At 35.2% G+C, this 144,179-nt stretch overlaps 7 protein-coding genes and 1 non-coding gene across 19 annotated transcripts; 6 read left to right on the top strand and 2 right to left on the bottom strand.

Annotated features, from left to right (window-relative positions):
- Nucleotides 1–29,955: 29,955 nt before the first annotated feature.
- Nucleotides 29,956–45,045, top strand: VAD1 (protein VASCULAR ASSOCIATED DEATH 1, chloroplastic). Of its 2 annotated transcripts, none has more exons than XM_006605649.3 (18): nt 29,956–30,281; nt 30,948–31,013; nt 31,597–31,647; nt 31,835–31,900; nt 32,090–32,185; nt 32,304–32,405; nt 36,532–36,632; nt 36,715–36,884; nt 37,150–37,190; nt 37,316–37,403; nt 37,575–37,661; nt 38,196–38,250; nt 39,067–39,133; nt 42,134–42,233; nt 43,558–43,619; nt 43,716–43,755; nt 43,892–44,169; nt 44,719–45,045. In XM_006605649.3, the coding sequence occupies exons 1-18, from the start codon at nt 30,132–30,134 to the stop codon at nt 44,950–44,952; spliced, it is 1,854 nt and encodes a 617-aa protein (XP_006605712.1). In that variant the 5' UTR covers nt 29,956–30,131; the 3' UTR covers nt 44,953–45,045. The 2 variants fall into 2 exon arrangements, with proteins under 2 accessions (XP_006605712.1, XP_006605711.1); XM_006605648.3 differs by having other exon boundaries at nt 29,957–30,281; nt 44,716–45,045.
- Nucleotides 45,046–45,199: 154 nt separating this feature from the next.
- LOC102666812 (uncharacterized) lies at nt 45,200–49,832 on the top strand. The gene is made up of 5 exons (XM_006605647.4): nt 45,200–45,820; nt 47,647–48,036; nt 48,150–48,808; nt 48,912–49,481; nt 49,564–49,832. Exons 2-3 carry the CDS (start codon nt 47,650–47,652, stop codon nt 48,315–48,317), a joined length of 555 nt encoding a protein of 184 aa, XP_006605710.1. The 5' UTR covers nt 45,200–45,820; nt 47,647–47,649; the 3' UTR covers nt 48,318–48,808; nt 48,912–49,481; nt 49,564–49,832.
- Nucleotides 49,833–76,921: 27,089 nt separating this feature from the next.
- On the top strand, nt 76,922–84,799 carry LOC100797449 (calcium-dependent protein kinase 1). 2 transcript variants are annotated; one of them, XM_006605644.4, is made up of 8 exons: nt 76,922–77,142; nt 77,702–78,591; nt 80,986–81,129; nt 81,250–81,402; nt 82,357–82,472; nt 82,655–82,822; nt 83,135–83,359; nt 84,452–84,799. In XM_006605644.4, the coding sequence occupies exons 2-8, from the start codon at nt 77,781–77,783 to the stop codon at nt 84,572–84,574; spliced, it is 1,740 nt and encodes a 579-aa protein (XP_006605707.1). In that variant the 5' UTR covers nt 76,922–77,142; nt 77,702–77,780; the 3' UTR covers nt 84,575–84,799. The 2 variants fall into 2 exon arrangements, with proteins under 2 accessions (XP_006605707.1, XP_003555695.1); XM_003555647.5 differs by having other exon boundaries at nt 77,141–77,371.
- An 883-nt stretch (nt 84,800–85,682) lies between these two features.
- On the top strand, nt 85,683–85,778 carry MIR4385 (microRNA MIR4385). Its single transcript, NR_048717.1, has one exon. It is a non-coding gene; the product is annotated as a microRNA MIR4385 (primary transcript).
- A 2,028-nt stretch (nt 85,779–87,806) lies between these two features.
- On the bottom strand, nt 87,807–88,136 carry LOC102661064 (leucine-rich repeat receptor-like serine/threonine-protein kinase BAM2). Its single transcript, XM_006606733.1, has one exon. It carries the CDS (start codon nt 88,134–88,136, stop codon nt 87,807–87,809), a length of 330 nt encoding a protein of 109 aa, XP_006606796.1.
- A 744-nt stretch (nt 88,137–88,880) lies between these two features.
- Nucleotides 88,881–96,725, top strand: LOC100818785 (nuclear pore complex protein NUP1). 2 transcript variants are annotated; one of them, XM_003556823.5, is made up of 9 exons: nt 88,881–89,237; nt 90,364–90,410; nt 91,152–91,270; nt 91,656–91,863; nt 91,981–92,280; nt 92,355–92,441; nt 92,543–93,244; nt 93,569–94,206; nt 94,796–96,725. In XM_003556823.5, exons 1-9 carry the CDS (start codon nt 88,991–88,993, stop codon nt 96,336–96,338), a joined length of 3,891 nt encoding a protein of 1,296 aa, XP_003556871.1. In that variant the 5' UTR covers nt 88,881–88,990; the 3' UTR covers nt 96,339–96,725. The 2 variants fall into 2 exon arrangements, with proteins under 2 accessions (XP_003556871.1, XP_014628180.1); XM_014772694.3 differs by having other exon boundaries at nt 91,143–91,270.
- Nucleotides 96,726–105,907: 9,182 nt separating this feature from the next.
- LOC100796915 (putative sucrose-phosphatase) lies at nt 105,908–112,034 on the bottom strand. 9 transcript variants are annotated; one of them, NM_001254644.2, is made up of 10 exons: nt 111,787–111,899; nt 111,361–111,454; nt 110,475–110,604; nt 110,097–110,396; nt 109,816–109,917; nt 109,383–109,577; nt 108,989–109,276; nt 108,344–108,530; nt 106,478–106,524; nt 105,908–106,368 (listed from the first exon to the last, which is right to left on the bottom strand). In NM_001254644.2, the coding sequence occupies exons 3-10, from the start codon at nt 110,532–110,534 to the stop codon at nt 106,276–106,278; spliced, it is 1,272 nt and encodes a 423-aa protein (NP_001241573.1). In that variant the 5' UTR covers nt 110,535–110,604; nt 111,361–111,454; nt 111,787–111,899; the 3' UTR covers nt 105,908–106,275. The 9 variants fall into 9 exon arrangements, with proteins under 9 accessions (NP_001241573.1, XP_006605362.1, XP_006605359.1 ...); XM_006605299.4 differs by lacking the exon at nt 111,787–111,899 and adding an exon at nt 111,913–111,964 and having other exon boundaries at nt 105,969–106,368; nt 111,361–111,432; XM_006605296.4 differs by lacking the exon at nt 111,787–111,899 and adding an exon at nt 111,913–111,932 and having other exon boundaries at nt 105,969–106,368.
- A 10,306-nt stretch (nt 112,035–122,340) lies between these two features.
- LOC100818246 (glycerol-3-phosphate acyltransferase RAM2) lies at nt 122,341–125,440 on the top strand. Its single transcript, XM_003556822.5, has 3 exons — nt 122,341–122,630; nt 123,050–123,430; nt 124,243–125,440. The coding sequence occupies exons 1-3, from the start codon at nt 122,400–122,402 to the stop codon at nt 125,167–125,169; spliced, it is 1,539 nt and encodes a 512-aa protein (XP_003556870.1). The 5' UTR covers nt 122,341–122,399; the 3' UTR covers nt 125,170–125,440.
- The last annotated feature ends 18,739 nt before the right edge of the window (nt 125,441–144,179 follow it).

Genomic DNA, 144,179 nt, shown 5'->3' with positions numbered 1-144,179 from the left:
TATATGGAATGGAGGTTGTGCTACCGTTTGAGGTGGAAGTCCCGTCATTAAGAATCTTGGCGAAATCCGGATTAAAGGGATCGGAATGGGCCCAAGCACGTTTCGATCAGCTTAATCTCATAGAAGGCAAGCGTTTGGCTGCCATGAGTCATGGGCGTTTATATCATAAACGAGTGAAGAACGCTTTTGACAAGAAGGTACGTACGCGCCGGTTCAGCGAAGGGGACTTGGTGTTGAAGAAAGTCTCCCAAGATCTGAAAGACAATAGAGGGAAGTGGGCACCAAACTACGAAGGGCCTTTCGTTGTAAAAAGAGCTTTCTCTAGAGGGGCCCTAGTGCTCACCCACATGGATGGCGAGGAGCTACCTTCACCCAGGAACTCCGATGTTGTCAAGCGATACTACGCTTAGGATCTGGGGCAATTGAGGAAGTCGCTGCATGTTCTTTTATTTTTATGTGTACTTCTTGGTTTCCCCCAGGGATTCATGTCCTCTATAATCTTCTCACCGCAGTCTTTTAAAAGAAAAGAACATGGGATTGAGGTTCCGGTCCTCACTTTGTGCTTTAAAATATGTGTAGTATTTGATAACTTGAGCCTTTTCGCTCAGTCCATGGGATGCCCCAAGCGCTTAATTGAAACTAAACCCGACCAGCTTTCGCTAAAAAGATAAAAAGATTATTGCATTTGAAAACGCTCATGCATACGCATACGCATGCATATTTGTTATCTTATGAGAGGAGCAGAATCGTCTTAGGCGATGGTCAAATGTCAGGCCGAATCCAAAGACAGAGACAAATCGAGGTAAACGGTAATGCGGCCATAGCTTGCTGCATAATGTCGTTTCCTGCTTTCAGGTACTTAGGGACGGACGCGAGTAGAGGCTAGGCCCATGATCGATGGATCGTCGGCCCATGCCCAGCTCCGGACAAGCGGGAAGCGCAGCTGGGAGGCAACCTAGTATCCTTTAAATTCCCAGTTATTATTAATGTTGTATCTTTAAGGTAATAGTCGGATGCCTAATCTACCCTAGGGGGAGGTTCCAATAAGCGAAGGCCAACCCATAGAGAGCGCATACCTGTGTCTTCCCTAAAAAAAAATACAGGGTTAGCTCGCCAGGGCGAGCTGAGCTCGCTTGGGCGAGCACCCCTGCACCTGGAAACATAAAAACGAGGGGAGGGGGAGTTTCTCTCCACCCAAAACTCCCCTCCCTCATTCAAAAACGCAAACACCCACGGGTTTTGCATATTTTCGCCCCTAGGCCACCATTTTTGCGCTTTTGCTTCCCTTTTTAGTGTCTTTGGTCACTCCATACAAGTAAACGCACTACCCTTTGGTTTCTAGCTTTCCACTGATGCCTTTTATGCTTTGAATGGTACATGATTTGACCAATTCCGTGAGACAATTTGGGGCAAATTTATGCTTTGTTTCTTTGAATTGAGGGGTTGTAGGGGATGGCTTTAGGCCTAGATTGTGTTCTGAGATGATGGGGCAAGCCACATTTCCCCCATTCCCTTGTTGTTGGTACCCAAAAGTGCGCCCACCAAGTGCTCGGTGAAATGCCTCAATGGTATTTTTGCCTAAGTTTGTAAAAATGGCTTTTAGATTGGACTTGTGTATGTATGATTACCATTTTTTGGATGCGGACAGCTTGCGAGGATTAGGATAAATGCCAAAACATGACTTAGGCCTAGGGGGCCCAAGCTTTTGTTTGTTGAAATACAAGAAGGCATGATGAGTGAGAGCATGTTGGTGGGGTTTCCCCTTAAGGCCAGCACTTGGTTTGGGCTGCACCATGTTTTCCTTGTGCCTAGATAGTGTGAAAATGTCATTCACCATGTACATATGTATGTTGAATAGATAGCTAAATGCTTTGCAAATGTGCATATATGTTGAAAATGGCACGAAAATGCGTCTTAAAGTAGGAACATATAATATGAAATTGCCTTTCAAGAATGTGAATGAGTAGTACAAAAATTGCTTTTTCAATGAAGGTGCGACATAAAATTGTTTTCAAATGAGTGTAAACATGTGCGAATATATAACATGAAGTTGCATCTCAAATGTATGAACATATATGTGAATGAAACGTGAACATATAGCAAAAAGAATGGGGTAGGTGGGTAGCAAAAGCCTTGGAAAGTATGTATGGATAGTTTGACACATAAGCGTAAGGAATTTATTTGCCAAAAAAATAGGTGCATCTGGTAGGGTGTCGTTCATCGAGGGAAAATAGGTATAAATGAATGAATATCCTAGGAGAACCCGCACATTAATGTGTAAGCATTCCTTTCAAATTCATATGGATGTTCATGCTTTATTGGAAAAAGGGTACGATGTTTGGCTTGATCTGGCTTTCGTTTTGATTAAGTTTTTCTTGAACTAACTTTCTAAACGTTTTTGCAAGAAATGGCTCCGAAGAAACTCTCCACGAAGAGGTCTAGAAGAGACACCACAGGAGAAGGGTCCAGTGCCGCCCCCGAGTTTGATAGTCATCGTTTCCGGAGCACCGAGCACCAGCAGCGCTTCGAGGCCATCAAAGGATGGTTGTTCCACAGAGAGAGGCGTGTCCAGCTCAGGGAGGATGAGTATACAGACTTTCAGGAGGAGATAGCTCGCAAACATTGGACGTCGCTGGTGACTCCTATGGCTAAGTTTGACCCTGAGATAGTCCTGGAGTTCTATGCAAATGCTTGGCCCAAAGAGGAGGGAGTGCGAGACATGCGTTCATGGGTGAGGGGTCTGTGGATTCCCTTTGATGCAGATGCTCTTAGCCAGTTCCTGGGTGACCCGCTAGTTTTGGTGGAAGGCCAGCAATGTGAGTTCAACCACAGGAGGAACAGGGTCGACGGGTTCGACGAGGAGGCCATTGCCCAGCTGTTATGCACATCGAGGTAGGATTTCGCCCGGACCGCTGCAGGGAGGCGGGTGCGGATCATGCGCACCAGCATGACCACTTTGACCCAGACGTGGATGACATTGCTGCTCAGCAATGTCTTGCCTAGCGATCATAACTCTGATCTCCCTCTGCCTAAGTGCCAGTTGGTGTATGTCATCCTGACACGGATGAGCGTCCACGTGGCCCAGGTGATTGCTGATGCCATCTATTTGTTTGCAGGTATGCCACCCACCAGGCACCCTCTGGACCCGGATAAGTCTAACAAGGCCCTGGGGTTTCCGGCATTGATCACGGGCCTCTTCCAGTCGTTCGGGGTTCTCGTCACCCCCAATAAAGTGATCCGACCGCCGATCACCCGGGCCTTCATCGAGAAGTACTGCACGCTTAGACAGGCGCAGGGTGATGCACATCAGGCTGTAGACACACCGCCACCACCTCAGCAGGCCGATCCCGCTGGATCACTAGGCATGGAGCGTTATCTACAGCACTTGGTTCGCCAGCAGGCGGCCAACCACCGTGGGCAGGTGCAGATACATGAGTGTCTCTACCGGTTCAGCCTCAGTCAGCAGGGGCAGGGTTCCGCTCCTTTTGCATGCCCCACTCCAGAGCAGTTTAAGGCTGAGGTCGCATGGCCCAGAGACTGGCCCGAGGCCCAGGCAGGGGAGGAGCCTGCAGGATCCCCCGATGGGGCAAAGGAGGCCCGTATGGATGAAGATATGACTGACTTGCTCGATTTCTTGGGAGGAAGCGGAGCCACGTGACCGAGGTCACTGCACTTTTGTTATTGACATTACTGTTTTCCGTTATTGCCTATGTTGCTATTGACATTACTATTTTCCGTTATTGTCTATATGGTTAGTAACGTTGCTGTTATTATTTTTTGTTTTTTGTTTCTATTAGAATTTTGCGTTATGGCTCTCAGTTATTTCGTCACCGTTTTTTTTTTACGACTTACCATTTTGTGCGTTTTTTCGTTTACCTTGTGGTTAGACGTAAGTAGGTAGTGTGCGCCCTCGTCCGCATGACCTGTTCAAAGAGAAAAAGAAAAGAAAAAGAAGGAAATAAACAAATGATAATAACTTAAAAAGGCAAAGAAATAATGCGGAGAGAAAATATATCTTTCGGCTGAAAAGCCAGCACGTTTTTAAAAAGAAATAACTTCCGGCTTTTCTTTGAAAAAATTCACTGATCATAACCAGTTTTTGAAAATAATGTGTATGCACCTGAAGGGTGAATGCTATGAAATTTTCCCGAACACCCAAAATGGACTCGGATGAATGCATAAATTGATAAAAGAACATATTTTGGAAACATTGGGTTGCTTAAAATAGAGAAAATGAAACTTGAGCCCTAGTATCACATGACCATAAGAATTTGATGCGTGAGTGTCCACATAGGTGAATACATGACCAGTTTTGCATAAAATTTCCTAATCATCATTGTTGTATGTGTATCATGGAAATAATATGGGACATCCCCTTTACCCCCAAACCGCTGGCCAAAACTGACATATGTCATGTCCAGCCTTTCTACCAGCCATGAGCCAAAATCCCAACTTACCATAAACCTTGACCCAGGATGAGAATGTCAATCCTTGGCTTCGGAAGAAAGCAAAAGAGAAAGGAAATTCCCAATCAAAAGAGCGGGAGAAAACAAAAAGAAGAAAATTCTCAATCAAAGATTAAGAGAAAGCAAAAAAGAAAGAAAGTTCCCAATCAAAGATCAGAAGAAAACAGAAGAAATATACAAAAAGGTCTTTGGACCAGACAATATCTGAACAATACAGAATTATCACCAAGTAAACAAGAAAAAGAAAGGAAACCACAACCTAAAGTGGTCCTCTCCCTTTGATTGCCAACCAAAATCTTGTGCGCTAGTGACTTTCTTGCCCCACACTAAACAAAAATAGAAAAGGAAAAGGCAAGAACACTCAAAGCCACATTCCCCACAAGAAAACAAACCATTCCCAAGAAAAAGTCCTATTGATCCATGATCACGCATGTAATCTTTGATTTGATAGGAAATGATTTGCAAAATCAAGTCATGACATATCTATGGTTCGGAATTAGGATGAAACACTTAATCGTGTGAGATTGATACACTTTGAGTGATTTCCTTCTATTTTTTTCGGACCCAGTGTTTCTTCTAAATGGTCATTTAGAAACGAAATGCTAACATCCAAGATCTCATTTATGGTTATGAGAAAATTTCATCAGCATAGTCTCCTTCCTCAGTAGACACATTGTTTTTCATCCAAAAAGCATATGTTGCTCTAATCAGTTGGAAGTTTTTGTCTCTTTACTAAAGCATGTTCGCATTTTAGTGAAGAGAACACCGAGACTATTTTAGTCTCACAGTTATCCAGAACTATGTAGGTCTGAGTTCCTCATTACAAATTGAGGATACGTAGGAGCAAGAGCCTCACTTTTGTCGGTCGCCCCACAATCTGACCCTGAGGTCATGTGACATGCGGAGACAAATTATGGTCATCCGCACACCTTTTTGCCATCCAGAGACGATCGAGTCCGATGGCACCCAGAGACAAATTATGGTCATTCTGCACCTTTGTCATCTAGAGGCGGCGGGCCCGATGACACGCAGAGACAAATTATGGTCATTCTGCATCTTTGTCATCCAGAGGCGGCGAACCCGATGACACGTAGAGACAAATTATGGTCATTCTGCACCTTTGTCATCCAGAGGCGGCGGGCCCGATGACACGCAGAGACAAATTATGGTCATTCTGCACCTTTGTCATCCAGAGGCGGCGGGCCCGATGACATGCGGGGAATCTTTTGGTCCCGCACTTTTTTTCACCTTTTGTCATCCAGAGGCGGCGGGCCCGATGACATGCGGGGAACCATTTGGTCCCGCACTTTTTTTTCACCTTTTGTCATCCAAAGGCAACGGGCCCGATGATATGCGGGGAACCTTTTGGTCCCGCACTTTTTTTCACCTTTTGTCATCTAGAGGCGGCGGGCCCTATGACATGCGGGGAACCATTTGGTCCCGCACTTTTTTTTCACCTTTTGTCATCCAGAGGCGGCAAGCCCGATGACATGCGAGGAACCTCTTGGTCCTGCACTTTTTTTCACCTTTTGTCATCCAGAGGCGGCGGGTTCGATGACATGCGGGGGAACCTTATGGTCCCGCACCCTTTCTTTCACTATCTAGAGACAATCAAGTCCGATAGCATGCGGAGACAAATTATGGTCATCCGCACCCTTTTGCTATCTGTAAGACTCGATGCCTAATAACACGCAGAGACTAACGTCGTCTTCTGCACCTTTTGTCATTCAGGGACAGCGAGTCAGGCGGTGGACGGAGATACCTTATGGTCATCCGCGCCTTTCGTTGACCGGCAGGAATGAATTCGGCAGTATCAGGATGATGTTGGTCATTCGGTGATGACCATTTTCAAAATTTTTGCAGGTTTTTTTCACTCTCGTCGTCCGGAAACATTCAAGTCCAGCGACGCGAGGAATTCTTCTCTGCTGGGCAGAGACGATTGGGTGCAATGGCAAAGGGAAGTGTCGCGGTGTCCAACTTTGTCGTTTTCAAAACACTGAAGTTTATTGACGCTTCTGATGCCTTTTCTTTTCTTACTGAACGACAGGTTCCGCTGGCGGGGATATTGACCGGCCGAATGATGTTCCGCTCGAACGAAATTAGTTTGTTATCTTTACTTCCCTTTTATCTCCAATAAAAGACAAGTAAAGAGGGGCAACTGTCATACCCTAATTTTGTCCGGGGACCATCTGTTTATTGGGATGCGACCTTCGCTTGACCACTTCGAGATACTTGACACCCATTGTTAGGCAATCCGTGAAGTTTTGCGACATGTCGGGAGTCGAAAGGAAGCGTTAATGCGCAATCCGTAAAGTTCCGTAACATTCTAGAAGCCAAAGAGGGGACGATTGCATAATCCACAAGGTTTCGTGACATTACGGAAAGAAAACAAGTATCGTTACGTAATTCGTAAAGTTCCGTAACGTTATGGAAAAAGAATCAACAAAAAAAAGGCAGAGGGGGTGTATTTAGTAAATAGGTGGGTGCAAATAACAATCAGGCCCACTTGGGCCTTCCAGGATGTTCCAACAGAAGGCGGTGCCTTCTGGTGGAAGCAACCCAGCTCGCCTGGGCGAGCTGGGCGGCAACCACCTCCCTCTTTTCCCCTCTAAATAGGGGAAGGAGGGCAGAACAAATTCATTCAACCCTCTTGGTATCAGAGATTCACTTAAAATTAGTGAGGAAAATTGTTTCCGTGAAGAAAATCCAAGCCGAGGCGCTTCCGTAACACTTCTGAGACGTTTTCGTGGGCGATTTCATGAAGATTTTCCACCGTTCTTCATCGTTCTTCGTTCGTTCTTCGGTCTTCAACCAGTAAGTTCCCAAAATTGAACCTTTCAATTCATTCTATGTACCCTTAGTGGTCCCCACTTGTTTCGCGTGCTTTTACTTTTATTTCATTTACTTTTCGTATCCCCTTTTGACGTGCTTTAGTCATTTATTTAAGTCATTTTCTCGCCTAATCAAAAATAAAATAAATTTTCACCGATCATTTGAGTTGTAACATCTTTTGATTTCTATTAGAATAAAATTCGACCGATCTTTCACGTCGTAACCACGTTTATAACCAAAAAGAGGCAAAATAATAATATAATAATAAAAAAATATCTTTAAATAAAATAATTAAAAAAATCAATCGGACATCTTTCTTTGGGATTTTCTTTCTTAATCGAATTGACTAATAACCAAAGTGAAACTAAGGCTAAAATCAATTCATAAATCAAACTTTTGTCATCACTTAAAAACCATTTTTAAAGGGTCCAACGCCTTGAAATGGTCCTTTTCGCTTTTAATTGGTTAAACATGGATTTTTAAAAGCCTAAAATCAATACATAGCTTTGTCACCTCTTTCAAAAAACCAAGAGATCATTAATGGTTCAATGCCTTTATGTTTTCTCTCCCTTCAAAAGAATCGAAAGATCGTTTAATGGTCCAATGCCTTAAATGACCTTTTATTCAATCAAAATATATCTTGCAAAAAAGGATAAAAACAACTTAACCAACGTTTAGTTCTGAAAGAACTACGTAGGTCTGATTTCCTTATCACAATTGAGGAATACGTAGGAGCAAGGGAAACACCCTTGTCGACCACCAAAGGATAAAAAATCCAAAAGGCACAAAAGGACATAAAAAGTGTAAAAAAGGGGAGATAAAACAAATTGAAGTCATATTTGCACACTTGATTAAAGGCTGTTGTCCCTTGTGACGGATGCTTGGGGTGCTAATACCTTCCCCGTGCGTAAATACAACTCCCGAACCTTTCACACTTAAAGTTCGTAGATCACGCCTTTTCCGATTTTTCTGACGTTTTCCTCAAATAAACGTTGGTGGCGACTCTGCGTATTTTCCTTTCTTGGAAGACGCACCCACGAGTCTCGCGTCGCCCTCCCGTTGAAGGGTAGGTTGCGACAGTTGGCGACTCCACTGGGGACTATTGTTAGAGAGTTAGGCCAATCAATCAGTGTGCTTTCCTTACTATGACTTCCCTTTTGTTCTTTTTCTTTGTCTTTTCGTTCTTATGTTCTTGTATATATAAACTCTTTTGATGCTTTTAGTGTGTTTTAAAATGTATGCATGTGGTAAATATTTATTCACTTGATGCACACAAATACCAACACTATTTGCACACACGGTGAGTTGAAAAGGGGCCCTATACCCGGGTCCATGGGAACATAAGGAGTAAAGGTGAATTTGTGGTCATGCTAGGTCTCCGACTTGCTTGATTACAGTGAACCCTCATCTAGAGTTTTTCTCTTTGATAACATATTGTTGCTAGTAGGGGCACAAAGCAAACACGCTGCGTGCCATTTTTTACACTGCCATGCATGTAGTCCTAAATGTCGTGTACCCCTTTGATTATATTTGTTTGTGAATATTGTCGAGCTATGTACATCCCCGCGTTATACCTTTCGCATATGCATCATGCACGGGTCTCGTCTTGATCCCCTCACTTTGGCAAACCAACGGAGGGTCCGTGTCGCCTTCTTAAATACATACGTCGGGCGCCATGCTGCCCAAACTTTGTATCTAAGAAGGGGAATATTTCCCGGGACAATTCATCCTCTACTCCAAAATGTTACGAATGCAATCAACCTGGACATTTGAGGGTTGATTGTCCAATTTTCAAGAAAAGAATAGAGAAATCTGAAAAGAAAGTTTTTAATGAAAAGAAGGCAAAGAAGACCTACATTACATGGGATGACAATGATATGAACTCATATGAAGATTCATAAAACAAAGTTGTAAACCTGAGTCTAATGGCTAAGAATTATGAAAGCGATGAAGAGGTAACATCTTCCAATAACAACTTATCCATTTCATTTGATGAATTACAAGATGCATTTGCTGATTTACATAAAGAATCAGTTAAACTTGTAAAATTGGTTTCATCTTCTAAGAAAACAATTTCAGACTTATAAAAAGAAGTTTTAAAATTAAATAAAGAATTAGAAAATCTTAAGACTGAAGTTATAACTTTAAGATCAAATGATAGAATTCATTCTTCTACTATGCATGATAGTAGAAGAGTTGGTACATAGATAGCAGATGGTACATCTACATGCTACTTTAAGAAAAATAGCAACAATATTAAAATGATATGGGTCCCCAAAGGATCTTTTGTTAAAACTAACACACAAGGACCCAATAAAGTTTGGGTACCTAAGTCACAAATATGATTATATAGGTATCCTTGAAGAAGAGTTGGTACATAGATAGTAGATGCTCTAAACATATGACGGGAAATGCATCAAAGTTCACTCATATCTCTCCCAAGAAAAGCGGACATGTGACTTATGGCGAAAACAATAAAGGTAGAATTCTTGGAGTTAGAAAAATAGGTACAAACTCATCTTCCTCCATTGAGAATGTTCTACTGGTTGAAGGTCTTAAGCACAGTTTGCTAAGTGTTAGTCAATTATGTGATAAAGGCTATCTAGTATCATTTCATTCTCATAAATGTGTTATTAAAAATGAGCATGATAGGAATATAAAGCATATAGGTTATAGAACAAATAATGTTTACATGATAGATTTAAATAAAAATAACAAGACCATGATCAATGTTTTCTTAGTAAGGATGATGATCCATGGTTATGGCATAGAAGGATTGCCCACATATACATGTAACATTTAAATAAACTGATTTCAAAAGATTTAGTTATTGATTTACCAAAACTCAAATTTGAAAAAGATAGATTATGTGATGCATGTCAGAAAGGAAAACAAGTAAGGGTTTCTTTTAAATCTAAGAATATTGTGTCAACAACTCAACCCTTACAACTATTGCATATTGATCTGTTTGGTCCTTCTAGAACTATGAGTTTTGGAGGGAACTATTATGCTCTTGTTATTGTTGATAATTACTCTAGATATACATGGACATTATTTCTTTCTCATAAAAGTGATGCATTTCATGAATTCAAGAAACATGCCAAAGTTATTCAAAATAAGAAAAATCTTAAAATTGCATCTATCAGGAGTGATCATGGAGGAGAATTTGGAAACAAAGATTTTGAATCATTTTGTGATGAACATGGCATTGAGCATAATTTTTCTGCACCCAGAACTCCTCAACAAAATGGAGTTGTTGAGAGGAAAAATAGATCCTTAGAAGAAATTGCTAGAACTTTACTAAATGATACTTTTCTTTCAAAATATTTTTGGGTTGAAGCCGTAAATACTGCATGTTATATCATGAATAGAGCTTTAATAAGACCAATCTTGAAGAAAACTCCATATGAGTTATGGAAGAAAACCTAACATTTCACATCTTCATGTATTTGGATGTAAATGTTTTGTGCTATACAATGGTAAAGATAATTTAGGTATGTTTGATGCTAAATCTGATGAAGGTATTTTTTTTGGGTATTCATTGCAAAGTAAAACATTTAGAGTATATAACAAAAGAACTATGATTATTGAAGAATTCATTCATGTTTCTTTTGATGAATCTAATGCAATTTTGCCAAGAAAAGATATACTAGATGACATTTCAGAATCATTAGAAGACATGCATATTCATGGAGAAGATCACAAAGGAAAAAGAGATGGAAATAATGAAGATTCTCAAATTGATGAAATCAAAACAAATGATGATCTTCCAAGAGAATGGAGAGCTTCTAGATATCATCCTCTTGACAACATCATTGGTGATATATCAAAAGGGGTAACCACTAGACATTCTCTTAAAGATATATGCAATAATATGGCTTTTGTTTCTATGATTGAACCTAAAAAATTTGAAAGAATCCATAATTGATGAACATTGGATAATAGCTATGTAGGAAGAGTTAAACCAATTTGAAAGGAACAATGTTTGGGAGTTAGTTGAGAAACCTCAAAATTACCCAATTATTGGAACAAAATGGATATTTAGAAACAAGTTAGATGAAAATGGCATAGTTATTAGAAATAAGGCTAGGTTAGTAGCCAAAGGATACAATCAGGAAGAGGGGATAGACTATGAGGAAACATATGCTCCTATTTGCTAGATTAGAAGCCATAAGAATGTTATTAGCCTATACATCCATTATGGATTTTAAACTTTATCAACTGGATGTGAAGAGTGCCTTTTTGAATGGCTTTATCCAAGAGGAAGTATATGTAGATCAACCCCCTGGATTTGAAAAATCGGATAAGCCCAGTCATATCTTCAAATTGAAAAAGGCTTTATATGGCTTAAAGCAAGCCCCTAGGGCTTGGTATGAGCGTCAGAGTAAGTTCCTTTTAGAGAAGGATTTCTCTAAAGGTAAAGTGGATACTATCTCTTCATTAAGAAGAAATTAAATGATATTTTATTAGTTCAAATCTATGTTGATGATATTATCTTTGGATCCACTAATGACTCTTTATGCAAAGAATTCTCTTAAGACATGCAAAGTGAGTTTGAAATGTCAATGATGGGAGAACTTAATTTCTTTCTTGGGTTGCAAATCAAGCAAACCAAGAATGGAATTTTTGTCAATCAATCAAAGTATTGCAAGGAATTGATTCATAGATTTGGGATGGAGAATGCTAAGCATATGGCTACACCAATGAGTACTGCTTGCTATTTGGATAAAGATGAAATCGATCAGTCAATAGACATTAAGCAATATCGAGGTATGATTGGATCACTTCTTTATTTATCTGCTAGTAGACCAGATATAATTTTTAGTGTGTGTATGTGTGCTAGGTTTCAATCAAATCTCAAACAATCACATCTTAGTGCCGTTAAGAGAATTATAAGATATCTGTTAGGCACCATGAATATAGGTTTATGGTATCTTAAAAATTTCACATGCAACTTAATAGGATATTCTGATTTTAACTTTGCCGGTTCTAAAACTGTTAGAAAGAGCACAAGTGGAACTTGTCATTTCATTGGATCCGCTCTAGTTTCTTGGCATAGTAAGAAACAGAATAGTGTTGCTTTATTTACTGCAAAAGCGGAATACATTTCTACTAGCAGTTGTTGTGCCCAAATTCTTTGGATGAAGCAACAACTTTCTGATTATAGAATATTACTTGATCATATTCCTATAAGATGTGATAACACGAGTGCTATAAATCTATCTAAGAACCATGTTCAGCACTCAAGAACCAAACACATAGAAATAAGACATCATTTCTTGAGAGATCGTGTTCAAAAGGGAGATTGTGTTCTAGAATTTGTTGATACAAAGAATCAATTAGCTGATATATTTACAAAACCTCTCCCTAAAGAAACATTCTTTGCTATTAGGAGAAAATTAGGTCTTTTAGATATCAATGATCTAGACAATAGGTAACTCAAATTGAGTTTTATCCTCCTTATGATCAATAGATTGCCTATGAGTCTAGTTGCTTGTGTTATTGATAACTACTAAATATGAGTTATTTTATAATAAAAATATATTTAAAATATCTTTAAAATATTTATTTAGCATTTATTTTTGGCTTAAATGATAAGAATTGATATTTTTATTTTTTATGGCTTGCAGATATGAAAAGATAAGATTACAAGATCCAAAAGATATTGATAACTGCTAAATATGAGCTAATTTGAAAATATCTTTAAAAATATTTATTTAGCAGTTATTTTTGGCTTAAAAGATATGAATTGATATTTTTCTTATCTATGACTTGCAGATATAGGAAAGATAAGATTTACAAGATCCAAAAGATATCGAAAAAAAAAGATAAGGAAGATTTTTTGAATCAAGCCCAAGTCCACTTCATCAGCTATAAATGGAGAATCATGCCAAGGAGAAAACACACCAAGTCTCAGAGCACTGATGCAGTAATTCAGAATTCGGAAGTTCAAATGGGCCAATTAGCTCAAGAAAAAGCTGAAAGGCCCACTAGAAATTTCGAGGCCAACATAGAGACGAACCCAAAGGAAGAATGCAAGGAAGTTCTGACCAAAAGCCAAAAGAGAGCACAAGAGGAGGGTGAAGCAGAAGAAGATCAGTCTGGGGAACAAAGGACAGACAAAGGAGGAGAGAGAGAAGAAGATACAAGAGAAGAAGAAGAGACGATCTTAACTCCTAAGACCAAAAGCCAGCTAGCCCGAGAGGCTAAGAGAGAAGAGCCACCAGCCCCTCTAAAGGAGCCCCCATATCCTTTGGTACCGTCAAAGAAGAATAAAGAGCGTTACTTCAAGCGTTTCTTGGAAATATTCAAGGGGCTGGAAATAACAATGCCATTCGGGGAAGCCTTACAGCAGATGCCACTTTACACGAAGTTTATAAAGGACATCCTCACCAAGAAGGGGAAGTATATTGATAATGAGAACATTGTGGTAGGAGGCAACTGCAGTGCAGTAATCCAAAGGAAGCTACCTCAGAAGTTCAGGGACCCTGGAAGTGTGACTATCCCCTGCACCATAGGGAAGGAGTCGATAGGAAAGGCCCTCATTGACTTAGGGGCAAGTATCAACTTGATGCCCCTATCAATGTGCAGAAGAATTAGTGATCTGAAGATAGACCCAACCAGGATGACGCTTCAGCTAGCAGGATGACCCTATCAACTTGATGCCTCCTAGTCAAAGTCCGCCACTTCACTTTTTCAGTGGACTTTGTCATTATGGATATCGAAGAAGACACGGAGATTCCTCTTATCTTAGGCAGATCGTTCATGCTGACTACCAATTGTGTGGTGGATATGGGGAATGGAAATCTAGAGTTGAGTGTTGACAATGAGAAGGTAACCTTCGACCTGTTTAAAGCAATGAAATACCCAAAAGAGAGATGGAAGTGCTTCAAGGTGGAGGAAATTATCAAGGAAGACGTTGGCGCTCTTGAAACACCACAGACTTCACTGGAAAGAGCCATGGTGAATGCGGTAGATTGCCTAACCAGTGAAGAAGAAGAAGATCTCAAGGCTTGCTTAGAAGACTTGGATTGATAAGATAGCATCCCTGAGGAGGAAACCAGATTTGAGGAACTAAAGAGCAAGACTCCATCTGAGAAGAAGAAGGAAGAATTAAAGATATTATCCAACCATCTAAAGTATGTTTTCCTGGAAGAAGATGAGGCTAAGCCTGTGGTGATCAGCAATGCACTCACATCCAAAGAAGAAAATAGGTTAGTAGAAATTCTGAAGAAACACAAGGAAGTAATTGGGTGGCATATATCAGATCTCAAAGGTATTAGCCCTGTCTACTGCATGCACAAGATAATGATGGAAGAAGACTATAGGCCAGTTCGACAACCCCAGAGAAGGCTGGACCCAACAATGAAGGAAGAGGTAAGGAAAGAGGTGCTTAAGCTTCTAGAGGCTGGGCTTATTTACCCCATCTCTGACAGCGCTTGGGTAAGCCCAGTACAGGTGGTACCAAAGAAAGGGGGCATGACAGTCATTCGGAACATGAAGAACAATCTGATACCAACACGGACCGTCACTGGCTGGCGAATGTGCATCGACTACCGCAAGCTGAATGAAGCCACAAGGAAGGACCACTTTCCCTTGCTCTTCATGGATCTGATGCTGGAGAGGCTTGCGAGACAGGCATACTACTGCTTCTTAGATGGATACTCAGGTTATAACCAGATCGCGGTGGACCCCAAGGATCAGGAGAAGACGACCTTTACATGCCCTTTTGGTGTCTTTGCCTATAGACGAATGCCATTTGGGTTATGTAATGCACTAGCCACATTTCAGAGGTGCATGCTGGCCATTTTTTCAGACATGGTGGTGAAATGTATTGAGGTATTCATGGAAGACTTTTCAGTGTTTGGGCCCTCATTTGAAAGTTGCTTGAAGAACTAAGAGATGGTACTACAAAGGTGTGTAGAAACTAACCTAGTGTTGAATTGGGAAAAATGTCACTTCATGGTTCGAGAAGGTATAGTTCTGGGCCTCAAGATTTCAGCTTGAGGGATTGAGGTAGATAGGGAAAAAATAGAAGTAATTGAAAAGTTGCCACCACCATCAAATGTAAAAGGAATTAGAAGCTTTCTAGGGCATGCAGGTTTTTACAGGAGGTTCATCAAGGACTTCTCAAAGATTGCAAGGCCATTAAGTAATTTGTTGAATAAGGATGTGATTTTTAATTTTGACGATGATTGTTCAGCAGCATTCCAGACCCTAAAGACCAAGCTCACGACAGCATCAGTAATGATTGCACCAGACTGGAGTAAAGAATTTGAGTTGATGTGTGATGCCAGTGACTATGTAGTGGGTGCAGTTCTAGGAAAAAGGGAAGACAAGGTATTTCACGCCATTTATTATGCTAGCAAAGTCCTCAATGAAGCACAAGTTAATTATGCCACTACAGAGAAGGAGATGCTAGCCATTGTCTTCACCTTGGAGAAATTCAGGTCCTACCTGGTAGGTTCAAAGGTAATAATTTTTACTGATCGTGCTGCCATTAAACATCTTCTCACCAAAGCAGATTCCAAACCAAGGTTGATTAGATGGGTCCTGCTTCTACAAGAATTTGACATTGTCATCAAAGACAAGAAAGGATCCGAGAATGTGGTAGCTGATCACCTGTCCCGGTTAAAGAATGAAGAAATAACCAAGGAAGAACGAAGGTAAAAGGAGAATTTCCTGATGAGTTTCTTTTGCAGGTTGCCACAAGACTCTGGTTTGCTGATATGGCTAATTACAAAGCCACGGGGATCATTCCAGAAGAATTCAATTGGAGTCAGCGGAAGAAATTCTTGCACGATGCCCGCTTCTATGTGGGGCATGACCCGCATCTGTTCAAAACAGGAGCTGATAATCTACTGAGGAGATGTGTTACAATGGATGAAGCATAAAGCATTCTTTGGCATTTCCATAATTCACCTTATGGTGGTCACCACAATGGAGACAAGACTGCAGCAAAAGTGCTACAATCAGGTTTTTTTGGCCCTCTATCTTTAAAGATGCTCACAATTTTGTGCGTTGTTGTGATAAATGTCAGAGAACAGGAGGAATTTCTAGAAGAAATGAGATGTCGTTGTAGAATATGATGGAGGTAGATATTTTTTACTGTTGGGGCATTGACTTTATGGGACCTCTTCCTTCTTCATACGGGAATATTTATATCTTGGTAGTTGTAGACTATGTGTCAAAGTGGGTGGAAGCCATAGCCACTCCGAAAGATGATGCCAGGGTAGTAATAAAGTTCTTGAAGAAAAATATTTTCTCCCGTTTTGGAGTCCTAGAAGCCCTAATCAGCGATGGGGGAACGCACTTCTGCAACAACCAATTGAAGAAAGTCCTTGAGCATTACAATGTTAGACATAAAGTGGCTACACCTTATCATCCACAGACAAATGGCCAAGCAAAAATTTCTAACAGAGAGCTTAAGCGAATCTTTGAAAAGACTGTGGCAACATCGAGAAAGGATTGGGCTTTGAAGCTAGACGATACTCTCTGGGCCTACAAGACAGCATTCAAGACCCCATCGAATTGTCTCTATTCCAGCTAGTATATGGGAAGGCTTGCCACTTACCAGTAGAGTTGGAGCATAAGGCCTATTAGGCTCTCAAATTGCTCAACTTCGATGAAGCCACATCTAGAGAAAGGAGGAAATTACAATTGTTGGAGTTAGAAGAAATGAGACTGAACGTCTATGAGTCCTCTAGAATTTATAAGCAAAAGATGAAGGCGTATCATGACAAGAAATTGCAGAGACAAGACTTCCAGCCAGGCCAACAAGTTTTACTTTTTAACTCCATGCTTAGATTATTCCCAGGAAAGTTGAAATCAAAGTGGTCAAGGCCATTTGTGATTAAAGAAGTGAGACCTCATGGAGCGGTAGAATTGATAGACCCTATAGGAGACAACTGTGAGAGGAGATGGATAGTCAATGGACAGCGTTTGAAGATCTATAATGGCGAACAATTGGAGAGGTTGACAAGTGTTGACTACCTGAAGAACCCCTGAAGGAAGGCACAACATCTAGCTAAAGATGATAAACTAAGCGCTGGCTGGGAGGCAATCCAACACATTTGTATAAAGTTAGATTTTATGTTAAAAAAAAACAGAATTTTTTAGGATCTTCGTGGACTCTTAATCCACTTGGGATGTATCCACAATTGATGACTCAGAGGCCTTCATCCAGCAGGTTGCTTGCCCAGGAGTCCAACCCTCTACTAATGGGGGGGGGGGGGGGGGTGAGCCCTCTGAGGTCAAAGATATCACTGAAGTCGAAATTAAGGATGAGACCATATTGCATATCTAGCAGCTGATTGGGATCTAGGGCCCACACAAGATTGAGACCCAAATCTTCTTATCAAGATTTCTTCTTTTCTTTTGTTTCTTTATGTTTCTTGTCTTTAGTTTTTGTTTTTCTTTATCTTACTTTAATTTCAGCAATTTAATTCCAGTAGTTTAAATTCAGTCATTTTATGTCATTGAATAAAAATTGCATGATATTTATGAAGTCACTTTTTAAGCTTTTTCTGAAGGACTTAGACACTTGAAATGTTGCATACCAATTTTTGTGAAAATGCTGGTTCCATGAAGGCAAATGTCAGTTCAAGTAGTGGAGTATGAATCACAACAAAGAGAGGAAAAGGTTAGTCCATCGGGAAGAAATCATGTGCGGTAAGCCAACAACTTTGTTTTGTCCCGGTGAGTTGTGTGAAACTTACTTGTGAGAGAACGTCTGTTTTTAATTTCCCACTTTTGCATCATTCTTAGACTGTTTGATTAATTACATGAGGTGGAAATGATCAAGGCCATGTTTCTTCTTATTTTCAACCACTTAGCCAAAAAGCCAACCTTTGATGATAATTTATCCCTTGCACCCTATTTGAGCCAAAAATGATAATCATGTTTCTTTTTTAAAAAAACCCTTAAGCTTACTTTAATTATTTCCTACCTTGTTTTAGGGTTTAAGAGAGCTTAAGGATCTTAGTTATGATATGCTCCTAATTTGGGGGAGGGTTGAGGTAAAAATTATCTCAGGAAGGTAAAACAGCACAAATTAAGGCACCCTAAAAAAAATGTATGCCCAAAGTTTCTTTCCTAAAAAAAAATTGTAGGCCTAAAAGTTTCTTTCCAAAAAAAGAAAGAAAGAAGAATAATAAGGGCAGAAAATAAATAGGTGCCATAAGTACTGTTAAAAAAAACGCTAGGCTAAATAAGTGAATTTTTCTATGATAAATTCTCTCTTATAACCCTAATTTTTGAAATCCCAGAAAAACCATAATTTCTTTGTTTAGCCAGGCCACATTACAAGTCAATAAAAGTCCTTAGTGATCGATCAAGTGTAAGCAGGATAACTTTAACTGAGATGAAGTGCAAAATTGGGAACATTAATTGTAGGTCGTATAAATTTAAACACTCATTCAAGACACTTGTGTGCAGAGAGAAACACTAAAGCCTTGTGAGGAAAAGTGAGGCAAGCTGACTTGATTGATTTCTGCCACTAACCAATTCTATCTCAGTGTTTGTTTATGCTTCCATTGCAAGATCATGACAAATGCAAGATGGTCCAGCTAAGGGAATTTGAGAAAAATTGCAACCATTGAAAGTGTTGAAGCATTCAGAGCCTGCTTTTATTTTGGTTTGCTTGAGGACAAGCAAAGTTTTAATTTAGGGGATTTTGATAACTGCTAAATATGAGATATTTTATAATAAAAATATATTGTAAATATCTTTGAAAATATTTATTTAGCAGTTATTTTTGGCTTAAATGATAAGAATTGATACTTTTATTATTTATGGCTTGTAGATATGAAAAGATAAGATTACAAGATCCAAAAGATATTGATAATTGCTAAATATGAGCTAATTTGAAAATATCTTAAAAGATATTTATTTAGCAGTTATTTTTGGCTTAAAAGATATGAATTGATATTTTTCTTATCTATGACTTGAAGATATAGGAAAAATAAGATTTACAAGATCTAAAAGATATAAAAAAGATAGATAAGGAAGATTTTTTGAATCAAGCCCAAGTCCACTTCATCAGCTATAAATAGAGAGTCAGGCCAAGGAGAAAACACACCAAGTCTCAGAGCACTCTCACTACTACTTAAAGCCTGAGGTTCTTACTCTCTTCTATCTTTTTATCATCTTTCTTTCACCCCTTCCATTGTAAAGCCCTCAATGGCCATGAGTGGCTAAACCCTTAGTTAGGACCTGGCAGGCCTATAAAGCCAAAGAGATGTATGATGTACTTCATATTTATCAATGCAACAGGATTATTTTTTAGGTTTTTCTATTCTATTATCTTTTTTGCTTTTATCTTGCATTATTCATCTTTATATTCTTTTAGGGGTTAGACACTCGGGAGAAGGTAACTTCTAAATAAGACTTAAAGAAAATATGCATGCATTAGTTTTAGGGGTTAGACACTCGGAAAAGGGTAATTTCTAATAGAACAAAAAGAAAGGATTTCATAAGAAAGTCATTGCTAGGAATAGAATGATAATTTTATGCCCATGAATTCTTGAAAACATCTAGAATTCATACTTCATGCATTTTATTTGTTGATTCTTTGCAAAGGAATTTGGGAGATAGATGAATAAAATAGGTTTGTCATCGTGAGGAATCAGGGGCAAGTAAATGAACAGATGTGGGTAGAATAGAATTCCCTAAATTGATAAAGAAAAATCATAAACTCATACATCCTAGGCAAACAAGGCATGCTAGGTCCTAACATTCACATTCCATTGAATTCTCTCTTTAATTATTCTGCTTTTAATTCTTTTGCTTTTTATTTATAACTTACTATTATTGTCTTGTATTCTGTCTTCTACTTTTTCTTTTATTCCCTTATAAATTGAAAAGTATCCAAGATAAGTACAACACAAAATCCCTGTGGATTCGACACTCGGACTTCCGAGTACTTTACTACTTGTGACAAATTTGGTACACTTGCCAATGAGTTAACAGTTATTAATATTTATATTAACTGTTGTTTATCATATAATAATTATCTTTCATTACCTTTGATTGAATTTTATTTTATAGGAATAGAATTTATTGGGAATAGTTAAGTAATTATTAAATTGATTAGATTTGTTTGTGATTGATGATTGATGGTTGAATGTATTTGATTGTGTTTGTAATTGAATGTGTTTGATTATGCTTATTGATTAGAATGCATTTGATTATGGTTGATTATCATAATTAGGTGTTTATTAGACTTAGAAATAGTTAGCCTTAAGTGAAAAAACCTTGTTTAAGGGTCTGGTAATCGATTACCATTCCCTGTAATCAATTACATTAGAACAACAAGGTTGTAATCGATTACAGAAGCCTATAATCAATTACCAGTAGGCTTCTTTAGTTATAGGTTACTCCTGTAATTGATTACAATGGCTTGTAATCGATTACAAGGCATCCCTGTCTATAAATATTTGCATTTTTCGCAAAACCCTTATCCCCCATTCTCGTGTGATGGTGCCCCTTGCTCCCAAATCTTCAAATCTTCATATCTCAATCATTTCTTAACCAAATCATCTCAAACAAATCCCAATCTTTATCATTTTCAATTCTCTTTCAAACCCACCGATCAAAATCCGCTGCAACATCTTCAAATGGCATAATCATCAAAGAAGCGAAAAGGATCTTCCTCCACCACCACTGCTGCTGGCCACCGCCGCCAAGGAACCTTTGGAAACCCACCTACACCAATTCCTCCTTCTCTTTCATCTCCTAGATCATCCACATTGTTTTCCTCGGATAATCAACGTCAAAGATACTACTCTCAATTTTGTAATAGAGTCATTCTAAACCCTAAGTACCTTGACCTTGAATTCTTTGATGGAGAAACATTTGATTGTTACCAGGTGTTTCAAAATTCTAGTTTGATTGATTTTATGTCTCTGAAACTGCCTTACTTTCCTAAATTAGTTAGTGTTTTCTATAATAATTTGAAAATTCAGGATGGTATTCTTTACTTTGAGGTGCAAAATATTCCCATTGTTATTGATTAGTCCTTATTCTTTTCCTTGACTAAATTGCCCAGTCAAGGTGTTCCTTTTGATGACACCCTTGTTGATGACTGGAAATTTGATTATTCTAGTCATGATGCTCGCCGCATGGTCTGCAATGACTAGGCTGACATGACTGGCAGATTACTTGTTGGGTCATTAACTTTTGATTGTCGCATCATGCACTATATCATTGTTCGTATTTTGCTTCCTCTGGTCGTCAGATCGACTGGGCCCATTTAGTTAGGTACTGGATGCATAAGGCATTACGGGCCAATGCACCTCTGCCTTATCCTTACCTTGTTACTCTTTTTCTTCATCGTTTTAATGTTCCTTTGGATGATGAACCATTTGTCAAGGTCAAAAGGTCTTTCTCTATTGGTGCTAGTGCGGTTACCTCCTTTGGTTACCGAAAGAATGTTGATGGTCAGTGGGTTCACAAACATGACTTGCCTCAGCCTATTCCTGACGAGCGTACCCCATCTCCTCCACCACAACGGGGTGATTCTACTTCTCTTCTGTCTGAAGTCCTCATAGAACTCTACGGTTTTCGAGCTTTTGTGGGTGAACGCTTTAACACGATGGATACTCGCCTTGATGTAATGGATACTCGCTTTGATGGGATGGATACGAGGATCACTCGACTCAAAGATGATATGAGCTTCATTAGACGTTACTTCGATCCCTCGACTGACTCTTAGTTTATGTTATATTTCCTTAGTTTTATATGTATTTCAGCCTTGTATTTTGGTGTTTATTACTTTAGTACTTTGATTTGAATGTTTACTGTTTTGTTTTGCTTTGTGTTTGGATTTTGTTTTGATAACTTAAGCCTAGTGTGGTTTATTCTATGGTTTGATTTAGTTTATGGATGGATTGTGCTATGGTTTTTCTTTTAATTTTTGCCATTGCCTTAGTTCTTTTCTTTAGACGTTTTTGGTTTTTTGATGTTGCCAAAGGGGGAGATAACAAGGGTAGAATTTATCTTAAACTTAGGCATAAATTCCAATCTTGAGGGGGAGTAAGGGTTGTAAGCATGCATTATCAATTGTATATCATTTATCTTGCTTTTAGATTATTGTCATCATCAAAAAGGGAAGATTGTAGAAGCATATGTTATATGAAGTTTTGATGATGCCAAAGATAAGTGCTTCTCAAGTTTAATCCTAGTCAAGAACTCAGAAATTCAAGAAAAATGATGAACTTAGTCTCTAGAATCTTAGAAAGCATTTCTTAATTGATGATGCACAGGTTTGGCCAAAGGAAATTTTACAAAAGCTTTTTGTGATTTCAAATATATGGTATTTTCTCTCTAGTAATTGATTACCAGAGGATGTAATCGATTACCAGTGGCCAAATTCATTTCTGAAACAAATTTGCAAATTTTGAATTTAAAATTTAAAGCCTGTAATCGATTACACAAGGCTTGTAATCGATTACCAGAAGTTTTAAACGTTTTATAACAGCCTTTAGAAATTTGAATTTAAATTTTAAAGCCTGTAATCAATTACAACTTATGTGTAATCGATTACCAAACATGAAAATTCAAATTTCAAGTCTAAAGAGTCACAACTCTTCAGAAACTAACTGTGTAATCGATTGCAACAGTTATGTAATCAATTACCAGTAAGAGATCTTCGAAAATAACTCCCACGAGTCACAACTGTTCAAAAAGTTTTTGAATGACCATCAAAGGCCTATAAATAGGTGACTTGGGATACGAAATTCCTTAGAATTTTCCTGAACAGATTGTCTTATCCTCTCAATACCAAATTTTCTTATAACTCTCATAAAGAATTCCTTGTCCAAAACACTTTCAAATTCAATAAGGAATCTTGAGTGATCTTCAATTGTAATATCTTTCTCTTAAAGAGAGAATTCTTCTTCTTCTTCTCATTCAAAGAAATTGATTAAGGGACTGACGGTCTCTTAAGTTGTAAGGAATCTTGAACGCAAGGGAAGGATTGTCCATGTGTGGTTCAGACTTTGTGAAAGGCATTTTACAAGATAGTGGAAATCTCAAGCGGGTTGCTTGCGGACTGGACGTAGGCACAGGGCGTGGCCGGACCAGTATAAAAATTGAGTTTGTATTCTCTCTTCCCTTAAACTTTTGTTATTTATTATTGTTTATATTTTGCTTTAAAGAAGTTTGTTTTTGAATTGTTCTTAGAGTAATTCATAATAAGGATTGCATTGTTAATAAAAAAGAGAGTTAAATTTTAATTGGGGATAGCTTGTGCATCTTAATTCAACCCCCATTCTTAAGATAACTGAGACCACTTGTTTAACATCTTTACTTTTCTATCCTATGGGAGTGAGGTCTAAGATGTGACCTATGTCTTCCTTCATAATAGTCACAAAGTTCTTCACTTAGGCTCTTGCAAGGGTCATGACTACTATAGAAGGCATGTTTTTCTTTTCTTAATTCTTTTAGTATTTTCCTTCTTTCTTCTTCCCTTATTTGTTCCCTCTCATCTTGATTTATTTATACCCTCTTTTTCCCTTTTTCGTTCTAGTTTTTCTTTTCATAACTTGAGGGAACTCAACTCATCTAAGATTCTAAATATAGGGTCCTTATGACTAGTACCCTCATCATTAACACTAGATGAATGATGACTCATGTTGGTTCCTAAGTTGTGGTTTTTTGTTGTTGGGGGTTTGTAAAAGGTAAAATCTAGGGTTCAAAGAACTCAAGATAAGCCTGATAAGCAAGAAGAAAGTATTATGAAATAACAAGATAAACTAGGTGTGACTATTAAAGAAAATAAGCTATGAAAGTAAGCAAGAAATGTAAACTAGGCGGATCCTAAGAGTGTTTGGATGATCACATTTAAGGTTCCCAACAAAACACTCACTATCCTAAGGGCAAAATTGCCTAAAATTATTACACACAAATGGAATTTTGGTAACCTATTGGAGGCTCCCAACACACTTCCAATGAAAGGCCTTTTTGTTATAAAATTTGAAAGCAATGAAGGTAAGTAAATTGCCAATTACAAAGTTACAAAAAAGTCCTCAATGTTTGTGGATGTTCTCTCGTTGGTGCTTCACTCAATTTGGAGTGCTTCTTATTCCAATAGCTCTTAAGGTGGTTAGCCCTTTGCTTCTTGACTCAAATTCTTCAAGGGATAGCACCAATTTCCTATATGGCAACTAAAAAACAAGGAAACAAAGAGACAAGCAATAACCAAAAAACAAAAATGAAATTAAAGCTAAACCAATATAGTTTTAACAAGACAAATTTTCAAGAATTATTCAACAATTAAAGCAATGAAAATCACATAAAAGCAAGCTAGGACTCAAAGAGAAACCTAGAATGGCTCTACAATAGAGTACAAAAAAACAACAAAAAGAGACTTAAGAAACCTCTAGTTTTGACACTTTTTTTCACAATACTTTTCAATTGAAATTTCAGAAGTAAGATTGGTATAAAATAGACACCAATTATAGAAAAAGTTTTGAGCTAAAACAACAAGCACACTTCCCTTTCACTTTTTTTTCTTAGACACTAATTTTCTTGCCATATTGTGTGATTTTTCTTTTTTTTTTTTCCTTTTATCCAAATCACTTGGTTCTTTTTTCCAATTGTTTTCCAGATGTCTAGAAAATTCAATAAAAATTTCAACTCAAAAGTCAAAGTATTCAAGCCATGGTGGAGTTAAGAAGACAGTGTGCCAAAACTGACAACAGTCAGAATTTCAACCTAGAAATCAAGAGTAATGTTTATGTTGCTTAAGGCTTGGATAGTTACAATTTGTGTTTGCTTATGTTCAATTGTCTTGAATAACACAATTCAAGAGAACTAAAGACTTATTATGATTCACAAATCCAGCCACAACTCAACACCACAACTCAATTTCTTCATAGGCATCATATAGGAAACTTAGAAAACAAAAAAAAAGTTCAACAACAAGACTACTTCTAGGAATTGATTTAGAACATGTTATGAACTAAATAACATGCATGAATTAGACTCAAAATTTAAATGATAGGCTAAGAATTGCAAGAATACATGAACAAATGTATCTATAATTCAATCAACAAAATCAAAATTGAATTCAAACTTAGAACATAATGTGACAATTATTATGACTAAACATGACTCTAAGACAACATGAATGAAGTGATTTACACTTGGATTTTTTTGTTTTCTTTTCTAATCAATATTTTGCAAGAAAATTGAGATCTAAAGGTTCAAAACAAGAATATTATGACTAAAAAATGATAGAACCTAAAATCAACACAAAAACATGATTCAAGAGTTTATCTATAAAATTTGAACCATAGAAATGCAAGAGCAAGTGTAGATCTAAGATTTAATCGGTTTATTTTTTTTGATCTACACTAAACAACACCAAACTACAAGAAAATTGAGGAGATACATGGAGAAGAAGATGAAGAACAAGGAATTAAAGTGAATTGACCAAACAAAAAGATAGAGGAATCAAAAGAACATCACCTAGATGAAAATGCTCTTGATACCACATGATATAGCTCCATGTAAAGCTTGTAGGCCTTGGATCTTCTTCATCAATGGAGTGCTTTGCTTCTTGAAGATCAATGGCAGTGGAATGGAAAAGGAAGAAAGATGGTTGGAGACGCTACTTCAAGGAGAAGATGAGTCAAGAACAAGCTCACCACCATAGGAAGCCATAGATAAAAGCTTCAAGGTAAGAGAAGATGAGTGGAGGGAGAGGGAGAGAAGGGGAAAGAAATTTATGCCTCAAATGAGGTCTAAACTTGGAAGTGTAATTCGCAAATGATCAAAGTTCAAAAAATACACACACAAGGTCTCTACTTATAGCCTAAGTGTCACACAAAATTGGAGGGAAATTTGAATTTATATTCAATTTCACTTGAATTTGAATTTGTGGAGCCAAATTTGGAGCCAAAATTTCACTAATTATGATTAGTTAATTTTAGCTATGGTTCAGCCCACCAATCCAAGATCAAGTCCAAGATTCTCCACTAAGTGTGCTTAGGTGTCATGAGGCATGTAAAGCATGAAGGACATACACAAAGTGTGACTATATGATATGACAATGGGGTGTAGCAAGCAAATGCTCACCTCCCCCTTAGAAAGGTCCAAAATTTAATTGGATTGGGCTTCTCCCAATTCAATTAAATTTCTCTCTCAACACACACATCAAATAGTGCACTTAACGTATGTGAAATTACAAAACTACCCCTAATACAAAAAGTAGTTTAGGTGCCCTAAAATACAAGGGCTGAAAAATCCTACATTATTAGGGTATCTTTCCTACACCATGGAGCCCTAAATACAAGGCCCAAAAATAATGAAACCCTAATCTAATATGTACAAAGATAAGTGGACTCATACTTAGCCCATGGGCCAAAAATCTACCCTAAGGCTTATGAGAATCCTAAGGTCTTCTTCAGTAGTTCTGACTCAATCTTCTTGGAGTCTTCTATCCAATGCCCTTAGGGGGGTAGGGTTGCATCATGCTCATCAAGAATCCTACAGATACACTATTCATGTCACTGTGTGCGTCATTGTGGTCGTAAAAAATCCTGCAGAGACACTATTTACATCACTGTACGCGTCAAGACTCCTGCAGAGACACTGTTCACGTCACTATGCTTGTCAAGAATCTTGTAGAGACACTATGCACGTCATTGTGCTCATCAGGATTCTTGCAAACACATTGTTTATGATACTGTAGACGCAATCTTGGCCACCAAAATTGTCGGTGCGATGACGACCGTTGGATCTATCCGTAATAAATTCTCATACCACGGCACAATAAATTTGTCTTGAAACGTATTATTGTACACACATAAAACCCTTCACCACCAAAATTTCAATTCACTTTCAGACATATACCTTATTCATGTACATCACATCATATTATCACCATGTTAAGCACAAACGAAAACGTCATTGCCGTAGTCCACTACGATGATGCCTATGTAGCCGAGTGTAATGTTGGCGTAGAGTTTAAGGCCAAAAAAATGTACTTGTTTCAATGAAGAGAGGCATGACCTTCAAAGCCTTGAAAACAAAAATCCAACGGAAGATGGGCCTAAACCAAGGTCAAACCATAATCATAGTCATTTATCGCTACCCATAACTGCAGGGTCTGGCATGTTCAATTATCGGGTTGTTACCATCAATGAGATGAGGATATTGAGGCATGTTCAATGTCTATAACCGACATCAATGCTTAAGTGGCTTTCAGTTGCTCGTACAATGCGAACAACAACCTTCTTCTACCACCAATGTTGAAACAACCATTCCATCACCACAAATTTACCAAACACAATATATTGACTACCATACTCAAAGCTACCATGAAGGCCTATCTTCTTACACACCAATCTCATACATGCCCACACATGATTGTTACATCCCCAATTTGGAACCCACTAAATTTGATCCACACATTAGCTCATACACACAACTGCTTAGTGGATCGTCAAAGTACTATGTGATGACTCCCTAACTTTTGAACCTAAATGAGCCCACCCACCTAAATGCCTAACCAACTACTGAAATCCACGTTGCTCAATCTTAAAGCAAAGAAATGTCATACGACTATCATGCTGAAAACAAGTTTTCGGATGAAGTAGTTGGTGACTTTAGTGACCACAAAGACAAAATTTTGGCGGACAATGATGACAACAACATTAATGACAACGACGATAATGACATACAGTTTCTTTTCCAACCGACAACAACTAAAAATGTTTATCGTTCATATCCAAATTGCATTGATGTTGGTGACAACCAAGTGGCTGAGAACCCCGACTATAGGCATTTTTTGGACCAACAACAACAATCTGACTCGCAGGATGGTGAGCTATATGTTGGTCAGCGATTCCGTTAGTTGGAGGACCTCAAATATGCAGTCAAAATGTGGCACATTAAGAACCATGTCACTTTCAAACACAAGAGGTGTGCAAAGGATACGTGGGTCTTATGTTGTCGAGTTGAGGGGTGTCAATGAAAACTTAGAACATTTGAACGAAAAAATTTAAAAGTTAGGGAAATTAGAATGATTGAAGGGCCTCACACATGTGTCATGCATACTATTACAAAGGGATGCTATTAATTGTAGTTGCACAAGATAGGACTAACAACATATTTCCAGATGGTTAGCACTTTTTTTTGCAAAACTTGGGAACCCACATCACACCATATATGCTTAATCTCTGATAGGCACGAGTTAATCAAAAGTGCATGCAGACGACCCGATAGTGGGTGGACAATAGACAACTCCTTACATGTGTTCTGTATTTGTCACATTGGTTCAAATTACAAAAAAACAATTCAAAAGTGAGGACGAAAGAAAATGCGTCTTAAGTATGGGTAAAATATTTTTTAAAATTTTAATTCACAATATTTTATTATTTTAAATTAAACTAACAATCATATTTACAATTTTTTTTTCAAACCACAGGGTATGCCATAACCTAATCATAGTTTTTTCATCATTACCGACTGTTACATAAGACAACCCATACGACATCGCCTGGCTTGATCAAATACCAAGGGAGCAACGGACCATGACATGGGATGATTGAAAGCGGTGGGGACACATGACCACTAATTTGGAAAAGTCACTCAACTCGGTGCGCAAAAAAATGAGAAATATTTTAATCACTGCCTTGGTCAGAGCCACGTATAAGAAGTTAAACAAATTTTTTGTTGACCGTGGAACTCAAGCTGATGCAGTGATTGCCTTTGGACAAGTTTACACATTCATTGCAGCCAAGTTCATTAGTGAAGAAGGAACTAAGTCCAACACTCACTTTGTTCAATAGTTTGACCGCCAAATATTTCAGTTTCAAGTTGAGAATAGAGTGAATTCGAGAAAGAGGTGTTGAATGGGGAAGTTCACTATGAGACTAGATCAAAGAACATTTGATTGTGGAAAGTCTCAAAAGCTACACATGCCGTGTGCACATGTCATTGTTGCATGTAAGCACATCAACATAAACTATTTGCAATATGTTAGTTTAGTATACACATTGGATTAAGTGTCAAGTGTCTAAAAAGTCCCGTTAGTAGGACCACAATTATGTGTCAATCTAGCCATGAGAAGAAATAAAAAGGTAGACCAAAATAACAAGAACAGGAACTAATATGGATGGGAGAAATAGCTCAACCATAACATTATTCAATTTGATCCGAAAGCCTACAAATTGAATAACGGCGACGGAACTGAAGAAGAAACATTGTTAAGTATTTTTTTTTTTTTACTATCAATGTATTTCATTTCACACTATATGCAAATTCAAAAAAATTCTTCAATGATAATGTTTTTAACTAATTTTCTTTATTTTTATTTTTAAAAAATCTTTCTAAAACAAAATTAAAAATTACGTTAAGAATTGAGGTTGGGAGGATCCGAAATCTCAATGAATTTTGCAAAAAAAATTTAAAAAAATATAGTATAAATTCAGGTCCATGTGAATAATAAATATATATGTATAGATATATAATTGAGGAAATTATATGTTTTGGTAAAAAAAAAAAAAAAATCTTGTATCTCTGTGAAAAAATCCCGAAAAGCCACGCAGACTATAAATGACAAATGCATAACAGAAGAATAGTCACGTAGAGTCAACATCAACATAGCGTATGAGATAATGATTTTTTTAATTTTCTTTTTAATTTTTTTCTATCGGTGCAGCTACCGACTTTGACTCAAAGCTCAGACCATAACATCGACATTCCTTTTAACAACGTTTCTTCTTCGGTTCCGTCGCCGTTAGTTAAAATAGCGTAAAACCTTCAACCACCGTTCTCTTTTCTCTTTTCACTAAATTTTCAGATCTACGATTCTCTCTCTCTTCGATGGCTTCCACGGTTGTTGCGGCCGCCGTGAGGAGTGACGTGCCGCCTCGGCAGCCGGTGGATCCTTCGGCGTCGTCCTCCCCCGACGTCGCTGATCGGAGCGATTCCTTCAATTCCTCTCCCAACCACTTCTCCGACACTGAAATTCAGGTACTTCGTTTCGTGTGTGTTCGCTGCATTTGCGATTCTTCGAAATTGATTGATTCTGTGAAGTGTCATTTATTTATATCTCAATTGGAACTTGTTGAAGAAATGTTTAGCTTGAGTGTGAAATGTTGTTCGAAATAGTTCATTTTGTTGTTGCGGCTTCTGTGAAACCTGTGAATTGTGGCTCTTAATGTTGTATGAGGGCTTTGCTCTCTGGAATCTTCTAATTTCACACATTTAACTGAAATTTATATATTTCACTTAATTGAAAGTTAGTTGAAGTGTTGTTTAGCTTGATTGTGGAATTGTTCAATTTTTTTTTTTTTTGCAGCTTCAGTGAAACCTGTGAATTGTGGTTTTTGGCGTTATAGGATGGCTCTGGTCCTTGGAATCTTTTAATTTTTGATACATTTAACTGAAATTCATATTTCACTTAAAGTTAGTTGAAGTGTTGTTTAGCTTGAGTGTGGAATTGTTCGAAATAGTTCAATTTTTTTTTTTTTTGCGGCTTCAGTGAAACTTGTGAGTTGTGTCTTTTGATGTAATAGGATGACTTTGCCCTCTGGAATGTTTCAATTTTTTACACATTTAATTGAAAATTATTTTGAAATTCGACATGTTATTGATCACGCTATATTTTTGCTTCTGTGATTGTTTCTATTTTCTTAGTTACAAACTCCAGACGTATTGAAGAGTGAAGAGTATCGCCAATTGTTCCGTCTTCCACTGGAGGAAGTGAGTGATGTTCCACCTTTAAGATAAATATTTTAATGTCTAACATTGTCGGTTGTTAGTTGGATTAGTCAGTATCATCTTATAATGGAATAGTTGGCAATCTTGTATGTCTATTCACATTGGCATGTTTCCCTAATCACATGCATCTGAGGTCTTGTATTCCTTTCTTCTTCATGATCGTGTTTCTCCATGTTTGTGTTTTCTGGAAGTGTAGAATGCCCTTTGGTGTGACCCTCAATAAGGTTAAAGTAGAGTTTAACTCATGAAGCTCCTCAGCCCCTGCCCCACAAATGCATTTTGGGTAGATCAGATTTGGTTTTAATTAACATATTTACCAAAAATTCAATGGATCATATGTTATTTAGGCAATCTCACACCTTCAAACAATTTTTCCTTACACATTTTAAGCATATCTAATTTTTGTCACAATTTTAGATGAACCACATTGATAATGTTAAAGTTGTCAGGAATATGCACATTTTTTAGATTTGGGAACTCTTACATGAGAACTGAGTTACTGCGATTTGATTTCTTTGTTTTATTGTTAATGAAGACAATTCTTATTTGTTCTCCTTTTCTTTAGGTCCTCATTGAAGATTTTAATTGTGCCCTCCAGGAAAACCTACTTATTCAGGTAATATTCTGCCCACAATTTATCAGTAAATGTTAATACTATTAGCTCACAAATACTGTGCATTATCTTTTGAATTTGAAGAATATTACTGAGTACTCTATTTTTTCTTAAGTTAAAATGCATAAACTGTTTGAACATATAGCATTTTCATTTGTTTTCCTAATGATTTATTAATTGCTTGTTGTAGGGTCATATGTACCTCTTTGTCAACTTCATTTGTTTCTACTCAAACATATTTGGATATGAGACAAAGGTAAAGTGTCTATGCATTTAAACATTCTTTTAAACTCTTGATGGGAGGAATTAAATTTATATTTACATATAATATCTAGGTTATTCAATGTACATGCTTAATCTACTATGTTGATCATCTGCTAGTAATTTTGGTTTTAATTTTCTTTTTTTTTGCCATGTGTTGGAATTGCCAACGATTATGTTTCAGAAAATAATCCCATTCCCTGAAGTCACAAGTGTAAGGAGGGCAAAGACGGCTGGGCTCTTTCCCAATGCCATTGAGATTCTAGCCGGAAACAAGAAGGTGTGTTGGACATGGAGTTACATTTAAGCTAGTTGTATTTCAATGAATTTATGCCCTGAACATTACTTTTGTATTTTTATTGTGCTGTAATGTCTTAATCCACTTATTTATTTTGCAGTACTTCTTTGCATCCTTCCTATCCCGTGATGAAGCTTTCAGGATTATTAATGAGGGATGGTCGCGACATGGCAATGGAGCCATAGCAATTATGGAACAGAAGGTATTTACCATAGAACCCTCTCTTGATACTAATTGTTTATTAGTTTTTGTTCTCTTGGTAGTATGTAAGGTTATAAATTTTTACATTGGTAATGTGGTGGATTTTAGGAATGGATGACACCCCTCTACTTATAGTAATCTGTTAAATGGATATTGGATCAAATAGCAGGTACTAGTTTGAGAATTAGTGAGGAAGCCAAGGAAGAAGCCCAATCATTAGGCAACAGCAGGATCTTGTATAAGAAGTTTTTTTTATAGGATTTTATATGTTCAATACTAATTCTTCTGTTCTTTTTCATTTTAAGTATCTTTCTGAGGTTTTCTACGTTTTTTTTTTTTTGAACGACCAAAGATAATATTATGTATATGATAAGAATAGTACCAGAAGTACTACAAGGAAACAAAGGAGATAATATCTCCTAAAACACAAGAACATAACCAGCAAATAACAAACCAACAAAGAACAACAATGCCCAACCCTACAGATCACACACTAGGTAAAAGACAAAGACATAGCTGAGGACCATTGGTGGAAAGGAACATTAAAATCCTTTTCCCACCCCCTCAGCCATGACCAAGTGAGAAAGATTGCATTATCCACCAATTTGGAGATGACAAAAGGCTGATTCTTAAAAATCATGTCATTTCTGAGGTTCCATATAGATCTTGTAGCTACTATCCACCAGATCTTCCTCCTTCTGTTGGAATTCCTCGAGCCAGCCAAGGAGCAGTGCTGAAGAAGTTGTCCATAGGCTTACTGTGCAAAACTCTATCTTCCTTGACCCAGGAATTAAATTCCCACCACAAAGGCATAATTTTATGACAAGTGAAAAAGAGGTGAGAGGCAGATTCGACTTGGCTTTGGCAGAAGGGACAGAGGTCATTTTGAAGGACAATCTGCCTCCTGATTAGGTTTTCCTTAGAAGGAAGCCTATCCCAGAGTAATCTCCAAGCAAAAGATAGAGCTGTAGGGGGGATTTTGATTTCCCACAGCTGTCTGAAGCCACTATTTTGCTGATGAGATAGCTGATCAGCTTTGATGCAATTATAAGCAGAGTTTGTAGAGAAGATCCCCTTTGGTTCAGCTCCCCACACCCAAGAATCCTTCAAGGCTGCATTAGTGCTTATTGCTGCAGTCTGGTCAATAAAAGCTGAAGCTCCCCCCAACTCATTGTCAAAAAGATTTCTTCTCCAGGAGAATTTCCACTCCCAACCAGATTCACCAAAGATCCCCATGCTTGCCACTGTCTGTAATTTTTGAGATGATATTTGATATAATTCTGGATATTTGTCTTTAAGAGTAGTTCCATCTCCCACCCAAGAGTCTTCCCAAAATAGAATTTGATCACCACTACCCAGTTTCCAAAGAAACTGCTTATTGACAGCAACCATACTGCTGTGATGAATAATAGATCTTAAGTCAGACCACCAAAAGGAGAAAGTCTGCTTAGGAGGACCCTCTTCCAAGCCTCTCCAACCCTTGTACTTTGAAGTGAGGATTCTGCTCCATAGATGATCTGATTGCTGGAACATCAACCATTTCCACTTGATAAGAAGAGCTCTATTAAAAGCCTTGATATCTTTGATTCTCAACCCTCCCTTTTCTCTAGGAGCACACACTTGATTCCATGCAACCCAAGCTATCTTTTTTCCTTCTACATTTCCACCCCAAAGAAATTGTCTTTGAATGGCAGTGAGCCTCTTAATGACTGCTGAAGGGGCCCTGAAAAAAGACATATAAAACAAGGGCAAAGCTGTCAAGACAGCATTAATTAAAGTAATTCTGCCAGCCATAGAAATACTTCTCTGGTTCCATTTGTTCAATTTGGCCTCAAATTTTCTGAATAAAGGCTCCCACACCACCTTCCTTCTAGGGTTAATACCTATAGGCATCCCTAGGTAGATGAATGGAAACTGCAGGGGGCCACAATTCAGGTAGTCAGCAGCAAGACTACACCACTCCTCAGATTGGCCAATTGCACCAAATTGGCTCTTAGCAAAATTAATTCTAAGGCCAAATACCATCTCAAAGCTTCTGAGAATAACCTTAATAGCTGTAACATTATCCATAGATGGTTCCCCAAAGAAGATAGTGTCATCAGCAAATTGAAGGATGTTGATTGGGACCCTTTTCTTGCCTACCATAAAGCTGTGGTAGCAATTTTTGGACACAGCTTCCCTCATCATACCTGTCAAGCCTTCAGCAACCAGATCAAACAAAAAGGGGGCCAATGGGTCTCCTTGTCTCAAGCCTCTTTGAGGCTTAAATTCTTCAGTTGGGCTTCCATTCACTAGGATAGATATGGATGCTGATGAAAGGCAACCCTTGATCCAGCCAATCCACCTTTCATGAAACCCCATTCTTCTCATCATATAGTAGAGGAAGTGCCAAGACACAGAATTATACGCTTTTTCAAAATCCACTTTGAATACTAGACAAGGCTTCTTAGATCTCCTAGCCTCCTCTACAACCTCATTAGCAATCAAAACTCCATGAAGCAGCTGTCAGCCCTTAACAAAGGCTAATTGCCTTTCATCTAATAAGTGGTTCATGACCTTGCTGAGCCTATTTGATAGAACTTTAGCAATGATTTTGTAAACGCAGCCAATAAGGGATATAGGTCTGAAATCACTAATAAGTTGGGGGTCCTTGATCTTGGGGATAAGGGCAATAAATGATGAGTTGAGACCCTCAGGAAAGACTGCATTCACATAAAATTCTGAGAAAAAACCTTAGGAATTCTGGTTTCAGCTCGTTTTAGAAGTGCTTTATGAACCTGAAGTTAAGTCCATCTGGCCCTGGGCTTTTATCACTCCCACAAGCCCACATAGCACTAGAGATCTCCTCCTCTTTGAAAGGTTCCACCATCATGTCTCTCTGGTTAAGAGATAAGACATTAAAGGAGACCCCATCTAGATTGGGTCTGTGCAAGTAAGGTTCCGCAAATCTGCCTTGGAAGTGCTGGAGAATTGCAGCCTTAACCACAGCAGGGTTATCTACCCAACTACCCTCAATGTGCAACCCCCTCAAGGCATTCCTCCTTCTACTGAAATTTATAATTTTGTGAAAGTAAGAGGTGTTGCCATCACCCTCTTTGATCCACTTGCTTCTAGATTTCTGTCTTACTATTGATTCATGAAGAAAAGACTGCTCCCATAGGTCAGACTGAGTTTTCTTGAGCTCTTGGACTTGCTGATCAGAGGGATGAGCTGTGAGAGAATTCTCCAGATCATTCAACTTTTTCTGGGTTTGCTTCACCTTGTTACCCAAGTCTCCACAATTATCTCTGCTCCAGGTTTTTAGCCTATGCTTGAGGTTTTGAAGTTTGCATTTTAATGCATAACTCCCCCATCCCATAGGCTGATTTGCAGACCAGCAGTCCCTCACCACCTTAGTGTAATCCTTATTAGACAGCAAAGCATCAAAGACCCTGAAAGGCTTAGGGCCCCAATTAGTGTGTTTAGAATTCATGAGGATGGGGCAATGATCTGAATAGTTCCTTTCAAGGTTGAATTGGGAGCTATCAGGCCACTTAGATAACCAATCATCAGATACTAGCACTCTATCTAGCTTGCTCTTGCAAGAACCATTAGGCCTAACTCAAGTAAAAGGCTTCCCCACACAGGGAATATCATCTACCTCCATTTCAGGAGGTTTTCTACATTATATGGATCAGTGTTTAGCTATGGTCTTTTTGTCACCATAAACTTATGTATCCCAGTTCCCAGTCATTCTATGCAACCTTGCCCTTGCATATGCAAAGAGACTGTTTCCAGATTCGAAACTATGACCAACTGGTCACCAAGGTGCAACTTTGTCTCTATGTATAGTACAAAATTGCATTGCATCCAATAATTGCCAAACTAAAGTAGTAACTCAGTCTCTGATAATTAGATTTTGCAATGATTTTCATTGTTTTTTTCCTCTTGTGAACCTGAGACTGTCTTTCACAGAATGCATTCCATACCTGTCATGTGTTGAAAATTATTGTTCCTCTAATTATTTTCAGTATTCAATTTCTTTGGAAAATTGGATCATTGATGCATAATATGATCTTAAAATGCAAATTAATTGGTCAAAATTGCATTAGTTGTACTGTTGCCCTCATTTATTTATTTTACTTCAGGAATCAATGTCAGAGTCCAGCTGCCAAGAGAATGGATTTGTAGCTGTTGAAAATGTCAAAAGTTCTTATATAACTAACAACGGATCACTTTCTACTGATCTGTATGTCCATGTTTATAATGGGTTTTGCTTTAGAATAGATTATTTTCTGTGCTACTCGTTTAGGCTTATGTGTGTGAACCAGGAGCAAAGATACGGCGCTTCCATCCATTGTAGATGATCCATTATTGACGGAAGATTCAGCGAAGCAATGCAGTGTAAAACAGGTTGCTGAACCTGAATTGAATATTGATGCCCCAAATGCTGCAAGTGTGAGTTGGAAGTGGAACGAGGAGGATATTGATGCCCCATCAAGTGAGTTTGGGAATATGTGTGTGTGTGTGTGTGACTCATGTTCATTAGTCAAATGTTTGTAGTCATTAGAAATTGTTCTGAGGGTAAACATCTCAACAATTTTGTTTTAAATTGTTCAAGGGATGTTTGATACAGTGGATTGGGAAAGGTGTTTGAATTTTAGATAAAAAAACACTTCATGTGTAAATACCCGTTTTGTTTTAAATTTGTTCACCGTATATGTGTAAATAATCTGATGGGTTTGAACTTATTTTCTAAAATGCAGTCCTTGAAGCATATACATGTGTTGCAGATTCAGTGTTTCCGGTATAATCTTACTTGAAAATCACTAGATCTGTTTTTACTTTTTAAGTTTTCCTTTGCTAATTTGGTCAATCTTAATTTTAAAAATTTATAGATTTTCTTGAAAGTTTAGAATTTGCACATTGCAGATAAAGGTTGAAGACTTCTTTAGGTACTTATTCTCAGATGATGCTCTAAATTTTCTTGAGTCTTTTCGCCAAAAATGTGGTGATAAAGGTAGCCAGCATGAAACTTTTAAACTTATGCATTTCAATTGTCATTTTTCATATTCTAGTATTGTTGACTATCCTCCTCCTTGTCATTTAATATGATTTTAGGGAAGGAATAACAATAAGCCAATAAATGATGTCTTTCTTCATACATTTTTTTTCTCTCCCTTTTTTTCAGACTTTAGGTGTTCTTCGTGGCATCCTCAAGAGAAATTTGGGTATGCTCGTGAACTGTCATTTCAACATCCAATAAAAATTTATCTTGGTATGCCTCTGCTGCTTTTATTTTGATGTGCACTGTATAAATTCTTGTTCTGACTTTGATTTTGTTAGCCCATTAATTGTATAGGTTATTTACTATTCAGTAGTCTTGTAAACTAATTTACATTGACATATAACTGACATAATCATGAGTTATCAAACTCTTTAGTTTTATAGGAATAAGTTTAAGCATGAGATCTAAATTTTGCAACAAGTTATTAACATGAAGTTGACTAGATATATGTGTGAATAAAGCTATTAAGAAGGAATAAATGCCTAGAAACACACATTTTTATAAGATGGTGCAAAGTGGGCCTAATTGAAGTGAATGGGACACACAGATCAGTATTCTATTACTAATTGAAGAGCATCAAAGCTAAATGTATAAGACTAGATAGTCTATTAAAAATATAGAGCCATACTCTTACATCATATTTTGGGCATTAAAAACTTCTCTCTCTGATGTGTTCCAATGAATTTTCAAAACTTTAGGGGAGCTGTCTATTTGCCAGTGGACATGATTGTGTTTCTTTTTCAGGAGCGAAATTTGGTGGCTGCCATGAGGTCCAGAAATTTCGTGTTTATAGGAACAGGTATTTTACCATGACCTTTTTTTTTCTCAATTTATTTGTTTTAAATCAGTTCATCTTCTACTCTCAATAATTTTTTAAGGTAAAGGTTTCAGGAAGCTTCTAATAAAAAGGAAGCTAGATGGAGGATAATTATGGGGATGAATATCCCTAGTAGCTTAGGGTGTTGTGGGGTGGGTTGGATAACGTAATGATGTGTAGCAATAACATATTTTCCTGTTTTATTGGTTTATGGCTTTAAGTGGGAGAAACTGAGGAAATAAGACAATGATAAAGGAGTGGTGAGATGTTGGAAGAAAAGTCTCTTGTGCTGTTTTGTGTAGCCTGAGATAATGCTGTTGTGGTGCCAGAGCTTATGCAGTTGATGGAAATGGAATTGTGTGGGTCCTGTGAGTGAGTTGCTTTTCAAGAACACTTGTGATTGAGAGGCTGGTGTAGTACTGGAGAGAAGGGATATATTTATTAAACTAAACAATTAATTGTTTCAAACAAGCATTAGTTTGGAATGGTGTACAACATGAAATACAAGAAGAAGCTCGTTGGTGACTTGTTTAGGTTTGTTTTAATTTTTCTCTTCTCGGATGAGAAAAACTTGGTAGGACTAGGAGGTTGATGCTGTTATTATGTTATTTTGAATAATAAAAATGGTTGCTTTTGCTTCCATGTGCATTTTATTATTACCTCTATCTGTTTTCTTGTGTTCTTTATGTTAATTATTAATTATTTATTCTAAAAATAAGTTACTGCTTTGGCTACATGAAATATAGTGTTTTTAAAGTGCTGTGTGTTATCTTGACATGTATTTGTTACTTCGTCCAGTCATTTGGTTATAGAGACGTCGCAAGAAGTCAGTGATGTACCTTACGCAGATTATTTCCGGGTTGAGGTACAAATTTTTTTGAAACATTAAATCTTTATGCACATGAACTTTTAAGTAATTTTAATTCTAGGAATGCTAGTATCACTCTCTTTCTAGCACTCTCTTTTTAACACTCTCTTTCTAACACTCTCTCTACTATTGGTTGGAATTTATTGAAAATCCCAAATTTTGTTGGGTCTCACTTTTAAATTAGGAGACTCATTAACTGAGAAGTGAGACCCACCAAAACTTGTGATTTCCAATAAATTACAGCCAATAATAGGGAGAATGTTAGAGAGAGTTGTTATTGGGTTACTTTTTGTTAAGAAGAAAAGGAAGGTATTGGGGGGAGGGGGGGCGGGGGTGGAGAATTGATTGAAGAGATCAAGGAAAAAATATACTCTTCTATGGAGGAACAAAAAGAAAAAGAGTAGGAGTGAATAATGCCATCGACACAAGAAGTCTCTCCGTCATGAACCAATTACTTCACAAGGTGAAGTTAGGTGATGATACCTGAATGATTTTATATAGCAATAGCCCACCTACTTTGTGCTGAAATTCAATTTCTTATTAGAAATTGTGAGCAGAGGCAGAAAGTCTCAAACTGTAGTCCACTTAGGCTAGGGCTCTCACACCTAGTCATTAATCAACTATCTTAAGCTATTAGGTGAAGACATATGATTATATGAATGATTTTATATTATATCTCTATCACTGTATGACTGTCCAATCCCCTTTCATCTATTCTTTTATACTATTATCAAATTTAGATTCCCACTTGGTGTTTATATTTACTATCCCTGAATGCCCAATATTTTGATTTTAATACAAGAATAGGTGATGTTGTCAATTTCCCCCAAAATACCCAATATTTTACTTTTTACTACAACCAAAAAGAGTAGGCGATATTGTCATTGAAATTTACACAAAGGTACATCACTTCCACCCACTCCTACTTTTTAGGAAATTTCTTAACAAATTAAAATCAGTTTCTAATCAAATGCTCTAAAAATAGCTTGGAAAGTCAGTTGCTATAAAAACAAAGGCTTTACACACAAACCTTCATAAAGACATAAACTAATAATCAGAAACTGGTCCTAATTCATGGGATGCACTAATGATTCATTGAACACAACAACAAAAGTCTCCTATCCACTAGGCGGGGTCTGCTACTTTGCTCAAGTGATGCCATTATGCTCTGTCAAAAACCAAATATTTGGAAATCTGTTTAGATCAAAAGCCCTTTTTAATGATTCTTTTAGAATTTTCTCTAGTCTTCCTCTAATCTGTTTATTAGACTATCTTCCATATGAGCTACAAAAGAGGCGGACAAACTATTTATATTATCCTAAAAAATCTGCACTTCAATGAAAATCTGCTTAAGCCAAAAAATTTCAGGCTTAAGTGAATTCTGAAACTAACACATTCTGCCCTATTTCCGCATAAGCCAAAACTTCCAGGCTTAAGCGGATTCCTCTTCTGCAGCTTCTTCAAAAAGGCACTTTAGCTTAGGCTCAAAATTCCTGGCTCAAGCACACTTTGCTACAATTTCCACTTCAAGCTTTCTCAATCCTTGCTCCAAGTTGCCTTTCAATCCAATTCAAATTCCTACAAAATAATCCATCAATAAGCACATGTAACCTATCAAAATGATAAACTAAAGAGAAAAACTACATATTTACAAATTTATAATTAAAAAGGCACAAACAAAGTTCTAAATAAGAGAAAAGATGAGATAATTGCCTAAACTCACATCTCTCAACTAAGTATTTTTGGCAATTATTAAGTGTGTTGCTGCGTTCATTTGAATTGCAGTTGCAGTGTTTTTTCTTCCGTCTTTCTTCAAAAACACATATTTTCCCTTGCACATCTCAAAAAATTTCAATCGTTCATTTTCCAGAATATATGGTGCAGTACACCATCATTCATGCAGAAGAAGGTGATCTGCAGCAGAGAGAATGAGGGGAAGAAGTTGGGGGAGAGAGAAGAGGAAGGAAAAGAAGGGGTAAATCAGGAACAATTAGAAAAAAAAGAGAAAAAAGAAAAGAAAAAAAGCAAAATAAATTAGCCATCAGATCAGAATATAAAATATCTAAGGGTTGAAAAAATCTTTCCCATGGTGGGAAACATGTTTGTTTTTCCCACCTTAGACATCGTCTTGTTTAGAAATGTAAGGTGGGGACTTGGGTCTATATCAGTACTGCTGCTTGATTGCGGCCTTGCACAAGCTCCAACCTTTATGAGGTCTGTGTGGGGTTAGATTTATGCTGTCTTACCCATGAGCAGAGATGCTGTTCTTGCAACTAAAATCTGTAATCACCTGTTGATTGGACATTAGAATTGGGCTAGATACAATTACTTTTCTATTTGGCACTGCTCTTGGAAAATAATTTGTACATTTTACTGACAAAGATGCAAGAGTTACTCAAAGATTTGGTTTGTAGTGTGTTATTTTTAAACATAATAAGTGACTTCAGGAATTAGGTTACAAATATTTAGACTATTTTCCATTTCTGGGTGTCTAACCAAAAGAATGAGTTTGATTAGTGTTTGTAAATAGTTAACTACTATTCCACTATCTTCTCTTGCATTATATTTAACGTTCAACTTGATACTCTGAACATCAGGATTCGACAACATGCATTTTATGTTAACACTTCTTATAATGTGTTTGGTTCTAACTCAACCTCAAAAGTTAGCTCATGGGGTGTGGGTTGTCCCCCACTTATATATTCTATCTTGGCCTTATTTCTAGCAGATGTGGGACTTGAGTTTTTCCCAATACCACTCCACTAGTTAAACAGGCCCTGAATGAATTGTTTGTTTGAGTAAAACCGATATATGTAGTTAAAAGACTATCATTTAATTACCAAAGTTTGCGACACAATCAGGTTGTTATTGAGTTTTATTTTATTTATGAATCAATCTTCAGTTAGTTCTCTGTTTAGTAACATTATAAATTTATAATTTTCTTTCCCATTGAATTGTCAGTTTTTACTTGTGCATGGTTTCTATGTGAATTACCAGGGACTGTGGAGTGTAGAGAGAGACAAGGATGAATCAAAAGAATGCTGCTTTTTGCGGGTATATGTGAATGTGGCATTTTCTAAAAAAACTATTTGGAAAGGTGTGGCTTTTTAAGTATCCTTAATGAACATTTTCCTTGATTTGTATCTTAATCTTTTATTTCTAATTTAGATGATGTTGATTCATAACTTGTGTCCTTTTATATCAAGGTGAATTAATCAGTTTTATACTTTGCATTTTTTTTCCTATGTTGGTTGTGTTATGTTTAGCTGCTTATTGTCTTCAATCTATACCATGAACACTTGTATATGTTGAAGACCTTACATTTTAGAAACATGTTCCTGAAATCAATTATTATGATATTTTTAGCAAGCAAACCATAATCAAACTGAGGATGCAGCAACTGCATTACCCTGATGCAGTTGCATTAAGGTTCCAGAATCAAACCTGCTATGCCTTGGCCATTTCTGATGGTGAGGTTGTTTTCTGCCCTATCTCAGCACGAAGGCAACTGAATCAGCTGCTTTTGATAAGAGGATGATTCTGATTACCAGCAATCAAACCCAAAATCAGTCCCTAATTGATCACACTTGGCTTTAGCGGTGAATAATTCACAAAACATCCTTCTGTTCTTAACAAAGTTCGATCTTGAGTAAATACCTCATTTTTATTCTCTGTTTTACATGTGAAATTCTAATGTCTATAAATAAAGATTTTCAATATTGGTAATGTCATTCCTTATTTATTCTTATGTTTCTGATTTTGATCTTCTAATTTATTCCTAAATAGGACTATAGGAGACATTAACATAAATATTAGGAGATTGTTTAATACAAATTATCTCTCCCGCTCTGCACACACAGTTTTGAGTTGCATTCTTAAATACCTTATCTTTAATCTCTGTTTTACGTGTGAAATTCTGATTATAGAAGACATTAACGTAATTGAATCTTTGGAGATTGTTATACTGATGTCTATAATGAAAGATTTAAAATATTGATAATCCCATTCCTTATTTTTTTCTTATGTTTGTTATTTTGATTTTCTAATTTATTCCTGATAGGAGACATTAACATAACTGAATCTTTGGAGATTGTTTAATATGGATATCTCCCCCCTCCCCCACCCCACAACACACAATGTTTCAGTTGCATTGTTAAATGCCCTATCTTTAATCTCTGTTTTACAGGTGAAATTCTGATTTTTATAGCAAAAGATTTTCATTACCATTCCTTATGTTTTATGTTTGTTATTTTGATCTTCTAATTTATTCCAAATCAGAGACATTAGCATAACTGAATCTTAGGAGTTTGTTTAATACAAATTATCTCTCTCCTGACACACAGTTTGAGTTGCATTGCTGTGTGTTCTATTTTGTCATTGTCACGAACTTGAACTTTCTTTTCATGTGGGAACAATCACAGGCAAAATAATACAATCAACAATTGAAGAATGTCGAGATGCTTATGCGACATGGATAAACATGGTATTCTTGTGTTTGTGTTTGTATTATATGTATTTTGTTTTGCTGCTGGTCCAAGTTTTCTTTCAAATGTCCATTTGAAAATGTATGAAATTTCAGGCACATGAAATGTTGAAGCAGAAGAACCTTGAAAAACAAGGTTTGGCTTTCATAATTTCTATATTTTCTTAAAATTTAAAGTTCCTTTTGGGTTCCATACAACACTGGTGTTCTGTGAAATATCATACTTTTAAGGATTTATGGTTTATTTTTCATTGGTTCTGCTGTTGCTGTAGCTCAAAATGGTGAAATCAATTTAGATAGAGAAGTGAAGACTGGAGAATCTTCAGAAGGGTCACAGGAGCAAAGTAACCATACAAAGATACTAGCTACTTCCAATGCCTTTGATGCTACTACCCACAATGTCGGCTCTCATTTGCCGGGAAATTTCATCGAACCATCATCTGTTCCACTGTTTAAAGAGTTTATGACGAAGTTCAGATCATCTTTGAGAAGTCATAGCAATCTTTCTCTGCTCCTTATTACTGTTGTCGCTCTGATTTTCTTCATTCAGGTGTGTACTTTAAACCTGAACTTTAGGTAGATTTATGCCTTTTCTTACTTCGTGAACTAGTTATAAAATTCTGCAAGGAACTCAGGACTAGCAATTCTTGTGTGTATGGTACGAAAATAAAATTGTTCATAAAAAGTTGTTGCAGTTACTGGCATCAAATTGCTTTAAGTTAGCATTCAGTCACTTCAGTTCTGAATGACTGCTCAAACACTAATGTACATATTTTGGTTCCCTTCTTTAAAACCTGTGTTCCTCACATGATAAAAGCAAATTCAAGAATCTAAAATTTGTATTTCAGTTGTCAAGTAACAATGATATAATAATAAGAGAATCATCCCCGTCCTCTATTCACATGTTTTCTCTTGTTTAGCTTCAAACATCTTTGTTTGGCTTGGTTACCAGTTCTGAATTATTTTATAATTTCAAATTTGTAATGTTTTGGATTTAAGGTGTCTGTAATGATTTATCTTCCACTATAATTGCAAGTCAACTAGTTTACACTTTAAGTAACTGCGAAATGCTAATCCTTTCTTTATTCTGTTGCAGCAGTGTAGCATACTTGTGCTGTTGGCTAGACCTCAACACATACATATGAACACTCCTGTAGACATCACGAATAGGATGAACAATGAGGTCACTAGAAGTCCTTCAGACATAGCGTGGTTGGAGAAAAGAATTCATCACCTCAAAGATGAAATGTACATGGTTGAGAGTAGGCTTGAAAGGATGCGGTATGAACATTTACTTTTAAAAAACCAACTAAAGGACCTAGAACACAAGTAGCTACCAAATTTCATTGTTGAATCATATCCTTCTTATAGCATTTTTTTGTATATTCATGTGATATATAGATATGACATTTAATTTTGTTGTAAATGAGAGGACTTTATGTTATACCCAAAATTAAAGAAATGAGGAACTTGTGATTTAGTTTGTTTGCCAGCATCCTAAAATAGGATGAAATGCAATGGACCACTATTATAATTTTAAGGATTAATTAAACTTTGTTTCTATGTGAGTTTTTTTTCGTTGGTCAGAAACTACAAATGTCTCCTAATTCACTAGGTTAAAAATTAATTTTGTTCGCGGTGCATGTTTGTCGTTAGTTCAAGAAAACTTTACATACAGTGGGAATCGAACGCAAGTTCTTCTATTAAATAAATCATTTTCATTTATGGCAACGGGATCTTATATACTATATTAATCTTTTGGGTTTGTTTTTATTTATGTTTGAATGCATATTCGGGAGTGTTGTTAGGTGCACCCAACATTTTTGTTGGTGCACCCAGCACTTGTAGTGAAAAGGCCGTAATACCCCTGACTTATTTTTTAAAAAAATAATGTGAGACTCTCTCTCTCGCCCCGCCTGCGTTTTCGCTTCTTTCTTTCTGCGGTTTTCTTCTCTTCTTCCTCACAGCATTTCCGTTTCTTCCTGCATTTTCGTATTGTTGTTGCTCACGTCATCGGTGTTTCCATTTGTTGTTGCCGTTAAGAGGAGGTTGCGGGAAGAGGTTCTTCTTCTTCTTCGTTGAGGAGCTTGCCACCATTGTTGTTGTGAATAGGAGGTTGCCGTGGTGCATTGAGGAGGCTTCCGCGAAGAGCAACGCCACCGTCCACCGTCGAGGGAGCTTCGTCACCGTCCATCGTCGAGGTAAGTGTCGTAACCATGTCGTTTCCACCATTGTTGCCGGAGTTAGGATGATCCGATAGGGTAGATTGTTGATCTGTAAGTGGAGATGTGTGTTACGGATCAAGTTGATTCGTAAGCATCTTCTGGATCAAGTTGATTCGTAAGCATCTTCCGGATCAAGTTGATCCAGAAGATGCTTACGAATCAACTTGATCCGTAAGTTGTTGAAGATGCTTCCGGATCAAGTTGATCTGGAAACATCTTCAACAATTTACGGATCAACTTGATCCGTAAACTTTCTTCGAGCAGTTTACGGATGAAGGTGATTCGTAATCTTCAATCTTAATTTTAAAAATTGCCAAATATTTGATAAATAGTGATTTTTTTTAAATTAGGAATTTTGGTTATTAGGATCACCTTTGAATCTATGCTAAATATTTGATAAATAGTGTCATTTTGGAGAATATCAATTGTTTTAATTTGATTTAATGCAAGTATGTAATTGTCTTTTATGTAATTGCCACTTAGCATCATAAGTTGGGGACTACCTAATGCATCTGCTGCCAAAATGGCATCACCTCTCGAACTTGAATTCTTGGCTTTGTTTATGTATGCTTCATAGGTTTATGTATGCTTCATGAGGAAAATAAACAAATATAGCGTTGCAGTGTTCATACTTAATTTAAATTTAAAATGAAAAGGCTACCAAAAGCCCTTAGGTGAGGGTGTGAGGTTAAAGAAAATGACTAAGAAGGTTGCACTCCTTTCAGAAGGGTATTACTACTATTGTGTTAGGTTTGGAAATTCGTTTTTGTGCAGTCCAATCTTTTTGACTTTGACACTACACAATTTGATCTTTACCCAACTAATAATATGGCTAGTTTAAGAATTACGATCAGTTTGACCCAAGATCTGGATTCTGTACAATGGTATAAATATTGACATGTATGTGTGTGCACATGTTCTCTATGTTTGTTATACATTTGGAGGGTGGTTACAAATTCATGTAACCACCCTCCACAATTTCATTCTATCAACTGATTTTTTTCTTGTTATACAATTTTGTAATCATACTATAATTTATGATTTCATTTGAGTGGCTATCTTTATTTGAGTTTATTGAAATATGCCTATTTAAAATTATGGTGAGGGGAACATGGTTGGTGAATGGAGGAAAAAGAACTGAATGTGATATCGAAAAACTAATTCAAAAGAAAAGGCAACTCCTTGAAACTTATTATCTATACACTTGATGGGACTTTTGTAATACTGATGGAAATCTGGAATTGAAACAGCAACAAAAACTAATATGCAGTAATTTTTTATGAATTTGGGAGAATAATATTGGATTGCTTAAAGGAAAACTCAGGAAAATACAATACCCTCTACCCAGAGCTAGGCTACTTCAGATTGCTCAAAAATCAATCCGCCATACCTCTAACACTGCAACCCCAAGAACTGTTCCTCTCAAAGGAAATCCTAGGAACTGAGCCACTACCAATTGTACGAGGAATGGCATATATTCTGCTTGGTGAATATGGTGCATACCTCTAATACATCCAGTATTATAAATGCACCTTCAAAATTTAACTTCAACTAATATTAACATTGGGTTTGATAGATTTTTAATTGTCTAAAATTTTTAAATAATACACATTTAAACTAAACTTTTCAAATACATAAATGTAATCCTGACAACTTTGCAAATAAATAATTGACTGAATGACAGTCCTACAGTCAATGAAATCCTGACAACTTGTGTGACTTTGAGTCGATGAAATTTGCATTAGACCAATGAAATTTGAGTGAATGAAATCAGTGATGGAATTTGCGGTACTGATTTGCAGATCATGGTTAGGACCAGAGGATTAGGTTGTGTCTTAGGTCACATTACTGACAGAGGTGTAGGCAGAGGAGATCGTGATGATTCCGATGATGCTCCGCAGCGTCCACAGCCTACCGCATCTGCACGCAGGCAGAGAGTAGCTATCACAGCTGAGCACGATGAGCCAGTGGTCCCTGTGACAGAGGCTGTTGGAGCTTCGGTTGAGCCTGTCGTATATGCAGATGAGCCGATGGCAAGAGGTGATGTACATGACACTGGGGCAGACACTCCTGCAGACACAGGCACACAGGCTGTTGAGGATGAGGCTGAGGGATTTTTGGGTGGTCCGAGCGACCCATCCGTGCTGACCGAGTATGCGGATCACGTTGCAGGCAGTGTATGGACGGGAGAGGTATTTATAATATTGAATTTTAGTTAGTTGTTAATTATACTTTATGATTGAAATTTGTTTTACTTTAAAAGATGATGTTAATGAATTGTGCGTTCCTTTATACTTCAATTCAGGAGCGTCCTGAGTTGAAGCTATCCTCTCACAGGAGGAAGGTCCATAGTTTAGGCAGGCCTATCCCTGCCATTAAGGGGCTAGTTGTTGGAACAGGACTAAGTCTTCTGATCGCGTGTTCGATAGACACTGGCGATCGGGGACTTTTGTCTTCGTTTGTCGAGCGGTAGCACCAGGAGACGTCTAGTTCCATCTCCCTGTGGGAGAGGTGACGATCACGTTGGATGACGTCTTATCTCTTCTACATCTGCCCGTGGTTGGCGACTTGCATGCCTTTCAGCCCTTGCACGTGGATGATGCAATATAGATGCTGGTGGACTTATTGATGGTCTCTGCAGAGGTTGTCAGGGCTGAGACATGACAGTGTCGTGGACCGTACGTACGCCTGCAATGGGTACGTGATATCTATGAGCGCCGATGCCAAGCAGGTCATTGGACAACTGTGGCTCGCACGTATCTTCTTCATCTTCTGGGTTGCACTCTGTTTGCTAACAAGAGTGCAATCAATGTTCATGTTGTGTATTTGGAGGCCCTTCGTGACCTCAGTCAGACCGAGAGGTACGCCTGGGGAGTAGCTGCGCTGGTGCATATGTACGACCACCTGAACGATGCTTCTATCAGCAGCAACCGACAGCTTGACAGTTACATCACACTACTACAGGTAACAAACATGTTTTTCATTCGTTGAGGTTCAACAATGTTTAACTTTAAATTTTGTTAGACTTTCATTATTAATGTTTATGATTTTCATGTTACCTTTGTAGTGCTGGATATACGAGCACTTTCCCTCAGTCGCGGAGTCCATTGCTGATTCGGACTACGACGAGGATTCACCGCGTTCCTGTAGGTGGATTGCTACGAAGAAGACCGTGAAGAACATACGTACACCGACGTACAGGGAGCGCCTGGACCGACTCCGGATTTCGGATGTCTGTTGGATCCCATATGGGGAGCACCGACCGGTCCGGGACTTCCATATGATTTCATGCTATTCTGGTCTCCTGCGCTGGGTGCCCGTTGTTATGTATTACGATCAGAGAGGGTCATGCGGCAGTTTGGATACACTCAGATCATTCCTACTCCGCCTGTGGATTCATGGGTGTCGTATGATGATATACACGACAGGTGGATGCACTATTCGGATCATATGATTCTTCCGCATTTCGCATCCTTTCATGACACCAGGCCAGGCCTCAAATCCTCTGCCAGATGGTCATGCTCCGCAGCCCCAAGTCATCCCTCAGGTCCCAGAGACAGATATCCCTCACGTGCCGGAGCCAGGAGCACCATCGACATCTGCGAGGCCCACTGTGGACGAGCCTAGACATGCAGTGGTAAGTAATACTAACAATTTACGTCATTTACGTCAATATTTTCATAATAATTTGTCTAATGTGTTTGTTTTGTATTTAACAGGAAGTTTGCTATGGGATTGCTGAGAGGTTGGAGCGCCATTTGAGCCTAGGGGTGGTCACCCCAGGCTCATCGACACATGAGGTGATCGAAGAATGCCTCAAGATGGCTAGGAGTGTCACACAGGACCAGCTAGTATATGTTAGGTCTCGACGCAGGCGGTGCATGGATCAGACATAGTTTATTTACATATTTTATATTGATATTCAATGTATATATAGTTATTGTACTTGAACTCATTTCATTAGTAATGTTAGTTTTATTTATTTCCATTAGTAATGTTAGTTTTATTTATAATCATGATCATTGTGTATTCCCTTTGCCTAATCTAGCTTAATGGATGATATTAGGATTGTGATCAACTCGCTGCCTATAAAATAATTTTTTGAAAAGTGTGTTTTTAAAAATGTTTTAAAATTTAATTATCGCTATACTAGGTATAATTATAGGATTGTGATCAACTCGCTGCCTATTAAATATGTTTTTTTTAATATGCAAGGGCTCGACAAAAGAAATTAATAACAAATCAAACTAATGATAGGCTCATCATCTGAAACAGTCAAAATTAAGCTCAACGTGTAGTTTATTTACTCCAAGTAGCATATAATCCATATACTTATAGGTTTATTTTTTCTAGAATATTTTCACCCCCTTAAACAAGAGAAAAATTATGATGAACATACATTATAAAAAAAAAGAATCAATACTTAAAATATGTTTAGATCTTTTTTCTTCTTGGTGTACAATAGTCTTATAGAAATTAGAATCTACAACCTTATACATACTACTTAAAACCACTTTTTTTTGCCAACCCTAGATGGATATCTGATCATGATCATGTCTATCTTTACACCAATACATTTCATTGAAAATAACTCATTTTCTAGTGAATTTATACTTCAAATATAATGATTTTCATTGAAAATAACTTATTTTAAAATATATATTATAAAATATATCTTAATTTAAGATTTATACTTCTTTCATTCTAAAACTTAACTGTATTTATCATGCTATCATGTTGTCATTTCCTATCCTTATTCACACACTCACTTCAACACTAACACTATGGCCACACGATGGAGAGTGACTAAAGCCACCGCCACTGTTTTTGGACCCGACATTCCACACCTCTCCCTCATTGCCAGGTAATAACGACAACATCATTATAATTAAGCGTAACATTTATATTTTATTTTAAGAGACTAAAAAATAAAACCTTCTAATTTGAGAGACTAAAAAAATAAAACCTTCTCATTTGAAGCATTATACAACATATTAAATTAATAATTGACTCATATAATTTATTTATTTTCTTCATTTCCATATTTTGCATCAAAGTGAAATGTACTTTGTTAAATATTTTTAATTAGTTCAACATTAAATTATTTTTAATTGATGACAAAATATATTTTAATTAAATTTTAATTTTATAGTAGTTTCTTTAAAAAAATGAACTACTCGAGTTTAAATAATTAATTGTTATTTTTCGTTTGTTGTAGTTGTTTTTTTATATTTAAAATAAAATTGCAAGACCGACAAAAAAATGAAAGTAGTAGAAATCAAATTTAACAGAGAACGACAACTCATCTTCCATTTCCAGAAAAAAAAATGATTATGCGATACATGAATTCAAACAGTACATTAACTTCAACATAGTCGAACGAAATTAAATTTGCATCAAATACTACAACTAACTCATGCTAATTTTGCGACAAGGACAACTAGTCTTCCATTTCCGGTACAGGTTTACTGAAAACAGTTAAAATTTCTATTGGCTCAATCTTTTTCCAGTAGTTAGACTCAATCAACACCTTCATCACGTCATCATTGGTTTTAAGTTTAATTATTTCAAATTTTATAACTTTTTCAGAATACTCATGGTGACTTGGTTTCCGAAAAATAATCGCTTTACCATTTGTGTTTCATCAATACCATAAGGGGGAATCCCAGGAGGCGTAACTTGCTTGATCAAATCCTTCAGTTCATCCATGGTACATCCGGTGGGAATGTCAAACTTTTTGGGATTTTTTCCTGTGAATGAGTAACCAACAAATTCATTTTGGCGTGACATGTTCCACCTCCCATTGTAATATAGCAGGGCATCATGAGTAAGGGTCATAGTAGCTTGAAGTTTAAAATATCATCTGGGGTTCTAGCAATGCTACATAATAACTCAATCGAACCAAAAAACGAAAATTCATGATTACACATTAACATTGTGTTAACATCAGCATCATCTTTCAATTGCATACATTGAAACCGAATCCGATTACCTGCATATGTGAAAGGCTACCGGTAGTAAATTTCATCCAAAAATTTCTTGTCAGATAGCTTAAGGGTATTGTGTATTATGATTTTTAATGTTTGAAAATCACACCTATTAGGTACTCGAATGGGAACTGGAGTGGAAGCTTGAAAGGAAACACCACTGTTGTTGTGAACAATGGATCCATTTGGAAAAATAAAACCTAATGTGGAGTTCACAACTGTCTGACTGCTTGTCTCTCCCAAGAATGCCATAGTTTTTTGTAAGAGTTGGGTTACGACTGAAACTTGTGGATTTCTACAATGTTAGGTTGTGTCATATATACAGATGAGTTTTAATATCAGTGCTGCATTTTTTAAAGATTAAAAATACACATGAACATGCTTTCTGTATGTGTTGTCAACTACACCAATGACGTGACATGCTTTAACTTGCATCAGATCTACATGTGTAGTCATGTTGTGCAAGGTCCTTTCACGCGCTTTATGTTAATGCAGACAACAATTTATCATACACGTTCTTTCACAATGTGTTGTCAACTCAGACAATGATATATCATACATGCTTTTTTAGAATTAAGTAATAATTTTGTTGTGGACGTAACAAATATACAAAGACACATAAATGTGAATATCCAATTCAAAACAATTAGACATTATAAATTACATGTTCAATCATTATTTATGTCAACATAGTCTCTCTTGAACATCACGAAGCTCTTGTATGCTGCATTCTGCTAATATATGGATTTGGCCACGACTTAGCCTGAGGATGACAATTGCTAGACCATAACAATGCTACAGACGGTAAGGGACAACGTTCTTTTAAATAAACCTATTGTACTTGCGAAAAAAGTGTTAACTCAATCCTACAAAACTCATTACATAAATATAAAAAAAACACTTCATATCTACAATGTACCTCAACAAAATGATTGTCATACACATGACTGATACAAATTATACGATGCAATGAAGAATTTGCTAGCGGTTGACTTCTAAGAGGAAAGAATGTCATGCTTTGTTGTTTAGACAAGGATACAACGATTACGTTATACCTTGATGCAATGACATATCCCATGTTCGTTATATCTATCCACTTATCCGTAGTCACCTGAATGAAACAAATATACACGTCAAACTTAATTTCAAAGTTAAGTCTTAAAAATCAAATACATAAATTACATACCTTGGTTAACCCATCAACAAGTAGTGACATCCTTAATTCCTCAAATCTCTCCATGCCACCAAAGAGCTTGATATAGTCTTCTGAGAATTTGGCAAGTTCTTTAAGCAGATGGTTGCGGACCACCGACCAAGAGTCTTCAAGAAGCTTCATCAGATGTTGCATTTCAAGATCGCTTCCTCTTATGGAAGAACATAATGCACTTCTTGCATTGTATATCTGTTTAATGGTCGTACAGCTATTGACATTGTGTTCCTTCAGAGTAAGCAGAATGTTTCTTGGCTTCACCATGAACTTCTTCATATCAGCAATAAGTGTTTTTTCAGCTTTAGTCAATCGCCTCGCATATAGATGTCCAACTAATGACTTGACCAATTCATGATTATGCACTCCACAAATCAACTTCACCATCCAGCCTTCTCCTCCAACCACTGGCTTGCAACGAAGCTTGAAGGGACACCCACATTTCCTAGTCCCAGTGTCTCTTCTGATAAATTCTTTTTTCCTACACCTATACTCGTCACTCCTTTCACAGGCAATTAACACAAACGTAGTCCTTCCTCTACTACCTTTGTTTGTGTCCGACCTTAAAATCACCGCCACAAATCCATTTTCATGAACAACGGATCAAGCCCACCGGAAAACATCCTCTCGGCACTCGAACACCTACAAAGCAATCCACATAACTTAAGTTTTCTACCAGTATTCATTTTATTAAATCTGTGACAAACATTAACATTATAACCTGAGAAGTATAGAACGCATCGGAACAATCAACATGTGGTTCATTTGCACCACATGCTTCTTCATTTTCATAATCCATATCCGCTTGTTCAGACATTATTTCATGCATCCACTCATCTTCGTCCATCTAACCAACTCAAATTAATAATTTTTAAAAAAATATTAATATAATTACAAAAATATTAAATATTTAAAAAAATACCAACTTCCGGATCAAGTTGATCCGGAAGTTGGTATTTTTTTAAATATTTAATATTTTAGAGAACCATATCAACTTCCGGATAAAAATTATTAATTTGAGTTGGCGGATCAACTTAATCTGTAACGTTTTCGTACCTTCCCAACAACAACACCACCTTCTGCATACCTCGGATGCCGCCGCCGACCACCGCAACGCTCAACACCGGTACCTTCACCTACACCGCACCTAACCGTTCACAACGAACCCATGGACCGGAGACAATGCCGCACGAAAAACACAAAAGCAGAGAAAAACAGCGAACAAAAATGGAGCTGTGTGCATTTCCAGAAAAAAAAAAAAAAGCTTTTATAAGAAGAAAAAAAGGAAAGGGCATTTTTGCCATTTATAAATTTTGTTAGGTGCACCCATTCGGTCTCCTTAATTTTTTTTGGTATTTATGGGGCCTTAAAAATTAAAAGCCCAAAAAGTGAGAACTACACAAATAATAGGTGGGGGAAAATATCCCCATTACACCATATGTTTTTCAATTGTTAAAATTAAATATTATGCCTCAATTTAATTAAGTATAAAGTAACATTGGTTTGTCCTACTCCATCGATATCTCATATACAAATAATAGTCTCTTATTTTTTTTCTTAAATATAAGCAAATCTCAATTTGTTGTCTTATTTAATGAGATTATCTTTAAAATATTATTCATTTAATAAGATCAAAGATTTTATTTTATGTTTGATATCAAATTTCAATGAAAAATAGCTTAAAAAAATATTTTTTAATTGGAAATGACATAATTTAATAAAGTCAATCAATTTTCTTATTAAGTGTGAAATATGATTTTTTTTTTCTTGTAATTGAGGCTGGAGAGAGTATCTCCATACCTAAATATAAGTAACTTACAAGGATTAAGAAAGTTGAATAATGTCTTTTAATTCTTCTAAATACTATTAAAAAGTATTTTTTTTTCTAAAGTGTATTTTATTAGATCTTCATATTAAGAATAAAAAGAGGCCATTGAAGCTATAATTATAGTTATGATTAATTGATAAATATTAAAATTGAAGTAGTTAAAATTTGTTTATATTTAAGTTGAAAAATATTGTTTTTATTGCTAATATTTAGGTCTAGAGGTAACATAAGTTAATAAAGGAAAAAAAATATGTAAAATATTTGGTTAAAAATAAACAAGAAAAATAATGCTTATTTTGAGCGCTTCGAAGTATTTAAATATTTTCTTTTGCTAATTTAGTAATGTTATGTCATACTATCGTTATATTTTCGTTAATTATAGATGAATAATGGAATTAATTTTTTCTAACTAGAAAATTATGAAGTTAATGAATTGTGTTATCTACATGAAGTTGATATCAAGTTATTCATGAAAGAAATATTAAAATCCCATGTGCATCTTAAAAAATAAAGGTTAAAATATATTTTATGTCCAAAAAATATGGAAATATTCAAAATTCTTTTTTACAATTTTTTTTATATTTTTTGTCCTCATAAAATTGAAATGTTATTTTTTTGTTTTAACGTTGGTCAGGGTAATTTGAATCTAAGATGATGATTTTTTACATTGATGAATAATTGATGTAAATGTGATTATTTATGTTTAATTGATGTAAAACGTTACTTTTTTACATCAGCATATAACCAATGTAAAACAAATAATGCAAGCAAGTTCGGATACTCCAAGTCAAAATTTGATACATTTCAATTTTGTAAAAATAAAAAAGATATTAAAAGTGTTATAGTGACAAGTTCCAGATATTTTTATATTTATGAGGGAAAAAAACATATTTTATCCTTTAAAAAATACATGCGCAAAATGTGACAAAAGTTTGTTTTATGTAGTAGAATAATATTCAAATCAAGTTGTTATATTAATATCATGTTTCATTAAATATTAGTCTCACTCACCGATGTGTTTTTAGAGATTCTCATTAAAAAAATAGAAAAGAAATTACATTTGATATAATTATTTGACTCAATTGTAATTTTGATCTACTTTTAATTTTTAATTTTTAATTTCTAATTTGCAGTTTGAGTTCTCGCATCTTAAAAATAAAACTTCAATTTTAGTCTAATTGTTAATTTTACATACTTTTTTTTTGTCCAATTAAACTCTAATGGGACGCTTGTTTCGCAAAATAGTTTTTGATTTCCGGGAATGTTGTTTACATAAATACAACATGAAAATATCTTTCTTGGTATTTAAAATAAAAACTGTTTGATTATATTTTAATATTCTGTGAATATCTTTTAAAATTAAAAATAATTTAAATAAAAAAATACATAAAAAAGAAATTAATGGTATTTTAGAAAATAATTTTTTTATTCCATGGAAATATCTCATTATAGTCCCTCTTCATTAAAATAAAAGTGTAAAAAATATGATTAAAAAAAGAAACTTATTAATTCCTTGGTATCAACAATACTCAAAAATAAATTTTTAAAACTTGTAACAAAGATGGGTATGTAATATATCCTTGTTACATTCTCATGTAGGGATGGAAACATGTCCAATCAGACTTGGCTAGGCCTGACCTTGGCCTGAATTAAAAATTTGGCATGACTTATTTTCCTATCATATGTTTTCTTTAGGCTTGGTGTCCTATTTGAAAGTCTAACTTGACTTACGAGTCTATTAAAAAACCTATTTTACAATAAATATTATATATGAAAGAAATCCAATAACTATAGAGTGAGATTTTGAGAATTCGTATTGTACTTTTTAAAATTTAATATAAAGAAAAACACATACATCCCTTTAATTTGTGCTTGAAAAAAAAAGTTAAAATTAATTAGAGCACTCTAATATGAGATTAAAATTCACTAATCATAATGACCTAAGTAAGAATTATAATCGAAACACTTAAGTATTCAACAAAATATTGTAAATAAAATAAGCTAGCTATGTAAATTACCATAAGTTTCATTCGATAATCTAGTCTTAATATCAAATACTAAAATAAATAAGAAAAAAGAACCAAGGCAAGTTAAATACAAAGAAGAATAAAAATTTTAGTTCCCAGGACATCTCCCAAAGCAACAAGCCAGCATATCATCAAATGTTCAATGTGATTTGTTGAAGTTATTCATCTACATTCATTTTGAAGGGAAAATGTTATTAGAATATAAATTAATTTTACAAAACACTTTAAATCAGTTTAGGAAAGTTAAAGAAACATTTTTTTAAAGATTGATTTATGTTTTTAAGTTATATATATGCCTAACAGACCTAATAGGTTATTCAAAAAGCTTTAGTCTAACCTTTATAATAAATAAGTTAGACTAGGCCAAAGGCCTCTGATAGGCATCACTCATTTTCATCCCTATTCTTAGGTATGAACTTGTAATCCATGAAATAAACGCAATCTAAATCTAACAAAGCCATTAGTTAGAAATAATTTAATTAGTTAAAATGTAAAAAAATGCAAAATTTAGGTTTGAACTAAAATTACATATTTTTTAAAATGTGGGAACTAAATTTCAAGAGAAAAAAAACTACAATCATTGATAAAAAAAATTAATGTGGGACCAAAATTATATTTTAACTTAAACATTTTTAATATACATTTTAACCTAAACGGGTGACTTCTTCTTTTGGCGGGAACAAATAAATCGGGTCTAATGCTTTATAAAATTTGACAAAATTTTGAAAACGACAAATCTAATTGATGTGGCCATACGGGGGAGAGAGAGACAAAAGTTGATGTGACTATTTAGTCCAAGTGTAGGTGTGTTGCTCAAGGAAGATAAGTAAAATTCTTTATCAATATGGAGTTGACCTGCATTTATTGTTCACATTTAATGCCCCCAACAATATAAGTTCCGGATAATATTTAAAGACGGTTTTGAAACAACGATTACTTGCTGATGAAGACTATAAATAAGAGAAGATTTGTAGTGCTATACACGCTCGAAACTGGTCTGCATATTCTTTCCTTAAGATTTCTCTCACAAATTTTCTAACTTAGAAAAGGATTTCAAAACACCTTGAAAATCTCGAGAAAAAAAAATTGTAAGCTTGATCTTGTATAATCGTTTGTAAGACGATAGATAGTTAGTGTCAATGGCGGATTTACATGGAGGGTAATGGGGGCAATTGCCCCTACAAAGTAAGTTTTTTACTTGAATATATTGAATAAATATTTTTTTTTTGTCCCATAAAAAATAGATCTTGTCCCCACAAGATAATTTTTTTATTAAGATGAATGTAAATAGTTGTAAAAAATAAAAGAGAATAAATTGATACTAATTTTACCCAACCCTTTAATTTTACTATTTTTAATTTTTTATTACCATTTTTAATAAAGCTTATATAATTTTTTGTTTTAGAAAATGCTAGACTATTTTTTGTCCCTACTAAAAAAAATTTGATCCGCCACTGGTTAGTGTGCACCTGTAATCCAACAAATCTTATGATTTGTTGTTAGAGCTAGAAGTGTCTTGATAAAAAGGAATATTTGGGGCTGTGTCCAAGCTTAGGAATAAACTTGTTGTAAGAGTCAAAAATGACAATGAATAATAACTTTATAAAAGTTAGTGAAATTTGGTGGCATACCAAAAACTGAAAAACCAATATAAATTTATGTGTGCATCTTCTTCTACTTTTTAACTAACTACGGGGTGTCTTTGTGATTGTTTTCACACAATGTTTTCATCTCATTTAAATATTGTTTGAATCTATTGTGTTTTGAAAAACCTATCATTTTCTTTCTTTATCAAATAGACAATGGTCTTCGTTTTCAAAAACAATTGAGAAAATTTTATAAACCATAATTCAATCCCCCCTATTGTCATTTTTGTCTTTACAGTAGCAAACCCAAGTAAGAAAACTATTACAATAAATAAACCAAAATAGTTCAATCCAAGCGGAGGGAAAAAGTAAAATTAGCAAAGGAGAAATACAAGAGAAGTTAACACATATCTTAATTCTAACACCTACACATATTTATTATAGATTAGAAATAATATATGAGAAATACACCAGGAAAACCCAAATAACCCTTTCAAAAGTGCTAATAATCTACACAAAAAATTAGTTAATTATCATTAGTCATAAAAAAAACTAAGGCGCGACGTAATACTAACTTGCAACTCGACATAATCTACACAAAAAATCACTTAGTTATCATGAGTCCATTTGAACCAAACTTGATTTAGCTCGACTCAGATTGATAAGGCATGACTTGACTCACAACTCAACTCGAGTTCGATATAAACCTTTATTTTTTGCTTAAATTTGACTTAATTTAAGCTCATGAACAGATTGCTTGCTCAAATCAATTTAAAATTAATTATTTTACATATTTTGTTTACTTATTTTGTACAATAAAATTAATTATTGATTGGGTATATGAACCAAACAAATCGAGTTATACATACCTCAATTTATCTCGTTTATTTAACGAGCTCAACTTTTTAACTTAAGTTCAACTTATTTGATTCATGAATCAAGTTCAATGACTTAGTTATTTAATCGAGTTTTAAACTATGTTCAAGTTGGTTCGGTTGATTTCTAATTCTACTAATATGGACGAATTTAAAGGTGGATTCCTACCTCACTTGTTAAAATTATTTAATAAAAAAAGAAATTAAGTTAAGAAACATAATCTTAAATTTATCAATTATTAAAATTAGTATTTTCTACAAAAATCCTGATTAAGATACTAGGGGTGTTCACGCGTACGGGTCACGTGCGAACCCGAATTGACCTAAATCAATCTGAACAATTTGGGTTGGGTCATTTATTCATGTACGGGTTAGGTCATGGGTTTAGATTTATAGATCCAATCAAAACCAAACCAAACTACTCAAAACCGATCAAAATTTAAAATTGTTTGGTTTGACTTTAAATATGACTAATATTGGGATTCCAAGTGTTGGAATTTTAGGTGTTGGGACTACTAGTGTTGGAACTTCTTAAGGTATTACTTTGAGGTACATTGTTATATGTTTTACCTTTTTTCATATTTACTTTTTTTGTCATGTTTATAATATTAATGGATCATGTTTTGTTAATTTGTTTCAGCAAATCTGGTTGCAAAAAATTTAGTTGTAGCAAATCTGGTTGATGCAAAATTTATTACAAGAAATTAAGTTGTAGAAAATAGTTATGATTCAAATTATAGTAAATCTCGTTAAAGAATATTTTATTTCAATTTGTATTAGTCTATTTTAGAGTATTATGTTGATGGTATTCAATGAATCAATTTTACTACTTTATGATATTGTGTTAATTATATTGGATATTTGGATGAATCATGATATAAAATAGTAGTTCTAAGAAAAAAAATATCAAATTTAGATGGGCAACTCGTTGGTCTGAACCGAACAAACTGTTCATGAATGAGTTGGGTTGGGTTGGATTGGGTTTAAAAAAAATCATGAAAACCAAACCGAACCAAATTGTTCATGAATGAGTTGTGTTGGGTTGGATTGGGTTAAAAAAATCATGAAAATCGAATCGAACCAAACCGATCAAATTTGATTGAGTTGGATCCTGAATTTGATCAAAATCGGCCTGAACCAACCTAGGAACACCCCTATAAGATACATGCCAAAACTTAACTAATGTTAGCACCTCCTTCAATAGGGATTTGATTTGCTTCTTTGAAACTCTTTAAATATCTATTTATGAATTAATTTTTTTTAATTTAAAAGTTATTTAAAAAATTAAAGATAAGAGAAAGGGAGAAAAGGAAAGAAATAGGAGAAAGAGAGAAAAGAAGTTGATTGTGAGGGAGAGAGACACAAGATGGGAGAAGAGAGAAAAGAAATAAATATAAGAGTAAGGAGAAAGAGAGTAATAGGAGAGAAAAAAAGTTGATTGTGAGGGAGAGAGACACAAGATGGGAGAAGAGAGAAAAGAAATAAATATTTTTAAGGCTTAAAATCATTTTAATTCTATAATTTGGGTATTTTATTTTTTTGTTCAAAAAAAATTATTTGTCATTTTAATTCATGAAATGTGTTTGGAGTTTTTTAGTCTTTGTCATTAGTAAAGTTCCATTAAATAATTGTGTATGTAGGCATATATTTCCAAGATTAAAAATGAAGAAAATAATTTTATCATGACCAAAAATAAAAACAATCATTGGGACTAAAATGACCAAAATAACTAAAAACATAAAATACCTAAACTAAAGGACTAAAAAGACATCTAAGCCAAATTAAAATTAAAAAACATTTATACCATAGTTTCCACAAATAATGAATCTTCCTCCACCACTTCCTTGCCATTTTGGTTTTGGCTTTGCCTTCACCTATATCAATTATTATCATCATTTTTCTGCTATAGAGTCATGAGCAATTAGCCAATGTCTTTTGAGATCTTCTTAAGACTAGGGGGGAGACATTGCAACCTCTCCTCCTCTTCCCTATAGTCATGTGAGGGCGATGATGATAGTTCTGTTTTGGTAGTGGTGTGTCATAGACGTATTGTGTCAAAATAAGCAACATGTCTTCATTATTGCCAAATGACAAATGTGATGACTAAGAATAATCATCAATTTTCGGGTTGTGTTTTCTAGGTTGCATTGCTCAGTGTTGTGGCTTCTCCTTTCACCTTCCCAACAACAAAAGCCATCACTGAGCAAGCCAACCCAAAAATTGCAACCTAAACCATGGTTGTCATAACCGAATCGGAACCGATGGCTTGTCTATTTTGTTCAACCTCTCAAGATGCTATAGTAACGAACTGTTATAGAACCAGATGAACTATCCAAGAATTGTGAAAATCGGCAGTTTGGACGGTTCACATGGTTCAGAGAAAAAACATTAAATCTTTATTTTTTTTAATGTTGAAACGACATCGTAAAGCAAAAGGAAAGCTACAATTGAGATGGATAGGCAGGGTAGTTATTTTGCTTCAAGATCTACTCCTAGATTTCTACACAATTTGAAAAGTGTATTATCGGCTAAGGAAGTGTAACACTGTAATTTCTATAATGTTTGATTAAGCATTTTAATTATATTGCAAAAGCAATTAAATTAAATTTAAGTGTCTGTAATTAATTATGAGATGATGAGTTGTTTTATTTATGTCTATGTTATGCATATGTCATGCATGTTTTGATGAATTTTAGAGTGTTTGGACCTAAGTGGATGGACCTAGAGTCATGAGAAATGGAAGGGTGAGTTTAGTGAAGTGTGAGGTGTAAAGAGAGGGAAGTGAGAGAGTCATACACTCCTCACAAACCCTTTGTAAATCTGATCCAAAACACAAAATTCTTTCATTTCACTCTCTTCTTCCTCTCTAAGATAATCCACCATTAAAGAGTGTGAGACCTTGAATTTTCTTGACTTAAGGGACCTTGTAGTGGTGCTCTTTTCGGGTTTTGGGACTAGTTCAATGGTAAGGAAATTTCCTCCTCTTCTCTCATTTCCTATTTTCATCTTCCCTCTATGAGCACTTTTGGAAGTTCATAAAAGTGTTTGATTTCATGGTTTTGTTGTGGTTTCTGTTGGTTTTTGGGGTTTGGGTGGTATGGATGGTGTGAAATTGTTAGTGGAGTTGAAGAAAGCTTCCTCCTCGGATCCAAAGTTCCTTCATTTCTTCCTTTTGTTCATCTCAAAGCAAGTTCTTTGGGTTTGATAGGTAAGGGAAACTTTATTATTTTCTATGCTTAGTTGTTATGGATTGGTTTCAAGGTTGCTTCAGAATGAATCATGTTGTTTAAAATGAAAGTTTGAGTTTGGGTTTTGATATTGGGGTTTTTGATTGTTTGACGAATATTGATGAAAAGTTCCTATTTATAAAGAGTTTTGATGTTGTTTCACTACTACGAAAAAGACTTTATATGTCGGTTAAATTGTGCATTCTACGTCGGTTATTAATCATTGTCGTAGGAGATGTCGACGGTTCCATAGACAACCGTCTTAGAATAAAAGATATGATTCTAAGACGATTCTTAGCTAAAAATCGTCTTAGAAGGGTATCTTTCTAATATGGTTCTTAGTTAAAAAATCATCTTAGAATGATACACTTTCTAAGACGGTTTTTCAGAGAACCGTCTTAGAATGATTTTTTTAAAAAAAAATCCATTTAAATACATAACACACAAAATAAATGAAGACTTAATATAACCTTTTGTTGTTCTAGTGACAAGTCATCCATGCATTGAATAAAAAAAATTGTATTCCTCTCCATTAATGAACTAGTTGACAATTGCAAATGATCATAATCACACTGCAATGGCACAACATATGTAAACACAAACTAAATATAAAACGAAAAAAAGAATTTTTACTAAAGATCATAAATCACCTGGTTGACTAGAGTATCAGGTTCAAGCTCTGTCATAAGGGCACTGATAAAAGCAGAATTTGAACCTTTGATTAGATATAAACTATATATGAAGCATTATCAAAATTAATCACAAACTGAGTAAACGACTTACAAAAATATTCCAAATCTAATCAATACACTTCCATACAATAATATGCATGAAAAAGTTATTAATCTTAACGCCAATAGCATGTCTAATTCAGTCTTAATTGTTGTGTTAACAAAAGTGACATACTATTATCATTCTAATTCACCATGAAAGATGTGTTTAACAATCATTTCAAAATTTCAATCAACTTACTTCTTAAGATTTAGTAAGTACAAGCATTCCATATTAAAAAAAATTAAAAGAAAAAAAAAACAATAATTCATTATATGAAGGACTATTTGGTCAAACCCACTTAAGAGAAAGACAAATTTTAGAAAAGCTTACCCGTGTTTCCTCAAAGATATCCACCCATGATAAGTTCTTCTCCCTCAATCTATTTCAAAAAATAGAAAAATAAGAAATCAAGTGATTCAACTTAAACACAAGACATCCAAAAAAATTACTACTTCTCTCTAGTAAAATTATTGTTGTGATAGAGTTCCATGAATGAGTCAAAAAGCTTCAAGGCCTTTAACGCTAGAACACCTTGATCGGACCTTGATGGATCATATATTATGCAAACACAACGTCTAATATTCTCCTGAAAACATTGCCAAGTTTGTAACAAATGGTCATTTACCAGATTAGATACTTTTGAAAATATTGTTTTTAGCCAAAAAAAAAACAAAATAATGCACAAAGTACTGCATCCAATAAACTAATTTTTCTGTTTGAAATATCAGAAATCATCATCAACAATTTATAGTAAGCATGATATTCTAACATCAAAACATTAATTTAGTAAGTCAAGATAAAATAACATTAACTTTTTAGTCTAAATACACCAATATTTGAGACTGAAATAATATTTAATTATTTTAGAATAGCAAGTTGAATATAATATTTAGGTCCTAAGAAAATATTGCGTAAACCATTTTTCATATAGAAGTTTATTAAAATCAAAGCATGTAATATTTATATGTAAATTCAACGTTAAGCAAAGGACTTTTATATGAATTAGATTAGAATGTTGAAACGGTGACTTAAATGATTGCTAAAACATTAAATATTTGATTAATTATAAAGTAGATTAAATTCAAGATAAGAAATAGTGTCTAAGAGTAAAAAAAAAAAAGAGTTTGAGTTAATGGATTGGAATTAATCCATTTGGTCATATAGAATGTAAAACAAAATTGTGGTAAAAAATATTAACCGAATTATTAGATATACTATAATAACACAAAAGACAAGTCTCAATGAAGTTGATAAATATTATAAGAGACTGCCTAGGGGGGGCGATTTCTTTTTCTTAACTATAAACATTAAGAGCCTTAAAATCCTAGTGGTGGCAGCTGCCCCTAAACACATACACCTGGTTCCGCTCTTGATTAGTATAATATAGTTATCATAAAAATTAATAAATTTAATTTATTATATATGTTGAATTATAATTAGAAAATAATGTAAAATTATTTTATTTACAATGTTTAACTTATTTTTCAAAATTTTGAAACTGAAATTAAGTGTTTTTGAACTCAAATAATTGGCTGAGTAAAATTGTGTTAACTTGTAATATCAAAGTAATTTTGTCTTCATTAGTTAGTTGTTTTAGAAATATGAAGTGTGAAAAAAGAAAAATGGGATTTAAATAATTATCATTGATTGAAAAGCGATGATACACAACATACAAAAGGTACGCAACCTATTAAAAAATAGTATACAAAAGGTAGCAAAATACTCTTAATTTATAACCAAACTCACTCTAATTATAAAGTATTTTTCTGACTAAAGTAAGAAATATTACATGCACGATAAGAAAGTGAGGGTGGCTAAGGCTCCCATTGCTACAAATAAATCCGTCCCTGACCATTCCCCCACAGGATTGGAGTACTGAGAAAAAAACTAAATCTAAGGCCAAAATGTCTGTGCCAAAATCTTTAGCCATGTTATTTTCTACTAGTGGCTTATCAGTTGAAAGATAATCAAAAGAAGAAGACTTACCTAGTGTTTTAGTGTTTGCTTGTTTCTTTTTCTTTCTATTCTTCCTTCCAGTCTTGGTAATTTCCGGATTAAATGGCATTTTATCCTCTAGCTTTTTACCTCGCATAAAGGAAAAAAGAGCACACTACAATAACCCGAAAGCAATAAGGTTAGTGAAAATAAAAGTAAGAGAAAATTTATACAAAATTTAAAGCGAAAGCAATAAGTACAAAGGTACGAAAAAATAAAGGAAGGAATTTATACAAAATCAAAAGAAATTTACAAAGGAAATTAGCCTATCAAACTAAGAGTTTAAATCCGAAAGAACTAAGTGGATGACTCAAGTCCCCAACAACGGCATCAGAAACTTGTTAAGACTTTTGGCAAGCATACCAATTGTTGTTGTAGGTTTCACATTTATAAAAGAGTTCATTTCCACAAGGACTTGAGTTACTTAATCCATTCAGATAAAGGTTATCAGTTTAATAGTTATGTACAAATTCAATCGAATTTCATTTGGTTTTGGTTTAACTAACTAAAAGTAAAAGAATACTAAAAATAACAGATTTACGGAAATACGAAAATAACGGAATTCAGTGCGCCAGAAATACGGAAATTGTGGAAATTAATTCAAGAAAACATAGGATTGGATTTCATCATTCATACCCTTAGTATCTTAATAAGATTAACATGTATAAATCATTTTCTAACATTACTGATGCACACATAATTATTCCAAGTTGATTCCTCGCACTTGGAACCTAAGAACATTTACTAAATATTGATCCCTCGCATATACAGTAAATATCCCAACATTACAATTATATTCTCGCATTTTTTGCAATCAAAACGTTATGCTCTATTCCTAGCAACGTAACGTAGAGAGTAAAATCATTCAGTTCAAATTCTAAGATTACTTTCCAGTCTCACTTAAAATCCAATTTCATGACACTAGTGATCAAATAGAATTAAGCATTAAGAGTAGAATGAAATTACAAACAATGAGTAGAAAAGATTAATACATATATAATATCAAAAGGGATACATAAGTGTACATATATTACATCCAATCCTTTAGAAAAATTAACCGATCATTATGCAGAGCATAAGACTAACAAGGGAAATGACGAAGGAAGTGATCCACGGTCACAACTCTGTAGCGCATCAGCTTCACTTTTCCTTTTCTTCTTCTTCTTCTACATTTTTCTCTGGTTTTCAGGCTACTGGTATATATTCTTCTCTTCCACTGCATGGCTATTTATAGAAAAATCCATCTAGTGCAGGGGAACCTCGCCCAAGCGAGCTGCTTGCTTAGGGCTGAAGGTATTAGCTCGCCTAGATGAGCTGGAGCTCGCCTAGGCGAGTCGCTTGCTTGGGGCCGAAGTTTTCTCTTAGCCCAGGCGAGCTAGATGCTAGCCTGGGCGAATTTGGGGTAAGAAACCTTCATGAAAATACTTTTTTGCCCTTCCTTTTAGCTTTGTTTCTAAATCTAACAAACAACCATCAAAACCTACAAAGTCATGGATGAATCTTTCATATTTAAACAACTATATTAGTAAATGTACAATATATATATATATATATATATATATAAACAACTAGATTTAAGGGTAGTTTATAAGAAAACTATTACAATCAAAGCATAAGTGCTAACAATTTAATCCCAAAAAAAAACTAAAATTTGGCACTTATCAAAGATTCATTCATGATTTTGTAGGTTTTGAAGGTTGTTTGTTAGATTCAAAAACAAAGCCAAAAGGAAGGACAAAATGGTCTTTTCATGAAGGTTTCTGACACTAAATTCGCCTAGGCTAGCATCCATCTCGCCTGGGCTAAGATGTAACTTCAGCCTTAAGCAAGCAACTCGCCTGGGCGAGTGGATACCTTCACCATTAAGCCACAATTTTTCTGGCAAGCTACAACTCGCCTGGGCGAATTTCCCTGCACTCCTTGGTTGTTTTCTATAAATAGCCATGCATGGTTAAAGTGAACCAAAATCCAGCTGAAGTAAAAACCATAGAGAAACGCAGAAAAAGAAAGAGAAGAGGAAAAATGGAGTTAAGGCACTGCAGAGTTATGACCGTGGATCACTTCCATCGTCATTTCTCTTGTTAGTCTTGTGCTATGCGCAATGATCAGTTAGTTTTTCTTAAGAATTGGATGTAATCTTTGTACCCTTATGTATCCCTTTTGATATTATATATGTATTAATCTTTTCTACTCATTATTGGTAATTTCATTCTACTCGTAATGCTTGATTCTATTTGATCACTAGTGTCATGAAATTCGATTTTAAGTGAGACTAGGGAGTAATCTTAGAATTTGAACCGAATGATTTTACTCTTTACGTTACGTTGATAGGAACAGAGCATAACGTTTTGATTGCAAAAAGCGTGAGAATATAATTGTAAAGCTGGGGTATTTACTGCATATGCGAGGGATTGATATTTAGTAAATATTCTTGGGTTCCAAGTGCGAGGGATCAACTTGGGATAACTATGTGTGCATCAATAATGTTAGAAAATGATTTATATATGTTAATCTTATTAGGATACTAAGGGTATGAACGATGAAATCTAATCCTATGTTTTCTTAAATTGATTCAAGTCGTTATTATTATTTTCATAATTTACGTATTTCCAACACACTAACTTCCGTATTTTTTGTATATCCGTTATTTCCGTAAGCCCATTATTTTTACTTTAAGTTGTCTTTAGTTAATCAAACCAAAACCAATGACATTCAATTAAATTTGTACATAACTATTAAACACCTTTATCCGAATGAATTAAGTAAACTCAAGTCCCTATGGAGACAAACTCTTTTATAAATGTGAAACCTACAACTACAATTGGTATGCTTGCCAAAAGTCCTAACACCTACCGACAATAAATAAGAATTAATGGGTAGCTGATGGTTGTTACACTCACCCAAAGAAAAGTATCGCAAGGCAGATATAACGTCAATAAAGGCATTAGCGAGAAGTAGAAAAACACAGTCGTTGCAAGTCATGAATTCATAAAAGTACAAGAGGCCTTAACAATAGGCAAAGGTTTCTTCACAAAACAAATAATGCCAAATACTTCCCAAGTATACTCAAAAGGTAGTAAACAAAAGAAATACAACATAAAAACTAGGCCTACCTGATAACGATTGTCGAATCCTCTCAAAACAAACTAGAATTCCAACAATTCTACAGTATAAGCATAACCTAGGTAGACTCAGAGACATAATCCAATTAGGATCCAACTTCAATCCACTTATAAATCAGAGCAGGGGATTTCGTCGAGTAGTTTGCAGATAATTGAAATACAGAAATAGAATCACAAAATTTGATAGGATTATGAAATAGATTTAAGAAGCATAAATCCAATTCAACAAATCCAAGCAATTTGAACTGTCATAGTTTCTAAAGATGATGATCCTATTATGAAGGTTCAGTCAATCTAATTAGAGGTAATTCAATCAAACTAATCCCTAATTAAATTGAGATCACAAATTAAATTGAAGTATTATCCAATTAATTTGTAATTAGGATTTGAATTAGGAAATTAATCAATTAGCTTATTCATTTCCAGTCTTAAACATATTCAAATTAATGAATACGAAAATAGAATGAGAGAAGAGGTAGAACATTCACAACAAAATTCGAAATACTTAACTAGAACTCAAATTCATCATTGCTTGAATCGGATCCTTGGATTAATTAGTTATTTAGCCTTCCATAGTCATCACCAATGAAAGAACAACGAAAATTGAGCAAGAGAATATAAGAAAAAAGTTGAAGAGATGAAGAAATACAAAGAAAAAGTGAGAAAAAGGAGAGAAGAGTTTGATCTAAAACTTCCACTAAAAGTTTCTAAAAATCAGTTTTGCACAAAATGATTCTAACTAACTAACTAAATTTGAAAATATACTAAGTAAACTAATATATACTCTAACTAATAAGAAGTAATGGATAAGTTCTGATTAGGCCTAACTAATCTCTCAAATTAAGCTAATCACACAATGCAAAGGCCCAAAATTTTCAGCCCAAAATCCAAGTGCAGAGGATCCGAATTCCAAGCTCAAAATGACCCTAAAAACGGAAGAATTAGCCCAAGCTCATCTCTAACATAATTGTAGCTCTTTTTCTTATCTCTCCATGGACTACTCATATGCTCCACTTGGAGTTTTATAGCATCCTATAGGTCCTACACAAGGCATATAAGTCTAGCAAAATTATGAAAATAAGCAACAATTATCAATTAAGCCCAATTATTTTCCTAATACCAAAACTGAGTTAAGGTGAGAAAATAAGAGTCAAAGAAAGGTCAAGTCAAATACAGCTTCATTGAATGTTGTTTTGATGTTCAAATTCGTAGCTAGTGCCTTGGCTGGAACTGTATGATGTATTGTTTTTCTTGAAATTTTAAGGTTAAAAATGAGTTCCTTGAATGTCAAAACTTAGGGTTAGCCTTAAATTTCTCCTAAATCAAAGTTTTCTAGTAAAAGTTATGAATGAAACAAGTTTAAGGAATATTTTTTTAGGACTAAATTGCCACGAAAATAAACTGGTTTTATGATTATACAGACTGTTTTTGTTAAATATTTGCCTTCAAGAATGAGTTTAATAGGTGTGAAAATATAGGGTAGCATGTAAAATTTATGAAAAACCGATCTCAGAACACCTAGAAAATTGAAAATAAGTTTAGGAGCAAAACTTTGCAAAATTGGACAGCAATTTAATTTCAGACAGTAGATGACTCTCTTAGTAATTCTAAGCTCAAAAATGGTTTTTGAACATAGAAAATCCTTAAGGAAATATTAGGGAGGGCTAAAAATAGTTTCAAACATATTTGTAAACTAATAGTCTTAGACAAACAATTGTTGAAATTGGAAGAATAACTAGTAACATGAAAGCTTAGTAATTTGTACCTATGAAGTGACCTTATGATTATCTATTCTGGAATTGTTTGTCAACTTGCTAGATTATTGTTGGGATAAATTGTAAAACCTGATGATTGTTGTATGTTTGGAATTGTGGTAGTTCTTTGCTAATAGAGCTACCAAAATGCATATAAATAATTGTTGTTATTGTTGAATGATAAAGACCAGCAGAGTGTGAACTCTGACAAATTATGTGTGGTGTGCGAATTTACATTATGTTGTATACGTATATTGCTATTCTATTTGTACGTGTTGTGGTCTAGGTTAGGGGGTGTCCAATCCTCGGCAAATTATTTGTTATGAATGTTAGATAGTTATAATTATAGCCATTATGTTGTTCAATATATTAGTGTGACAAGTGGTTTCTACCACTTGAGGGCAAAGATTGGTTCTTTGAGAGTTGTACATAGGCCTGAGTCTAATCTCTCTCTTTTTTTTTGTTTAGATGTATGAGATTGTTGATGTATGTGACATGAGGGCTACACACACGATGCGGTGGAAAAAGTCAAGAGCACTAAATTGAGAGTAAGGAACTGATGGTTCTATTCCATTTGTGAGTAGGTGAGATTGCATTGAGAAATTGGATGGTGGATAAAGATACACTGGACTATAGTGGATGGAGAGGTTCAAAGAACCTAAGGGAATTAGCTAGTGGTGACCATCCAACATTTGATGCACTCATTTGGCATAGGGAACTCACAAGCCTCACTTTGCTACTCCTAACGGGTTCTGAGACTATGCTTTTTGAGTTGGGAGTTGGGAGTTGTATACATATGTGGTAATCACTCCAACTGTCATCCACGTAATTGTAAAGGTTAGGCCCTATTATGTGGCAAGCGTGTTAGTTATGCACTTAGGATCTCGAGAGTGTTGTTTTCCTAGAAAAACCACATGTAGTGCTTAAGTAGGTTGTATTTCCTTGTTTGTTTGTTTGTGGCGTTTTGAGGAGCAGAGCACTCACCCCTACAACCAACAGTTTTCAAGTATCGATGACGTCGAGAATGTTGGTGCCCCTACAAGCCTAACATAGTTCACAGAGGGAATAGGTATGACCATGTGTGAGGTAACACGTACTACGTGTTATACATGTCACACCCAAATACATGTTGTGCTAGTAGAACATCGAAATGCGACACTCAATACTATTGACTATACTATAACCTACTACATTTTGTGGGGATTCACATCTTCTTCAAAGCTTCGCTACAATGAAGACATTCACATTTACCTTCGACTTAAGGAGCCTTGTCATGACTTGGAGTTCTTGTTAACTCCGGTGTGGTACAAAAAATAGGGCAACGCTCTTAACTACCGCATGAGCCAATGGGCATAGCTAAAGTTATCAAGGATAAAGGAGACCATTCTAATATGATGCTCGAGGAGATTTAGGAGTACAAAGAACTATTGTGTCAAATAGAGCCTTCATTTGAGGAGTATGACAATCTTCCCGAGGACATGTTCTAGATACAATTCGGTACTTTAAGGCTGGTAGTAGTATGCTCTGGTCTTAGTTTTTTTTTCCTTATTTTGATGTATTTTAAGGGATGGTTTCTCCAAGTGTATGCATTTTGTTGTAGCAGCTATGTATAACTTTTTCATTTACTTTTAGACACTTATGAGTTGTATCTGTATTTATCCTACTGTGACATTACTTATGTTACATTATTTATGCATGGAGACTAATACATCATTTTATATTTGCACTTATTTAATTCAACATAAAGATTTATAGTTTTCCAAATTTCACGTGTGTGTGTGTGTGTGTATATATATATATATATATATATATATATATATATATATATATATATATATATATATATATATATATATATATATATATATATATATATATATATATATATATATATATATATAAACTCGCCTCTTTCCCCTCAAGACGAAGTTTTTTAGTAGAATAATTCTCAAAATCCTCAGTGGTCAATTCTAACTTGGTTTGCCTTTCCACCAATGATTGCTCTAATTCTTCAACTCGGGCAACATTCTTCCTACAAGTAGACAATTCATTAGACAAAGAAGAGGCCTCCTCCTTATACTTCTTAACCTCTCCTTTTATCCTTGACACTTCACCATTTAACTTTCCAACTTGAGTTGTCACCAATTTCCTCTGATTCTCAATGTCGCCATACTTCTACTCCATCAAACAAGACATAACCCCCACGCCAACACCAATATGTTGCAAGGCTTTATAGGTATCACTAAATCCAACCTTATCTAGTTTAGCCAAATCACTAACCCCCACAAAATTTTGGTCTAAGATCTCACGAATAGGGAAAGTCTTACTCCATATAGAGCGCACACCCTCCTCACCTTCAAATTCCTCAAAAGCAAAAGCCTCATGCCAACTTACATCACCATCTATAATAGGGAAAGAAAATTGAGTTTGCAAAAGATGTAGCTTAGACCTTGAATTCACCTCACGATCAATAGAGTCGTTATGTTTCCTCCTCTTATTCCTTTCCTCCACAACACGCGAAAGGGAAAAATCAATTATTGAATGTTGTTTCACAGTAGCACCTGCATTAAAGGTAGTGACCTTCTCCTTTCTTCTACTCAGTTTTCTTAACCTTGCATCGTTGATCACCGAAGCAACAACACCTACAAAACACGATAATCACATTTCAAAATCTCAGAAAAGTCAAGTCAAAACGTAAACAATTAGAATGCACAAGAGCAAAGATAAATTGCCATCACACTTAATCAAATTTTTGCATGACACAATAGGATGCTTCTTCAAAGTAGCAATTAACACTTTTTGACTATCCTCCAAAAATCGACAATTGACATCCATGCGCACAATAGGATCGCGAGTCCATTACAAAGGAAAATTCCTTTGCCCATCAATATCAGTAAACAAAAGAGGACAACCCTTTTCCATCCTTCACTATAAAAAGCTTATCCTTATAGCCCTTAAAACTCCCATGAAAAGGTTGCAATAATCCCTTCCCACGACGACTAGTTAAGGAGACCCAACCAACTTTCCTCATATCCTTCACACAAAAAAAAAAGAATAGAAAAACACATTTACAGTGGGAACTTGGCCTAAATCCTTACACAAAATCTCAAAAGCACGAACAAAGGCCCAAGCATTCAAAAGCAATTGTATGGGTGCAAAATTCAACACTTCCTAAACAGAATATTGAAACTTTGTAAATAGAAGTAGAATACCTAATTTTTTGCCTTAATGTTTCATGTGTGTGTGTGTGTATGTGTGTGGAATCATCAGAGCCTTTCGGTGGCATCTCACATATTATCTCGTCTAGGCGACAAGGCTCAACACACACCCTAACATCCCCACCCTTACTTATCTGCTCCCTCATACCTACTAAAAGACCCTTTGATGTAAACATCGTATGAATTTCAAAATAGCCTTATCTACCCATCCATACTTGTCGGAATCATCCTCCCTATCACTCTTCTCCCCCTTCATAAAAACCAACACTAAAAGGAACTCTCTCCTCATCGGTGACATCTCCTCCACTGCTAGGCATCTACTCATCATCATTCATAGCAGAATCCTACACCATCGATTTGAAAAATGACACTGTGACATTCCCACTAGACTCGTCGCTTTTACTAACGCCCCTACCCACAACAACGTCGTCTGAAAAATGTGCACCATCCAACATCACGACCCAAGGAGTTTAAAAACAAAATTTACATTACAAGCATTTAAAAATAGAGAACTCGAACCCTAAACCTAGTCACCCACTCCAACATACCATCAAAAAAAGCAAAAAGAAGGAGGAGATCAACCTCACAAAACCAATAACACAATCCAACAACCAAAAACAAACAACTAAACACGCACCTTTGGCCATGGTTACCAGTAGAAACAAATCCTTCTGCAGCGAAACCATCTAAAATCCAAAAGCGTATAACACAAGCACTTCTCTCACTCCTTTTCAAAGAACCAAAGACACATCCTTAATTAGACCACTACTTATTGTTCAGCGGACATTGAACAATCCAATGGTCATCCATGCTTCCCACTCCAAACGACATAAAATCCAACAGTTCCCTTTTAATTTCCAATACCAAATCAGCAACCCTTGCCCAACTTCAAAAGCCCACTAATGCTCATCTTAATCAATCAGCAGAAAATGAGACAGATTTAAATTTCCAATGCAAATTGATGGGACAATGAAGTGACGACCATTACACGAAATGCGCACAGGGAATAAAAGTAGAGTTCAAATTTAAAAAAAAAGGTAGTGACAAATAGTTACTAAAAGTGCTTGCACCTTAGCAATCTTAGCTCTTGAGGGATTGTGGACCATCTTCCCTTCTCCCTCATTGGGAGGCCAACTCATTAGTAAGAATGAACAACTAAAGTACTTACACCTTAGTAGTCTTAGCACTTAAGGGACTATGGATTGTCCTCCGTCCTTGGGAGGCCAACTCATCAGTAAGAATGGACAACTAAAGTGCTTATGCCTTAGTAATCTTAGCACTTAAGGTACTATGAACCATCCTCCCTCCCTGGGAGACCAACTCATGACTTAAATGCTTTCATATTAGCAACCTTAGCAATTTAGGGAATGTGGAACATCCTCCCATCCCTAGGAGGCTGACTCAATACACAAGGACAAACAAGATAAAGACACACAAAATGACATGACCCTAAGGATGACCTATCATATAGCAAGAGTCCCCCCCCCCCCCATAGTACATTCTAACTCCTATAAACCCTGACACGTTAGTGACAAAACGACTCCACAGTACATGCATGGTAACGTGGCAGCAAAGCAAGGTTGATACAAGATCCTAACACTTGAGGTGAAAGAACAATCCTATCGCCCACAAATAAACGTCCTCTGCCAATGAATAATTGCCACTTGTCTATCCTCTACCAATGAACAATAACCACTTGGCATTCTAGGAATAGGGGGATCACACTTGACTGTTAGAGGATGACCACGATAATTGGAGAGGTGCCAATATTCTGCTCAAGGTTCACATTAGGACACAAGCTTACTAAGAGGTTTCACTTGAGGTCTTCTTCCTAGGCAATGACGTTCTCTAACGTGAACACTTTCTTTTTTATTTATTTTAATTTTTTATGATTTTATCTAATGTTATGGAATGTCTTAATTTGTTAATATTTATTATTAAATTTCTTATTATATTTAAGTGAAGAAATTAATGATATATGTAAAGTGATAATTATATTTGATTTAGAATTAATTTTACATAAGCCAAATGAGTGCAACTTGTGCATAGTGCATACCCCTAATTTCTTAGTTTTAATAATTAATTATTTTTGTCGACAATCGATTGTCTTATGTAAAAAAATCAATTTTATAACATAATCGTTGATTATCAAATTGATTGTAAAAAAATTATTTATCATCTCCTTTTTTCTTTTTTTCAAACGTACTATATTTTTCACTTGTTTTTATTCATTGTATTCTATTTTTTTTTCTTATTTTCATCTAACTTGTTTCTTTTCCTCCTGTCAAATACACCGTTATTGATTTGATTGAACGAAGTTTGTAGGGAAAATCTGAAAATGCAATGTGATGGGCCATGGCATGGTGGTGGACGCGGTACCTTAAATTAAACAAAAAACAAGTAATGAGGTGAGGCTAATCTAAACAAGTCAAATGTCTTAAATATTAGAATATCACAAATGGAAATGCCACTAGCTTCTCATGCACTTTTTTTTAACACAGAGAAATAATCAGGACAATTTCACAATAAGAAACAAATGGAAATGCCACATTTTAATATCTTAAAGATAAATTATCAAAGTAATTTTTAATGATTAATATTTAACTAAAAATCAATTAATTTTACATTTTTATCAAGTTAATTTATTTTTTGATAAAAGTTAAAAGTAGATTTAAAGTAAACATAAATTATTTTATATAGAGGTGATTGCTGAGACATAATTAGCTTTTAACTTTTTTTTACTTTAATGATTTGATAAACGAATTTTTTCGACTAACTTTTAATATTTTTTAGATGCTAAAATAATATTTTTTAAAATATTAGGTTTTAATATTTATACTTATTTTTTTTTTATTTTTGAACATTTATTAAATTTTATTTTTAATCTTTTTTATTTAAATGTAAAATTCTAGATTTATTCATGTAATTCTATATAAGTAACATAATACATATTATCAAAACTAAAAAAGTAGTGATCACATTTAATATTAACATAAATTTAAATTTTATTCCTAAAATCTTCATATATTATAAATTTTATTCCCAAAATCTTCATATATTATAAGTATAAGTGATAGTATCATTAATATTATTACTCATAGTTCAATGAGTGAGTTTAACAATAAATTAAAGATATAAAAAATATTGAACTCATGTTTAAAAACTGATATTTTTACTTATAATTAGGAATAAATTAACTTGATAATATTTTTTTAATTATTTTAACATATAATTTTATCAAAAATTTGTGATTCAATAAAATAATCTTTTAACTTTCATTTAATTTTTCAATTAACTTTATAAAATATAATGAAAATTTTAATCTAATTAAAAATAAAAATATTAAATAAAGTTTTTTTAAGACTAAAATATGTGTTAATATCCCTTCATCGTTATACAGAAAATAACGCACTTTTTACTCATTATCTCACATCTCACTTTTTGTAGAAAAAGAGAAAGTGAATCCGGAGAAGATTCATTTCCAATTTAGTTTTTCTCGTTTCAATACAAAATAAGCGTTGAAAAAGAATAATATATAAAAATGACGAGCCAACATGACATAGAAATAAACGAAACGAAGTAGTGGAGCCTGGTCCAAGAGAGACAACACAAACAAAACCAAAGTATACCAAACAAACCAAACCAGAAGGCTTTGTATATCTATCCATCTAAGCCAATCATCAACCTCAACTGACCAGGTAAACTCTAGTTTGTTCCCACCTTTTTACCCTTTCTTTATGCTTCATTCTTTTACTTTTTTCTCTTTCTCTCTCTTCTAGCCACCCTACTCTCTAATTTATTCAGCTCATTTCTGGTCTTACTAGTTTCTGATTTGTTCTCTTATGCCATTTTTTGTTTCTTCTTTCAAAGGGGTTACTCTTGAAGTTCTATAAAGTTCGATTCTTTGTTCGTTTCACTAACTTGGATGTTAAGTCTTACTTGCTTTTGGCTATTTTTTATTTTTATTTTCATTACTTTATCCCTTCTTTATGCTAATATCAATCATTAGCTATTAAATATTTTTTAATCTTCTTCTAAAGATAAAAAGATTTTCTTTGGATGGTGTTAAATCTTTGAATTTATTAAAAAGATTTTCTTTCATGTCCAAGATATCTCTCCTTTTGTTGGATGGTGTTAAATCTTTGGATTTATTGCTGCTTGGGGCAAAAAATTTGGTTCAGTATATGGGGTTTGACTTAGATATTCATTAACAAGGACTTGAAGTTCATATTCAGATCTTGTATTTTGTGTTGACAGGTGATGTAGGCTCTTAGATCCGAGGGATGAAAGTTGGATATTTTTAGCAGTAACACAAATTTATTCAGTGTGAAGCAATATGGGAAACACATGTGTTGGTCCTAGCATTTCAAAAAATGGTTTTGTTCAATCAGTTTCTGCGGCGATTTGGCGGTCCCAATTGCCTGAAGATTCAGTGTCTAATAGAGAATCTGTAAAAGAGGAAGTAACTAATGTTCCCGAATCTCCCTTGCCTGTCCAAAACAAACCTCCTGAGCAGATAACTATGCCGAAACCAGAAGCCAAACAAGAGGGAAAATCAGAAATAGAACCGGAACAGGATAAGAAGAAACAGAAGAAACGTGGTTCGGTGAAGAGAGTTTCTAGTGCAGGGCTTCGTGTTGATTCTGTGTTGCAAAGAGAGACAGATAATTTCAAGGAGTTCTTCACTCTTGGGAGAAAACTTGGACAGGGTCAGTTCGGGACAACATTCTTGTGTGTGGAGAAGGCAACAGGACAGGAGTATGCCTGTAAATCTATTGCAAAGAGGAAGCTCGTCACCGATGATGATGTCGAGGATGTGAGAAGAGAAATTCAGATAATGCACCACTTGGCTGGGCATCCTAATGTTATATCCATCAAGGGTGCATATGAGGATGCCATGGCTGTCCACGTTGTGATGGAACTATGTGCAGGTGGAGAGCTTTTCGATAGGATTATTCAGCGTGGGCATTATACCGAGAGACAGGCAGCGGAGCTTACTAGGACTATAGTTGGGGTTGTGGAAGCTTGCCATTCTCTTGGTGTTATGCACAGAGACCTTAAACCTGAGAACTTTCTCTTCATCAATCAGCACGAGGATTCACTTCTCAAAACCATTGACTTTGGATTATCTGTCTTCTTTAAGCCAGGTATTTCCGGATGGTCTTACTATATATTATTGTGATTAGATAAATGGTTTTGTTAACATTAGTCTTTAAGGATGGTTTTAAGCAACTAAAAGTAAAACTGTTTTATTGAGAAATAAAACATTTATTATGTTAGAAATACAAAAATTTTGGATTAAAACTTCCAATTTTAGTTCATTATAATTAGTCCTTAGTGCTAATGTTAACGATGCCCTTAAATAAATACAGAGAAGCTACCATTTTGGTCCCTAAAAGTTTAGTTTATCTCAATTTAGTCTGACTGCAAATTTATGGTGTAAGATCTATAAGAAGAGTAGGAAATTTATATGAACATGGGCAAGATGAGATGAATTGAAACATTAAGATTCAAGTAATACGACTAGGTTGTAATAAATTGAAACATTTATAGAATTAATTGATAAAATTAAAAGTTTGAGGGACCAAATTTAGAAAACGCATACGTTTTGAAGACCTAAATGGTAGCTTCCAATAAATTTTTATTTGAACACATACACTCAGACAGGACTGGAGTACAGGTGGGGATGGAGATATCATCAGATGCTGAATTTTTTTATTTGCTGAATCTTTTATGTGCAATATTTTTCATAGAACTAAATTAATATTTCAAGGTGCTTGGCATTTGAGGATATGCTAGGCATTGCTATTGCTTGTATATGAAATTGTTAACTGCATTTGTCCTACAGAATTTTTAGTTTTCAAAGGGATCAGTAATTTTTGTTGACCGTTCAAAATCTTTTGAAGTTTAGAAGACTTCTGCATCTACTATATGCTAGGTTCCTATCAAGAACAGAAACTCCTACTTAGATTTTGAGGACTTCTGTGAGCATTACTTGCTAAAGTGCTATGGATTTTTCATAGAAAATTACCGTAATTTTATATGTATCTACTATCTAGTTTAAATTTGAAATGTGTTTTTCTTTGAGATTTACTGTCAAGCCTGCAATTTTTTTTCACGGTTACAATGAAGCAACTCTTGTTGCTTCTGTTTTTTCAATTATCCACCATATTTTTGCTGCTGGAATTGATTCTGCACTCTGCAGGGTTTCCAAACATGCACTAAGTAGACTTCTGTATACTGCAGTTAGTGTTAGATCTGATGAGCTGTTAATTTTCCAAATCTTTCTTCATTTATTTTTAGCATATATAATATGAAATCTTTTGAACTGCAAATCATATTTTCTTTATATATATATATATATATATATATATATATATATATAGGCGGTGGCCTCCTTCTCAAAAAAATCTCCAACTATATATAAGTATGGATACTTGGCCCCCACCTTCATATAATATTTTTTTAACATATGGTTAAACAAAAAAGTGAAGGGAACTTTGTGGCTGAGTTATAAAAATGAAAGTGAACATATGCGTAATGTAGATGGCAGAAGTAACATAACTATTTGGAAAGACCCAAAAGAAGGAAAAAAGTAAGACTTGCATATGGAAGAAGAGGTTGATTTTCTTTGATCTTGTTTTTTCAATCTATTCGAAGAGATAAGACAAATTTTCTCTCTTAAATAATTAAATCTCTTTGAAAGAATTTGCTACGCTCCTTAACATTCAAGGCAAGACGAAAGATGGTTTGAACACTCGTCAAGATCTAGCTGAGATGGATTATATGTATCTAGAATAAAAAAAATTATATTTTGTTAAGTTTTGTAAAATTATGTTTGTGCTTGTTTTAATATATTATTTTACAAATTGTAGATTGACAACTTGAATCATAATCTATAATAATGTAGAATTTTTATTGTCTCTTATTTTAATTACATGAAATATCTTTTATCTATTAAATTAATCTACCCTAATTTGTAATTTTTGTTCATTTTAAATCATGATCTATGATTTTTGTCTCCTATTTTACACAATTTTATATCCCAATTTTAAAAAATTTATAATTTTGGTCCAATCTTTAATTTTGCATACATTTTATTTCTTTTATTTTAGTCAAATTGAACCCTAGATCTAACATACTCACTTAAAGTATCATCAATAAATAATTTAATTAATTAAAATATAAGAAAAACATACATATAAAAATTGACCAAAATTGCACACTTTTTAAAAGGTGTGGACCAATATTGCAGAAAAGAATTTGAAGACTAAAATCGTGAATTAGAAATTAAAAGAAGATCCAAAATGCAATTTAGGCATTAGTTTAAAATGTATTGAAATTTTTTTATTTTCATTACTTTTTTTTTATTAATTTAAGTATATGAATAACACTTAGATAGATAGATATAGATATACAGTTTATCAGGTTTCTAGTATCATGTGAGTCATGAACTTGTTCATTATTTTAACTGAAGCTTTGTACAAGTTGAAGAAGTAATTTGATTCCATGGAGAAAAACCGATGATCTTTCACTTCCAGGTGATATATTTAATGATGTGGTGGGCAGCCCATACTATGTTGCCCCTGAAGTTTTGCGAAAGCGTTATGGTCCTGAGGCAGATGTTTGGAGTGCTGGTGTTATCCTTTACATTCTTTTGAGTGGAGTACCTCCATTTTGGGCTGGTGAGATCTTTTGTATTTATTTGGACAGTGTAATTTTGACCTTTATTCTTATAAATTTATGCCTTTTTTCATGATTATTAATTTTCCCTCCATCTTTGTGTGGTTCATATGGTTGTGTAGAAAATGAACAAGGAATATTTGAACAAGTTCTGCGTGGTGATCTTGACTTTTCTTCTGATCCCTGGCCTTCAATTTCTGAAAGTGCAAAAGATTTAGTAAGGAAAATGCTTGTTCGCGACCCTAGAAGGCGGCTGACTGCACATCAAGTATTATGTAAGTATTATTTTGCTAATTGATTATTCAGTCATGAGCTTGGCATTACTTTCGTTTATATACAAGGATGCAGGAGTTGGTTGAAGTGTTGAACAATACTGATGTTAAATTTTGTGGTTTGGCAAGGACCTCTTGTGACAATTGCTGTTAGTCACTTATGAAGAAAAGGTCTTATATTCCATGTTTGTCTCTAACTTCTATGTTCCAGGCCAAAATCCTAATTATCTATCTATGTAAAATAGCTACCAGATATCTGCCTGGGAAAAATAGCTATATTAACATTTACCATTTATGATTCTTAGCATACAAGTCTTAATATGCTTTGACATTGAATAGTCTCAGTACTCCAGATTCCAGAAGTGCTAACTATGAAAAGATTTATTTGTGTAATATACTAACTTCCGAAACCATGTTCTTGACATGTCATATCATAACATTTTTTGCCTCTGGATCTTTAATTTATGTTGAACACTTTTTATCATCCGATGGTAGTTAGAAGAAACAATAAAGACTATTATATATTGTGTGTGTGTAAACAGTGCATTCTAATTGTTTATAGTGCTATCAGTGTTAAAAAAAGTATAGTATGTTTGACATAGATAATAGATCAAGTGCTCATTTTAACACACTTCTGTACATTAGAACATTCTAATATGTGTATGTATATACCAATAGAAACATTTACTAGTATTATTAGCGCTAAAATAATGTCTCTGCAACATGCGATGCTTGTGTATTGGTTATGCCCTTTTTGTATCACAAGATTGATGGGGCTTCTCCTTAATAGGGGAAATATAATAGTTCTTCGGTGCTATCATGGATTAACCATTTCTATGGTTCATAGGAAAGCCCAAGCTGACATAAATTTTACAATCGTCATTACCAAATTTGAAATAATATGGCACTCCAAGAAACACTGTTTTTTCTTTCTTATATATGTTTGACTCTCTGTAGGTCATCCTTGGATTCAAGTTGATGGTGTAGCTCCTGACAAACCACTTGATTCTGCTGTATTAAGTCGCTTAAAGCAATTTTCTGCTATGAACAAGCTCAAGAAAATGGCCCTTATAGTAAGTATCTGGATGTGGAAGCTTGAAAGTCATTTGTTATGTGATTTGGACTTAATTGATACATATAATTGAGTATGGAGATACTTGCACTATATAGTGCTCCAATATGAATTTCTGACTGCAAGATGAAAATGGGATGTTATAATTTGCACCTTTTCATTTAATCATTTTACTTTTTGCAGATTATCGCAGAGAGCTTATCTGAAGAAGAAATAGCTGGCTTAAAAGAAATGTTCAAGATGATAGATGCAGACAACAGTGGTCAAATCACTTTTGAAGAACTTAAAGCTGGTTTGAAAAGAGTGGGTGCTAATCTTAAGGAGTCTGAAATTTATGATTTAATGCAAGCGGTAAGTTTTTTTTAAGCTTATTTTATAAAATAAAAAGAAACAAGTGGTATTACATAGATTATGGTGCACAAAATAAATGAGAAGTGAATATATTTTACAATATTTAAGCTTTCTGTAATTAAACGTGGCCTTAATTTTCACCATACATTTTGGCTGTTTTTTTACATGAAAGAAAAATTTGAATCAAAGTTGTATGAAGAAGGGTTATGGCCTCTTAGAACTTTTACTTTATCATAGATTCATAGTAATAATGCATTTGGTTTATTAGGCTAACTCAAATCTCTAACAAATGGCCATGCATTGAAACTGTAGGCTGATGTTGATAACAGTGGGACAATTGATTACGGCGAGTTCCTTGCTGCAACATTGCACCGCAACAAAATTGAAAGAGAAGATAATCTATTTGCAGCCTTTTCTTACTTTGATAAAGATGGAAGTGGCTATATTACTCAGGAAGAACTTCAACAGGCTTGTGATGAGTTTGGCATAAAAGATGTCCGCCTGGAGGAGATAATCAAGGAAATTGATGAAGACAATGTAAGTGCCTTACAATTCTGTATGGTTCCTCTTCTACTCATTTCACTTGAGTACAAATGAACTACCTGACTTTCTTATCCTTTCTAACTAACCCCTCTAATATCTTCAGCTCAAGATTTCCCTTGATTAAAAGGAACACTAATATTATTAAAAAAAAAGTTTAATGATGTTTAGTTTTTAGTCCTTTAAAAGTTTCTAAATTTTTCTTTTAGCCTCCTACTTTCAAGTATTTTTTAAAATACATAACCTTTAGTTCCCAAAGCCAACACATTTTCCCCTTATACATGGACCAAAATTTGGGTATTTTTAAAATATATGGACTAAAGCCAAAATTTTAAAATTTTACGAGAACTAAAAACATCATTAACCCTATAAAATAGAGGAACATTAGTATTATAAAAAAGAAAAAGGAACACTGATGAATTCTGTAGTAGATTTATTGCAGCTGACAGTTAATCTTATTTTCCTTTGGCTTAATTATTGTTTTAGTCATTAAATTTGAGGATCCTGATTTTTTTTTAGTCCTTGAAATTTAAATTTGTTTTTCTTAGTCCTTGATTTTTTGAAAATTGCTCTTTTTAGTCATTCTCATGGTAAATTAACAATTTGTGGCAGTTTTTATATGACAAGATTTGATTTTTTATTTTTAACCACTGGAATTTACATTTTAAAACCATCACAAATTGTCAACTTATCACAGGGGGACTAAAAAGTGCAATGTTCAAATTTTAGCGACTAAAAACCAAATATTTAATTTCAGGGACAAAAAAACAGAACCCCCAAATTGAAGGACTGAAAAAATAATTAACGCTCTTCCTTTAGAGAATTGGTTTGACCTACAAAAAACCAAGGAGGCATCAATTGAATGAATTCATCACTGTTGCTAATTATTTTGGACATCATTAATGTGGCATCATGATGCAGATGTTCCTGTTGTTAGCGTGTACTTTGAAACCCATCACACTAATGTATTGTGCCATGTTCAATGTTTTGCTCTAAAATTGAACTCCCTTTAGCAAGAATCTGATGCTTTTATAGAATCTATACACTTATGAGTTATGATTAATGTCAGCTATGTTTTATCATATGCAGGATGGACGCATAGATTACAATGAGTTTGTGGCTATGATGCAGAAGGGAAATCTTCCAGCGGTTGGTAAGAAGGGCCTAGAAAATAGCTTCAGCATTAAATTCAGGGAAGCATTAAAATTGTAGTGTTCATTGTCAGCATTGAGATTTTTTTTTTGTGTTCTTTATTACCACACATCCCTCCTTTTCACTTTGAAGGTTCAAGATTTTTTATTCATTGTGCAAAGTGTTTGCATGGGGATTTAGGTGGGCCTTTTCATCTTTGCATTTATTTTGTTTGTCCAATTTAAATGGATTTTTGTAATTACGAGAATATATTGAAAAGAGATATCTGGTGGAGTATTACTGTTAGAAAGGAAATTGATTATTTGTCAATGGAATTGACACATAATAATGCAAACACCTGAAATGATGGTTTAACATGGTCAGTTTCATTATACTCTTTTAACTATGAGGGAATATTTATATCATGCAAGAAATAAAAGAGGTGTTATGGTGAACATGATATAGGGATCCTTATTCGAGAAAGGAACAAAACTCTACAAAATGAATTTCATACAACACTCTAATGTTTGCTATGTTAAGTGAGTTAAGATAAACTTCTTAATAATTGTTTATAGGGAAATAAAAGCAAAGAAAATGAGTTACGGAGGTAACAATTCTATTTTTTTTATAAGCTAAAATTATGTACATACATAAAAAAAAAAAAAATTGTTTCATTTGCAATGATCTAGATGTGGCAAATCAGGTGGCTTGAGAAGTGCGTGAATCCATTGATATGAATTTTTTTAACTTAAGTAGTGATCTCAAGTTTAAGTCTTGAATATATAATTTAGGAATGAGCAACAACTTGACAATCGACCTACATTTAAAATAACAAAAGGAAAAGGAGAGGTGTTGGATCAAGTTGGACAGAACACCTTTTCTTTTCCTTTTGTTATTTCAAATGTAGGTCGATTTGAAGTTATTCAAATTGAATTGGTGTAAAAAAATAGCTTATAACATAAGAATGGGTGGGTTTGATTTTTTATGAAGAAAAAAAATAAAATCAAACCCACCTAATTAGGAAAGAGATTAATCTTATGAGTTGACTTAGTCATACTTAAAAGGCCATAAATATTTTAGTGTTTAGTTACTTAATGTTAGAGTATTGACATCACAAGACATTTTTACTAAAGTAAGTGGTTTCGAAAATTATTTACCAAATATAAGTGATTTTGACTTTCAACATCAGTTGTAAATATAATCGATGTAGAAAAGTGATTGGTGACATTGATTATAACCAGAATCAATGTAGAAAATTATTTTTCTACATCAATTTTAATTATAATTGATGTCAAGAATCAAAATCACTCATCTTTGATAAATAATTTTCAAAATCATCTAATTTGGTAAAAAAGTTGACATCACAAAGTCATAAGGATTAAGTTGTCATAAGCTAGAGCTTTCTCTCTCCAACTTCAAACAATTTTAGTATCTATTTTTATTACAAGATTATCTACATTTTAAATATACAAAATATATTAAATAAAATATTAAAAATAAATAAATAAAAGAACATTAAAAAATATATAACATATTAAATAAAACCATAAAAAATATACAACATATTAAATAAAACTAATAACAAGTAAAATTAAAAATATTTATTTAATAATTAAATAAATAATTTTTTTTACAATTTTTAAAAAATTGAAACCAAAAAAATACAAACAAAAAAATAACATGAAAAAAAGAAATTATGATTTTGAAGTCGTAATTACAACTTCAAAGTTGTAAAAGCAAAAAAAAAAACTTATGACTTTGAAGTCATAAAAAAAAATTATACTGAAGTCGAAAAATTATTTACGATTTCATTTAAAAAATTAAAGTCGTAACAGGTGTTATGATTTAAGTCTATTAGACCTATCCCCTCTTGGGAAATAGTTTAAAAAGTACTTCCATTTGAAAAAAAGCGAAAAAAATTACATTCGATTGATAAAAAAACCCATGAAAAACTCAAGTTTAAAATGTAAAATCAAACACATTAAGTGTCTGTTTCGATGAAGTATTTTAAAATTCTAGGGAGTTTAAAATTCAGGGAAATTAAAATGCATCAATTAAAATTCTTGGATTTTTAAAATTCTTTGTTTGGATAAACCAATTTAAATTCCTTGAATTTCAAATTTCTTGTTTAGATAAACCAATTTAAATTCCTTATATTTTTGAATTCTTATATTACCTTCGTCAACTCTGTTAACAGCAGCAATTACCGTTCCACTAGCAGTTACCGTCTACTACCTCCGCTGCATCGTCGAGCGCATGCTCTCCTCTGGCTACCTCCGCGAGTGCATCTAGGTCTACGGCAGCGTGCAAAAATCCTCTATGGACACGAGCTTCCTCAAGCTCCACATCGAAAAGCTCAGCATCGGAGACGTTCAGCGCCTCGAGTGGGAGCAGGTCGGGAACAAAATCAGACGCTGGATAAAAGCCGCCAAGGTCTGCGTTAGAACTCTCTTTGCGAGTGAGAAGAAGCTCTGCGAGCAAATCTTCGACGATATCGGAACTTCCATCGACGATGCTTTCTTCATGGAGATGGTGAAAGGTCTCGCGATTCAGCTCTTCAACTTAGCCGAGGTGATTAACATAAGTCGTATGTCATCGGAGAAGTTGTTCAAGATTCTGGATTTGCATGACGCCTTGACGGATTTGATGCCGAATATCGATGTTGTGTTCGATTCGAAGTCGTCAGAGTCGATTAGGGTCACAAGGAAGAGCGTGTGGGATGGAGAGGAATGAGTGAAAGCAAGTGAGGTGTAGGTGAAGAGTGATGAAGGAGACCAGCCTGAAGAGAGGAGGTTCTAAGAAATTGAAATTCTCTCATTTTTGCAAAGAATTTCAATTCTTTGATTCTCTGTTGAATAAAATTCCTTATTAAAATGACTGAATTCAATTTCTCTAAAATTCTGAGAATTTTAAATATTTCAATTTAAATTCCTTTATTTTTAAAATTATGTGTTTGGATACAACCTCTCTCTTCAACAATCACAGAATTACCACCAAATGACCGCCCCAGATTTCAAACCAAAACCAACAAGTCAAACTCAAATTCTCCTCTCTCCCCTAATTCTCCTCTCTTCAGTTGTTCTCCCAAAGTTGCAACACCTCCAAAGCCGGTAACTCTCCAACAAACTCAAGAATCGCGCCGTGGAGCTTGTTCCAAAACAGGTTCAACAGAATCAGATTCTTCAGCTCCTTAAAACTCGCCGGAGAGCATGTTGTTGGAGAGGTTCATGGACTTAAGGCTCTTAAGGCTCCCCAGTTCGGGGGTGAGCGAGCCAGAGAGCGCATTCACCTGAAGAAACAACATGTCCAGATTCTAGAGCTTTCCTAGCTCTGCCCGAATCTTGCTGGAGAGGCCGCAGTAGGCGGCGTCTAATCGGACGAGGTTGGACAGGTTTCCAATCTTGGGCAGGATGCTGCCAGAGTAGGTGTTGTAGTAGCCGATGTAGAGCTCGTGGAGGGCGGAGAGGTTTTCGAGCTCGGGGGTGATATTGCTGGCGAGCTCGTTGCCGAAGAGGGCAAGGTACTGGAGGTGCTGCCAGGTGTGGTACTCGGGAGGGATCTGGCCAGAGAAGAAGTTACTGTCGATGTGAAGGTGGCAGAGGAGGGGAATGGCGGCGACAGATTGAGGAAGTTCAAGAGTCATAATTTCCAAATTCACTTCCTTGAAGATAGAATTTGAAATTCTATTCTTTTAACTAACTAAAATCACTTTTAAAATTCTAAAATTTTGAATTCCTTTTACTAAAATATCCAAACAGTTACTTTTAATAAAAAATATTTAATTCTCTATAAAAAATACATTACCTAATTAAATTATCCTATCAAACACACTAATGATTTATCAAAATGTGTAATTTTACCTTGAAATATTTCAATTATATGATTAAAATGAATTACCCAATTAAAAGTCATCATATAAACAAAGAAAATGAGAGAGAAATAAAATAAAAGTACAAAAGTACCGTGTGAGATTTTCTTCCTTTCTCATGGGATATCCGTCCATTTATTATTCTGCAATAACAATTATTTATTATTTATATGTACATCGCCATTTTAATTGTGAAATAATCATAAATCAATTCTTTTTGAAAAATGAAAAATTATTTAAATTTAGGTTTTAAATATACAAATGTGTCACATATTAATTTTGTTATTAAATTTTTTTTATCAGTCGTAATATTTAAAAATCAATTTAATAATAAATTATAAAATTTAAAAATTAATTTATCATAAATTATTTACAGAACTAGTCTATTATACTTTTTATATATTGAAAAACTAAATTTAAATTTTAGATCATCAAAATTTGTCTTGCCTCCCACGAGTTACGAGTACCGTATTTATCATTTATTTATTTATTTCCCCTTCTATTTCCCTTTATTTTATTTTAATTTTATTTTCTCTCTCTTCCGCTTTCTCTCTCTGTGATTAAAACCCTAATTTCTCTCGAATTCGAAGCGCTCTCTGCTATTCTCTCTCTCTGCGATTCTCTCTCTTATGGCGCCAGCCCGTGAAGAGAACCCTTATGAAGGCGGCGGCGACGGCGGATTCGGCAAATTCAGAAAACGGCCTTTCCGCAGAAGCCAAACGACGCCGTACGATCGTCCACCCACAGCGCTCCGAAACCCTAACCGAAACAACGGTTGGTTATCAAAGCTCGTCGATCCCGCACAGAGGCTCATCGCTTCCAGTGCTCACAAACTCTTCGCCTCCGTTTTCCGCAAACGCCTTCCTCCACCACAAGGTTTCTCTCTCTCTCTCTCTCTCTCACTAAAATATTTTTCGATTCATTGTAATCGGAAGTGGCTACTTTATAATTTTAGGTTTTCTATTTTTAATTTTGTGAATATAATACTTACGGTGTTGTTGCTGATAATTGATAATGTCAATGTGTTTAATTTTGAAAGCAATTAAGGCGGCATTTGGATATTTATTGTCACCGTGTGTGCGTTTCGGAACTAACTGAATTTTAGTTCCCGTGCTGCGGGGTGTGTTACGTTATGCATGTTTCTGAAAGCTTGAGACTTTTGCTGAGGTATAGCACTGTTATGTATGTATGTTCTGATAGTAAATAAAGAGGCTTGTGTTATGTCTTGTACGTTTTTCGGCTTTGTAATTAGAGGGTGCTGTAATTAAATGTAACGTAAATGCGACATTAAATTGAGCCTGGCGTTTTAATGATGTGGGTGAAAGGATAGAATGGAACTCAGCATGGAAACATGGAGATGAATGGTATGGGAAAGTGGGAAACACATAAATTTACTTTGGATGTTAGGATGGAGCACGGGGTGTGAGGTTGTTTTTCTAGTTTATAGGAATTCATTGTTTTCTCGTGAAGAGTGCGTGTGCGGTTTTTTGGACTGCTCTACATCAATGAACAGACTTGGCTTGGCTTGACTTGACTTCAGGTTGGTGCATGACAAGAAGTTAAAATGGTGGATTGGATGTAAAGTTGTTGATTCAGTCGGTGCCTCAGTGGTTTCCTTCCTATTCCTACCCGTTATGTGAGGATATTAGTTTGTAAACAACATATATGATAGCATGATTAACATGGTATAATGTGCGCACTTAAACAGTATTGTTTATCAGCAATGAAGTTTTTGGCTTACATATCCTAATTTGTGAAGCTGAGAGTAGGATAGTGTAAATGGGAACCAATAATGGCTATGAAAATTTTATCTCAACGTGCTGCTTTCCTTATTTTTCTGTGTACAATACAATTTATGGTAATAGTCTGTGACTCTGTTGATAGTTGTAATGTGAATTTTCAGTTTTTTTTTTTTTTTAAATTTCCTTTTTATTTGTGTGCTGTTCTGTGATATTTAAGTAAGACATTCCATGTTCTTATTTTATGGGTTTTTTTGGCACAGAAGCAGTACAGGAAGTGAGGGACCATCACCAGGAAACAGCTCTCATTGTAAGTATGCATGCTTAACATACCTTATTTGTGTTTGCATCTCCTTAGGAATAGTATCTTTTTTATCAGTTCCTTAGGAATAGTATTATGGGTGTGATGACTAATGAGCATGCATTTGTTTTTAAATTAAATTGTGTATCATTTATGCTTCCATTGTGATACTAATAATACTTTGATTCCATTATTAAATTACAACTTAAAATTAGGCAGTTATGAAGGTTGAGTATTAATGAAGCTTTACTTTTCTCTCTTGATAGTTAATATAGTAGTACTAAATAAAAAATAGTTATTATTGACAAATCATCTTTGAAAGCTCTGAAACAGTTCAATGAATTTATTTTTTGTTTTCAAAGGACTAATTTTAAATGTGCCTGTCAAGACAATAGTATTTATTGTAAAGTTCTGACAAGATGGATAATTTCCACCGGAAATTCTTAAACTTTATATGTTGGTTTGGTTGAATAACTTCACTCCTTGTGGATTGAGGTTGTTACTTAGTATTTTGATTCTTGTCTATTATGCCGAGTTTATTGATATTGATTTCTGTTACTATTATTATTAATATTATTATTGTGATTGTCATTTTTTGTTGTTGTTTGCTATTTGAGGTTGTTACTTAGTATTTTGATTCTTGTCTATTATGCCAAGTTTATTGATATTGATTTCTGTTATTATTATTATTATTAATATTATTATTGTGATTGTCATTTTTTTTGTTGTTTGCTATTTGAGGAGGAACAGATTGCAAATGAATCCTCTGCCAAGCAAGTAGTAGGTGAAACTAGTGTCCAAATTAACTGTTCTGATGGAGATGGATTAACTGAACTTGAGAAGCTATTAAAGCAGAAGACTTTCACCAGGTATCCTTTGTATGATGTGCTTGACTTTATGTGGCATCACTGATTTTGGTATTGGGTTGGCTGGTCTGTGTTTGGTAGTTTGCTGCCAACATATAACTTAGTTGTGTCTTTATGATGTGGATTGGTGAAAGATGGTAAAATCTTTTGGTTCTTGATAGAGCCAAAGTTGTTGCTTAATGCATATAGCCAAGCCAACCTCATTCATAGTGCTTTATTGTTGTTGTTGTGTAATTTGCACTTCCTGTATAATTTTTTTTTGAAACTTGCAATTTGCTTTTTCCACTGTCCATTTTAAATTCATGTCATTCTGTATTCTTTGACAGCATTCCTTTTGGGACTAGTGTTTTGTTGATTCTGCATGTGATAAGTCTTTATTATTCCACAGATCAGAGATAGAGCATTTGACAGAACTTATGCGTTCAAGAACTGTGGGTTCATCTGTTGTGGAAGAAGGGACGAGCACAGAAGTGGTTCCATCAGATCCAATTTTGCCTCGTGAACAAAAGGAAGAATATCCCAAAACTCCAGATCCAGAAAATGCGATTGAAAACCAGCTTGTTTCAACCCCATACGTTACTAAGGCTATCTCCACTGTATGACCATTTGCTTCATACCTATCTTTCATATATATGTTTGAATGTTTGGTTGTCTTTGTGAAATTATTAGTTACCTGTCATGATCCATTTGACATGTATACATAATGTCTATAGGTTTCTGTTGACGATGTTGCTTCCCCTGCGGAGCTTGCCAAGGCTTACATGGGTAGCAGGCCTTCAAAGTTGTCCCCTTCAATGTTAGGATTGCGAAGTTCTCCCAGGGAGGATCCATTTCTACTAAAAAATCAGCATGTTGCTCAGAAATCCCCTGTTAAGTCAATTGTGCCGAAGGCTACTAACCTTGCTAGGGTTCATGAAAATGGTTTTGTGACCCCAAGATCTCATGGAAGATCAGCCATATATAGTATGGCTCGAACGCCATATGCAAGAGTTTATCCAGGCTCTATGTCCAAGGTTTGCCATTGACTGAATGATATTTTTTTATCATGATGTTGAAAGTGTTGAAATTTACATGTGGTCTCTCTTAGGGTGCTGGGGTTGCTGTTGAAGGTGATCCGTCATCTTCAGCTCAGCATGTGATTGATCATGATATGCTTTCTGGATCTAAACACGGGGTACACATACTTGTGATTACAGGTCCTATAATTTTTAGTGTATATTTTAGAGTTCTCAGATATTTTACTGGATTTTCCTTTTTCCTTCCCCATTTTTGCAGGTATTAAAACGTAGAAGTTCTGTATTAGATAATGATATAGGATCCTTTGGTCCTATACGCCGAATCCGTCACAAGTCTAATCTTCTATCTACTAAAAGCTTGACCTTACCTTATTCGGGAAATGCTCTAGCTATAGATAGGAGTGGAGTTGGCATTGATGCTGCTCAGCAACCTTCATCTTCCATGCAGAAGCCTAATCTGTTGGGTGAAGCTAAGCATAGGCATACAAAATTGTCTGCAGAAAATGTAGATGACATCATGCCTCGTACCAGTATTCCTCCTTTACCCTCAAAATCTAGTGAGATGGCCTCAAAAATACTGATGCAGCTTGATAAGTTGGTTTCTCCTAAAGAAAAATCTCCAACAAAGTTGTCCTCATCCATGTTACGAGGACAGGCTCTTCGAAGTATGGAGACAGTAGATTCATCAAAATTCCTTGATAATGTATGGGATAATGGATTGGATGGCACACATGGAAATTTGTCTGCTGGTGCTCAAAAGTTAAAATCAAAGATAGATGAAACTGAGAGTGGTCAATCGAAACTTGTTGCTCCTACTGATGTATTAGTTCCTGTTGATGCATATGCTACAGCCCCTAAGAAGCAAGATATATCTATTTTAAAATCTGGAGATTCCTCTGGAACAAAATCCAATTCTCATCCTCCACAAAAGAAGAGGGCATTCCATATGAGTGCACCTGAGGTTTGCGATTTTACTTAATTATTTTCTGTTATAGTTTTATTTAGTTATCTTGATTTTCAGTATTTGTAAATTTAATGTGATTATTGTTTTATATCTTAGCTGACAGAGCTGGTACTATTTATCTTGTTCATAGGGACCTGTTTCTTTCTTTCATTTAACTCCCAAATAATGATGATTGAAGCAGCTGTCAGGATTTTTTTCCTTAGATACTTTTGATTTTGATTTGACAGAATAAAGTGATTGACTTTTCAAATGAAAAAAATATGATTCAATCTGTGATCATGATTATTCATTTTTGTTTTTGTTACTCTATCTCTTGTAAAGGATTATTTGGAGCTGGATGATGATGCCCTTCCTAATGGAGCTGTGTCTCCTTTCTCTACTTCGGGGAAAGAAACAACAGTCTCCACTGCTGTGGCTGATAAAACTATCTCTGCTGTTGAAACAGCTGTACTGGAAAAGCCCCCAGGTTCATCTGTGCTAATGCCATCCAAAAGTTTTACAATAGATGGTAAACCTCAAGTTAGGACAGCTGATTGGTCCAAAGTTGAAAAGAAGGTTGATGTACCAACCTCTATAACTTCATCCGTCTCTGATCCTATTTTTAAGCCAATTACGGCAGCTTCTAACACAAGTTTAGGCTTTAACCAATCTACTACACCAAATGGATCAGTTGCTAATCCTCCCCTATTTAACTTTGGGAATAAAGTTGTTCCATCGATGGAGCTGACGGCTGCTGATGCTCCACCACAGGACTCTACCAAGTCAGGTTCACTATTTGGTTTGGAGAAGGTTCCATTGTCAAAAGAGCCAGGGACTGATGCTCCTTTTGTTAATTCTGGGTTCAACAAAAATGTTGGCAATGTTTCACAAGTACCAGTTACTTTCTCTTCATCTGTTGGTGAATCTGCTGTGTTTAAATTTGGCTCTTCTTCTGACTCAAAGCCGATAAGCTCAATCAGGTTAGTGTATGTAATTTTTGCTTGCTTTAAAACTCTCAAAGTAAGTCTTTACTCTCATATAGGTTATTTTATCGTTTATTTAGAATGTGTCTGTGTTCTCAGTTCTGCCTGTTCTGTTTACTTTTTGTCAGTAATAAAAATAATCTGTCTCAATGTGTAAATCTCATTTGGAGTATATCTTTTTTTTTTATCACAGATAACTTCTACCTTTCACTGTGTTTTCTACTGTAGCTTATATGTTCATTTAATACTTTTTCATTCTTCCCTTTTTATTGTTCTGGTATCGGTTGATTTACAAGAGACATTTTTGCGTTAGGTTGGAGGGTAGACGATTCACCTAATGTATCATGCCATGTTTTTCTGATATCTAGAATTTTGGTTGTATACTGTATAGTCTCATTTTTAAAGTGAATTTTGAATTTTTTTTTGTCTACTTTTTGCAAATTGATTTTGATTTCTTTGCTTTATCATATTTATGTTGATTCACTGCTGAAATGAAATTAGAAAAGAGATATGGGGGCATGCTACATCACATATGCTGAAGTGCTACTGCAATAATCAATTTACTAAATGTCCTCTACATTTGCAGCTCAACTACTGTTGCTGGTGCTTTTGATTCAATGCCAAAAGCTCTTGATTTAGATGATGCTGGTGCTAAGACCAATATAATAGCTGGTTTCTCTGATCGGTCATCTGAATCAGCTGTTTCTTCTGCAGCATTGATGCCGTCATTGACATCACCTGCAAATGTATTTACCTTTGGCAACAATTCAAATCAAAATAACGGACCTGCTGCTTCAAGCCCTACATTTTCCTCTCCATTCCCCCCTCTGACAAACAATTTTACGGGTCAGAATATATTCAGTAGCTCATCCCTTGCAGGAAGCATCAGCAGCGTTAGTGCAAATGTAACCTCCACTAGCACTGACACGGCAACTAGCACCCCTGCTGTAGTTGCTGCCAGCAATAGCAGTTCCTCCACTCAAGTCTCATCTTCATCTCCCACAACTTCATTTTTCAAATTTGGATCTACCCCTTCAGCACCAACAAGTTTACTTGTGTCATCTTCTGGCTCAGAACCGCTAGAAAACAAGAGTGGCACAGGGAGTGTCATTTTTGGAAGCTCTTCTGCTGCAATTGGAAGCACAGGGAGTGACATTTTTGGGTTTAGTACCCCAGCAATGACCGGAAATAGCCAGTCTCTGGGTTCTGTCTTTGGCACTACAAGTGGGTCTGTCCCTGGTACTCAGGTATCTTCTGGTACTAGTGGTTTTTCCACTTCATCTGAGAGTCAGTCGGTGGCATTTGGTTCATCTGCATCAGCCTCATTGTTTGGGTTGACTGGGAGCACAACTTTTTCTTCAGGGAGTTCATTGTTTTCTTCTTCAAGTTCCGTCCCAAACAATTTCAATGCGGGTACAACTTCTGGGCAAAGTACCCCTGCTGCTTCTTCAGAAACCAACCCTGTTAGCTCCAGTAGTGGCATGAGTTCTTCTGTGTTTGGGCTTTCAAGTTGGCAGCCCAGCAAGTCTTCATTTGGTTCTTCCTTTAGTTCATCATCATCACCTTCCTCTGGGTTTTCCTTTGGTTCTTCTTTTAGTTCATCGTCTTCATCTACCCCGGGGTTTTCCTTTGGAGGAACATCCACATCTTCTGTTACTTCTTCCAGTTCCCCCATGATGTTTGGATCATCTGCTGTTGCATCAACTCCTCAGTTTTCATTCACTTCTGCTACAGCTACTACCAACACACAGCCTGCTTTTGGAAGTTCTACTCCTGCTTTCACATTTGGTGGTTCAGCTCTAGCTCCTGTTAATAATGATCAGATGAGCATGGAGGACAGTATGGCAGAGGACACAGTTCAAGCAACTCCACCCGCAACTCCCGTATTTGGTCAACAACCTGCCCCACTTCAATCAAATTTTGCATTTGGAGCATTAGCTCCAACAGGAGTGAGTCCTTTCCATTTCGCAACTCAACAGAACATTGCTCCACAGAATCCATCTCCATTTCAGGCTTCTGGCAGTCTTGAGTTTAATGCTGGAGGGAGTTTCTCATTGGGCACTGGTGGGGCTGACAAGGCGGGTCGAAAATATGTGAAAGTTAGGCATAATAGACCGCGGAAGAAGTAAGACTATTTGTTTATGAAAATTGTTATTTCTGTCGCTGCTGCAGGCTGCACTTCATTAATGCTACTAATTAATAAGCTCTAAAGGGGAGTGGTTCCTGAGTTTGTGTCCTGTTAGGAGGAATCTGGACAAGCGACGCTACGAAAAGCAAATCATCAGATGCAAATGGAAGGTTGTCAGTCTCATTTGTCTTGCTTCTTAGAGTGCAAGGCATAATTTTTCACAATTTTGTAATAGTATGATATGGTTGAACATAATCTGCTGTACTTGTAATGGTTTTAGGTCCATATAGTACCAGATCAAAAGATTTGGTCAGTTACGTTCACAAAATCCCTGTATTCTCGTTACTTGTATCATAGCCAGAAATAGGCATGAATTTATTATGGCTTAGCTGATTGTCAAATAACTTACAATTCTAGCAATCTGTGAATGATTATTAGCTGGTAGGCCTTTTCATTTTCTCCCTTTTATTTAGTGTCATGTTTTGTTAAGTCACCGACACTTAAATTTTGGAGCCTTGTTTAAAATTAAATTTAGGTTCCAGCTATTTCAAACCGCCAGAAGTTTATGCTAGGAATCCAATACCATGACCGAGTATTATTATCTGTCATGCACGGAGTTTAAATAATTTAGTTATTAATTTTTTAATATCATGTTTATAATATTGTGTTATTTATTTTATCACAATCACAATATTTTTAATCAATTATGAATATAAAATAAAATTAAAATTCATTTTTTATGATTTTTGAGATAATTATTAAAAAAGTCAACAAATCTATTATGCATGGTAAGTAATTTGTGTTTGACTAAAATTGTTTTACACTTCATAGCTTATTTTCTTTTATAAAGAACGATTTTTAATATTTTATTTTTATCACTTAATCAAGAAATAATATTTCCAATTTTTATCTTTATTTTCAGGTAAATTTTATATTAAAAATTGTGGTCAACATGAAGAAAACTATTTTTTTATTCTTATATTATTGCTATTAAAAATTTGTAGAAAGAAATTCAAATTCAAATTACTTAATTACACTTTTAGTCGATTAGGTATCATAATTTGATGATTTTTGTCTAATGTTTTAAATGCGTCAATTGAGTTTCTCATGTATCACAAACATGTGATTATAATTCTTTATATTCTAATAACGTCAATTGAGTCTTCCATAATAATTATATTGTTTTAGTCTGTCACAAATTCATGGCAAATGATATGTTATCAGTCAAGGCCAACAAATTCTAACTGATTTGGAAACAAAAATCATAAAATTTGCAATTTAGGGGGACCTAATTGAGTTGAGAACTAAATTTACACATTTGTGTTACATGAGGGACACAATTGAAATCCAGAACGCAAACGTTGCACAACCGTGATACTTGAGGAATCAAAAAGTGCATTTAAGCCAAAAAAGAAAGAAAGAAATATGAACTGTGGTATTTTAATTTATCTATTTTTATTTGTTTTATTGTTCTTGAACATTTAATATATAGTTTCTCCAAAAAAAAAAATCATACGAGAAATTTGAAAAAAGAAAAAGGTGGAGAGGGGTGAACGATGACAGCACAGTGCTATTAAGAGGATGTGGATTGTTTTTAGCTAATTAAACAGATTTGCCGATAATTTTTAACTAAATCATTTTTTGCAAAGCCAAAATCTCTCTTGGAAAGAAAAGATGAGTGTATTTGGTACATATTTTAGAGGGACGAGTATTTGAGTAAATAATGTTTTTTACGATTACACTAATATATATTCGAACATTTACTTATTAATTATTATAAAATTCACCATTGATTTGTTAACATTCATGCATTAGTCACCTCCGCTCTAATTTAGTTTCTTCGATAGGGTACCAATAGAAAGACAAGTACAATACACATAAAAATTATGGGAATTCAATTTCAATTTAATCAAAATACATTTATTATTAGTAACTACTCGCAGTGAACTCATATATAAATAAAAATAATTAATTTTATATTAATTAAAAAAGTTATTTGACATTATTTAATTTTAATATTAAGTAAAAAATATGATTATTTTTAAAATGTCTTTTAGATGAACTTGCTATTAATGTTATAAAACTCGGTCCGGTCATTGACCTGACCAAGATAGTGGATCAGTAGTTCAACCAATGAACCAGTAATTGGTTCAATTTGATCTGTTATATATTAAAAAATTAAAATTATATATGTATCTTCAGGGAGCCAATGTTTATTCTTGGTCTAAAATATAAATTTTCTCAAATAAATCAATGTGCACATGAATATGAGAAAATATCACAATATAATAGTTTCAACTCTAACCTGTATGTATAAAATCATAAAGTTGAACTGAGTCCCATTTTCTCTACATGAACCTTGAACTTAAATGGTGGCATGTCCTTGGTCCAAGGATCAATGATCATTAGCTGAGTGCTTATATGGTCAATGATCACTTTCTCATCTTTTACTCTTTTTCTAATGGCTAAGTACTTAATGTCGATGTGCTTACTTTGACTTTCACTTATGTTATTCTTAGCCATAAAGACACTAGCTGAGTTATTGCAGAAAATTCCAAAAGGCCTTGAAATAGTACCAGCTATCTTCAGCCCATAAATGAAATTCTTAAGCCATACACCATGTGATGTAGCCTTAAAATAAGAGACAAACTCTGCTTCCATGGTAGAAGTACCAGTCAGAGTCTGCTTAACACTCCTCCACGAAATAGCTCCACCAGCCATCATGAAAATGTACCCAGATGTTGATTTGTGAGAATCAACACAACTAACAAAGTTTGAGTCTGAATAACCAATCACATCTAGCTGGTCTGTCTGTCTATACATAAGCATGTAACCTTTGGTCCCTTGAAGGTACCTCAACACTTTCTTTGCAGCTTTCTAGTGGTCAATACTTAGATTACTCTGATATCTTCCTAACATTCCAACTGCAAAAGCAATGTTAGGACTTGTGCATACCCGGATTACTCTGTCTATACAAAAGGAATGTTTTTCATCTGTTCCCTCTCAAAGTCATTCTTTGGGCATTGGTTCAAATTAAACCTATAACCTTTCACAATGGGAGCGACACTTGGTGAACAATCTTTCATTTGAGATCTCTCTAAAATTTTGTTAATATAGGTTTCTTGTGATAGACCTAAAATACCTCGAGGTCTATCTCTATGAATCTTGATGCCAATGTAATAAGATGCATCACCCATATCCTTCATGCCTAATTTCATAGAGAAAAATTGTTTCACCTCATGTAACAAACCTCGATCATTGGCTACAAGTAAAATATCATCTACATATAAAACAAGAAAACATATTTTACTCCTATTGACCTTGTGGTATATGCATTGGTCCATGAGGTTTTCATCAAAACCAAATGAAGAAATTATTCCATGAAACTTATAGTACCACTAACAGGAGACTTGTTTTTAACCATATATAGATTTCTTAAGCTTGCAAACCAAATGCTCACCACTGCTAAAGGAGAAGCCTTCAGGTTGTTTCATATAAACCTCCTCCTCTAAATCACCATTAAAAAAGGTTGTTTTTACATCCATTTGTTGCAAATCAAGGTCAAAATGAGCAACTAATGCCAAGATAATATGAAGAGAATCTCTCTTAGATACAAGAGAAAAAGTCTGTGTGTAATTGATTCCTTCTTTTTGAGTAAATCACTTAGCGACGAGTCTTGCCTTGTATCTCTCAATGTTGCCTAATGAATCCCTTTTGGTCTTAAATACCCATTTACAACCAATGGCCTTTTCCCCATTAGGAAACTCTACAAGGTTCCAAACTCCGTTACTCTACATGGAATTCATCTCATCCTTCATGGCATCATACCATAAATTTGACTATTTACAATTTATGGCTTGATCAAAAGTTTTGGAATCATTTTCAACTCCAATATTATAATCAGATTCTTGCAAAGATACAATATAATCACTAGGAATAACTAATTTTCTTACTCTAGTAGATCTTCTTAATGCTGCATCAACATTTTCTTGTGGATCATGTTGTTCAACTGGTTGTTCATCATTTTCAGGAATTTGATGATCAACTCATGTACTAGATTATCAACAACAGGTTATGGAATATCAATCATTTGTTGTTCATCATCCCTTTGAACTTGAAGGGTATGAATTACAACCAATCTTTGACTTGATCTAGAAGGTTGAGACTCTATATGATCAATTTCAGAACCTAAGTCCCTCAAGTGTCACTCCCACTGATCAAGTCATTTTCAAGAAACTTGACATTTCTTGATTCCACAATCCTAGTAATATGATATAGACGATAAAACCTATAACCTTTAGACTTTTCAACATATCCAATGAAATGCCCACTAATAGTCCTTAGGTCAAGTTTTTTTTCTTGTGGGTTATATATTCTCACCTTAGATGGACAACCTCAAACACACATATGTTTCAAACTCGGTTTCCAACCTTTAAACAACTCAAATGGCGTCTTTTGGACAACCTTGGTTGGAACACAATTTAATATATACACTGTTTGTCTTTAGTGCTTCAACCCACAAAGATTTAGGAAGATTGGAGTTGCTAAGCATACTCCGTACCATGTCCAATAATGTTCGGTTGCTTCTTTCTGCAACACCATTATGATTTGGAGAACCAAACATAATGTACTAGGCAACAATCCCATGTTCTTGAAGAAACTTTGCAAAGGGACCTGATACTTGTCCATTCTCAGTATATCTGCCATAATATTCTCCACCTCTATCCGATCTCACTATTTTTATTTGCTTGCCACATTGGTTCTCAACTTCAACCTTAAAAACTTTGAAGGCATCCAATGCTTCATTTTTGTTATGAAGCAAATAAACATTCATATATCGTGAATAATCATCTATAAAGGTGATAAAATATTTCTGACCACGTGCATCCATATATGGACAAAAAATATCAATATGAATTATTTGTAATATGCTTGAACTCCTATTAGCACCTTTCTTAGACATGTTGGTTTGCTTACCCTTAATGCAGCCCACACAAGTCTTAAAGTCAGAAAAATATAGAGTATTGAGTACCCCATCTTTCATTAACCTTTTAATCCTCTCAATGGAGATATGTCCTAATCTCTAGTGCCATAACATAAAGGAATTTTCGTTAATATTACATTTTTTAATACCAGTTTGAACATGCATTGAACTATAAGTGACATCATTTTGTAAACCATGAAGATAAAGATCATCAAACAGGATATCATTCCCAACACATTCAGAATTATAAAATAACTCAAACAACATGTCTTTAAAATTAAAGGAATATCCAAAAGGTATGAGTCTAGAAACAAAAATAAAGTTTCGAGAAAAACTTGCACATAAAAGGTCCTTTATAATTTCAAAATAAAGCCACTACTTAAAGTTAAAATGCAAGTTCCAATAGCCTCCACAAGTAAGCCTAGCTTATTGCTTGATAAAATGCTTTGCTCACTTCCCACTGGTTTCCTTAGGTTTTGCATACCCTGTTAAGAATTTGCAATATGGATTGTTGATATAGAATCAATCCATCAGGTGTTAATATTAACACTAGCCATATTAGATTCATAACATATTAATTAGATTGATTTACCTTTCTTCTTAACCCATTTCTAGAATCTGGGGCAATTCTTCTTCATGTCTCCCTTCTTCTTACAGAATAAACACTTTGCCACCTTCTTAATATAAGCTTGAGGTGGTATTTTTACTATTCCACATTTGATTAGCTTGGACTCAGTTGCTTTGTCCTTCCCATAAGTAGTTGTCAGTAATGCACTTTCACCCATCTCCATTAAAAGCCTTTCTTCTTGCTGAACACACATGGTCAATAATTCATTGATAGACCATTTGTCCTTATGTGTGTGGTGTAAAAAATCTTAAACGACCCATATTCTGACGGAAGGGTGTTCAAAATGAAGTGCACCAGGAAGGATTCAAACATGTCAACCTCTAGTTTCTTAAGTTGAGCTAAAATATATCGCATTTGCATTATGTACTCATGCACACCTTTCACACTGGTGAGCCGAAGAAAAAAGAACTTCATGATCAGGGTGCTTGCTAAAACCTTATCCGAAGTGATGAACTAGTCATCAATAACCTTAAGCAAGTATCGAACCTTTTCATGCTAGTCGACAGAACCACATATCCCAGTCGAGATTTTGGTCTTAATGAATATCACGCTGAGCCAGTTGGATCACTCCCACCGCTCATATAGTGCAACAACAGTTGGAGTACTTTAATCAGTGATTGCAGGTGATTTGCCTTTCCTTATAGCATAGTCTATGTCCATCCACCCAAATTGCAGAAAAATTCTCTCGTATCTTATAGTTATCTCTTTTGAGTTTGGGAACATCAAATTGAATATCAGAAAAACTTCCCGTTTGAGAAGTTGCAAAAATCTAAAGGCTTATGTCAAACTTTGAGGCATATTAATCTTAATTGTATGTTTTATCAATGTAAATATACCATAAAATTGAATCTTGTGACATAAAATTGCCCGTGGGCTAAACTTTTAATTCAATAAGATACCATTAAACTTTATAATAGAATAATCAAATTACATACTCAAATTCATGCTTTATGGGTACAACATGAAAATAATTTGATTTTATTTCACAAATATTTACTTTATGATAAAACTACCAAATTATACATCGTCTCATGATCCCTGTGGGTAAACCATGAAAAATAATATGACATTTTATCCTAATTAATTATACATATATAATAAAAATTACTATGGGATAAAATTCATTACATAAAGTACAATTAATCACAATATTATGCCTAATTCCTTATATGATCTTTAAACAACTTAATATATAATTTTAATGAAATTATAGATGTTGTGGCTAATCCATAATTAATCAAAATTATAAATATCACTTAGACATAAAACTTAATCATATGAGAATAAATCATATTATGCATTTCAAGATCAAGATATAATAAAATGATGAATAAAATTCTCATATATAATTGCATAATTGAAACATAATATTATGCATTTGATTTCATATGCACAAAATAAACTTTTCCAGAATATATTCATGCATAAAATAAATCAAAACTGCACAAATTGCAAAAGTAAACAAAAATGCATAACCATATAAGATACATGAAAACGAATAAATATCAAAGAACCTTAAACTGCCTAGTGGTTCATGCGACGTCCAGTAAGCTGTGGGTTGTTGGTTTGAGACCCAGCTAGAGCAAAAATGGTCTATTTTCATTTTTTTAAAACAAACAAAATTCACTATTCATCATCTTCAACATCTGGTAGGTCAATTCGATCCATATACAAACCCGGTCGATTCTTACTCATTTGGACATCGTTTTACATGATTCAAAAGTTAGAAAACAAGGCAACTAAGACTCTAATACCAAATGTAAGACTAAAAGATCAAACCTGTGATATGACAAACAACAAAATGAAACCTCAAAAGAAATGCAATGCATGGTTTGACATGAAAAAAGCTACTTTGTGTTGGTTCTTTCAAGTTCTCACTCTTTCGCTGTAGATGGTGTATCAAACGAAAATGAAAAATGTGAGCTCAGGGATCAAACACATGTGCTATATATAGGCATTCTACAATCAAGAATGTATTTAGTAGCCATTACGACCCATTGATGTCATTCAATATTTGGCCCTTCAACTCCAAAACTGAAGGAACACTTGACCTTCTAAGTCCAAAACGTTCAAACCACCGTTAAGGAGTTAATCAAAGCTTTTAATAGAAAATTATTACATGTTTAGTTTTGTTTCTAAAAGATTGGTATGTGTGAAAAAAAGAAAAAAGGTACATAATTTGACATGCCCTTAATTTGGTATTGTTATATTTGATAGGAAACAAGACAAGCAGAATGCAACACATAAGTCACAAGAAATGGTGCAAGATATCACATGAAATGTTGAAGCAGATGATGAGGAATCTAGTACCAATTAATTGAATAAATAAGTCCTTGTTTGTTTAGCTAGTGACTATTCTTTCAATTCAATTTGTGTGTAAATAAACAGATCCTTTTGTGGTTTGATTGGCTAGCTTAGCTGATAGAGTACAATTGTGTATTAGTGTATACCTAGCTAGTCCCTATTTGCACGGTTTCTTTGTGTAGCTGATACATATGACATGATAGAGTAAATAAGTCTTTTGATAAAAGCATTTATTCCTATAATGTTAATCTCAGATATGAAGTGTGAATTACTGAAAACTAATTGTTGTGTGTTTGGCTGCTATATTAGTAGGAAATGAAACCTAAAAAAAAATGCAGGGCATGGTTTGACATTTTTGCTATATTAAGTAAACTCTCAATTTTGACAACCTTGAGCGATGCACTTGCATGGTCTTAGATCGAGCAACACATTGAGACATCCTTCTATTAATTACCCACAAACTATACACTTCTTATTTAGTTTCATAGATAAATGATCAAACAAAGGAATCTCTGTTGAACTCACTCCTTTGCTCTTCCACAAATTAGCTTTGAATTGGAGAAAATTTCATGGTTTGAAATTTGTTTTTGTGCTTTTTTGTATTCTTATGTGAGATATATGCAGTCCAAAATAATGCACACAATCTCATTTTAAATCACAATACAATCCAAAATGATTAACAATCCGCATTGCTAATCCATAAGCCCAATATGTATTGTCAATCCGTAAGCCCAATATATGTAAACAAATTAATTATTAGATCAAAATTAATTTTCATAAAATTTATTATGTAAATTTACATGTGCATTGAATATGCATTAACAAATTTAGTGTTATATATAGTGACATTAATCATTTTATAATGTATTTGACTTATTAGCTCAGTTGATATAGCGTCGTGTTAATAATGCAAAAGACTCACAATCCGTATCAGCTTCATGGAAAGGAAATATCGGAATTGTCCATCTTGTGCTGAGTGTACCAGCAATTTGCTGGGTGCACAAAGTAATACCCGCATTGTGCCAAAGAGCTATATAAGAAAAGATTTGTATCAGTTAATTGGAAATCAAAATAAACTAGAGCTAACAAACTGTTATATAGACCTGTCTTCTTAGAATATTATGTGGTCTTCAAATTATATTTGATATGAGAACTTCTTCATACCCAATTGCAACATGAGGTCATAAAAATGTTCATAGGTCACAGATTCCTTGTTATTTAATACTTCTCTTAACCATATTTAATTTTAGCCACAAGAATTTTTATGCACTGTTTAATATACACATTTTAGATTTTCATACTTTATTTTTGAAGTTCTAATTAAATAAAAGAATTCAAATTTATAACATAATATATAATATTATTATGTATTTTTACACACATTGAAACATTTAGACTTAATATAGTTTTGAATTTTAAGTTTGGATCTAATTTTCTTTTGGTCCCAAAAATTAAAAGTGATTATTTTTGTCTCCTAATTTGAAAATAGTCCACTTTTGGTCCTTAAGGTTATTTTTTCGTACTCATTTTAGTCCCTGCTAAAGACAAAAGTGGGTTATTTTCGACAAAAATATTCACCTTTAAATTTAGGGAACCAAAAGAAAACTTGGCTCAAACTTCAGGGACAAACAAAATATTATTCAGACATTTACTATTAAAATAATGACTGGTTTAAATTATTTTTATTTAATATAATATCTAGCTAGAATAATGAATGATATAAATTATCTTTGTATTATGGGTTCATGCTGCCTTCGAATGACAAACGTATTTTTTCTATCTAGAAACCAAACACAACCTTTGAGCAGCTATTTCTTCTCTCCATTGCCACATTTGCACATCTAGGTTTACTTTCCTTGCAAAGTGTTTCGGTTCATGGCTTCTCTCTTCATTAAAGTGAAAACTGTTATAAAATGAAAAATCCTTATTGCTATGTAAGGTTTGAGTGCATATTGCCGTGCCTCATGCCTTGGCTGAATAGTTTGACAGCAAAGAGTACTTTTTAACAGAAGTGATTCGAAACTATAACAACCAAGACACATCATCCTGTCCTCCTACGTCGTCCAACCAAGTATGATGTAAGTGCATCCAGGTATACTCATCTGGTACATCAACCTGTCAAAATCCAAAACCTTATTAATAGGTAAACAAATATCAGGAATGTTAAGGTAAAATGAATTGCTAAATTAAAACTACGAGCTAAAGACTGAGTGCAAGCGCTTACCTTTGCATTCATCAGAGCCTTTGTTGAACAACCCCGTGACTCATTACCTGATATTAGATGAAAGGGAAGAGTCTAATAAGCCAATGAAGAGCAAGTAATAGAAAGAGTATTAATAGAATCACTTTATAGAAGGACTGAAAATTTTCCAATACTTGTCTAAACAGTGCCTTAGATGAGTAGCCTAAAGAAGTACAGTGCAAATGAGCAAAAGTTGAAAACAAGAAATGGAAACTCAGCATGGTACATTGAGTTAGGCAATTTATAAACAGAATCACATATGAAAATCAGGAAATCACTATCACTCATGCAATCATTTTCTTTTTGTGCAATAAAATCCAGTATATGTTTCTGCAGATTGAGTACTGCATATTCTCCACAGAGCTGGCCATAACTGATACCTTGAAAGTAAATACTAGATAAAGATGTATTTCTCATGTATAAAAAATTGATGGTCACATACACTACTCTATGTAATTTGGCTGTGGTACTTTGAAATGTCGATTTGTTGATAATTATAACAAATTTGTGTAATCGGTGATAAAATAACTGTATGCTTTTGTAGTTTATCTGTCCATCACTTCGTAAGATATTAACTAGCAAACTACGATCTTACAATTATTTCAGAAATTACAACGGAAATGTGTTTCTGTTGTACAATTGGGGGGTGAAAAAAATACACAACGGAAGGAAGTACGCTTTTGTTGTGCACTAGCACGACGGAAACATACTTCCATTATGCATTTTTTAAGGGGGCAATTTTGGAATATGGACAAAAAAGTAACCATGTGAGTAGTGCCATTAGCAAAAGCAGGTAGTTCCAATGGCAGTTCCCTAAACAGGAAGAGTAGTTGAGAGAGATTTTATCTTGTCTATTTGTGAGAAAATTGGGGCCTTTGGGCATTGGGAGGTGCAGACCCTCGAAGTTTTGCAAGTAAACAGTTTTCTTTCTGTAGTCCTGATCCAGTTTCTATCACTTGTATACACAACAGGTAATCATATACAAATAAGTTGAGATCTATCTAAATGATGATGAGAAAATTGGGATTAATTGTTGAACTCCAATGGAAAAACATTGAAATAGATGCGAAAATGCTTTAAATGGTCACAAGGGCAGATAATTATGAAAGGGAAGATGTGGAAGGAATGAAAGAACTATCACTTCTCTTTGCTTCTATGCAGCAAGAAGATGACAAAAAATGTAGTACATCCATTTTACTTATGGTGGAATTTTGTCCCCTCTAGAATTTTCCAACTTCTATCTATCGTATGAAATTTATAAAATGGATCAGATATCTTCCAAATTTTCATCTTTGACCATATCCTCATGTTGTAAAAGTAGAATCGCTAAAAATAGGCCTACGCATATCAAAGTGGCAATAGATTGGTAAGCCTCTAAAGTCATGAATAGTGTGGCCAAATGTAATCTTTTGTTCACATCTTTTACAATTGAGAACAAATAGGACTTAATTCAACCCTAAAAGCTAGATTATGGAGAGAAGATTACTCGATTTATGTTGGATTTTAACAATGTCAAGATTTTTAATTAAAATAAAATACTACTTTAATAATGTTGATGAAAGAGGCAAGCTGACCACACAAACCTATACCAAAACAAGAGAATTCTATTGAATAAATTTTCTTCATATTCACTTACTTTAATATTTAATGTCTCAAAAATGAAAAAAACTCAAATCTTAACACAGAAACTCCCAGTGTTCTTACAACACTAGACCTGCTCTTGCAAGCCCAGATGCTCTCATATTAAACAGAATGTCATGAAGCAAATAAAGAAGCAAAGATATAAAAAGAAAGACCATGAAGAATAGAACTTAAGATTAATGAATTAAAATTAAAACAAAATCTCACCAGATAACTCCCACTTGTCAAATTTGACCAGCCACGAACCCAAACTAACCTCTGCTAAAGATATACAATCAACCCACACTCGAAAGTCTTTGCCCGTCTTGTCACCAAAAGCCTTTGCTAAGGTATCTATAGTTTGGTGCATAGGTTGATCAATTCCTGAAGGATGGACAAAATTTCCTGTAGAATGCTACAGATAAACAAAAATTTGAGAAAAAAAGCATCAGACCTCTTCAGGTTATCAAAATTCAAAAGCTACATAAAATTAAAAGGTCCCTCTAGTTTCAAATTGTAAAACGATCTCCCCGTATTTAAATTTTCATATAATCAGATAGAAAATAATTGGAGATATAGAAGTCTTCACTTCATAGACCAACAATCAACTCAAACTTCATATGTTATGTTACTCCTTTCACTCTTTAACTACAATAAAACAATATGTCTGGTCAGAGCCACCAAGTCTTTTCTCACTCAATTTAAACTTATCTCTGCTTTGTTTCAATACCCTAACAGTTCTAGCTATTCCAATTCCAAAAGTCACATTTATTACTCATGCATGCAAAAGATTCATCTCTGGTCAGGCTTAGCAGTGGATTTCTAACCAATTTTGCGAGTGCAATTAGAATCTTAAAATTGGATGAAACTTACAAAGACTGATTTTAATTTTTGTATATACTGCTCAGGATTCTCAACTTCACCACGCCTCCATCTCTCATAAAATATGTAGAACATCACCACTTCATGGCTAGGACTATGAACTTTCCTGTTGGACATTAAATCTCCAATATCTCTTGGGGACACATTTGGACCTAGAGAGAAGTTACCAATGGCTTGCACAATGGCAGCTGCACATCTTTCAGTTGCATGAATTATTCGGGGATTTCCCCTTGCATTTTCTGCATACCATTGAAGCAATTCTTCCTGTGCATTACTGACCTGAAAATTCAGGAGATGAATGATCATTTTTCACAGTACAATCACAATTTGTAGACAAGACACACAGCTGTAAGGTGAAGTTTGTAATTGTTATAATGCTACGAACCAAGACCCCATTAACTTCAGGTACAGTGAACAGTTCAGCATCATTCCCTGAATCACCACAAACAAGAGTGTTGATTGGTCCTTGTTCATCAGCCTTCAATTTTTCAAGTAGAAAAGCTAGGGCCTGTCCTTTTCCAGCAGCTTGGGGTAATACATCTAAAGCTATACCATTGCTATAAATTATTTTCACATCTAACTGGAAAAGAGAAGAGTAATTTCATAAGTCACAATAATATAAATATAATGAAATTGTATCATGGCAATAAAATATTAGATCAAGACTACCTGATCAGCTATCTATGTATACTTGTTAGTCTTTACAGATGAGAAAGGATGGAGGGTCTTAAACGCCAATCCAAAAAATTGTAGGTAAAGCTTTCAAATGAAGTAGACCAATTTCTGTCATTAAGTTTGTGTATGAACTATAATCTTACCCCACGGTTTTCCAAACGTTTTGAGAGAGTTTGCGTGACATTCGGGGCTTTCCCTTTTTCCAAATAAAAGCTAACCTTGTGAGGCCGTTGTTCTGTTTCTGACTGCAGTTACTCCAGAAATTTTAAAGAAAACAAGTTGATAATAAACACCAAAACTTCTCTTGAATAGATAATACATAAATTCATTTATGCTCATTCTCTTGAGCATGATTCAACATATAAAAATTCAGATACATGTGTTAAATTTTATAAATTAAATAGATTATAAGATAGATACATACCTGCAAAGTTAGTTCAGGAAACTTGGCTGTTTCCTCCATAACTATGTCCCTATTCCACTTATGATCTAGATACTGTTTCCAACCATCATCAGGTACCATGGATTCACCATATGTAATCTCAGTTCCCACAGACATTATTGTTATATCAGGAGTCAACAAAGGTTTCTGTTTTCTTAACTCTCCATATATAGTAGGCGATCTCCCAGTGGAGAAAACTAGAAGAGAATTATGACGATAATAAGCTTCCCATAGCGCATTGAACCTGAGAAGAGCAAGATTTTCCGGATCATCATGGTCTACCTGCAGTGAGATTACACACACTTCACCAGATTTCACCCAAGCATTATTCCAAAAACATATCAAAATTATGATGTCTACCATTGTGAAATCAAGATCGGACACTATCATTAGATTGGCAGAACCATTGAGTCGGTCCATAAGTTCTTTTCTTTTACACCACTGGAAATCCCCAAAACTTAACCTGGTAAGAATCTTCACGAGTAGGCACCTGCAAATTCTCCACTAGCTTAGGTTCAACATAATGTAGTTCAGGCTTCAGAGTCCTAAGCTTTGTTGTTCTAGAATCCGGAACATACCCAGTTCTAAATTCTAATCCAAGTATAAGAACAAAGACTCACAAAAAACTGTCACAAAAACAGTACAGTAACATTCCCCAGATCGTTGCACAAAACACAGGCTTCATCACACCCCTAATTCTTCACTAATGATCTAGGTCAAGTACAAGCATTCTATAACTAGTACAAGCTGTCACAAAAACAATATAGAAACATTCAGGATTGTTGCACAAAACACAGGCTTCACAGCTCTAATTGTTTGATAATAATCTAGGTCAATTACTAGTGTTCTATTACTAGTATAAATGATGTTCAATAACATTGTTAATACTATTTACTACTGAATACTCTAATATTTTTAACAAATAAAAGACAAAACTAATCTGAGTAGGGTATCAAGGCAAAAATATAAATTTTACAACAGCTTCATCAATTGGGATTGAAACCAGTAACAACTCAAAAGAATATACTCAAGTTTCAACCCTAAAATAGAATACCCCTAGGAGCTCATCTTCAAGCTTGTTATTAATTAACCATATATGTTATACCCAATGTGGTATTGAAAATGTAGAAACTCAACCCCTCCAAAAAACAGGGATCTTAAGTCAAAATATCAATAAAACTAAAAAATCATCCGAAGAAAAAGGGAAATACTAAAAAATATACAAGAAGAAAGAGCATGACGCTACCTGCTTTAAACAATTCAAAACATCTGCACAAATAGATTTATGCATACACTGAATCTGCAATAAAGTTCCACACTGTGGGGCAATCAAAGGTGATCTGTGAAAATTTAAAAATAGAGAACAAATTGTAGACTTACAGGAAACACATTAACATTCTGATTATTCAAACTTGAAAGGATACATGAACATATCATATGGCAACAATTTAAAACAAAAATCAATTACCATAATAACATGTTCCAAACTGCTCAATGTAAAATTTAAACCATCTAACCTATAAAATCCTTAACTAGTAGTAACTCTCAATCTAAATTGTTAAAGCGACAACAGAAATTGCCATCAAATAGATGCACATATGGAAATAACATGGTTTGCATCTTATACACTTGATTTATTTATTTATTTTTTAATGAAATGAGAGAAACCCACACCAGAACCGTCTCATTTGCCATACTTCATTATTTTTCTTCTTCTTTTTTTTTTTTTTACTATGTATAAACTTCGTATTTGATGAATATCGAAGAAAGAGAAAGAGTAAGCGCAAGGAAAAATGACCTCTGTTGCGAATAAGAGGCGGCTTAAGGAGATATTCGTAATTGCAAAATCTATGATCATTGAAGACAAGGTAAACTCTAGATTAGCAGATTTGGCCGTACTTACACATCCCTCGTTCTTTTATTCCATTTTAAAAGGACTATAAGTTTGTAAGAGTTTAATAATACATCACTAAAATATAATTTGATTTTTCATTTTTTTTCCACTAAAATTTAGTTTTAAACTTGGGTTGATTTTGTCCTTCTATCATTTTGAAACTAACATAATTTACATTTTAAAATACAAAACACTATATTATAAATAGTTAATAATGTTCCAATCGTAAATATTCTTTGTGATTCTATCAATGAAAGCGAATTTTCATTAATATGTAATAATGTTATTATTGATATATTTTACTAATAAATTTTTAATCTCTTCTTATCTCATATATTATTGGGTTTTAATTAAAAAAAATTATATTATTGAATTTTGACCAGGTTAGGTTTAGATTCCCATAAATGATTCTGACAAAATTTTATATTAAATGAAAAAAAAAATTTGTTATAACCCTTCCCATACTCACCGTGCAAGAATTAAATAGCAATAATGCTACTTTTGATCTTGTGTGTAAAAATTAAATATCTATTTCATCAAAATCAATAAAAACAATTACATTAGCTAATTTTAAGTAATATGTCATAAATTTTAATTTTATTCTAAAAATATTCATAGAAATAAACTATATATAAGTGCTAATTATATCCTCTAAATAAAAAGATAATGATTTTTTTTATCCTCATGGCATTGATGTGGGATATTTACTAGCTCTTTTGATGATTAATTTCCACTAAAAATTTGTCTAATCACCTTTAGTAGAGTTTTATTTCCCAATGGCTTTTAGTGGTGATTAGTGAGGATCTAAGACCCGAGGTTAGTGGTGGCAAACAATTTTAAAAAATAATTTTAATAATTATTATCAATTTTAAGATAAATATTTATAATTTTATTAAAATAAGGGATGCATTTATTTTTCTCAATAAAAATAGGTAAGGGGATTCAAACATATAAAATTAGAGGGTACAAAATATAAAATTTTAAGATAAATATATGCAACTTTATTAAAATGAGGGGTGCATTGCCCACCCTCGAATAAGTGTAAGTCTGCCTTTGGTGTTAGTTATATTTAATAACACTATTTGAAATAATTTTTTCAAACAATGAATATGACATGCTGTTAATACTTTTGACACCCTCTACCCAATACATATATGTACTAATAATAAAATGAATAAGAAATTATAATTAATTATAAGTTTTTAAAACACATTTAAATAAAAGTCTTTCAAAAGGGTAAAAAACTCACATTCACTTTTCTCGCATCATAATAAAACTTGTCCAAATACATAATAAAATCATCTCGGCTCAAACAAGGTCGTCCAAGACTTCATGCAATTAATATAGGAACATATACCCCAATGTTACATCCTATTAGAGTATTGTGTTCCCGCGTCCTCTAGCATGAGGTTTTCCATAGCCATTCACCTAACCATCTGCTCTCACGAACACAAAGTTCGAGATCATCATAGGATCCAAACACAAATAACACACAAGGAGTGAGTTATCACATTCCTAACTAATAGAGAGAAACGGGACAACATATATATACATATCATATAAATGAGATACAACTTACTTAAACATAGCTCATGTTATTCCACCACTTTGTCGCGTAACATCACATCACAACACAACACGTCTCATTCATTTTCACAACATTCACATACTCAATGATCAAAACACAACATCACTAAGTCAATCAATATCGATCAATACACAAGTGTTATGCAACAGATACACTAAGACTCAATCCTATATGCAATGTGGTACTATGTCAATGAAAAATCTCGTCAGGCGCCTAGGAGTACATGACAAGACAAATCACACATTAGTGAGTCAGGTCACTCCCACTAGGTAAAATCATAGGGAGACCAGTTAGGGTCACGTTGTTTTGTGAGAATGCTCCAACCATGTGGGATAGGCACAGGCTTAGAGGAGCACTCAAATCGGGTGTATTTACCCCCAAGGCCTACATTCCGAAGAGTTCGTCAGGGCCTGTCCCTCCTAATTCAGGTCCAACCCAGAAAATATTTTAACACACAGACTCTATCTATGAACCGTACAAAACACACGACTCTTCAATTGTTCTCAAAATAATTTTATCCCGTCGCGCTTATGATTAAACTCGTCGGGTCCCCTCAGTGGTTCCCATCACAATACTCGTCGCGCATTAACTCGTTGCCCTTAAAGGGTTTTATAGTCGTATGATTGTACAATTCATAGCTCACAACCCAATGCACACAACATTTCAATGCACATATATATTACAAGTCAATACATGCTCAATTTATCACATACACTCGGTCTCAATCACAATGGTATAATCTCAATTTAACATGTTATCATACCTCATGAATCATATGCACTTTACTTATGAACTTGCAATACACACGATTCCTCAATTGTTCTCAAAATAATTTTATCTCGTCATGCTTGTAATTAATCTCGTCGGGTTTCCATAGTGGATCCCATCACAATACTCGTCGCCCTTAAAGGGTCTTACAATTGTGTGATTGCACAGTTCATAGCTCACAACTCAATACACACAATATCTCAATACACACGTATTTCGCCATTCATCATATGTTCAATTTGTCACTTACTCACAATTTGAATCACCATTTCATAATCTCAATATAACAGTTTATACAAAAATTCTTCTCACAACATGGGGAGTACAACCCCTCAAACAATTTCACATAATCATGTTAAAATCAATGAATCAAAATCTTATGTCAAAAACACGAAAACACCAAGAGTACTCAATTTTATCAACCAATTCGAATCAGGACATTAATTGGTGCATCAAACACAACAATATCGTATTTATAATCACAAAGGAAAAATTATAATTTAATAAACATCCCAAAATAAATCCCAATTTGATCCCCTAAGAATTCCTACACATGTTCATTCTAACCCCAATTGCGATAAACTTATCCCATACCTCTAAGCGGGTTCACGTGTGTATTCTGATAGCGATAGAGACATCCCTAAAAATTTCCAGAGATTCCTCAAGTTTTTCCTCTAATTTGCTCTCATAGGGTTTCCAAGTGTTAGAGAGAAGGAGAAGAGATTAAAGCCTTCATTTTGTACTGTCTTCGTGCGATTCACTTTTCTCTCTCCATGAATATTATTTCGTAAATCTCAATGGTGAAGGTGTGCATAAATAAATTTTGAACCAGGTTTCTAAATTTCACGACGATCCAACGATTAACGAGTCCAGGATCTAAGTTTTATTGGATAAGTTTTGAGTTTCTGCGAGAAAAGAGAAAGCTACGATGCGAAGGACATTTATCTTAGCTATGACTTTTTTTTCACAATCTTCAACGGTGAGAATACTTGTAAATGAGTTGCCAACCTGCTGCTGAAATAGTACGACGATCCAACGGTTAATTAGTCCAAGATCATTGTTTTACTAAGACAGGTTTGAGTGCATGTGGGAAAAAGAGAGGGTTTTGGGAGGAAAAAAAAACGAAATTGGGAGGAAAAGGAAGCGTAGAGTCTATGTGAGTCTGAAAACTGACCTAACATATCTCTATTTATAGCTAGGATACTCACAATCTATTATTTACTTTATTTATTTATTTTTATTATTTTATAAAAATGAACTCTATTTTATTTTCTATCAAATGAATAAATCAAATATTTTTTTATTTTCCTTCAAATTATTATTTTAATACAGTTATTTCTCCTTATTTATTTAATTATAAAAACCTCACTATTTTTTAACTAAAAAAACTTTTTAATTTATTTACGAAAAATAGGATGTTATAATACCTAATAAATGCATCAACTTTAATGAAAAATGAGTGTATATATAATTAATTGATAGACTTCACAATAAACGAAAGATATAAAATAAATTAACTATTAATACATATGAAAGTGGTAACATATTTTTTTTTCCACTGACCATGGCATAGTTACGAATGACATAAGGTCCAAGGGAACAATTATCGTTTCTTTAGTTAACCTTTTAGTTTGACTTTTTGTCAATTCTTTTCAAATCTCACTTCTTCTCCTTATTCTCTTTCTCTCTTTCCCTCTCTTTTTATTGAGAGGGAATTCATACAGGTCTTTGACCCTTTTTTTATTCATTCTCAAAAAAAGAAGAACACTCTTTATGGGACAAAATGCTTTGCCATTGATTATCCTCCCCCTTTTCTTTACATCATCAAGTTCAACACAATTCAAAACAGGTGCCAACAAATATTCACTAGGCTCAAATTAGGCAACTAAGGGAAATTGCATCTTACAATTCAAACAAAATCTGAGTTCAAAAGAATGCCCACTAAAGGCTCAACAGTTCAAAAAAAAAAAATGCTAAGAATCATTCAAGGATATGCAGTCATAATAGAAAATAGAATCGTGCCATCAAGTGGACCATTGCAAACATTGAAAAAGGATTACAAACTCAAAGCTCTCCTTTATGTAGCTAGACTCAATGGAAAAAAAAACTAACCATTTAGCCTATTCAATGTTCTACCCTTGGAGAAAATTTGAATGCCAAGTTGCAAGTTAGATTTTTTTTAATGAGGTTTCTAAAAACAGAATTCATGCAAAAATTGACACATCAAACCAAGATGAAATCAGAATAATGCATGAGTATCATCTTGGTATGGCTTAAAGTTGGGGAACATAGTGATACCTTCCCCACACTTACACAATGTAGTGTCCTTAATGCATTCAAATTAGAAATGAAAATAAGCACGAAAATGGAAAATGTACTAAAACAAAGACAAAAACATAAAAGACTAAAATAAAAACCAAACCCATAATTCCACAGGTTGCCTCCTGAGCAATACTTGTTTAACGTCTCGAGCCTAACAGATTAAAAAGCAAAGAAACTAAACCACCCTTGAACATGGTGATTTTCCCTTTTGCAATGATTCTCTAGTATAATCACCCACTTCATAGCCAAGAGCTTGAATGGTGGTGCCAACTCCCTTTTTCATACTCATCATAGTCTTTCCAGGATCTTTTGGAATGATGTTCCTTTTTAGAGGGTCTTCTTTTTCCACACTTGGGTGAGACTTAGCCACAATAGTCTTTATCTTGTTTGTGGCTTACACAATATTACACATAAGAGAGAAGAAGGAGTTGTTTGTTGCATCAAACACTCTAAACACTTTCTCCTCATCACCTAGCCTCTAAATAAGTTTCCCTTGTTGGACATCAATCAAAGCCCCTCCTTTGTAGAGGAAAGGTCATCCCAAAATAATTTGAATTTCTTCAACTTCCTCCATGTTTAGAATCACAAAATCAATTGGAAAAATGAATTTTCCCACTTTAACCAACAAATTTTCCATTATTCCTCGTGGATAAGTAAGAGTCATGCCTACCAGAAAAAGAAAAATGTTAATGGGTTGGGGTTCTTGTAACCCTAACTTCTTATAGACACAATAAGGCATAAGATAATGCTAGCACCTAAATCACATAAAGCTTTATCAATTTTCAAGTTACCAATAGTACAAGGGACTGAAAAACTCCCTGGATCCATAAACTTAGGTTGGAACTTCCTTAAAATCACAACAGAACACACTTCATTGAGACCAATTGTAGCAAAGTCCACCAACTTTCCTTTATTTGAAAGAATTTATTTTAAATATTTGGATTACTTTGACATTTGAGCAATTGCCTCAGCAAATGAGAAACTGATGTGCATCTATTTAAGCATCTCAATAAATCTAGAAAACTACCAATCCTTACTCTTGTCTTTTAATCTTTGAGGGAAGGGAACATTTACCTGATGAGATGTTAATACATATTTCACACCCTCTTAGTTTTCCCCTTGGTTCTCTTCAGTAAGAGCCTCTTTTTTTTGATGGTGGATTGACTTTCTCCTTCTTTTTCAACTTTGTCATAGGACTTCCTCTCTTGTTACTTAAAAAATTCACTTCCTCCTTCTTAGGATTGACTTCAGTTTGGGAAGGAAGTGTGCCAAGAACTCTTTGAGATACAAGGGCTAGTATGTTAGAGAGTTAAGCCTCCATGAGCTTCATCTGTTGGTCATTTTGAGTTATGTATTGCATTAGTGTCTCCTGCATGTTAGGTCGCCTCTCCTCTTGTATAAGCCCTTGATTTTGCAAGTGTGGTGGCCTATACAAGTTTTCATTATAACCTTGCCTGTAATTCTACCCTTGATTGTAGTTGTTGTTGGAGTATTGTTCATAACCACCATTTATGCCTCCCACAAAGTTAATCACATCCATGGCTTAGGACAACTCACCACCCACTATGCATTCTCTTGGCCCATGGACACATCCACACCTACCACAAGTGTGGTAGGGAGGTGCAAAGTTAGAAACCTAAGACTAGGTCTTCATCAAAGTCTTAATCTGCTTGGACAATGCTTGAATATGTTGTCAAAGGGCAAAAGTAATTGCTTTAGTTTCCACTTGGTTGATCGACCTCTTCATGATTCTCCTATTCCTATAATTGTTGTAGGGATTGGAGCACATGTCCCTTATCATCTTGATGGCATCAGGTGTTGGCTTCAACATTAGATTGCCTTGCAACATCAAGACTAGTCCTATTTTGAGACGACACTCCTCTATAGAAAATATGCATTATCCTCTATTGACTAAACCCATGATGTGAGCAACTCCTGAAATCTTTCCCAGACTTCTAGTAAATTCTCATGCTCATTTTGAGTCAAATTTCTAATGTCCCCTTGAATCTTATCAGTCTTCATTACAGAGAAGCACCTTTGAAGAGAGGGGCTGGAACATTGGGCCCAATTAGTGATGGTGTTCTTTGGAAGTACATCAATGCCTTCGTATTGCAGACTACAAAGCGGATAGTTCCTTTCCAATTTGTTAGGGGAGACAGGGTGATATTAGTTTCCCCTCCATTGAGGATTGCATGACATAGACCAATGAACTATGTGATTAGTTTAACAACAATTGTCATTATTTATGAAATTGTATAACTTAAGTAGTTATCTCATTTGTTATGATTCCAATTGTTACTTAATTGGCTTGTGTGCTAGAGATTTCAGTTAAATAGTCAGCTTTTATTATCTTTATAGCACAAGAATCATGGCACGCTCATAAGTCATAATAAAAGATTTTAACTATTAAGAGAGTTTAACTCATTTAATTGAATAGAATATGTGAGTTGTTGTAAATCCTTAATACCTGTATTTGATAATGTTATCAATGATGGATGACAGAACATAACAAAAGGACAAAATTCTGCCATATAAGCATGCCAATGCGGCCTATGGCGTCACCATAATGGACCTCCCTTCACAAATTGTTTTTGGCGGTTGGCATAAAGCTGTCATATCATTTTTCCATGGCGGCCATAGTGCCTCCATTTAACAACACTTTGATTCTTGCATATAAAAAAAAATGATTTTAGCTGCATTGTGGAGCTGTCGGTACGTATTAGTAGCTTCATAAAATGTGCAGGCCATGATTCTTGATGTCTTCTCTTCAAGTGATTTTGCTTTTAGTTACAATAGAAGGTGTGTGAAAAGGGATGGTATTTAAGCTCGGGGTGATTGGATAAAGTCTTTTAAAGAGTCTTTATTATTATAATAATAATAATAATAATAATAATAAGTTTTTCAAAAGTAAGACATACACTTTATAGGGAAAGTGAGCAGTTATAATCCTGTGGATTGAAAAATCTAAACAAAAAAAAAATGTTGTGATTAAATATATGTACATACATGTATAACAATACTTTTTATTAGGTTATAGCTTCCGTATTGTCCAAAGTAGATATCACTTTTGAAGAATTAAGTTTATTTATTTTTTAGGTTTAATTATCTATTTAGTTCTTATAATTTATAAATTTATCCATTTTAATCTATATAATTAATAAGTGGATTTTTTAGTCCCTAAAATTTACATTTTAATTTTCAAAAGATCTCTATTTTTAAAATTTTTTAACTAATAGGGTTAAAAGTTTTTGACGACAAAGATCTTTTGGAATTTAAAATGTAAACTTGAGGAATTAAAAAAAATTTACTTATTAAACTTCAGAAACTAAAAAATTCACAAGGACTAAAAATGATAAATTTAAAAACTATAGAGACTAAATGAGTAATTAAACTTATTTCTTATTATTTTTAAATAAAATTTTTGAGAAAAACACTAACAATGTTTCTTTTAAGGTTTTTCTTTATTATCTGATTTGAAAAACACTTGAGTAAATCAAAAACAGTTTTTATGTCTGTTTTTAGAACCATCTAATTATTATAAAAATTTGTAAGCATATTTTTTTAATTAGAAAGGCACATTTGTTTCGAAGAGAAAAAAAATCACTTTAGTCTGCCAACCATGATTTGAAGGATACAGGCAGAAACCTCCACAAACCTCTGTCAAAAGCTTGAAGAAAAAAGTTTGTTTTTTCTTAATTACTTTTAATTGTTTATTTCGGTCCATGTGTGGCATAATATATTTTCATCAATCTTTTTAATTCAAGAACTAATATAATAGTATCATACAAATTTAGGGACTAAAATAGTAATTTATGAAGAAATATACAATAGAAATTATGCTTTAAAAAATTGAAAACATCTGCACAAATATATTTATAAATACATGGCATATAAATTTATATTTTTACATTGTATATAGGTATAAAATCATAAATACTCATGGGAAAGTCTTATTTTTTTTAAAAGATATTTGTGTCATCTTGTCATTTGAAAATGGATAAATATGTTTTTGGATCATACATTAAAGAAAAAATATTTAAAAAATGGTATGGTATGCAAGAATATTTCAAAAAAGAACTTAAATTTATGCTTTAAAAAATTCAATTATATCAATTTAAATGCATTTATAATACACAAATTTAAGTTTATGCGATGGTTATTTTTAAATGACCAAATTACTTATTTATTTTTCTAATTTAAAAATATCTGACGAAAAAGGTGTAAAACAAATAACGTAGTTAAGGATAATGTTTTTAACACAAAATTTGATTTTTAAATTATATTTAAGATGTATTAGTATAAAGAAAACAGTGATAAAAATAATTGTATAGCATATGGTATTATAATACCAAATTTTTAATGTTTAAATAATGAAAATGCATGTTAAGCTAAAGAACGTCCTCTTCTGAAAGAGAATTTTTTAATAGAATATTCTTTTCTTTTTTCAATTGGAGGGACTGAAATGGAACATGAAAAGCCGTCATGTGATTTGAATCCCAATATTTACATATTTTTTTTTCAATGTACCTAAATCACAGGACTGCTAACTCGCGAAAGGAACGTGTGGAGTTAGCCAACACAATATAATAAATGCAGAAGCTTTCCTTGATTAAGAGCGTCATGCCCCATGCATGAAAAACGCGTAGAGCATTTTTCTGTGTCGCATATTGCATTTTGCATAGCATGAAATGAATTTAGCCTATGCTATGTATTTTATAATTTTTGGTTACCCTTCTGTTGTGTATGGCACAAGTAATTAGTAATTTGAACTCTTTAAGCTAATATTTGATATGGATTATATTAAATTTCTGGGTATGTGAGGAGAGTAACACACTTATAAATAGAAGAGTTCTTTTTATTAACTAGTACTCTACATTTTTGAGAGATTAGTTTTACGGCCACCGATGATAGATATGTTTGAATCTAATTCTGAATCTAAAAAAAAGAATTTAGTTTAAAGTCGAGAAAAATATTATTTTAATAATTTTCTAATTATCATGTATATTAATTTCTTTTCTATAAAATAACAATAATTACAATATTAACTTATCTAAATCGGTGATAATAGTTATAGAGGCTTTATGGTATACTTCCAAACATTTAAGAATTAAAAATTTTGATATTGCTATTGACAAGTCCTGTGTTCAAACTCATTCAATTATTTATCCATAAAATAACTATACCAAAACTTATATTTTTGTGGCTATGATAACAACTCTCTTATACTTATATTTTAGTTTTTAACTAAAGTGCACTCCTGGTCTTTGAGTACTCAGATCTTCTTTAAGAAACCCTTCAAATCAAAACAAATATTCGAATAACCTATGGCAATTGCAATGGCAAAGTGAACATGGAAGACAAAATTGACGGAGCAAACTATGCCCAAATTTCCCACCTTATGTTACCTTTCCAAAAACAAGAATAGCTAATTAAACCCTCGGTTGTATCGATCGGTATCAATCAATCAATCGCTTTTGGAAATCTCCGAGCCACCATTGTCATTGTTCACACAGTCACTCATACCAAACCTAAACTTGTCTCTCACCCTCTAACCTTCTCCACGTACGTTTCTATGTGACCAAGTGTACATATATATATATACCCGCAAAACACAAAACCATGCAACCAATCTCAATAATTAGTTGCTAATTAATTCTTGGTACACATACCAAGAGCATAAATTGATTACAACATTAATTAGGTGCTCCATACCATGGCACTTTCAACCTTTCCAACGGTGAACAAGTGTACCTCTATTGGTAGGGAAAAGCACACGGTGGTTGCGGACATGGATGGAACTTTACTCATAGGTCGAAGTTCTTTCCCTTATTTTGCTCTCGTGGCCTTTGAGGCTGGTGGAATTCTTAGGCTTTTGTTCTATGTCTTGGCTTCCCCTATTGCTGCCTTGCTTTATTACTTCATCTCTGAGTCCGCAGGCATTCAGGTTATCATCTTTTTTCTTTTCTGTTTATGATTGTTAGATAATTCTTTTTTTCCCGTAAATACTTATCAGAGAAGAAAATTAGAAGATAAACTATATTGAGTTTTTCATGATAAAATCAACTCATATAATTTAATTTTTGGAGAACTTGATTAAAAAGAATTATTATAAAAGTTAGAACTAAGATTTTTGAACATTTCACTTTTCCAAATACCCGTGTTAACAGTCGTTATTTGTTTCTATTTCTCCTTATATTACATAATATTATCTACAATATTTATAATTTTTTTATTTTACATCTCTCATATATTCATAAGTTTTTGATTTTTTAGTCAATAATACTAATCTTTGATTCGAGATTTAATTACATTTATATTAAATTAAAAACTCTTCGATCTATACCATTTTTTTTTGGCATTCAGGTTCTCATCTTTGCCTCAATGGCTGGCATGAAAGTGTCGAGCATAGAGTCAGTGGCACGTGCGGTTCTTCCGAAGTTCTACGCTGGTGATGTTCACCCCGAGTCGTGGCGCGTGTTCTCATCATGTGGGAAGCGTTGTGTGCTCACGGCCAATCCGAGGGTGATGGTGGAACCTTTCTTGAAGGAATTTTTGGGTGCAGACATGGTTTTGGGCACTGAGATTGCGAGCTATAAGGGAAGGGCAACTGGGTTGATTTGCAAGCCGGGGATACTTGTTGGGAAGAAGAAAGCCGATGCTCTAAAGAAGGCTTTTGGAGAGGAGAAGCCAGATATTGGGCTTGGAGATAGACAAACAGATGCTCCCTTCATGGCTTTATGCAAGGTAATTAACACATCTTCGCAACTATAGCTCTTGCTCTTTGTCAAACAAAAACATCTTTGATAAATTTTATGGTATTATTGAAAATTTAAGCTAATTTTGTTCCATATGTGTAAACTCATTCAATTGTTGATAAATAAATAAGTATACTAGCTAAAACCCTAAGATTCATTTTTCTGAATAGCATAACTTCTTTGTCATCTCTTTGATTTTACAACAGTCTTCTTGTTTTCCACATTGATAAACCACGGATTAATATCAAATAAGTAATTCTCAAAATGATTTTATGAAATTTATGGTAAAGCTAGATTTTGATTATGGGTACAACAACGTATTGGTTTACTAAGATATCCAGAGTAATTATAAGTTTGCATCTCAATATTCTTTTACAACTGATCACTAGCTTCTATCTCCCCCCCCCCCCCCCCCCCCCTCTCATATGCTATTAATTTAGAAACTCTCATCATGGCCATAATTGAAAAGGTTTATAAGAAACTATTTTATGGAATAATGATTCTTACATATTTCATCTTTTAAAATATTTCTCATTTTTCTTTATTTTATTTTCTTTCTATCACGTTATTTGACCTATTATATTTATACTTTTTTTTCTTCTTTCTGTCACTAGTAAAATATTGTTTATTTGTCCAAAAATCATTAATATACATTTAAGAATTTTTTATAACAATTTAAAAAGTATTACATTTGTGTGTCTATGTATCTGTATTAGAACTTTATAATTTCTCTTGTTTTTTGTTGTAAAATTATTCTATAACATTTCTCAAAATCATTATTAATTGTTTTTATGCATGCAGGAGGGTTACATAGTCCCACCCAAACCCGAGGTGAAATCAGTGTCAACAGACAAGCTGCCAAAGCCCATAATCTTCCACGATGGAAGACTTGTCCAGAAGCCAACACCTCTCATTGCCCTCCTCACAATTCTCTGGATGCCCATAGCCTTTCCCTTAGCATGCCTTCGCATGGCCGCAGGTTCCCTCCTCCCCATGCACTTGGTCTACTATGCCTTTTGGGCCCTTGGCGTCCGTGTCATAATTAAGGGCAACCCACCCCCAAAAGTCACAAAATCTAACCCTAACCCTAACCCTAACAACAACAACGATTCTGGGGTTCTCTTTATATGCTCCCACCGCACCCTGCTTGACCCCATCTTCCTCTCTGCCGCCCTCGGCCGCCCCATCCCCGCCGTCACCTACTCCGTCTCTCGCCTCTCTGAGATCATCTCCCCCATCAAGACCGTTCGCCTCAATCGCGACCGTGCAATTGACGCCGCCATGATCAAGAAACTCCTCCAAGAAGGCGACCTAGCAATATGCCCTGAAGGGACAACTTGTAGAGAACCATTTCTTCTTAGATTCTCAGCTTTGTTCGCCGAACTCACCGATGAACTAGTCCCTGTGGCCATGGTGAACCGCATGAGCATGTTCCATGGAACAACTGCACGAGGGTGGAAAGGGATGGACCCATTTTACTTCTTCATGAACCCTAGTCCTGCTTATGAGGTCACTTTTTTGAACAAGTTGCCCAAAGAGTTGACTTGTGGGGCAGGAAAGTCAAGCCATGACGTGGCCAACTACATTCAACGGGTTATTGCCGCGACTTTGTCGTACGAGTGCACTGGGTTTACGAGGAAGGACAAGTACAGGGCACTTGCTGGGAATGATGGGGTTGTGGTTGAGAAGGGCCATATTTTGAAGGCCAACAAAGTTATGGGTTGCTGAATTTTGTACTTTCTTTTGATTTTACACTCAATTTCATGGCTTGAAAGGTAAAAATAGGAGACCAAGAAATGAAAATGATATTCGACACGGGTGTGTGAAATAAATGAAATAGTTAAAGGAATAGGAAGTTAATTGTATACGAAGATGTCAAATGTGAAAATAAGTTTTATACAAAGTTGTTGAATTTAATCTGTACTCCTTTTTTAAGGTTTTATTGTGGTCATTGTCATATTTAGTTTTGTGGTTTGAAAGGTGACATAGTAAGAGATGGAGAAATGAGATTGATGTGACTTTGTGAAATAATTAAAAGAAAAGGAAGTTATTATGTTGATTTATATCAAAATATGTGAAATAATTTGTTCTTGAATTTCTTTGTACTAATGATGATAATTGTTAGAGGGTTGTAATTATTATGTGATTGTTTCACCAACATACGTGTTGAATATCATTTTCATTTCATGATGTCCTACTTTACCTTTTAAAACACTAAATTGAGGGAAAGTTATGCCGAGATAATTTACTAATGTAAGAGAGTCTTATTTTATGTAGGGAATGAGTATGTTGCTAATATATGTGTAGGTATATGTGCAATTGTTTGATTTTTACGTAAAAGGGACTTGGTATCCCTTTACCAATATTCAATATATAAATTTTGTTTGGATGATAGGAAAAAAAACAAAAAATGATTATATAAAACCAAAGGGTTAATTAAGTTTTTGCTTCATGAACTTTTTAATATTTTAGGTTTTAGTTCTTAAACAAAATGTTGACTGGTTAAGGTTCCTAATCTTTTATTTCGTTACATGTATTAGTCCCTACTGCTAGATTGTGTTGTTAAGTGTGATGTGGCGGCTTCTAAAATTGTCATGTGTCATTTTAATTATTTAATAGAAATTCAATTTTTTTATAGCTAAAAATTGTCAAAAATTGTCTCAAAATAGTGGTTACTATGTAAAAGTCATTTTCTGGTTGCTTTTAGTCGCCAGAAATTGGTACACAACACAACATATTTGTTTTCTTTCCCAATCTAATCCAGAACAAAATAACTTAAGTCAAATACTATACAACACAACTCCATCCAGATGAAAACTCATTTTCAACTTGAACCAACAAAAAAGAAACAAATTCGTAAGAAATCAACCTCTAGAGTCAGATCTAAGCCCAAATGGCTAAACACAAAAGTAAAAGCAGATCCAAAAATCCCCAGATCTCGTTGGTGAGAGTGTCAATTAGATCTCGTCGGTGGCATTGTCAATCCAGTTTCGTTGGTAGTGGCATTGGTCATAATCTTGTCGATGTTGTTGTTGTTGTTGTGGAGTGTGATGGTCGACAAATTGTGGAACTGGATTTTCATGGTGGGAGCGTGCACAAAGTTGCTTCCATTATAAGTGAAATGCCAGATCTAGAGTGTGGTGATGGTGTTGCTTCTCATCACAGTGAAGGCATTAACGGTGCTCGTTGTTTTTCTTGTTGGTGTAGCAACATTGTTTGGAACCCTTCACAATGGTGAAGAGAGTGGTGGATTTTGAGTGAGAAGGTTTCATGGGTTACTATGATTATTTGGGGTGAGTTATGGAATTGAAATTGGTGTGTACTTTGATTTGAGGGGGAATTGTTGAATGGAGAATTGTTGCCATGCCACCACTTAATGACACAATCTAACGGTAGGGACTAAAAAATGTAACAAAATAAATGATCATGACCTTGACCGGTCAACATGTCATTTATAGGGGCTAAAATCCAAAATCTAAAAAAGTTCAAGGACTAAAAACTTAGTTCACTCAAAACCAAAAGAGAGTACAAAACTCAACAATCCATGACTTTGTTGGCTTGAACGTTTTCTGTGTAAATAAACACTATAAAAGATATAATCCTTCCATTACAAAATAAGTGATGCTATAACCCATACAAAAGTGATGTTTATTAATTTCAAAATAAATGATGCTATAAGATATCAAGATCAAATCAACACATGTTTTGTCCTTCACTTAGATCCTATGCTCCACAAAACATTTAGAAAAAAAAACCCAACTATAATAGAAATTAATCAATTCTTTTGTTCACTACTAGAAAATAAGCTTTTTACATCGGTTATTTAGGACTTTCAACATTGAAAGTATTATTGTTAACATTGGTTTTTGAAAATCGATGTTAACGTAAAATGACAACATCGGTTATTTAAATAACCGATGTTATATAATAAGAATTACAAAAAAATGGTATATATGTTCATACCAATGTTGACAGTTAACATCGGTTTTTTTTTTTTGTAGAAAATCGATGTTAACTTCCAAAACATTAACATCGGTTTTATATAAAAACCGATGTTAACTGGAAACATTAACATTAGTTTTTTAAATAACCGATGTTAACGTTGGCAGTTAAGATCGGTTTTTTAAAAAATCGATGTTGTTCGTGTAGGTTAACATCGGTTTTTTTAAAAAATCGATGTTGTTATTGAGAATTTTTTTTAATACACTGTCTGTTTTTTCAATAAACCCAAAAGTTAACCTGCAAATTTGAAATCAGACCACACAACACAACATATATAATTTGCATTCAGTTTTGAAACAGTTTTTTAGCAGAAAAATTCCATGACAAATTTATTAATAACTATGAATAAAGAATATTCAATGTTAAAAGGAAACATGAATTGTAAAAAATGTAAAGCAAGCTAGTAAACTAATTAAGTAAACTAAAATTACAAATTTGCCTAACACCCTAAGCTTCATTTCTAACTTTCAGATAATACTTTGCCCACTGGATGCAAAGCGCCTTCAATCTCTGATTCCAATGGTCTAACATCATTAAAATACTACATGATAAAATAAAACATAAGTTAATAATATAATACCAATCATAACAAAATCAAATTTATTTGAAATAAACAATTATCGTTTCCCAATTATTCTTGAAACTTCCTAAGATTATAGTTGACATCCAATGCATCACGTAATAGCCACACTCAGTGCTTCCTTTTTGTTTATTACACTAAATACATAATGAAATTTAGATATTCAACGTTAACTACAAATTACTGTACACAGACATAAAATATATACAAGTAGAAGCATTGTTTAAATCACTTACTTTAACAACAATCCACCTAGCACCAGCCTTGGATTTAGGTTGTGGAGTATCGTCAAGTCATTTCAAAGCACTATTGAATACAAACATGGATGCTTATTGTACAATTAAAATACTGATGTTCCTGACTAATGTTAATGCAAATGTATTGAAAAACAATACTGACCTATTAATTATTCCTTTCAGCTAGTTGTCTGGCCTATTATGCAACGAACAAAACTAGACGACAAGATTTTCCTTAGGCAAAATGACGACCATTTGCCAATGTGCACTGTAGTGGAGACCAATATAGGTTATTCTAGTATTATACATTATTTAAATTCATTTGTTCAGTTTAACCTACCCATCAGGTAGGCTCCTAGGTAGACATCCCGTTTTGAATTCTGCATCCAGTTCTTCATGTAACTTTCTGATTCAAATTGCAATTGCCTAGATCTCTGGATGGACTGTGGCTCGAGGAATCCATACACATCAAAATTCCCCACTTGCATACTTGTCTCAGTTATATGCCTATTGTTGTTAAAACAAAGTAAATTATGTATGAATTTAAAACAATAACATAAGTAATTAACAATAATATAAATTGACTTACAGAATCCACAACTGTATAATAGATATGCTAAGACATTAACCATTGTGTGCTATTTCAAACAGATCTTCATGCTTTATGTACAAGGGGAAATTTTCATTAAACACCTCGAACACGGTAGCATTCCACATAACCTGCAATGGCTTCAGAAAAAGTTATGGGATGGTCAATGTCATTAGATATAGGAGATCATCGACCTTATGATCCAGCCTATCTGTAGGTTTTGCTGGTCCCACAGCTCCTTGTTTATCCAACATAGTTAATTACAGTGAACAATTTAATTGAGAAAAGAAGCATTTAATGACATTGAAATACTTGTTCTGATAAATGTTTGACGAGATGTGTCGGCCAAGCAAGGAAGGTGTTAAGTGCCTGCCCCACTAACTTAACCTCTTCAGTGGGTACAGGAATGAGAGCATCTGCATCTTTAACCTCCTCAACACCGACCTTCACTTGATCATGCAACAAAGGGATGTTGTGAACGGTTGTGGATCCCTCATAAACTCTTCCTAGGGCAACCAGGCGGGGAGAATTTTCTTCGATGTACAACCCACATTTGTCTAAGTCACCCGTGTATAGATCGTTCCCTAAGGGATCAACACAACTCTCTTTTGTGCTGACACGAGCAGCTGAAGGACCAACCTCAGGCTCAGGAAGTAGTGCAAGTCCCTGTGATTGCATCTGTGACTGAAACTAGGATTGCATCTAGCTGAAGGATAACATTAGCTATCGAGTCACTTTTTCTGTGATCGACTCCTCTAGCTGGTCCCTGATTTGTTGAGTCAGCTGCTCCAGGTCTTCGGGAGCCATGGAGGAAGACGTGCGAGAGGTCCTTGGAGCCGTTCCAAAGTATTGTTTGATCGTCACATTGGCTCCAGTAGCACACACACGACCGGGGTGTTCTGGTTGCCCCATGGCAGCAGTTAGTACATCCTGACGTCCATGGGCGACAAATGAACCATGTGACGCTTGCTCCTCCAATGAGTCCTATAAAGAACACATTTATTGGTTTACTCAATCACACAATAAACATAAATAATTACAATTATTAATTGAAAGTGACTTACAATCTTCTCAGCAATTTGCTTTGCTGCCTTAGACATCATCTGGCCAGTTTTCTTTGTGCGGGCCATCTTCCATTTGACGTGTCGTTTGATGGGAGAAGAAGGATCAATCATGGTGTCATTGCTTTCGGATTGAGCAGTTTCCTCCAATTTTTTCTTTTTCTTCTCATCCATAAGCTTCTTTTCTAAATATTCATAACCCCCACGAGACAACACGTGGGGGTAGTGTTTTGCTTCTGGATGGCCTGTGCCTTTTTCCGCACATCCTGCAAAAATTCAACATTAATGAAACTCATCATTTCAATGTATTATAGTAAGTGAATTTAAAGTTGAAAACAATGAAAATCACAAATTAGATACCTCCCACAAAGGTTCTCTGCGGCTCTGACAAAATTAGGCTCATTTCTCCTTGCTAATGTCGTACTTTTGGCATACAGTGTCGTCGACACTTTCCTTGTCAGCTGCAAGTGCCCATTTCAATGTCAAATTAGACTTGAATTGTCTCTATCGCTCCCCCACAATTTGAAGTATTTTCTTTTTTGTCCTCTGATCAGATGCTTCAGGAATATCAAATTCAGCCTCACAAACAAAAAAATTCATTGTATTGTTACTAAATTACAATTTTGTTATCAATGAATAAAATCAAAGATTTAACTAAAATACTTGAATATCCTCCCATATCAAATCCTTATGAGCAGTAGAGACTTGCTTCCAATTCTCGTATGTGACATAGACCTTATCATGAGCGACGATCCCCAAATATGTTCTTAACTTCTTACTGTGGGGACCGTCAGCCTTCCCGGTCGCAAGATCGACATGGACTAGCGGGCTCTCTGCCCCAACTAGTCTAGTCGCCAATGATCTTAGCGGTGTGGTGTTTCCTATGCGCTTCGAGGTAGATGGCGACTGTGATGCTGCACTAGGAGGAGGAGGAGGAGGAGAGTTGGGTGGTGTAGCCATTTGCCTGTAAAGAAAAAAACACTAGTTAATTAACATTATAACAAAACTGAATAAGTTATGTAAACGAATGGACTGAAATGAAATACATAAGAAAATTACATTAGACGATGTTAATTAATTCTCCTTCATCATGATCATCATGATTAGCATGAACATCATCAACTTCTTCTTCTCCGACGACATTAGGCGACATTTGTGTGGACAAAGGACTAACATAAGTATCAATGTTTGAATCATCATCTTTAACATTAACACCAATTGTTTTCCCATGTAGAACCACTGACCACCTTTCATCACCAGGGTCTTGAACATAAAATACCTGTTTAGCTTGTTCTGTCATGATGAAAGGGTCATTCTGGTAAGCGAGTTTCTTTAGATCTACCAACGTAAATCCTACATCATCGGTCTGCACACCGATGTTGTTGTCAACCCATTTACATTTGAAAACACAGACACTAAATTTGACATAGTTAAGCTCCCAAATTTCTTCAATGAACCCAAAGTAAGGGATGGAAGCTACACATGGATTGTCATCATGTACACTAGCGAAGTGTTGAGATTCAGCCCTTAGGGTGACCCCATTATTTTGCATTGTACTTTTCTCGTCTTGTGCTTTTGTATAAAAGGAATACTTGTTTATATTGTATCCTTGCCAAGTGATAACATTTCTATTAGGCCCACCTGCTAGCTTTCTTAATGTTTCAGAAGCATTATCATGAGCAAAAATTGTATCTTTAAACCAATCTAGAAAAGTCTTGTTATGCTTTTTCAAGACCCAATTCTTTGACATTTTTGGATTACTTTCTTTCACTAAACCTTAATGCCGAAGTATGTATGGCAAAACTTTATTACTATTATTCAACACATACAATTGAGCTTGTAACAAATTTTCTACACTTGGAGTGATAACATGTAGTCCTCTTGAACCCTTACCGCCCACTCTTTCATCATGCCGACACTCGTGAAGCCCAACATGTTTAGCCTTTTCAATGTACTCTGAAAAAAATTCAATGACTTCTTCTGCAATGTACCTTTCTACAATAGATGCTTTTGGATGATGTAGATTCTTCGTATACCCTTTTAAGATCTTCATGTATCGCTCAATGGGGTACACCCACCGCAAATAAACTGGACCACAACATTTTATTTCTCTGACCAGATGAACAATTAAGTGAACCATGATGCCAAAGAAAGCATGAGGAAAATACATCTCCAACTGACACAATATAATAGTAGCCTCATTTTCTAGCTCATCTAACTTAACAGGATCAAGGACTTTGCTACATATGGCATTGAAGAAAAAACACAACCGAGTTATGGCTAACCTGACTTTGTTAGGCAAAATGTCTCGTATGGCCACGACTAACAATTGTTGCATCAAGACGTGACAATCGTGAGACTTTACCCTACCAACTTAAGATCTTTCAACTGTACAAGGATCTTAATATTTGAAGAGTATCCTTGTGGGACTTTGACCCAGCGTAGACACTGACAAAAACTCATACTCTCCTTTCTGGACAACGTATGACAAGCTGGAGGCAAGTATATTTTTTTACCATCAGACATTGGATGCAACTGCAATCGTATACCTGTTAGTCATCATTTACGACTAACTTTGGTATTTAATAGTTTCATGAAATTAATATCTTTCCTCCAATTTATGGTTCTTTTTGTAGGAGTTGTACATATTTTTATGTTTAGTTTGATTTTACTCAGTAGATACTCCCATTTTTGTGAATTAATATTGAAACCACTTAAGTTTCAGGCAAAAAGAAGAGAAGGTCTAGTAGCTGGTGTCTCGCTAAGTGAGGCATATGTGCTTAGCGAGGCACTCAGCTCGCTTAGCGTGTTGGGAAACCCTAGAAGGGGATCAGTCACAGATGCCCACACCCAGTGCTCCGCTAGCTCACCCAACGAGTCATTTGTCCCTTCTCACGCTCAGCGTGTCCAGCTCGCTAAGCCAGATTTCACTAACTCGCGCTTAGCGAGCTAATCTCGCTAAGCGAGCCGTCAAAATCTAAAACGTCAAGGAGCCTTTAGAACACTGAAGTTGGCGTAAAAAAAAGAGAGGAGTCGAAAAATAGAGTAAGAGAGGAAGCTAGAGCGGTAGAACGCCAGCCTTCAAGAGAGTTTAGGTTAGAGGAGTGATTTTAGGGTTCTAGAGGTTGGAGGAGACATTCTCAACCATTTGTAGCCTTTATCTTTCCTCAAAATCCATCCTTTGTGCTGAAAGTTGCTAATTTGTAATGAAAGGCTAAACCTTTTGTTTGGGAATTCTGCTGTCCCTTTGATGTAATACTCTCTTACTATTTATTTAAAGTTATTTTTATGTGTTCATTGCTTCTATCTATACTTATTTCTGTATGCTTGTGGCTTGATCACTCATTTGTATGCATGGTTAGGATTTTTAGTACTGGGAAGTGCTTTAAAGCCTTAGAACTTGATAGAGTTGGCTAGGGAACTATATGTCTAGGGACGGAGTGCAGTGATTTAGTTTCTATTATGCAATAATCTTAATGCGACTTGTTTAGACTAAGTTTGTTGAGGGATCAAGGATGAAGTTTAGATAGAGTTAGGTGTGGAAGCAAAGCTTCATGATGATTCAACAATGATTCAAAGGTGTTTTGATGATAACAATGATGACAACAAAAGATGATGACAAAAGTGATGAACAAAAAGCTCAAGTGAATCAAAGAACATCTCAAGAGAATCAAGAACAAGTCAAGAGTTCAAGAATCAAGAAGAATTCAAGACTCAAGAAAAAAGCCTACAAACAAGAATCAAGATTCAAGATTCAAGATCTCAAGAATCAAGATCAAGATTCAAGACTCAGGATTCAAGAATAAAGAAAGGACTTAATCAAGATAAGTATTAAAAAGTTTTTCAAAACTTTGAATAGCACATGAGTTTTTGACAAAACCTTTACCAAAGAGTTTTTACTCTATGGTAATCGATTACCAGTAGCAAAATGAGTTTGAAAATGTTTTCAAACTGAATTTACAACATTCCAAATATTTTCAAAAGGCTGTAATCGATTACAATGTTTTGGTAATCGATTACCAGTGCCCTTGAACGTTGAAATTCAAATTTAAAAGTGAAGAGTCACATTGTTTCACTCAAAAGCTTTGTGTAATCGATTACACATATTTGGTAATCGATTACCAGTGTTTGTTTCTGAAAAATCTAAAGATGTAACTCTTAAAAAAGGTTTTGACTTTTTCAAATGGGTTTTAAGTTTTTCTTAAAGTTATAACTCTTCTGAATGACCTTCTTGACCAGACATGAAGAGTCTATAAAAGCAATGCTTTGTTTTGCATTTTCCAATCAATCTTTCTAAACAACAATCTTGAATTCTTTTGCTTTTCCAATCAATCCTTTACAAGCCTTGAAATCTCTTTGAAGTTCTTCTTCTTCTTCTTTGTACCAAAAGCTTTCTGAAGTTTTCTGGTTTTCTAAACCTTGAAAAATTGTGCTATTCGTCTTTTCATTCTCTTCTCCCTTTGCCAAAAAGAATTCGCCAAGGACTAACCGCCTGAATTCTTTTTGTGTCTCTCTTCTCTCTTTTCCAAAAGAACAAGGGACTAACCGCCTGAATTCTTTTGTGTCTCCCTTCTCCCTTGTCAAAGAATTCAAAACGACATAGTCTGAGAATTCTTTTGATTCTTCCCATTCCCTAATACAAAAGCGTTCAAAGGTTTAACCGCCTGAGAATTCTTTTGTATCCCCATTCACAAAGTATCAAAGGTTTAACAGCCTGAGATCTTTGTCTTAACACATTGGAGGGTACATCCTTTGTGGCACAAGTAGAGGGTACATCTACTTGGGTTTGACTGAGAACAAGAGAGGGTACATCTCTTGTGGATCAATTCTAGTGGAGGGTACATCCACTAGGTTCAAAGAGAACAAGGGAGGGTACATCCCTTGTGGATCTTTGCTTGTAAAAGGATTTTTACAAGGTTGAAAGAAATCTCAAGGACCGTAGGTCGCTTGGGGACTGGAGGTAGGCACGGGTTGTTGCCGAACCAGTATAAAAACTCTTGTGTGTTTGTTTCCTTCTTCCCTACTCTTTTACTTTCCGCTGTGCATTTAATTTTCACTTTTACTTTCTGTTAAGTTTCTCTTCTACTCCATATTCTCTTAACAACAAAAGTAAAAGCCTTAAAAGAGTAATTTTTAATTGGTAAAGTTTTAGGAATAATTAATTCAACCCCCCTTCTTAATTATTCTGAGGCCACTCGATCCAACATTAGGCCCATTCACTCGAGGGATCTTGGTTTGGGTAATTTATTTTCAGCATAAGAACACTGAGACAACGATAAATAGAGAAAAATATTTAGCAACATCAAAGTAAGTTTTGTAGAATAACACGATGTTTTCACTTGACTGCTTTACTCCTCAACTTATAGATATTTTAGTTTGTAGTTAAGTAGATTTTCATATAAAAACCTCTTTTAATATTTACTTGTTTTATACAAATGTTTGCTCATTGGACATATATTTTCTGAATGAAACAAGTTTCCTGTGATTCGATACTCGATTCTTATCGTTTTATATTACTTGTGCGACTCAGTACACTTGCTGATTAGCATCGCAGAATATTATCAAACAAGTTTTTGTTGCAAACAAGTTTTTGGCGTCGTTGTCGGGGAACTTCTTTCCATTTAGAAAGTAGAGTTCAGTTTGTAGACATTTCTTCTTTATTCTTTGATTGATTTTGTGAATAGTTAGTTAGAATTACTTTCTCTTGATTTGGTTAACTGCTGCTCTGTTTAGTGTTTCTTGTATGCGAGGTAACTCTTCTACAGGTGATTTAGCTCCACTAGATTTGGAGATAGAAGCTACTTGCAGGAGAAACAACGCAGAGAGATGGAGAAATTTTTTGCAGGAAAGGACATCACAACCAAGTTTGGAGGAAGCTCAATCATCTGAATAATCTTCAGTCTTTCCAGAGTTAAGAGAATCTGAAGTAGGTGCATCCGAAGTTCCAATTATGGCTGAAGATCAACCACAGAGGGTTACTCTTGAAGATTATTCCAGCTCAATCGTGCTGCAATTCTTCACAAGCATTGCATGGCCGGAAGTCCAAGCTCACAACATCACATATCCTCATTCCTTGATTCAGCTGATTCAAGGAAATTTGTTTCATGGTTTTCCAAATGAAGACCCTTATGCACACCTAGCTACTTATATTGAGATTTGCAACACAGTGAAGATTGTCGGTGTGCCAGAAGACTTAGCTTATTCTCATTTTCTTTGGTTGGAGAAGCCAAGAGGTGGCTGGATTCATTTAAGGGAAACAATTTGAAGACTTGGGAGGAAGTTGTAGAGAATTTTTTGAAGAAATATTTTCCTGAGTCTAAGACAACTGAAGGCAAGGCAACTATTTCCTCATTCCATCAATTTCCAGATGAATCTTTGAGTGAAGTGCTTGAGAGATTCTGTAGCTTGCTGTGGAAAACACCAACTCATGGATTCTCCGAGCCAATTCGGCTAAATATTTCTTATAGATGGTTTGATACCACAGTCCAAGCAGCTATTGGATGCTTCTGCTGGAGGGAAGATTAAATTGAAGACCCCTGAAGAAGCTATGGAGCTTATTGAGAATATGGCTGCTAGTGATCATGCTATTTTACGTGATCAGACTTATATTCCTACAAAGAGAAGCCTATTAGAGCTTTCCTCACAAGATGCACTATTGGCACAAAATAATTGCTAGCTGAGCAGCTTGAGACATTGACATAAGCACTTAGTAAGGTTCCAACTCAATTACAAGTGACTCAACCTTCACATTCAATAGTTCTGCAGGTTGGAGGTTGTAGCATATGTGGAGGAGCTCATGAATCTGGTTGCCGTATATCTCTTGATGAAGCTGCACAAGAAGTGAATTATATGGGGAATCAGCACATACCAGGATTTAATGCAGGTGGATTTGCAGGTTTTTAGCAAGGTTCTAATTTTAATCAGAATCAAGGGCAGTAGAGGTCTCATCCTGGAAACCAGTTTAATAAAGACCAAGGTGGACCATCCAACAGGCCTCAAAATCAAGGGCCTAGCCTTTATGAGAGAACAACCAAGCTGGGGGAGACTTTGGTTCAGTTCATGCAGGTTACTATGTCTAATCACAAGAGCACGGAGTCTGCCATAAAGAGCCTGGAGATTCAAGTGGGATAGCTAGCCAAGCAAATAGCTGAGAATTCTTCTCAAAATTTGGGAGCTAATACCGAGAAAAATCCCAAGGAAGAATGTAAAGCTGTCATGACCCGAGGCAAGAAGACGATCATATTGGAAGATGAAAGGAGGAATGGTGATGAGCAAGAGTTATGAGCTGAACAAGAAAAAGAAAAAGAAGAAGATCAGTTGAGAGAGAAGAAAATAAATGAAGAAGAAAAAGAAGAAAAGAAAGACAAAGAGGAGGAAAAGAAGACCAAGAGTGAGTTGGCAAGAGAAAAGAAGGAGGCTGTCCCATGCTCAGGGAAGGAAATACCATATCCTTTGGTATCGTCCAAGAAAGACAAGGAATGACACTTTGCTCATTTTCTTGACATCTTCAAGAAATTGGAGATAACTATCCCTTGCTCTATTGGTGCAGTGTTAGTTGGAAAAGCTCTCATTGATTTGGGAGCTAGCATTAATTTGATGCTGCTCACATGTGCAGGAGAATTGGAGAGTTAGAAATTATGCCAACAAGAATGACATTGCAGCCAGCAGATCGTTCCATTACAAGGCCTTATGGCGTGGTTGAAGATGTTTTGGTCAAGGTGCAACAATTCACTTTCCCTGTGGACTTTGTGATCATGGACATTGAAGAGGATGATGAAATCCCTCTGATTTTGGGTCGTCCCTTCATGCTAACTGCTAATTGTGTAGTGGATATAGGGAAAGGTAATCTGGAAATGGGTATAGATGACCAGAAGATCACATTTGATTTGTTTGATGCCGAGAAGAACTTACTTGATCGAAATGTTTGTTCCAAGATTGATGAAGTAGAGAACGAGATGGTTTTGATGGCTAGAGCCAAGATTGCTCCAGACCCTTGAGGTAATATGCGTCAAGCTAGTGACGTTAAAGAAGTGCTTATTAGGAGGCAACCTGTCGCAACATGCCCTTTTGTGGGCGTGTGAGGCGAGGTTTACGGGTGCGCTTTCCAAAGGAGGAAAAATGCGCGGAGTCGCACCCAACGTTTATTTGTGGAAAACGTCGGGAAAACCGAAGGAAACCAGTCAAAATGAAAATTCTAAGTTCGGGAGTTGTATTTACGTTTGAGGAAGGTATTAGAACCTCTCACATTTGTCTCAAAGGACAACAACCTATTTTTTAGAATTGTGGAAATTGTATTACCTTAACTTTTATTTCTTTTTATTTTTTGAGGTCGACAAAAGCGGGGCTTTTGCTCCTACGTATCCTCTATCGAAGAGGAAATCAGACCTACGTAGTTCTTTCTTAAGAGTGAATCAAGCGATTCCTTTTACTTGAAAGGTGATCATTTTAAGGCGTTGGACCTTAAAAATGATCCATTTACTTGATAAGGAAAAAACTGAAATGATAAACTTTCAAACCCTTTTTAGTGACTTTTTTGTGGACGAGCTTGACTAGGCGAGTTGATTTTAGCCTTAGTTTCACTTTATTTATTTAGTCAATTCAATTAAGAATGAGAAATCCCAAAGAGAAAACGTCCGATTGATTTTTTTGGTTTATTTTACTAAAAGATATTTTTTGATTATTATATTATTATTTTACCTCTTTTTGGTTTAACCGTGGTTACAACGTGAACGATCGGTTAGATTTTGTTTTAACAGTGATTAAACGAGATTACAACACAAATGATCGGTTGAAATTCATTTTATCATTTATTAGGCGAGAAAATGACTTAAATAAACGGTTAAAGCACGCTAAAAACGGAAGAAAAGAAAACTGAAAGTAAACGAAATTAAAGTGAAAGTACACAAAACAAGAAATGAATTGAAAGTCTCGGATTCGAAAACTTACCCGTTGAAGAATGAAGAACGAACGAAGAACGGATGAAGAATGGTGAAGAACGACGAAGAACGATGAAGAATTTCCACAGAATCGCTTACGAAAGCGTTACGGAAGTACTTCGACTCGATTTTTTTTCACGAAAACGTGTTTTTTTGCCCAAAATAGCCGAAACGCATAGCCAAGGGTCTTGAACCTTTTGAAACAGCTCCCCCCTCCCCTATTTATAGAAAAAAAGGAGGTGCTTGCCGCCCAGAGACTTAATGAAGAAGATTTCTAAGCGCACCCGAATTACTAAGTTCACCCCCCTTTTCGTATTTTACGGAAAAGTTACGGAAGCCTTACGGAAGTGTTTTCAAATTTGATTTTCATCTTTTTTCTCTTCCCTTTCACCAATGTTAAGTGGAATATGCTTACCCAAGGTTTTCGGAAATTTTACAGAAGTATTACGGAAGCCGCGGAAGCCCCGGAAACCATTTTTCAAAAACGTGGAGGAGCTTGCCGTCCAGTTACTTCCTCCTTAAGCAACCCAACTTCCAAAATGTTCCGGAAGGGCCTAGATTTGAATTGTTATTTACACCCCTATCTTGATAAGTTCTCCCCTCTTTACCTTTTTTGGTGATTCTTTTTCCGTAACGTTACGAAACTTTACGAATTTCGTAACGATACTTATTTTCTTTCCGTAAGGTTACGGATCCTTACGGATCATGTATTTACTCTTTTTTAGCTTTCGAAGAAGTTACGGAAACTCACGGATTGCGTAACAACACCTCCTTTTGGTTTCCGCCACATTACAGAATTTTCACGGATCGCGTAAGCCTACTTCCTTTTGATTTCCGGCATGTCTCAGGACTTCACATATTGTGAAACAAAGGATGCCAAGTATCTCAAAGTGGCCGATCAAAGGTCGCATATCATCAAGTAATAATCCCCGGACGAAATTAGGGTATGACAGTTGCCCCTCTTTACTTACCTCTCATCGAAGATAAGAGGAAAGCAAAGATAAGACACTGATTTCGTCCGTCCTGCCCTTTCCGTGATGACAACTCTCGTCTCTACTCCTTCTCTCTTTTTTTTTTCTTCTGCACAACACAAAACAAAATACAAACAACAACAAGAACAACGAATATAATATACATATACACATATACACATGTTTGGCGAAAGAACCGATCCGGAAAATAACAGAAAAATATATTTCCCAGTCACCAGAGGCTCCGCGCTTGAGGACAGAGGACACATGAACAGCGCTAGACAATGACATTTATGGGGCTCCGAAAAAAAGTGGAGAATGGAGAATTGGCAAACAACGCTAGGCAATGACATTCGCGGGGCTCCAGACTCGAAGGTGGAGGACACATGAACAGCGCTAGGCAATGACATTCATGGGGCTCCGAAAAAAGTGGAGAATGGAGAATTGGCGAACAGCGCTAGGCAATGACATTCGCGGGGCTCCAGACTCGAAGGTGGAGGACATATGAACAGCGTTAGGCAATGACATTCATGGGGCTTCGAAAAAAAGTGGAGAATGGAGAATTGGCGAACAGCGCTAGGCAATGACATTCGCGGGGCTCCATACTCGATGGTGGAGGACACATGAACAGCGCTAGGCAATGACATTCGCGGGGCTCCAGACTCGAAGGTGGAGGACACATGAACAGCGCTAGGCAATGACATTCATGGGGCTTCGAAAAAAAGTGGAGAATGGAGAATTGGCGAACAGCGCTAGGCAATGACATTCGCGGGGCTCCAGACTCGAAGGTGGAGGACACATGAACAACGCTAGGCAATGACATTCATGGGTCTTCGAATAAAAGTGGAGAATGGAGAATTGGTGACCAGTGCTAGGCAATGACATTCGCGGGGCTCCAGACTCGAAGGTGGAGGACACATGAACAGCGCTAGGCAATGACATTCATGGGTCTCCGAATAAAAGAGGAGAATGGAGAATTGGCAAACAGCGCCAGGCAATGACATTCGCGGGGCTCTAGACTCGAAGGTGGAGGACACATGAACATCGCTAGGTAATGACATTCATGGGTCTCCGAAAAAAGTGGAGAATGGAGGATTGCACTAGAGGGTCCACACTAGGCAATCATGAAGCATAGCTCCAAACTCTTTGGGTGGAGGATGCATGAACAGCACCAGGCAATGACATTCATGGGGCTCCGGAAATAGCGGAGAATGGAGAATTAGCGAATAGCGCAAGGAAATGACATTCGCGGGGCTCCAGACTCGAAGGTGGAGGACACATGAACAACGCTAGGCAATGACATTCATGGATCCCCGAAAAAAAGTGGAGAATGGAGGATTGCAATAGAGGGTCCACACTAGGCAATCAAGAAGCATAGCTCCAAACTCTTTGGGTGGACGATGCATGAACAGTGCTAGGAAATGACATTCATGGGGCTCCAAACAAAGTGGAGAATGGAGAATTGGCGAACAGCGCTAGGGAATGACATTCGTTGGGCTCCAGAGTCGAAGGTGGAGGACACATGAACAGCGCTAGACAATGACATTCATGGGGCTCCGAAAAAAGTGGAGAATGGAGGATTGCAATAGAGGGTCCACACTAGGCAATCATGAAGCATAGCTCCAAACTCTTTGGGCGGAGGATGCATGAACAGCGCCAGGCAATGACATTCATGGGGCTCCAAAAAAAGTGGAGAATGGAGAATTGGCAAATAGCGCTAGGCAATGACATTCGCGGGGCTCCAGACTCGAAGGTGGAGTACACATGAACAACGCTAGGCAATGACATTCATGGGGCTCCGAAAAAAGTGGAGAATGGAGGATTGCACTAGAGGGTCCACACTAGGCAATCATGAAGCATAGCTCCAAACTCTTTGGGTGGAAGATGCATGAACAGCGCTAGGCAATGACATTCATAGGGCTCCGAAAAAAGTGGAGAATAGAGAATTGGCTAATAGCGCTAGGCAATGACATTCGCGGGGCTCCAGACTCGAAGGTGGAGGACACATGAACAGTGCTAGGCAATGACATTCATGGGGCTCCGAAAAAAGGGGAGAATGGAGAATTGGCGAACAGCGCTAGGCAATGACATTCGCGGGTCTCCAGACTCGAAGGTGGAGGACACATGAACAGCGCTAGGCAATGACATTCATGGGGCTCCGAATAAAAGTGGAGAATTGAGGATTGGACTAGAGGGTCCACACTAGGCAATCATGAAGCATAGCTCCAAACTCTTTGGGTGGAGGATGCATGAACAGCACTAGGCAATGACATTCATGGGGCTCCGAAAAAAGTGGAGTATGGAGAATTGGCGAACAGCGCTAGGCAACGACATTCGCGGGGCTCCAGACTCGAAGGTGGAGGACACATGAACAGCGCTAGGCAATGAAATTCATGGGGCTTCGAAAAAAGTGGAGAATAGAGAATTGGCGAACAACGCTAGTTAATGACATTCGTGGGGCTCCAGAGTCGAAGGTGGAGGACACATGAATAACGCTAGGCAATGACATTCATGTAGCTCCGAAAAAAGTGGAGAATGGAGAAATGGCGAACAGCTCTAGACAATGACATTCGCGGTGCTCCAGACACGAAGGCGGAGGACAGATGAACAGCGCTAGGCAATGACATTCATGGGGCTTCGAAAAAAAGTGGAGAATAGAGAATTGGGGAACAACGCTAGGCAATGACATTCGCGGGGCTCCAGACTCGAAGGTGGAGGACACATGAACAGCGCTAGGCAATGACATTCATAGGTCTCTGAATAAAAGTTTAGAATGGAGAATTGGCGAATAGCGCTAGGCAATGACATTCGCGGGGCTCCAGACTCAAAGGTGGAGGACACATGAACAGCGGTAGGCAATGACATTCATGGATCCCCGAAAAAAGTGGAGAATGGAGGATTGGCGAACAACGCTGGGCAATGACATTCGCGGTGCTCTAGACTCAAAGGTGGAGGACACATGAACAGTGCTAGACAATGACATTCATGGGGCTCGGAAAAAAGTGGAGAATAGAGGATTGCACTAGAGGGTCCACACTAGGCAATCATGAAGCATAGCTCCAAACTCTTTGGGTGGAGGATGCATGAACAGCGCTAGGCAATGACATTCATGGGGCTCCGAAAAAAGTGGAGAATAGAGAATTGGCTAATAGCGCTAGGCAATGACATTCGTGGGGCTCCAGACTCGAAGGTGGAGGACACATGAACAGTGCTAGGCAATGACATTCATGGGGCTCCGAAAAAAGGGGAGAATGGAGAATTGGCGAACAACGCTAGGCAATGACATTCGCGGGGCTCCAGACACGAAGGTGGAGGACACATGAACAGCGCTAGGCAATGACATTCATAGGTCTCCGAATAAAAGTTTTGAATGGAGAATTGGCGAACAGTGCTAGGCAATGACATTCGCGGGGCTCCAGACTCAAAGGTGGAGGACACATGAACAACGCTAGGCAATGACACTCATGGATCCCCGAAAAAAGTGGAGAATGGAGGATTGGCGAACAGCGCTGGGCAATGACATTCGCGGTGCTCCAGACTCAAAGGTGGAGGACACATGAACAGTGCTAGACAATGACATTCATGGGGCTCGGAAAAAAGTGGAGAATAGAGGATTGCACTAGAGGGTCCACACTAGGCAATCATGAAGAATAGCTCCAAACTCTTTGGGTGAAGGATGCATGAATAGCGCTAGGCAATGACATTCATAGGGGTCCAAAACAAGTGGAGAATGGAGAATATGCGAACAGTGCTAAGCAATGACATTCGCGGGGCTCCAGACTCGAAGGTGGAGGATACATGAACAGCGCTAGGCAATGACATTCATGGGTCTTCGAATAAAAGTGGAGAATGGAGAATTGGCGAACAGCGCTAGGCAATGACATTCGCGGGGCTCCAGAGTCGAAGGTGGAGGACACATGAACAGCGCTAGGCAAAGACATTCATGGGTCTACGAATAAAAGTGGAGAACGGAGAATTGGCGAACAACGCTAGTCAATGACATTCGCGGGGCTCCAGACTTGAAGGTGGAGGAGACATAAACAACGCTAGGCAATGACATTCATGGGACTCCGAATAAAAGTGGAGAATGGAGAATTGGCGAACAGGGCTGGGCAATGACATTCACGGGGCTCCGGACTCGAAGGTGGAGGACACATGAACAGCGCTAGGCAATGACATTCATAGGTCTCCGAATAAAAGTTTAGAATGGAGAATTGGCGTACAGCGCTAGGCAATGACATTCGTGGGGATCCAGACTCAAAGGTTGTGGACACATGAACAGCGCTAGGCAATGACATTCATGGATCCCCGAAAAAGGTGGAGAATGGAGGATTGCACTAGAGGGTCCACACTAGGCAATCAT

This window comes from Glycine max, chromosome 20 (assembly GCF_000004515.6).
Source record: "Glycine max cultivar Williams 82 chromosome 20, Glycine_max_v4.0, whole genome shotgun sequence".
In the NCBI taxonomy this organism is placed as follows: Eukaryota; Viridiplantae; Streptophyta; class Magnoliopsida; order Fabales; family Fabaceae; genus Glycine; species Glycine max.
Note: the sequence above shows the minus strand (reverse complement) of the source record. Positions and strands in the feature narration are given on the sequence as shown.

Coding starts and splice junctions, on each gene's coding strand:
- VAD1 (XM_006605648.3), top strand. CDS start 30,132: ATGGCTTCCACGGTTGTTGCGGCCGCCGTGAGGAGTGACGTGCCGCCT. Junction 31,648..31,834: donor AGGAAAACCTACTTATTCAG/GTAATATTCTGC, acceptor TGCTTGTTGTAG/GGTCATATGTACCTCTTTGT. Junction 42,234..43,557: donor TAAAAAAACTATTTGGAAAG/GTGTGGCTTTTT, acceptor GAACAATCACAG/GCAAAATAATACAATCAACA.
- LOC100818246 (XM_003556822.5), top strand. CDS start 122,400: ATGGCACTTTCAACCTTTCCAACGGTGAACAAGTGTACCTCTATTGGT. Junction 122,631..123,049: donor CTGAGTCCGCAGGCATTCAG/GTTATCATCTTT, acceptor TTTGGCATTCAG/GTTCTCATCTTTGCCTCAAT. Junction 123,431..124,242: donor CCTTCATGGCTTTATGCAAG/GTAATTAACACA, acceptor TTATGCATGCAG/GAGGGTTACATAGTCCCACC.
- LOC100797449 (XM_006605644.4), top strand. CDS start 77,781: ATGGGAAACACATGTGTTGGTCCTAGCATTTCAAAAAATGGTTTTGTT. Junction 78,592..80,985: donor ATCTGTCTTCTTTAAGCCAG/GTATTTCCGGAT, acceptor TTTCACTTCCAG/GTGATATATTTAATGATGTG. Junction 81,403..82,356: donor GACTGCACATCAAGTATTAT/GTAAGTATTATT, acceptor GACTCTCTGTAG/GTCATCCTTGGATTCAAGTT.
- LOC100796915 (XM_006605293.4), bottom strand. Junction 109,918..110,096: donor TTCCTGAACTAACTTTGCAG/GTATGTATCTAT, acceptor GAGTAACTGCAG/TCAGAAACAGAACAACGGCC. Junction 108,531..108,988: donor AAAAATTAAAATCAGTCTTT/GTAAGTTTCATC, acceptor GTTTATCTGTAG/CATTCTACAGGAAATTTTGT.
- LOC100818785 (XM_014772694.3), top strand. CDS start 88,991: ATGGCGCCAGCCCGTGAAGAGAACCCTTATGAAGGCGGCGGCGACGGC. Junction 90,411..91,142: donor ACCAGGAAACAGCTCTCATT/GTAAGTATGCAT, acceptor TTGCTATTTGAG/GAGGAACAGATTGCAAATGA. Junction 92,442..92,542: donor TTTCTGGATCTAAACACGGG/GTACACATACTT, acceptor CCATTTTTGCAG/GTATTAAAACGTAGAAGTTC.
- LOC102666812 (XM_006605647.4), top strand. CDS start 47,650: ATGGTTAGGACCAGAGGATTAGGTTGTGTCTTAGGTCACATTACTGAC. Junction 48,037..48,149: donor GCAGTGTATGGACGGGAGAG/GTATTTATAATA, acceptor ACTTCAATTCAG/GAGCGTCCTGAGTTGAAGCT.
- LOC102661064 (XM_006606733.1), bottom strand. CDS start 88,136: ATGACTCTTGAACTTCCTCAATCTGTCGCCGCCATTCCCCTCCTCTGC.